Below are 110,000 nucleotides of genomic sequence, written 5' to 3' on the forward strand. Positions count from 1 at the left end.
GGCAGGATGGGACCCGCCGGAGTCCCCATGGGCTGTGCGTGTCCCTGGGATGGGGCCTCTCTGGGATGCGGATGGGGGGGATTTGGGGCTGGAGGAGGGGATTTGGGGCTGGAGGAGAGGATCTGGGGCTGGAGGAGGGGATCTGGGGCTGGAGGAGGGGATTTGGGGCTGGAGGAGGGGATTTGGGGCTGGAGAAGGGGATTTGGGGCTGGAGAACTTGAATAGGGGCTGGAGGAGGAGATTTGGGGCTGGAGAATGAGATTAGGGGCTGGAAAGGGGGATCCGAGGTTTGAGAAGGGATTTTGGGGCTGGAGAAAGATATCTGGGGCTTCAGAAGGTGATTTGGGGCTGAAGAAGGGATTTGGGGGCCAGAGAAGAGAATTTGTGTCTGGAGAACAGGATTAGGGGCTGGAGAAGGGGATTTGGGGCTGGAAAGGGGGATTGGAGGCTTGAGAAGGGATTTGGGGGCTGAAGAAGGGGACTTGGAGCTGGAGAAGGGAATTAGGGGCTGGAGAGGAGAACTGGAGGTTGGAGAAAGGGACTTGAAGCTGGAGAAGTGGGTTTGGGCGTTGGGGTCTGAGGAAGGGAAATTTGGGGCTAGGGAAGGGGATTGGGGTCTGCAAATGTGGAGCTGGGGCAGGAGGAGGGATCTGGGGCCAGACCTGGGGCCAGAAGCACCCCGAAACCCCACTTTTCTCCCAGAATGGAACCCGGACGCGACGTGGGAGCCTCTCCCCACCCCGTGTGGGGTCAACCCCGTACACGGCAGCAGCGGGGCCCCGCACGGATCCTGCCGCCGGAGCAGCCGGCGGGGTTTTTGTCGCCTCTTTGGAAAAGGGGCGATGTCGGCACCTGTTTTTCTGTTTAAAAGACAAATAATCAGGTGCAGGTGTTTGCATTTCTGCATGGTCCAGGGAAAAAAGGCTGCCGTGATTTATAGGAGAGATCCTCGCCCATAAATCTCCCCCGCGCCGCGTATTTGTAAATGAGGCCGGGAGAGGGATTTTTGTGTTCGCTTCCCCCTTTTTCTGCGTCCTCTTTTCTTCGTCCCGCACGATGCGGCGCGGGGAACCCCTCGGGCCCGGCCACACGCGGGGACGGATCCGGCCCCCGTCCTCCATCCCATAAAACGGCGAGCGATCCCATTGCAGGATCCAGTCCCGGGACTGGCACGGACTGGGAGGACTGGGAGCAATGGGACAGAGCGGTTGGCGTCCCCCAAAAAATCCCCATTGCGATGGGGTCGGAGCCAAGCCAAGGGTGGACGTTGCTCCCCCCCCCCAAAAAAAATCAGCACCCAAATGGGGCTTCGTTTCCCCAAGGTTTCTTCTCCCTGCCAAAAAAATACAGTCCTGCAGCACCAAAAAAATGGGAAATCCACCCAAAAATCAGCTGGGGAGGTCTGAAACAAAAGGGATCCCACGGGGCGGCTCAACCCCGTTTGCATTTGGGATGGCGAGTTCCCTTTTTGGGGTCTGGAGTGGGAACGGGGGGATTTTAAGGATTTTGCCCCATTTTGGGATGAGGTTGGGTTTTGCTCCCCTGGGAATTGGGGGGGGGGGGGACCCAAAATCCCAACCGGGATCCCCCGGGGGCCGGATCCTGAGGGTGGGGGGAGAAGGAGAAGGGCTGGGGGCGAGCGGGGCCGGGGGCGGGCGGGAGGCAGCTGGAGGGAGACAAAGAGGCGGCGGCGGAGAAACAAAGAGGGGAGCGAGGGACGGAGGCAGAGACAAAGAAAAATGAGGTGGCAGAGGGCGAGGAGGGAGCGGAGGAAGGAGCTGAGCAGAACCACCCTCGGCCCCGACCGCGGCCACGCTCCGGGCCAAAATCCTCCAGAAACGGGAAAAAACAGGACCTTAAATACCCCCGAGGGGCCGGGCCCCCTCCTCTCCATCCTATTTTTTTTTTTTTCCCCCTCACCCTTTTTTTTTTTTTTTTTTTTTTTATATCTGAATAATTAAGTCATCTGGATTCCTATGATTTACCATTTCCAGTGATAAATAGTCATTCCAGGAGTGAGCCAGTTGGCAGATCTTTCCCTCCGAGTTATAATTTGTCAAACTGCCACCGGATTCATGTTTTATGCTAATGCGGGCAGACTTATTGACTCGGGGTGAGTCAATGACCGGGTCATGCCTGTCCTCGGGCAAGACGGAGGTGAAAAGGGCAGGGGTGAAAGGAAGAGTGGGCCCGCACCGATTTTCTCCAAAACGGCCCCAATTGGACGGGAACGCCGCGACGGCGAGGCCGCGGGACGCGCCTTTGGGGTTTCCCCTCTCCTCGCAGCATCCCTTTCCCCTGCAGGGATGGGATGCTGAGATTTTGGGGGAAATGTGCTTTTTTTTTAATTTGTTTGTTTGTTTGTTTGCTTTCCCTCGAGCGGCTCAGCCCCGAAATGGCCGCGTTTGGCCCCAAAAGCTGGCCTCTCCCAGCGCTCCCGCAAACACCAGTTTTTCCCTCTGACGGGCGGCATTTTTCTTTATTTTTTTGCCATATTTTGGAGTATTTCCAACCGCCCCACCGCCTGCCCCCTATGGGGCGTCAACGCCGTCCCCCTTACACCGGGGGGACCCCGGGAACAGCCCGGGTGGGGTTGGGGCCCCCCTGCTCCCCCCCCCAGGCCGTGGGGAAGGGGCTGGGGTCCCTCCGGGGGCACTGGCGGGAAAGGGGCTCCCCCAGCCCCAACATAGGGAGCGGAGGGAACGTATAGACCACCCTATATAGGTCTATATAGGTCTGTGTCCCCTATAGGGCTGTCCCCTAGCTGCATAGGGGACAGCCCAGCACGCATCTGTAGGACCCTACAGCATCTATAGGATCGTAACTGCGGTGCTGGGAGCACAGACCCCTCTATAGGCACCCCATACACCTGCCCCGTGCGTCACCAAGCAGCAGGGCCCTATACGTGCCTACATGCCAGCCCCGCTCCCAGCCCTGTGCTGTATTCACAGCTACGTATAGGGTATATAGAGTATTCACGGCTACGTATAGGGACGTGCACAAACACAAGCCCATATAGCAAGCTCTGTCCCGCTCACCGGAGGCATCTCACTATATACAGGCCTATACGTGCCCCCCCCAGCTCTGCTCTGCGTGTGTCACACCAACGGGGCCTACACCTATAGGTGCAGGGCTATCTGCAGCCATCCGCACCCTATAGGTCCCGCTCTGGGTGTACAGGAGCAGCAGGGCCCTATAGGTGCCCTGCAGTCCGCTCCATATATACAGCCCTCCATACAGGTCTATAGGCACTGGTTGGGGGGGGGGGGGGAGGTGCTGCCTGGGATGGGGGGGCTCGGCCTGGTCCTGGGGCGCTCAGCCAGGTCCCAGGGGACTCAGCCTGGTCGTGGGGGGCTTCTACCAAACCTTGGGGGGCTCGGCCAGGTCCTGGGGGGGCTCAGCCTGGTTCTGGGGGGCTTCTACCAAATCCTGGGGGGCTTGGCAAGGTCCAGGGGGGGCTCAGCCTGGTCCTGGGGGGCTCAGCCCCATCCCGGGGGGGGGTTACCAAATCCTGGGAGGCTCGGCCAGGTCCTGGGGGGCTTTTACCAAATCCTGGGGGGCTCAGCCCCATCCCGGAGGGGGTTACCAAATCCTGGGGGGCTCAGCCTGGCCTGGGGGGCTCAGCCAGGTCCCAGGGGACTCAGCCTGGTCCTGGGGGGCTTCTACCAAATCCTGGGGGGCTCAGCCTGGTCCTGGGGGGCTCAGCCCCATCCCGGAGGGGGGGGGGGTTACCAAATGCTGCGGGGCTCAGCCTGGTCCTGGCGCACTCAGCCAGGTCCCAGGGGACTCAGCCTGGTCCTGGAGGGCTTCTACCAAATCCTGGGGGGCTCAGCCCGGTCCTGGGGGGCTTTTACCAAATCCTGGGGGGCTCAGCCCCATCCCGAGGGGGGGGTTACCAAATCCTGGAGGGCTCAGCCTGGTCCTGGGGGGGCTCAGCCAGGTCCTGGGGGGCTTTTACCAAATCCTGGGGGGCTCGGCCAGGTCCTGGGGGGCTCAGCCCCATCCCGGAGGGGGTTACCAAATCCTGGGGGGCTCAGCCTGGCCTGGGGCTCTCAGCCAAGTCTGGGGGGGCTCAGCCCGATCTGGGGGGGCTCAGCCTGGTCCATGGGGGGGGCTCAGCCTCCTCCAGGGGGGGCCCAGCTCGGTGGCTCTCACCTCTCCGCAGCCGCTCCTCCAAACTTCCCACGCGGGCGGGCGCAGCCGGGGGCTCCGTTAGGGTGGTCCCGGGGGGGTTGGGGGGCTCCGTCGGGGGGGTCCCGGTGGGGGGTTCCATCGGGGGGGGGGGGCGCGCGGGGCTCCGTCCGGGGGTCTCAGGGGCTCCGTCGGGGGGTCCTGGGGGGCTCCGTGGGGGGGTCCCAGGGCTCCGTCGGGGAGTCCCGGGAGCTCTGTCCGGGGGTCCCGGGGGTTCCGTCGGGGGTCCTGGGGGGGGGCTCCGTGGGGGGGGACCTCGGGGTCCCGCTCGGGGGTCCGGGGGGTCCGGGGGGTCCGGGGCCGATCTCCCGCGCGGGGCTCCGAGCACGGGGATGGGAGGTGGAGGGGGGGAGTAGGGGGGGGGGGGAAGAAGGGAGCTCGGGGTTGGGGGGGGGGGCGGGCAAAAAAAAGGCAGAAAAGGCCAAAAAAAAAAAAATCTGAAATCGGATCCAGGGGTGGTCACGTGGGCGGAGCCGGCCAATGGCCGGGCTCGACGGGACGGGCCCCCGGTGGGGGGGGGGGAGCGGGGGGGGGCGGCCCCGCTCGCAAGTTTCGGTGCGGAGCCGCTCGGGGAGGCGGGCGCCGGCCCCGCTCCGCTGCCCGGGACCCCCCCCCCCCCTCCCCCCCACGGTCCGGCACCCCCAGGCTGGGACCCCCACCCCCGGCACCGGCACCCCCGGCCCCGAGCCGCTCCGGGCCCCCCGAGGCCCCGCCGCGCCCCCGGCCCGTGCGCCCCGTCGGGAGCCGCGCCCGCAGGTAGGGGCCGCAGCTCCGGGGCTCTGCCCGGCTCTGCCCGGGCTTTCCTTCGGCTTTTCCTTTCTCTTTTCCTTTCTCTTTTTTTTTTTTTTTTTCCGTTCCCTTTTTCTTTTACCGTTCCCTTTTTCCCTTCCCTTCCCTTCCCTTCCCTTCCCTTCCCTTCCCTTCCCTTCCCATTCCTTTCCCTTTTTTTTCTTTCTCTTTTTCTTCCCTTTTCCTTTCCACTCCCTTTCTTTTTTTTCTCTCTCTTCTTTCCCTTTCTCTTTTCTTTCTCTTTCCCTTCGCTTTCCTTACCCTTTCTCTTTTTTCCCTTCCCTTCTTCTCTTTCTCTTTCTCTTTCTCTTTCTCTTTCTCTTTCTCTTTCTCTTTCTCTTTCTCTTTCTCTTTCTCTTTCTCTTTCTTTCTCTCTTTCTTTCTTTCTCTCTCTCTTTCTCGCTTCCTTTTTTCCTTTCTCTCTTTCCTTCTTTCTTCCCCTCATTCTTTTTCTCCCTCTCATCTCCATTCCCTCTTTCTCCTTCCTCCCCTCCCTCTTTCTTTCCCTCATCCCCTTCTCTCTAATGCCAAAACGGGGGAGCACCAAACTTTCTCTAGACCCCCCCCAGTCTCTCTCCTACCCCCCCTTTCTCCCTCCAGCTCTATCTAGCAGCCACAAACCTCTGGTTTAGGGGTTCTCCCCCTTCCCCACGCATCGCCAGGGCGCGGGGGGGCTCTCATAGGGGTCGGCTTCTGGGGGTGAGGAGTGGGTGTCGGGGGGGCGATGGATGGGGCTGTGCTGGGGGGCGGCTTCTCCACCGAGTGTCAGGGTCCTTGGGGTGCTCTGAGTGTCCCCCCCGGCCCCCTGCCCCTTCACCTCGGCACCTGGGGGGACAGCCCCCCCCGCCCCGCTGAGGACAGGGCCTCCTTCCCCATTTTGGGCTGAAAAAGTGAGGAGTCAGCTAAACAGAAAAATAACTAAAGGCGAGGGCTCCGCCGCGCTCCGGTATTCGAGGCACGTAGCCCTGAGCCCTGCGTTCCCGCTTCCAAGAAATATTAATCTAAATTACTATTAATAAGGGACAGCTACAAGTTAATTGGCATTACAATAATTCATTTCAATTTGTTAATATTAAATGAGCAGAGAGCACTTTTTGCTCAGGACGTGCTCGGGCTCGGGGCTGCCTCGCCAGCCCCCCGCCCGCCCCACGGGATGGGATGCGCCGGCGACGCCGGGTGCTCGAGAAGCTCCCGGTGCCTTTCCACCTCCAGTCTTTGCTGTTTTTTTTTTTTTCCCCTCTCCTTTTTTTCCCTCTTTTCCAGGAAAACGTGCCCTCGCCCCCTCTGCGACGCATCCAGGCCTGTGCTCCAAACCCACCGAGCCCGCGTGCGTCCCCCCCCCCCCTCAGCACCTCGCCGCCCGCCCGAGACCCTAATAAAATATTTACGCCTCGTATCCCGCTATTGATTTTATGGAAAAACGCTCCGCTGCTGGAATTCATTAGGTTTGAGTTACCCCGCTCCTCGGCTGGGTAAAAAGCTCTCTCGTCTCCCATCTGTTTGCATCCCGCGGAGCTAAACAGAGCAAAGCGCCTTGATTAATATTTACGGGGCTCTGCCTTGCTGGCTCCGCGCGGCAGCCCTTGCCCGGGCCGGGGTGCAGGTGGTGCTGAGCCAGCGGGGAGAGGCGGGAAGAGGGTGGGACGAAGGCTCCGGGTAAAGGGCAGAAGCATCGGGGTGGAGGAAAAGGGGGGGGCTGCGCCCCGGAATCCCCCCTTTGCCTTCAGTTCTCAACGGGTGTCCTCACTTCTGGGGTTCGGCTCTCTTTTCTGTCCTCCCCGGGATGAAAAGTGCACAGTTTCTATAAAATTCCAACTCTTGGCCAGTTTGTGGACTTTTAAAGCCAGGTTGGGACATGATCTTGCTGGAAACAGGCGGCTTTAGCAGCAAAAACCCCGTTTGCAGCAAATCTTCCTGCTCCCCGTGCAGCTGAGTTAATGTTTGTAATTGGGGTGGCGGAGGAAGGGATGGGGCTGCAACACCCCCAACTCCTGGCATCCCCTTTCCAAGGGGGAAAAAAAAAAAAGAAAAAGAAAAAAAAATAGCCTTGCACGGGATTTTGGGGGGATTCCACGCTGTTTTGGGGAGGAGGAGGAGTCAGGGGAATATTTGGGGTGAGGGCTCAGAGAGTGGGATGCGCTGCTCTTTTTTTGCAGCACATTTGGGCCGAGAAGAAACTTTTTTTGGCACAAGTTTTCGGCCGGATCAGCAACCAGAGCTGCACCGAGGGTGGGGGGAGAAGGGGGGGATGAGCCCACAGCCAGCGCATGGCAAGGGGAAGGGTCTTCTCGTCCTGGCACCCACCTCCAGGCGTCAAAAGGGCCCCAAACAGCCCCAAATAAGCAGTTTCCCCAAGAGGGGGTGCAACGATGGGAAGCAGGGCGACGTGCCCAGTCCACACCAGTTCAACCCAGTGTGCCCCCAGCAAGCAAGGAGCTGTTGCCCGCTCCATCACCTCCGAATCCGGGAGCGTCGAGGTGAGCGGAGCGTGCGAGGATGTGTGGTGCCGGGGGGGGGGCTTGGCAGGGGACAGCTGCTGCTCCCGCCTGGGGCCACCCATGGGTGCTGATGGGTGTGGGGGGGGCTGCCTCAGTGCCAAATTTCTCGCTGCCTTCCCCAAATAGCGATTCCATCGCCCAGATTGCAGTTGCGTCCCCAAATTCCAGTTTCTTCTCCCAAATTGCAAACGCACCCCTAAAATTCAAGCACGTGCCCCAGGTTGCATCCCTAAATCGCTTCCCCAAGTCACTCTTGTAGCCCCAAACTGCAGCTGCGCCCCAAAATGCAAGTGCATGCGCCAGGTTGTGGTTGCATTCCCAGGCTGCAATTGCACCCCCAAATTGCAGTTGTACACTCAGATTGCAATTGCACCCCCAAATCGCAATTGCACCCCCAATTTTACAATTTCCTCCAAAACGCAATTGCATCCTCAGCTTGCAGTTGTCTTCAAATCGGGATTGCATCCCCCAAATAGGGATTGCACCCCCAGATCGTGGCCGCATCCTGCAGATTGCACCCCCAGATTGTGACTGCATCCTGCAGATCGCAATTTGACCCCCCCAAACCGTGACCCAGGCTGCCTTTGAGCCCTGGGGGGGTCTCCTCGTGCCTTCCCCTTGGCTTGCAAGGCCGCCGCGGTGGGGTTTTGCCTCTTGCTATGTGGTCCTGGCGCCGCCGCACCTGGCTGAGCGGCTCCCAGCGGTGTAATTACTGCCTTGGAAGGGGTTCAGAGGAAAGGGCGTGCAAAGGAGGTGATTGCAGAGGCTGCAGGGGCTGAGATAAGAGCGGAAGGAGGAGGGCGTGCATGGTGCTGCCGGGGACACCCCAGAGCATCCACAGGGCCTGGTGGGGAGATGCCAGGAGGAAGAGAGGTGATTGGGGGGAAGGACGGGGGGATCCATGCACCCTCTCTGCACGTCGGGAGGTGTGAGGCAGGAACGGCACCGAGCTGGAGCTGCATTGCCCCAAACTGCAGTTGCATTCATCTATATTGCAATTGCACCCCTGAATGAGGAGGGAATATCTTCTCCCACACTGCAATTGCATCTCTTGTATGAGGGAAGACCATTATCCCCCAAACTGCACCTTCATCCCCCCAAACTGCAGCTTCATCCTCCCAAATTGCTGTTACATCTTCCACATTGCAGCTTCATCCCCCAAATTGCAGTTTCATTCCCCCAAATTGCAGATACGTCTCCCACATTTCAGTTGCATCCCCCATACCAGGGAAAAGCATCATCCCCCACATTGCAACTGCGTCCACCAAGTGAGGGAGGGACATCCCCAAACTTCAATATCTTCCCCCCAAATTGCAATTGCAAATAAATCAGCAAAGTGACACCCGGCTGCCCACTCAGGCATGGGTGCATCTATCTGAATACATTCTTTCCCCTAAAAAACGACCCCAAGACACCCCAGTAGAAACCCCAGCAGCCCTCCAAGCAGTGGCAGCCCTCTTTGGGGTGCCCCCATTGCCCCCCCGGTCCCGGCAGGCGGCAGCACAGCGATTCCCTGCTCATGCCCCTCCTGCCTTTGCATAACTCAAGGCTCTTGGCACCGGGCTCTTTAGGAGAAGGATTCTCCGGTCAGCCGCAATAATAAATAGATAAATAAACCCCTGGAAAGTCTCAGGCTAGCCGCTTAAATACATTTTATGGGGTGATTAGAACAAGAGCCGTCCGTTTGAGTGGTTTATTTGTAGCCTCGCTTTGCACTGGCAGAGGTGTTGGAAGCGTTTCCCATCCTCGTTAGGGGCTGACTGAGTGTTCAGCAGCAGCGCAGCCTCGGTCTATGAAAAAAAAATCTGTTGAAAACAGACATTTCGCCCCATAAAAGTTAATTTGATGGTGTAAAAACTGCACTGATCTGCCCCGAGAGAGGCTGGTTTAGGGGGCTGGGATTTAGAAAAAAACAATCCCCCGAATACACCCAGCTCCCCGAGAGAGCCCCGGTGCGCGGCGGGGATGGCTCCATCACTCCTAAAGCATCCTCGACAAATGGGTCCCCCGCCAGGAGCCGCTCCCCGCGCGCACCCCGAGCGGCTCCTAGCCGCCTGCTCCGCCAGCCCGGCGCCGACGTCATGCCTGCTGCTTCGCTTAATTTGTCCCCGCTGCAGCACTGCTCTCTCTTCCCGTTTGCTAATGAGAGAAACGACTCGCCGGCCTCGTTGGAGCAACCTTGGCCACATTTGCAACCGCAGCTCTGCTCCAGTGTCTTGCCGCAAGTCGGATCGTCCTCGCTTTCTCTTGGTAAACCAGGATTTGGGAAGCTTCCAGCTGGGTTATACAGCAACCACCCCATATGGGGGGCTTGTTTTCATCCTCGTCACAGTTTGAGGGGGGGTGACAATTGCCCTTGGATGTCTCCATGTCCCAAGTCCACCTGGAAGACTACAGTCCTTTGCACAAAAGTTCCTTTAGCTCACTTTGCCCCAAAATCCTTAGGAACTGAGCACCGTGTTTGGGCACCAGACAGCAGCCTTGGGAGTGGGAACAAGAAGCCAAGCCCTTGAGAGTGAGGAGCGAGTCCTGTTGGCGTGGTGGGACAGCATCTCACACCATGACTTTGTTGTTGAGTTGGGACCCAACCCACTGGTTGAGCTTGGCCATTACCCAACAGCTGAGCTTAGCCATAACCCAACAGTTGACCTTGGCCATAACCCATTGGTTGAGCATGGCCATAACCCAATGGCTGAGCTTTCCTATAACCCAAAGGTTGAGCTTTGCCATAACCCAACAGTTGAGCTTGGCCAAAACCCAATGGCTGAGCTTTGCTGTAACCCAATGGTTGAGCTTGGCCATAACACAATGGTTGAGCTTCGCCATGGCTCTGCCAACCCCACCTTGGACTCAGCCACCCCAAGGAAACCATAAGGTTTGGCCACCGTGGAACACAAACCCACATTTCCCCTTTCCCAAGGACTCTCCAAGTGGATTTTCACCATTTCACTTACTTAAACCCTGCAGCCAGCCAGGCATCTCCATGGTTGCATCACACTGAGTCTCCTGCCTCTGTCCATCTCACCCCTTCCCCGTCGGGGGCAGCGGGGACCCCATGTCCACCCTGAGCATTTCCCCAGGGCTTGCACCTCATTTCCCACCTGGAGCCCCCAGCCCTGCTCCCACTGTTCCCTCCACATCCCCCCTGCCCCGACCCCGTTCTCTCTCTGTTTCTTTGGGCTGGAGCAAGCCCAAGCGCTGCCCCCATGCTAACCACAGGCTCCTTCCCAGCTCCACGAAAGAATTACAATACCTTCCTCCCCTGCGTTTCTGTATTTATTCCCACTCTCTGGAAAGGCGCAGCAAACTCTGCTTCACCCCGAGCCCTCGCTGGAGTTCAGAGGATGCGAGGACACAGCCTGCCCTCCTCTCCTCCAGCCAAATACCGTCCTCAGGGCTACAGGGGGAGAAGCAACCATAAATTCCCCGTATTTACACAAGAAGACGGAGCGCGGGGCTGGGCGGCGGTAATGCATTTTGCACAGGGTGAGAATATAGCCTTTGTGCTCCCGAGGCTGCCCGGCGCAGGCTGGGCTCCCTCCGGGGCTATCCGTCAGCTCGGGCTTTCTCTCTTTGCCTTATTTATTTGTTTGGCATCTCAAAGGGCGGCTGGCGGGGCTGGGAATTGTCTGGGGCTGCCCGATGCTGGGAAATCTCGGGGTCTGACAATCTTGGGGTGTTTGGGAGGGTTCAGGATGGATTTGGGTCCTTTTTGCTCCCTGTTCCCATTCCCAAACCTGGGAGTCACAAGAATGCAGAGAAATGGTGAGATTTTTCAATTTCTCCCTGGTGAAATGCTGCCACAAGGAGCAGCCCAGGTGCTTTTTATAGATTTTTTTTTTTTTAGACCCATTTTCCCGATCCTCAAAGGTGGCTCTCGGGGCCCCCTCCCATTCCAGCGTCACTGTCAGTGTCCCAGCATCTTCTCATTGTCCACCCTTGTGTGGTGCCCCCGGCCACGCTGTGGCTTTCTGCGTAGAAAGGGCCACCAAGCATGGGGCAACGGCACGAGGGTGCTGGTCCCTCAGGTTAATTAAAGCTAAGGCTAATTAAAGATAGTAATGAGTTTCTACAGATGAGTCTATCTTCAGGGCCTCTTAAAAGGAGGAAAAGAGGATCCCCGGGTGCCAAGCTCAGCTCTCCTCATCCATTCATGCAAATCAGGGCAAGGCATTTCATTGCTGCTCATTTTGGGGCTTAACCCAGGCCAGATCAGATCTTTTAAAAAAATAAAAATAAAAACAAAAAAGAATCTTTGAGATGTCGCTGAAGCCAACATAGCCAAACCACAGTAGGAAGCCTGTTTTCCAAAGGTAATTCCCACACCGAAATATTTTCCCATGGTGTTTTCCACATCCAGCATCATCCCAGCTGGTGCCATGCCCCGATCCCAAAGGGATTCTGAGCAAAAGGTACCCGCAATGTGGCCACGGATGGGTGTTTGCACGACAGCATCAGGAGGGCCAGACATCGGGCCCCTCCAGGCTCACCCTTTCAGGTGACTTTTGCCCTGGCCAAGGGATTTGCCCAGCATCCTGCATACCGGGGGGGCTCTGACCTGGCTGGGGCTGGTTTCTGAACCCTCCCCGCCAGCCCGAGGTAGGAAACCTTAAGGAAACAAACCAAGCATGGTCAGAGCACCGGTGCTGGAGGCAGGCGGCCGTGGATCAGTGTATTTATGGCCACAGGCAGTCCATTCATCTGCAAAAGCCTTATAAAGAATCCCTAGCAATCACCTACAAGCAGTGCTGCTTGTTAATGGGTATTAGCTGTGACCTCGAGATTTATGTCCCGCTCCCCGCAGGATTGCCAAGCCTCTGCAAAGCAGGGCAGGGACACTGCACGGGGAGCTGGCGTCGCCGTCCGTCAGTCCGTCAGTCTGGCTGAAAATCACAGACCGGTGGCAGAGCTGGCAGTGGGGGTCTTCTCCGAGCTGGGGGTCTGCTGTCCTGGGGGCAGGGCACGTTGGCACCCCAAGAGCACCAAGAATTTCTCCTGGTTGGTGTGAGTAGGTGATGGAGAGATGGTGAGACGGGGACAGATGGATGGAGAAGTGGCACTTCGCCTTCCTCCGGGAGCAGAGACCTCCAGCAGTCACACAATCACCCCGATACCCAAAAGCAGCCATGCATGGGGAGCGTGGGGTCCCCCATCCCAAAGCACCCCGCTCCCATCTGCGGCATTGTGGGCACACAGGGGTCCCCTCCTCCTGATGCACAGGGAGCCCAGCACCCATGGGAGAGCATCCCAAGGGTGCATCCTCTGCATCTTGCTGAGCAAGGTGGAAAGAGGAGAGGTTGCTGGTGCCAAGTCCTGCCTCACGGACCTTTGCTTAGGGCCGGAGAATGGAAGCAAATTGCAAAGCAGCAGGAAAAGAAAAAAAATAAACCACCACGGTCTCCTCATCCGTCCGCTCGCGGGAGCAGACAGACTCCTGTCATATTAATATAAGCCAGCCTGGGAAGAGGAGAGGGAACATCTTTCTCTCTTCCATTAGGTGATACCTTGTCCTCTCTCTCTTTTATGGCTCACGACTGCTTTGCTCCTCTCCGCAATTCCCCCTTTGTTCGGCGCTGCCAGCGGGTCCGCGCGCCGCAGCGGCTGCTCGGCAGGAAAAGCCACTGAAGCATCTCGAAATATAATTAGAAATCTAAATATGACACCGCTGTTGCACTCTGAGACCTGGCACCATAAAACACCCGGGCTGTGATTTGTAAAAGCCGCGGCAAGCCGCGCCGTGCCGGCCGGCGCAGGATATACACCCCGCCACCCCGACAGCTGAAGTTCATGATTGCTTAAAGATTACCCGGGAGTTTTCAATTACCTCCTATTAATGTATTTACTCGGCGTATCTTTTATCAAGCTAAACGTTGTTTTATTTTTTGCTCGGAGATGCCTTGACTTTCCTAAATGGCACATATTTCAATATTAAAGCCGCTTACTATCATCGTGGGCGTGAGCGATGCCTGCGAGGCGAGGCGGCTGCACCCTGCGTCTTCCGGCATTTAATTAAGTGGGTGCTCAACTTCGCCCAGAGCCATTCGTTAGGGACGGTCATTGATGAAGCCACTGAATGAAGGAGGCTCTGGGAAGGGCCTCCAGTGGAGGCAAGGCAGCACAACGGGGTGGGAGGCTCCATCCCCTCCTCATCATCCCCAGCGCGCTGTGAGTAACCACTTTCCCTGCCTCAGTTTCCCCTTCTGACCCACAGCTCAGTCCCTGCCTTGCGTTTCTCCAGAGGTTGCCCCACTTTGGTGCAGTCTGGGATGCAAGCGCTGGGTTCTCTCTGCTTTGAGCTGAAATGAGTTGAATTCTACCCAAACGGAGGAGCCCGTCCTGCCAGGGCTGGGTGGTGTCTCTTTGGGGTTTGCAGCGAGGGTGATGGGGGCGGTTTTGGGTTAGGGGAGAAAGTCCTCAGAGGTCTCCTAAGATGCGCTGCCCGTCCCAGGGCCCTTTTTCATCATCCCAGCAGATGGATTTGGTGATTTCACATGAAACCCATGAGTTTCCCATTGCCTCCTCCCTGGGCATCAACCACACCAAGCAGCCACACACGAGAGCCTTCCCCCACCCATTGGGTCCTCGTGTTTTTGTGCTGAAACCCACCAGCTGCACCAGCACCAGCACAAGCTGGGGACCAGCCCAGCCCCAAAATCCCCTCTGGCTCAGAGCGGGGGGTCCGAAGGAAGGATTTTCCATCATCCCCCACCCCTAGGCTTGATGCTGAGTCCCTGCTGGCCGCACAGTCATTTTGGGGCAATTCACTGAAGAAAAGGGGCTGAGGACCACATGTGGCTGGCAGCGATGTGTGGAGCAGCTGAGGAACGAGCTGTTGAAAGCCAAAATGGTTCTGGTGCAGACTCATCCAGAAAGAATCCGAGCAGAGCGAATATCTGGACAGAGCTGGGAGCAGTTTCCATTTCTGGGCCATTTTTCATTGCATTGTGGCGGCGTTTTTGAGCCTTTTATCAAATACAGAGAAGAGGGAACAAGTCCGAGGCAGAACCGAGCGGTTTCACCACCGAGCCACGGCGAGGAGGTCCTCTGTGCTTGCTTTCCCTTGGCTTCCTTTTTTAGGGTTTTGTTTGCCCATAGGAAACTCATTTTTTTTTCTGTGCTTGCTCCATTTCATTATTTTTTCCTCCTGCGCAGGGCACAGCACCCCAGCCCTTTCTTGCCAGGCCAAGTCCTGCTGTGCTTCTGCCACACTCTGTTGGCCAAGCCTTCATGGAGGTCTCAACGCTGATGCCTCAGTGCTGGTGTAAATCCACACATGGACGCCTGCAGAGGTGCCCAGCTCCTTGAAGAGCTCGTCGGGAAGTAGCCTGGCTGAAGATGTTGCTGTTGCCCAGAAGATCCCAGTGGTGCTTCCATGGGTTTGCCTGAAGCTGAGGAGGAGCCCAGTGGTGCGCCCATGGGTGGGTGCAGCTCAGGTGAAAGCATCCCTAGGAAGGTGCCTGTGTGGGTGGGCCTGCTGGGGACCCATCTGTGCAGGTGCTGGGACCCCTCATGCCATGGGACAAGTCCTGCCACGGGACCCATCCCACCATTGGACCCCTCCCACCATGGGAACCATCCAACCATAGGAACCATCCCACCACGGGACCCCCACCCTAACACCCTCCCAAGGGCCAGGTGAGTCCCAGCCCAAAAGCCCTGAGCAACCTCCAGCATCACCCTTCCTTCTCCTTTAGGGAGAAAAACCACAGATGATTTCATGACCACCACCACCCCAAAAAAAACAAGATAATTACCCCCCCCCACACACACACACACACAAAGGAGAAAGCAAAAAGATGTTGCTGTTTTTTTTTAAATGCCACAAAACTGCATGAGACAGATTTCTTTTTCTTTTTTTCTTTTTCTTTTTCTTTTTCTTTTTCTTTTTCTTTTTCTTTTTCTTTTTCTTTTTCTTTTTCTTTTTCTTTTTCTTTTTCTTTTTCTTTTTCTTTTTCTTTTTCTTTTTCTTCTTTTTCTTTTTTTTTCTTTCTTTTCCTCCCCACCAGCTGCTCTCTGGCCCAGCCCCAGCTCAGCCCTGATGTGTGGGATGCAGACTCCCCTAGGCCAGCAGCCAGCCCCAGGCTCTCAATGTTGCTCTGTGCCCTTTCCTCACTTTTTTCTCCTCATTTCCTTCTGTAGGATGCATTCCTACTGGATCTGTTCCTATACAACACATTCCTATAGGATCTATTTCTCTAGGACACAGTGCTACAGCTTCTGTACCTCTAGGATCCATTCCTAAAGAGTCCATCCCTACAGGATTCTTTTCTCTAGGATGCACAGCTACAGGATCCAGTTCTGTAGGACCCATTCCTTTAGGATCTATTCCTATGGGATACATTAACCTAGGATCCATTGCTAGAGATTCTGTACCTCTAACATCCACTCCTAAAGCACCCCTTCCAATAGAATCTGTTTCCCTAGGATGCATTCCTATAGGATCTGTTCCTATAGGACACATTCCCACAGGATCTGTTCTCATAGGATCCACGTCAATAGGATCTGTCCCTGTAGGATCCAGGATGCGCTTCTCTAGGCCCCATTCCTATGAGATCTCTTCCTATGAGATCTGTTCCTACGGGACCTGTTCCTGTAGGACCTGTTACACTGGGTGCATTCCTTTAGGGTCTGTTCTCCTTTCCCATGCTTGTCTTTGGGGTCTTCCATTCCTGCTGATGGGGCTCAGGCTGAGTTTAGGGAGGTGACACTGACCAGGGGCGGGTTTGGGACTAGCAGGAGATGGCGCAAAGGCAGGATTTCAGCTCACTCTGACCTCTTGCTAAAAAAAGCAAATGCTGTCCCGGGAGCACGGCCAGGCCTGCGAGCAGAGTGCGCTGCAAAGATCCAGACGTGATTGCTGCCTCTGTTATTATCTTTATTTAAGGGCCGTGGACACCCTGAGGGAATATTTCTGTCCTGGTGCCATAATATTTAAAAAATGCATTGCTGTTTACTGCGCAATCGTGTTGACTCTTCAGCTGGGAGTAGCTTCCACTTCTAAGTGATAACCTTTCTTTTTTATGGCAATAATTATGCTAACGATAACATTATTAAACTGCATGGGAATAACCCCTAAATCAAAGAAGAAAGTTGCCCCTTCAGGAAAATCGCAGTCCATCGGATATTTCTGTCCCCGGGTAAATCGATCAATTGAAGAAGTCAACGTTGCCCCCCCCCCCCCCCCAATGACTGCGAATTCGGCAGATATATATTTTTTAAGAAGATTATTTATGGTTTATTTTAGACACCAGATCATTTGGCGCTTGTTTCATCAATTTGTCACTGTTTTTATTGTCACCAATTGCCCATAACTGGAGTGCATTTAAAATGTCATTGATCTTGATATTATGGTGTCATAATATGACAGTAATAGTTGTATCTTGTACAGAAAGCCCACTTCCTAAGATTGATGGCTTTCACCATACCAATTATATTCTGTCCATCTAAGTGATAAAGAGAGCGTTGGAGGCATTCAATAGATAAATTAGATATCTTTTCAATTATTCCTTTTATTTTATAGGGTCACGTGCCTGATTAACAACTTTTTACTTCTGTTATTAGCCAGCGAATTTTCGATGCTCACTCCACGTGTTTTAATTTTGTGGATATAATGAAAGACGTTGAGGGCTTTGTGCCGTGCTCCGTAATTGTCTCCAATCCTTCTTGCTGGTGAGTCTTGCTCTCCCTGGTAGTCCGCGAGTGCTTCACTCCTTTTTTTTCCCCAAGATTCAAAAAAAACCACTTCATTTCTCTGGAATCTGCCCTGAGCTGTGAGCTCAGCTGGGTCTGGATGATGTTTGCCAGCAAAGCTTTGCTCCGTGGGATCTCAGCTGATTGTAGAGAGAGTTTTGGGATGTGGAGTGCCCCGTGCCAGAGCATCCCTGAAGCTGCGTGCTTGGTCCATGGAAGGACGTGGTGGTTTTGGGTGCTCTCTGGTCACTTCTCTCTGTCCACCAGTTTGGGGACTTTGGTGCTGGTCGCTGCTCCCACCAGCCCACTCAGGAGATTCTCCAAGGACCACCTCAAGGACCTGGCTCTGCAGCGGTCACAGGGTGGTGAGATGGCTCTTGGCTGCCTCCAGCTCCCATGGGCACCCGTCCCGGCCCAAACACGGCTCTCTGGTGGACGGAGTCAGGTTCTGGACATGCCGAGCTCCATCCGTTGACTTTGCAGGGACCCTGAGCACCCACGTAGGTGGGACCTCATCTCCTGGGCGGCCAAAATGACTCCAAGTGATGGCAGGGCTGGTGGCAAAAGTCCCGACACTGCCCTGACCATGTTCCTGCTCCCCACCGGGCTGGGACAACAAGGTCTGTGACCTGTAACACATCAGGTCCCCAGAAAGCACTTTTTTTTTTTCCACATTTTTCTTCCTCTGGAGCCAGCCTGGCCCAAGGATGATCCCAAGGATGATCTCCTCCAGCTTGGTGCCGCCTGCGTCCCCCCAAAGACGTCAATCCGTGGAGGCGGATGGAAATATTGTGCTGGCAAGGGGGGGGTCTGCATCTCCCCCTGCCACGCAGTTCCTCATCCTGACCTGCAACACACACAAAGAACAATTCAGGTGGAGTTCCCGTGCGGAGATTTATGGCGTCCGGGGAGGCACATGTGATTTGATACCAAAGCATGAATCAAAGTGGGACAGCCTGGATGTATTTACATTTGTACCGCACACGCATGAATATTGCAAGGAGAATACAAAGTCACCCAGGCGGCGGTTGGCGGAGAATTGCAGCCTGTGGGCTTTGAGGGTTACAGTGGGGGCAGCTCTGTGTCTTTGTGGGTGTGGAAGGAATAAAAAAAGGACAATATTGAGAGTAAAGTTGGTCATGTTTGTGCTGCAGGGCTTCTCCTGTCCAGGCCAGGCCAGGGGATATATCTGAGAGGGAAATGTTCAGATTTAATAGCAGCTGTGGATGGAGAAGCCACCCCAAGCCTTGTGTCCTCTCGGGAGCTGGTTGCACACATTGTCTCTACCTTGATATCCTAAATCCCCACCCGTGCAAAACCCAGTGTCAGGAGCAGGACTCAGCTCTGCTTCAGGCTCTGCAAAACCAAACCCGTTGCCTGGCTTCGCTCCTTGCTGCCCAGCTCTTCTCCAAGGGGAGTGCGCTCCTTCTCCACGGTCTGTGCTGAACTAGACACCCCATGGTGGCCTTTGCCACCAGGTTGTCCCCATCTCCACCACACACGGGGGCTTGGGGAGGAACTGGGGAGCCATGGGTTGGGGGAGTCCGGCTTAAAGAGGGGGGCATAGGGGGAGGAAAAGGGTCCAGGGTATGCGTCAGGCCACCAGAGTACCCGTCCCAGCAAGGGTGCACGGAAGGATGGAGGTTGTGATTTTTGGGCCCGTTCTACCAAGAAATGGCCCATCCCACATGAGAACACCGAACCCATGGCCATGATCTAGCATGGACGTTTTTGTTCTCCATCAGGGCTTTCCAGAAAGGCTCGCCCCACACTTCTGACAAATGAACTTTTAATGGAGAAAAATAGACCGCCCGGTTTTAAGTGAGGCATTCGGGTGAAGCTGATGATTTAAACAACTTTAAGTCCATTAAACAAAAGGGGAACTTGGATCTTACAGTTCTCATTCATTCTGAGAAGCGTCTGGCCTGGGATAAACATGACATTAAGTAGCCATCTGAGCATTGCTAAAACATACATATGCCTTTGTAATAAAATGTTTTTAAGATATAATAATGGTTACCTTGAGAGCGGTTCGTGCTAGAACCATTTAAAATCCCTCTGCTGAAATACTTCAAGAGGTGCCCATCAACTAATGGAAACCAGACATTTAGGAGATACGAAGATATTGGCAATATTTGGGCCTCTTTTTTTTTGGAGGAGATGGGGGTACAGGGAGCTGTGCCAGCCCCCAGATTTTTCACTCCTTTGGTCCCAGTGGATGGAGCTGAAAGCCAAGTGTGTCCAGCGAGGGCCTTGTATCTCCATCACTGACAAGCAAAAAGAGAGGTGTTAGCCCAGCGGGCACCGTGTTTCCATCAGACACACCTGAAGGCAGTCCATCAGAGTCTCAGGAGATGCTGAAGTAGCTCTTAGGATAATTATAAAATGTTCAAAATTCCTCCTTTGTTCATTATTTTGGGGCTTCCTAACAAGTTACCAGGAGCCTTGTGACAAAGGCACCAGGTCCTGCCTGGATGAAAGACAGGAACCCCAATTTTGCCCAAGAAGATAAACTTTCTCCTCCTCTCATCTGTAGCAAACTGAGCAATAAACCCCCAAAATCAAGGAAATTCAGCTCAGGAATTTAAAGAAAAGCTTATGATTTTAATGCCCAGGCTCAATGAAGCACGGAAACATTTGCCTGACTTTAAGCATGTGCTTAGCACCCTGCAGGAGCCTGGAGCTGCAGGAACACCAGTTTTCCTCCCCAGTTTGTCCACTGGAAGAGCAGAGCAGGGAGGCGGTGAGCCAAGGGTCCAGCAAAGAGCTCAGCAAGATTTATGGGAGGGGAAGGGACCCGCTTTCTTTTCTGTGATTAATAAGGAGAAGACAAGAAACCTTCTCGAAGCCCCGGTGGAGGCATTTCCCCTCTCAGTGTCCAGTTTGATGGGGTCATTTTGAGCCAAATTCCAGCACGATTGCTGCTGTAGATACCATTTCCTCGGAGGGTCCAACACTGCTCGGGGTCCCCTGTGGTTCCTATCCCCTCCCATGGATCGGGGGCAGCAGAGACACCCGGGCTGGAAGATCTTCTCCCTCCATCCTGCTCCAGGACGCGGTGACCCTGCTGAGATGTTTGGGGGTCACGCTGTAGATGGCAGTGGTGCAGTGACATTGCCTGGGAGGAAGCCGGGTGAAATCGGGGTCTGCCGAGGCAGGTCCCAAATGGGAACGGCCAGGAGGGGAGGAATTCTGTGCTGGAGACTGCGCTTTGAGCGTTACGCCATCGTCTGCAGAGGGGGAGACCGAAATGGGGTCAGATTCCCAGCTCGGGCGGGGAAATGCCTGGCTGGTTCCCAGGGTCTTGTCCTGGATGAGAACAAGGAGGCGAAAGGGGCTGGAATCAGGGCTGGAAAAAAAAATTAAAAGGTTCAAAATCCCTCAGGACATCACATTTACCATCACTGGGACCTTCTCCCCCAGGACAGGAGGTGTGCTGACGGTCTCAGGTGCCAGCAGAGCCCCGTGGATGCTTCAAGAGTGATTTTCCCAGTTGCTCCTCCTGCAGCGTAGCTGCATCACTCGCAGCCCTGCCCTTGCACATTGCTCGGTCTTGCATTTCACCATGCGATGTGTCACAAAAAAACCCTCTCAGGGCGGCCACAACTCACACGGGTGGCAGGCTGGCAGCCCAGCATACGGCTCCGACATAGAGCGGGTGATTCGCCGGCTGTGAGCAGAGCGGAGCCCGAACAGGGACACGGGGCTGTAATTCTTACCTTGGGGTCACCTGCCAGCCTGCCTCCCCGGTGGCGTATAGATCAGCTGGAGGCGTGAATTTAAAGCGGGCGAGATAAATTACATTAAACCTGCGCATGGAGCTGCTCGTTCAAAAGGCAGCCAGACTTAATTCGGTTTAGCTTTGCGAATTAAGCTAAAGTGAATTAAACCAACTCTAATTCTGAATAAGTGTCCAGAAAGGGGCTTTATGTGTTCTAGCTAATCCACTTTCAAAGTTGATTTGGATTAATGCTGATGAATGTCCCCTTATAGATATGTCTCAGTGCTGCCGGGCTTGCCCGGCTGCCAACGCGCCTTGCAGCGAGGATTTACAGCACTCTGGCTCCCAAACCCTCCTCCCTTGTGTCCTGCTCCAGCATCACGAGCTCGCTTGTCCTTCCAGGGGATGCTGAGGCTGAGATTCAGCTGCTTTCTTAAAGGACAGGATCCATCTGGCTTCACCACCCAACCAGCGTTGGGTTTAGCCAAATGTTCCATTCCTGTGATGTTGATGGAAGGAGACAAGATGGATTTGGGGCACTGATTTGGAGGTTTCCCTTTCCTGGTGCAGGATTCCTGGTGGATTTGCAATGAGCACTTCAATTAAGTCCTGAAGGTGCTTGTCTCTCTCCATTGACCATAGAGAGGATTTGGGGCATGAAGTTCCTAATTTAGGCACATCTATTAAATGACTAATGTTACGCAGATGAAAAGTGCCCACCCAACTGATGAATATTATTTATTATGAATATTATGAAATATCATAATATGAAATTATCATAATATGAAATGATCAAATATTATGAAGGCAGGCAGTACAAGGACCATGGCTGCCTCCCAGTCTTCGCGATACCACGGCTGCTTGTGCAAGCTGGGAGTGATTGGAAAGGCCAATGAATCACAGACCAAGAGGCTTGTCCACACTTCTGACAGCCCACCCTAGACCATGGAGCAACTAAACCCCAAACATCCTCACCTCCTGCCAAAAACAGCCTGGCAAACTTTCTCAAAAGAGTGCATCCCCTTGACTTTGTCCTTTTGGAGTCCGCTGACGCATTAACAGCTAATCCCATGGCTGCCGGCTTCATTTCTCTTGCAGAACAGCCAATTGGCAATGGATCAATACAGAAGAAAGTTAGCAGGATGGTAGCTAAGAAAATTATTTCCCTTCGGGAGGCAATGTGAAGATGGCTGAGAGCAGAGCACCTTGCAGTCCCACAGCCTGCAGATGGGGCTGGTGTAGAGCAAGCTTTGGGATGGTGGAGCCTGGTAGGCTTGCTGTCTCCCTACTGTGACCTTGCACGTGGCTAAAGAATGAGCAGATTGGGTGAAAAAGGTGAAAATTAGCTCAGCAAATCCCCATCCCACCAGAGGACTGTTGGAGTCTGCCTGGCACCACGTCCTTGTCTTTTGCACAGCCCCATGCGGGTCGGGCATTGCTCACTGAAGTAAGGAAAAGCCTGGGGAGGGCAGAACATTTTTTTTTTTTCAGCACTAGTGGTGGATTTTCCTTGCTCAAATAGAAAATATTGGCATGGATCAGTTGCCCCATCTCCTTCCAAAGTCAACGGAGAAAGGTGGAGCACTCTAGTTTGGGTCCTGAGCATCCCTTTGGAGGATGAGGGAGTGAGCGCCCCCCTCTCCCCAGAAAGGGGACAGAAGGGGAAGGCCGGACACTGCCTTTGTAGCCATGGGATTTGGGATGAAGCCAACCTGGAGGCCCTTCTGCCAGCTTCGGGGGGCCTCAGGTTGGGTCCTGCACTGGGGATGCACCTGATAGGGAACACGCGGGCAGGCAAATCTGAATTAACTAAGGGTTTGAGTTTAAAGTGCATTAATTTAAAGTGCATTTGAAGTGCATGCAAAATGCATGCAAAGTGCACTTTGGTAGGGATGAAAGTGCTCCTCAGTCAATGGAAGGTAATTTACTGCCGCTCCCCCGGTGTTTCGGTCAGGATCCATCTCTCTTTACCGTAGACGCCCGCAGGTCCGCGAGCTTCTCGTCTCAGCTCAAGGAGAGAGAAAAGCATCTCCCTCAGCGTGGGCAATTCCCCGCCACCCCCCGTGGCTTACGGGATGCAGCAAATGGCTTCCTGCAGCCGCCCCTCTTCCCCCATTGCCTTTGGGAAGAGGATGGGCAATTCGTCGCAGGGGAGCGAGCAACCGGGAGCCAGGGAGAGCATCCCACCCTCAGGCTGAGCACGGCACGAACCAGACGCCGTCCTCCCTGCCTCCCAGCCCTGCCTCCCCCCGGCCTCGCATGTGCACTGGCTTTGTTTGCAGGGGAAGGCTGATGGTTTTATAGGTCCCACGAAGCTGTACCGGGAAGCCGGCAGCCCTGGGCTGGTGGCTCTGAGAAGCTCGGCCGGAGCCGTGGAGCATCGTGTTGTAACATAAAGGGCAGCCCACCGAGCACCATTAATACCAAGGGCTGAGTGCCAAGGGCTGGGCTTTTAAGCCCAAACTGCTGAGCTTGAAAGAAGTTCTCTCCTAAAAACGGATGGGATGGAGCGCACCAAAGTCCTGCTGAAATCCCCCAGGTTGGGGCTGTCTTTGTGGCAAACCAGGGTGAGGCCACCTCTTCTCTTTTTTTTTTTTTTTTTTTTTGTTTGTTTGTTTGTTTGTTTGTTTTTTTCACTAAGAAATTTTCAAGGGGAACTTGGGCTTTGGAAAAGAAAAGCCAGCAGGTGTGTGCACCCCAAATGCTCAGGCAAAGCGTTGGAATTGCCGGCGTTGATGTGCAAAGCCAGGGTGCATTAAAAAGATGAGCAAAAGCAGGGAGGAGGGAGGATAAATTCAGCACAGCGCTTCCCACGGCGCTGTAACCAAACCCCTGCTTTTCCAGGGCGAGAAAAAGGGTGGAAAATAGTTGATCTCTCCTAAACCCAAGCACGTCAGCGTGAAACTCAATAATCCTTGAGCGGGGCCAAGTCTTCGAGCACAGGGCAGGGGCGAGCCAGGGCCGTGAGCTCCTTACCAGGGCTTGCCAGGGGAGCAAGCAAAACCAATTACCATAATGAGCAGCAAGGCTTTTTTAGAAAGGATCTCGGGCTTCGAGCTCGAGGTTTTAAATCAATCTCTTCCTAGTGAAGGCCGGAGTAAATGAGCACGACTGAGGAGGCTGTCGCCGTTTAATGAGCTCTCAACCTTTGGCAGGACCGCAGTGACATGGTGGTGGGTGATGGGGATGGAGGGAGCCGGCTGGGAGCCCTCCGTTTTGGGGTGAGCAGAGAACTTGCATTATCTGGCTCTGCGCAAGCCCTCAGGATGTGTTTTTGTTCCCCTTCCAGCTGGAATTGCCTAAGACACCAGGTCACTCCTTGGGAAGGGGTTGGGTCACTTTGGGGTGTTTTCCTGGAAATTCCTGATTTGTGCCGATTCTCTCCACTGACTCCAGAGGGAGCCTGGGTGAACCACGACGAGGGGTTTATACCCAAAATGACCTCCACCAAGGCCAGGGATGCACTGAGGCTCCTACATCGCCATCCCAAAGCACCCCTCCCATGGACACTGCAGGAGGGAGGTATCAGTGGCTCATACCCTGACCGAGCACCGCCACCTGTAATTACCAATCCCAACCTCATTAGCAGGATACATTCACCCTGTTCGGGGCGGTTGTTCCCCCCCAGCAGCAGGAGGTGACGACATCCATCCTCTGCCTTTTTGGAAGGGCACCCCAAAAGGTGCCCAAGGCACAAGGGGCAGCAGCGGGCGCTGCACCACGCTCGCAGGGCTGCCGGCACCCACGTCCCCGCCTCGAGCCCCAGAAGTCTATTTATTACTCGCAGCGATTAATAAGCGAGTGAAGGGGAGGCAGATGAGCATTTCTGCTGCCTGTTGCTAATTAGTGCGCTGCTCGGAGGAGCGGGAGACGGGGAGACGAAGGCTGCAGGGAGCTCGTTCGCCCACGACGCTTAATGAAAGCAGCACAACCCTTCACGTTATTTAATTTAATAGAAGAATTAATATCTGGATGGAGGGCGATCGCCTCTGCTCTGCAGACGGGGGGACGGATGCAACATCCATCTTGCTTTATTCCGAAAAGCGTCTCAAAGGCGATTTGATTACACGGTAATAGGCGGGTTTTGGTGGTGTTGGTGGTGTTGGTTTTGGGGTCGGTTTTCCCTTTTCGGCTCGGTGGGGTAGAGGCCTCCGTCCTTCCATCGCCCAACAAATGAAATCCGCGCCTAACCCTTCACCCAGCGCAATCCGCTGATAAAGTCCCCCAATCTTAATTCAATCTGTAAAGATTAGGCCAGCAATAAGAAGCATCAGAGGGCTGACGTCCGCGGAGTCTCCCCGGGGCGGGTGACAAATGGCTTTGTGACAGTAATCGCAAAATTAGAATCTGCATCGCAATCCCCTCCGCTCGCATCCCGCCGCCGCGCCGCGCTCCTCCCCAGAAGCCGGTGCAAAGAAAGGTCACGCAGCGGCACCGAGCGCCTTGCATGCTAATGCACGGGGAGGATTTCGGGTTACAAAAAAAAAAAAAAAAAAGAAAGAGAAAAAAAAAGCGGGTGTTTATTTATTTATTGTCCATTGTTCTCGCGCGGCACTGGGAGAGGGCTGCTGGCGCGCTGCAGAGCATTTGAGCCAGCGTCTCTTGCTTGATGCACCCGCGGATGGAGCGGGGGTGAGCGGGTTTCCAGCTGGGGATTTCCAGCGTGCTGGGGGCAGCCGGTCCCCGGGGCATTTCCAATCCAATAATGATGAAGGCAAATGGCTGGGCCATGCACCCTGGTCTAGCAACGAGGCCAAACCACGCTGCCCTCCCCGGCTCCCACCGGGCTCCTGTGCTCTGCATACCAAGAAATCCGCTCCTGGTTGTGCCCAGCATGGTGAACCAGGGCGATGCTTTGCACCGACACGTATCTATCACCCCAGGCTGCTCCCACCTTTTTGGCTGCAGTTCACAGCTGCATTAAATCTGTACAAAGCCGCACGTTGCACGCCTGTGCGAAGCCACCTGCCCTTTGCCTCGTGCGTACAAGGATGTGCAAGGGGCCTCCTGCACCCTCCCGAGGGCTGTGGGAAGAATCCCAGGAGGGGAAGGGACTGGGGCGGCCCCACTCGTCTCGTTAGCGCGGGGCGAGGCTGCCTGGAAGCTCTCATTACTGGAACGCCGCGAGCGTGAGTCCCGCTTGACCTTTCCACCGTACGAGGTGCAATTGAGTTAGCGCCGAGTTGTGATTTAATTCCCGGAATGGAGTTGTAATTCGCTTACAGCAGCCATTTTCCGGGAGCGCTCAAGCAGCCGGCGAGCTCCCGTCTCCTCCGGGGTGCCGGCATTTCACGGCAGCAAGCAGGGTGCCCGTCGCCCCCGGCTGGGGCTTCGGCAAGCAGAAGGGATGCAGATCCTCCTGCTGCCCTCATCCGTCCCGTGCAAAAACATGCCTTGCACAATGGTGCCGCCCCAAATATACACATGGGTGTGCTCATGAATTAGGAAAGCACCTGCATAAGGGAAAACACACCTCTGCACCACGCCAGGGCATGTGCATACATGTCTAGTAGCATTTAGCCCTCATCCGTACTCCAACACGCACGGGAGATGAATAGTCATCTAAAGGAGAGAAAAATGCACCGAATCTGCAATTGGATGGGATTTGCACTTTCTCTCCTTATTTTTCACCCTTGCAGTGGTTGCTCTTGCTTGCACCAGGTTCCTTGAAGGGAGCTGGGACATCTCTCTTTCTGAGCGTGGTGCCAGCTACCCGCTTGCACCCCCAAGTTTGACACCCAAGAGGATAAAGTCCTCCCCCAGTGGAATAATAACTGGCTCGTTGCAACGCCAAGCAAATCATCTCAGAAGCCATGAGGGGGGCAATAAAATAGATTTGGAAGCAGTGTCCTTGTCCCCGTGCAGGATGCAGGATGCGGATGCAGGATGTGGAATATGGATGCGGGATGAGGGACGTAGGATGTGGGATGTGGGATGTGGATGCAGGATGTGGATGTGGGATGAGGGATATAGGATGAGGGATGAGGGATGCAGGATGCGGATGCTCCTGGGTGCTCGGGAGCGGGATGCAGGCGCGGGGAGGAGATGCTGCGGGGAGGAGGCGGCATTGTGCGGGGCTGGAGCGGGCAGGCGGCTGCATACAAACCGGGAGATGAAAAGGGTGAGAGGCCTCGCCAAGCGAGGGCTGTCCGGGTGATTAATGGGGGTGAGCGCAGGGTGAGGCCCCTCCTTCCCGAGAGCCACAAGATGGCAAAGTGATTCTAAGAACAAGAGAGCAGTGTTCGCCGAGAAAGCAGCCCAGAGAGCCTCCTGGAAAAAAGAAAATACACTTTATTCCCAGCAGCTTGGAGAGCCAAGGGTTCCTCTCCTCCTTGCCTTGGTGGTTCTTTTGTTTGTTTGGGGTGGTTTTTGTTTTTTTTTTTTGGTTGATTTTTTTAAACTATTTTAATGAAAATAAATAAGTGCGATGAGGACGTGTAAATGGCAGTGAGAATTGCAACGTGCTGCCAGGTCAAAGCCGCCTGGGAGCTGCCGTATATTTACATCTCTATTTGCTTAGGAAACAATAACCCACGGGGAGGAAGAGGGGAGACGCCGGCGGAGCGGGTGCAGCACGACATGGCTCTGGGGGGGCTGCTGCAGGGGCCCCCACCCTCCAAAGCCAAAAAAAACAAAACTGGGACCCAGAGGAGATTTTTGCAAAGCATCACAAACCCGCTCATTTCTCTTTTGCTCCGGCACTGTGCCGATGCTGGATTTCAGCTTCTCTTTCCGAATAGCTGCATCCCCGGGGAGGGATGAAGGTGGGCAGGGGGGGCAGTGCTGCAGAGGTGACCCCAGACCTGCCCCAATTCCTGTCCCCAGAAGGGATGAAGCAAGGTGAGAAGCCGGCGCTGCTGCCCGTGGCCACGTCTCGCCCGGATTGAACCTGCCAGCAGCCGGGGGCCAAATGCGCGATGCTGTTGGGTACACAGAGCTGTGGGGTTTTCTTAAATGACATAATAGGGCCGCAGCAATTTTCCCAGCCCCTTTCCCATGGCAGGAGGCCTCCCCCCAGGCAGACCCTCGCCAGCTCCCCCCCAGGCACAGGATACGCCACCCAATCTCTGGGGCTGGGGGGTGGGATCCGGACCCAGCCCAAGCAGGTCGCTCTGAGCAGCCCCAGGTGCTCCCCAGCTGATTTAACCCCCTCATTTTTGGGGGAAATCGTCAGAGCATGCCAAAGATGGGGCAGGATGATGACACCCCCCCCCCCCATAGACCTGGGTCTGCTCTTCCTCCCTCCTGCTTTTCCTTCCTCCTTTCTTTCTTTATTGCCACCTCTCCCCATCCATCTCGCCGTCCCACCGTGCCTTCTTTAATACGCAGCTAACCAAAGTGACAGCAAAATATAATGCCTGCCACCTCACGAATTGAGATGCAGGAGTTATGCCGAGGGCTCGGAGCCGGGATTAAAGCTCGCCTCCAGCCCGGGCGTGCTGTTTTAAGGAAATTAACGGAGGTTAAGAAGCCACAGGAGGCGTCGCAGCGGGAGCCGGGCGTTTTGGTGGTGATGCCGGGGGGCTGCGGGGCTGGGGAGGGTGCTGAGGATGGGGTGCGAGGCAGCACCACCATGCCCCGGGGCTGTGGGTGCTTTAGGGTCGGGTGTCCCTAGGAGCAGCAGCCTTCCAGGACCTCATGACAAATCCCAAAGGCTGCCGAAATGCAGAGAGAAAAGCTATAGGAGGCCTACAGGAGACCTATAGGAGGTCTATAGGAGACGCCAAGCGATGGGAGGCATGGGGAGGGGTTGGGTTGGGGGTTAGCCAGGGGTGTCTGCCGGGATGTGCGACCTCCCATGAGATTTTGGGGGGGAAAAAAACCTGAAAGTTGTCCCCTGGGAGAACCTCACATGTCTGTGACGTGTCCTGAAGGGGACGGGTGACTGTGGGGTCTGCTCCTGTCTGAGCTGGGGGGCCCTGGGTGGGCTCAGGGGGTGAACAAGGGGACCCCCACCCTCCTTCACGCCCATAGGTGAACCCACCCAAGCAGCATCCTTCGCAGGGTGACGTCCCCCTGAGCCCCATCCGTGCCAGGTGACACTGCCTGGGGGGCCCAACCAAGCCCCCTCTGCGGATGCACATCCATACGGCCCGCAAGGAGAGTAAGGAAAACAGAAAAAATATATAAACACATAGAAAATATATATAAAAAGTATAGAAACAGTGCCCTACAGAATTGCAGACATCCAGAAACGGGGACATACAGACTCCCCCCCCATCTCTGGCTCCATCCCCAGAAATCACCCCACAACCCCCCCTCTGCAGCTCTGTCCCCGAGGCACATCTCCGCAGTCGGCACATATATAAGGCTGCCTCTGTGCGGGGTGGTATAGCGATGCTGCACTTTTGGGGCTGGCTGCAGGAACCCACACAACCTCCCCAGGCACCTCTCTCTGCTCACAGGACCAGCACACGCACCTCTATAGGCGTAGATACGTATGGAGGCACGTATGGAGACAGGTACATATAGAGAGAGACGCGTAGTTATGGAGGCATATATATATAGAGGCATGTACGTATGGAGGTACATAGAGAGAGAGAGGCACATACATATGAAGGCACATATAGAAGAGAAAGGCACAGATAGAGAGAGACAGAGAGAGACGTACATGTGGAAGCATATGCATATGGAGGCACGTATAGAAGAGAAAAGCACATGTAGAGAGAGACACATACATATAGAGGCGCATATATATGGAGGCACATACATGTAGAGGCACATATATAGAAGGCCATGTACATACAGAGGCACATGCATATCGAGGCATATAGAGAGGCATGTACATATGGAGGCATGTACATATGGAGGCACATATAGAGAGAGGCACATACCTATGGAGGCACGTATAGAGAGAGGCACACACATATGGAGGCACATATAGAGGCACGTATACAGAGAGGCACACACATATGGAGGCATGTATAGCGGCACGTGTTTAGGGAAGCATACACATATGGAGTCGACGATGCGCACGGGGACCCAGCTGTTGCACTGGGTGCCAACCACCAGACCCAGGCAGCAATGGGGGGGCCGCATCCTGCACCAGGCCTGGGGAAGGGGGGGGGGGGGCACGGCGAGGCGGCCGCGCACCTGCACACCGCTCGGCGCTGAGCCCGCTTCGTTAGCTCAGAGCATAAATTAGACGTGTGCGCACACACACACACGGGCACGCGCACACGCATGCACACGCGCGCACGCACTGGCCCAGAAAGCGATTAGCTGCGGCTCAAATTTGCATCTGATTAACATTCCCACAAGGGTTATCCTACAGCCCAGCGCGGGCGGGGGCTCGCTGCACAAACCCATTTGCGGCACCAAAAAAAAAAACAAAAAAACAAAATTTTGGCTGATGCAGGAGGATGAGGCCGGGCTGGGGGTGGGGGAGAAAGGGCGTGGGGGAGGAAGAGCGGGGGGCACCAGGGGGATGCAGGCGGGGGGGGGGAAATGGCGTCAGGATCTGGCCCCAAGCAGTGGGAGACGCATTGGGAAGCGAGTCACGTCGAGTAATTTATGGTTGATGCTTCTGCGGGAGTTTAAGACCTCGATGCCTTCCATAAACTATTTTACTTGTTTAAAACCCGCGGTGGCGGGGACTCAGAAGGAATTTGGGGGTGGGGGGTAGGTTTATTTGGATTTCCCTTGGAAAACAGAGCCGGGGGTGGGTGGGGGGGATGTCACCCTCGCCCAAAGCCATCACTTGGGGGGGATTTGGGGGGATTTTTGCACCCCGTCTCCTGCCACTGGTACCTGTGCGGAGCCAGGACCCCCCATCCGGGCTGCACTTGAAGAGCAAAGCAATGGGGATGGGGGGGGGGGGGGGGGGGGGTGCAGCCCCCGAGTCTCATTCTCAATTAGAAAGCCTTTTACACTCTCGAAACGCAGCAGTTGAGAGAGCGAGCGAGCGAGAGAGGCATTTCCAATAGTCACACTTGTCAAGTGAGACCATCTTTTAGCCCTCAGGAACAGCAAATCCCCGTGAACTCTGGGTGAACCAAGATTGAAGCCATAAATCAGCCCTACAAAAGCCTGCTGTTGGATGCGGGTGCCGGGCTCCTACCTTTAACGCTTTCGCGGGCGAAGGAAGGAGGAAAGGAAGGGGGGGGAAATGGGAAAAAAAAAAATAATATACCAATAGCAAAAGTTCAAATTATCTGGGTGGGGTGTGAGGAAGAGAAGGGAGGGGGATGAATCTCTTCCCAGGGTGAAATGAAGCCTCTGAGACCCTCAGTGGGGTGGGGTTGGGTTTTTTTTTTGGGGTGCTGGGGTGGGAAGGGTGGGGTGTAGCTTGGAGAGGAGGAGGTGGGGGGGTGGGAGGAAGGAAAGGGGTGGAAGGGGAGATGGAGGAGAAAAAAGCATTGATTAGTGAAAGGAAATAGCTGGCGTAATGGATCTGGAGGAGAGGTCTCTTTTGCGGAGGGGCCATCGATCCGCTAATGGGAGAAAGAAAATGGGAGAGAGAAAAATATATAAAAAGCCTATTAAGAAATACCCGGGAATGTGCACGGCATACAGATGGGCCCTGGGCGAGCCCCGTGGCTACCTGGGACACGCGTGTCCGTGCTCACACGTGTCTGTGTTCACACGTGTCCTTGCACACGCGTGTCCCTGTGCACACGCCAAGGAGGGTCTCGCTCCTTTCAACACCCAACTTCCCCCCTTCCCAAAAAGCAACCCCCCTGCTCTGCATCCCTCCTGCTCTTGGGGCCAAAAAATTAAAATAAAAACAGGGAACTACCACCCAGCTCGGCCCCAGCCACGAGGAAAATTTCCCCCACCCGCGTCCCCTTCTCCCGTGTGCCCCGCTTGGCTGCTCGGAGATGACAAACAATATGATGGATCTGGTTTATGTTAATTCGCAGTGCCCTTTCCTCCAGAATTTAACTGTAAGTTAATGTACACCGGAAACTCCAGCTCGCCGTGCTTTGCTAATGGGCTGAGGTATTAGCTGCTTCTAACGATGCATACAAATGTACTTGTCTCTGTGGGCTGCCCCAAGATTTATGGCTCTTTTGCCTTCTGTAGCTGTAAACAAGGGAGAAAAAAAAGCCAGTCCATGCACCGCTTACTACCTGAAGGAGCCTTAAAAAAAAAAAAAAAAAAAAAAACAACCCGGGCTGGAGGAGGGCGACGACCGTGCGTGCAACTTTCTTTTTTTTCTTTTTTTTTTTTTTTTTTTCTTTCCCCCCCTTTTTTAAGGCTGAAAATGCTGGCTGGGAAGCGGGGGGGGGGGGGGTCGCATTTTGCAGCCCGGGTGCGGAGCGCGGCGCAGCTCCGGGGAGCTTCGGGCGGGGGGGGAGCGGCCGGGACCCCCCCTCCAAAGCCGCTGGGGATGCTCGGGGGGCGCGGGGGACCCGGGGCAAGGAGCGGAGCTGCGCGGAGGGGCCGCATGGCTTTGGGTTTTAATAAATCCTTTTTTTTCCTTTTTTTTTTTTTTTTTAATTTCTATTTACACAGCGAAAAGCACGGCGCGCTCCCTCTCTTTTTTTTTTTTTTTTTTTTTTTTTCCTCTTGCAGGCATTCCCGCTGCCCCCGGAAGAGATTGCGGCTTAAAATAATAACAATAATAATAATAATAAATTAAGAATAAATAAGAAGAAAGAAAAAAAATCCAAATCGCAGCGAAAAGAAAAAAAAAAAGAAAAAAAAAAAAGGAGCAATTCGGGGGAAATCCGCGTTTTCCTCCGGCGGAGATCGGGGCGCGGAGCCGCCGCCGGGTTTGCAGCCGCCGGGCTGGGGCGAAGACGCCGGAGTTTGGGTGCAAATTCCAAAGATTTGGGAAGAGTTGGCTAGCTAGAATTATTGTGTTTCTTGAGCGCTGCGGGCCGGTAGGTGAACGCTGAGAGCCGGGGCGGTTTTGTTGGCGTCTCCGTTGGGTTTGGGTCGTTTTAGGGGCTCCGTGAGGCCCTAAAAATGCGTTTCAGAGGGAAAAAAAAGAAAAAAAAAAAAAAAAAAGGGAACCGGAGGAGGGAGGGTTGGAAGCGGGATTCAAAGCCCGGTTAGTTTCCTCCTTGCTTTTATTGTGGCTGTTATTGGCTTTTTAGGAAATGAACTTCGGTTTCTTGGCAGAGTTATGGTTCTCGGGGCATTTCGGAAAGTGCCTTTTATCAGCAGGACATCACTGCGGCTCCATTATATATTTTATATATATATATACAAGCTTTTTTTTTTTTTTTTTTTAATATATATATATAAAATCAGAAAGCTGATCGCATTGCACCGAGGGAAAAAGAAAAAAAAAAAAAAAAGGCAACTAAAAACTCACCAAACTACTCCAAGGAGGGGTGGGGACCCGCAATTTTTCCCCGCTTTGCAACCCGGGCTTTGGAGCACGGCTCAAGACACCCTCCTCTCTCCTCCCTCTCTTCGTGGCCGAGCTAAATTTTAGGAAAAAAAAAAAAAAAAAAAAAAAAAAAAAAAAAAAAAAAAAAAAAAAAAAGAGCCCCGGCCAGCAGCCGCCGCCTCAGCCCTTCCCGGCTCGCCGAGCCGCTCGGAGCAGTTTAATATCCATTTAAGACCCAAATCGGTTATTTTCGGCTGGGCAGAACACGCCTCCTCCTCGTTCACATGTTGCCAATTTAATCTGGTCGCTCTTTAGAACCACTTCTATTTTATTATTTAGGGGAAAAAGGAGGGGGGGGGGAAGGCAGAAGAACTTGGACGGGGGAAGGAAGCCGAGCCGGTGTGATGGGTCGGAGCCACATGGTGCTCCTTAAAATGTTCGCTTTGAGATTCATAAAATATTTAAAGCCCCGAGTCAAGCCTTTTCTATTTATTGCAGTGTATAATTCAAAATTATCGTGTATTAATAAGCCAATAATGATAATCTCTATAGGAAAAGCATGCTAGTTGTGCTGGTTTTATGGCTGCCCTTATCCTTTCTAATAACCTTTGGCTCGGCTCTGTAATAACTCACCGCCGAATGAGCAATTGCCTGGAGTGCCTTAAATATCTCCCAGCCTTTTCCACACTCCGGACCCCCCCTTTCCCCCCGCCCCGGCCCCGGGGCTCCCACGTGATCCCCGCCCCGTGCCCAGTTCGAGTCCCCGCTCCTCCTGCTCGGGTATAGTGCAGGGTGCAGTGCGAGGTTTGGGGCTAAAAGTCCTTTCTTTTTCACCCTCCTCCCATTATTATTATTATTATTATTATTATTATTATTATTATTATTATTATTATTATTAAGCAAACTTTTGGAGTTCGTTTCCTTTCCAGAAACCAAATCCCTCAACTTGGGAATTCAGGATGGGGATGCAGAACAACTCCAGGACCATGCCTTCAACCCAACCCTGCTCGTTTTCCATTTTCCTCCGCATTTTTACAAAGCCCAGCTCCTCCAGGGCCTGCCTGGGCCATCCCCACGAGGGGACAACATACGTGTACAGCACACGCACATGCCAGCACACGCGACACACGCACGCATTCCCTGCACGCGGTGCAGGATCATTGGCCTCCAGCGGCAGCGACTGAGTGCGAAGCAGCTTTTCCACTGAAGTTACTTTTAATCAAGAGCCACCAAGGCCTTTTCCTACAGCTCCCGGGGGGGGAATCGCGGCTGCTGGCGCTTGCAGGGCTTTTTTTAAGAGTTATAGGTAAACACCGGGCACGGCTTCAAAGGCAGCGAGGGGACACGAACCTGCGGCGAAGTCACCTGCGATGGCACGGGGGGGACACACCGAGTCACAGCGGCTCTTTGGTGGGAAAGGGTCGGAAATGGGGTTTTCTGGAAAGCGGTGTGAAATGGGGATTTGGGCCATAAAAAGGGCTGAAAGGTGGATTTATGGCGTTTCTGCCTCTGCAGTGCCTGCCGCGGCCTCCCTGGGCTAATGCACAGCTGCAGGATGCACACCCCTACGTGCACATACGCCCCTACATATACAACACATCCCTACGTGTGCAACACACCCCTGTGTGTGCACAGACACCCCTACGTGTGCAACACACCCCTACATGTGCACACACCCCTACACATGCACACACACACACAAGGTCCCAGCCCTGGCTCTGACGTGCACACAAATGCATGGCCGCAGCCCCCCGTTGGATGAAACGTGCCCAATTGCACCCCCATGTACAAAAAAAAACCCCTTGTGCATCCCCCAAACTGACCACAGAGCTTTGGCCGCGCACTAGCACAAAGCCAAGATTTTGCACAGACCTTCCTCCCCAAGAAACAGTGCAAAAAGGGCTGAGGTGTCCCCGTCCCTGTGCCCGAAAGCCGCGCGTGCAGGCAGCACACCGGTAACGCGCAGCCAGGGGCACACGCGCAGAGCACGCACCCCAAAGGCAGAGGTTTACCCCCCCCAAAAAAAAATACCCCCCCAAGGTGCACAGTAAGCACAGACCACCAAAAACACACACCCTGCAAGGTGCACAGCCAGTGCAGACCCCCACCCCCCCAGGGTTCAAATGCAATGAAAATCCCACCCAAAAGTGCACACCCAGTGCACCTCCCCCAGCCCCATGCACGGTGCAAACCCACCATTAATGCCTGCCCCCCCCAGACACCCCCATACCCAGGCAGGGGTCTCCTCCAAACCCCCAGGGCCCCCAGACCTCATTTTCCCAAGCAGCAAACCCACCCAGAGGGGTTGGGGGCAGCATCCCCTCTTACCTGGGCCCCTCCCACCACCTCCAAGCCCCCCCCCCCCCAGTATAAAGGCAGGCCAGCGTTGCTGGTGATCTTGGGCCTTTCTCCAATAAAGCCTGACCTCTGGGTGCCCTTCGGTAAAATATGCAGGGAGACAAAGCCCCAGCCCCCCCGCAGGGCTGCCGGGAGTGGGGGGGGGCACCATCCCCAGCCCTCCCTGAGAGGCCTCGCTGCAGCTTTTTTAGGGGGGAGATGGGGCTCGCAGCACCCAGCCTGGCCCTCCTCCCGGTGCCTGTGCAAGGCGGGGGGGGCACAATCCTGACCACTGCACCCTGCTGGGGCTGAACAAGCCCCCCCAGTGCCTCAGGCTTGCACTGGGTGCTTGCACTGGGCTCAGCACCACTGTGAGCTGCTCAGCAACACACGTGCACACACACGTGCCAGACATACTTGCACACTGGTCACACGTGTGTGTGCATACGTGCCCACCACAATGCACAGGTATGTGCATGTGCACCGGGCATGTGTGTGTACACACTGATGACACACTCAATGGCACCCATTTGTGCATGCAAATATGCCCAGCAGCTGTGTGCAGAGGTGTCATACACACCACTGGGTGCACACACGTGCATGCACACACGTGCACAGGTATCACCTGTGTACAAACACACATGCATGCACACACATGCACAGGTATCACTCTCCTGTGTGCAAACACAGACGCTTCCAGAGGCCTGGAAAAATAGATTTAAATTAAAAAGGCCTGGAAAAAATAACTTTAAATTAAAAGGGGACCTAAACTGGCGCATTCAGGGCAGGGCAGGGTGAGCAGTGATGGCCTCGGATCCTTGCTGGAAGCACCGTGTCCGTGCCAGGAACTGGGTCATTATTTTGGCCCCACGGCATCATGAATGGGGATGGAGCCTTGCAGGGATGCGACCACCTCCGCTGCTTGTGATCCCTCTGTGGCGAGGGTGTTTGAGCAACGCTTGGTGCCTCTGTGCTGCTTCTCCCCACATCTTCCACGCAAAGCCTCTCCAGGCTCTGATCTCACCAGGTTCGGCCCAAAGCAGGTCTCAGATCACCTTTATTCTAGGAGAAAACCCAAGCCCTGAATTAAGGGCATCCACTCAATAGCGTCCCAGCACAGCCTCATCGTTGGATGGGAAATTTGGGTGCTCGCCGTGGCGCTGGGGAAATGCTGGGGGATGCAACCGCACCTCGATTTTCTTCCCCCTCGAGTTGTAACCAGGGCTGGAAAAAAAAAAAAAAAAAGGAAAAAAAAAAAAAGAAAAAGAAACCAACCACAAACCCCGCTCCTCCAGCAGCAGCAGCACAATATGGTAGGTGAATGTGTTTGGCTAATCAAGATAAATATTGTATGCATCGCAGGAGCGTGGCAGGCCCTGCTAACGAGCAGAGGGGCGGCCGGGGGAAGCGGTGCTGGGTTTGGATGCTGCGGCTCCGCATCGCCATGGTTACTGGGGGTTAGAACAGCCACATCTCCCCCCTCCCCGAACCCCTTCCCAGCTCCAAGGGGTGCAGGGGGGGCTGCACCAGCCAGGCCAACCTCCCCCCCAAAGCCTCCTGCAGGAAAGCCGGGTGGAAAAATAAGCAAAATTCAGGCTTCGGGAATATAGAGATTTTTTTTTTTTCCTTGGGGTGTTTTTGAGGATTTTCCAAACCAGAGCAAACACATCTCCTTTTTTTTTTTTTTTTTGGGGGGGGGGTTGGGTAGAGGAAGCTATTATAGGAAACAATGGATTCCATCCTGGCTAATTGTCTCCAGGCTTTTGGTGTGAGAACATGCCTGGCACATGCGGATGCACTGAAGAGACGAAGGGTTGTTGGGGTGCCTGCCCCCACTTCTCTCCCTTCCCTCCTGCCTTTCCTGGGGGCCTTGCCCTGGGGATTTGCCCCATCTTTCCCCCCCCACTAGAAGCAGAGATGCTGCAATGGGGGGGGGGGGGGGGATGTTGCATTTTATATCGCTCCATGCTGCAGCTCCCCGGAGAAGGGCGAAGGCGACGGGTCCCAGCCAGGGAGCTGCTGAGCTCCAAAGGGATCAGGTGGGAAGCGGAGAGAAAATTGGGGTTGAAGCATGGGAAAAAAGGAGGGGAATCGAGCACAGGCCTGGCCGGTGTGATGAACAGCGAGCCGGGGCGCGGGGGGGAGGGAAGCGTGCTTTAAAACATCTGCTGCCAGGGTTATAAAGCAGTTGGATTTACAGCTTGCCTCCGCCAGACACCCATGCGGAGCCAGCTCAAGGAATCCCCGCTTTGCAATGGGGGAAGACGGGCAGCACGCACACCCGCACGCAGCCTGTCCCCGTATCAACACTACGGGGCCAGGAGGGTCCCCAAATCTGGGTGGCACCTTGGAGGGGGGCACCCTGCATCCAGGTGGCACCTGGTGCACAGCTGGAGTGCGCCCTAGGGCGACGTCCCACATCTGGATGGCCCCATGGTGGCAGCACGTCTGGGCAGCGTCCGAAGGTGGCCCCTGTGATCCGGGCACTGCCCCACATCTGGACAGCGTCAGCCGCCCCCACATCTGGAGAGCTAAGCGAGCTGGCACCGCACTTTTGGGCACCCCACAAAGGGTTGAGCCCGACACCCAGACCCCCCCTCCTCTGCTGGACACTGCAGGGGGCATCGGCGCACATCTGGATACCTCCATATGGTAGCGCTGCCCCACATCTGGATGCATTCCCCCCACCCGGACACCCTCCCTGTAGCAGCACCCGCAGCAGGACCCAAGGCTGGGTGCCCCAGAAAAGCGTCTCCCCACATCTGGGCATCCTCCCAAAGCAGCACCCCACATCTGGGCATCCTCCCACATCTGTCCGTCCCCCCTCCACACACACACACGTGCGCGCGTGTGCCCGAGCCGTTCGCTGCAGCCAGGTTTTTCTCTGCTCCTGACCTTTCTGGGGACCTTCCCACTCTTATCTACCCATATTTGGGAAAAAAAATGTTTCTTCCCTCCCGGGAAGATGCTTTCCAGATAGCGGAGGTGTTTGGATTAACCGCCCACCACCCCGCGCCCTGCGTCCCAGGGCCCCGCAGGGTGCTGCAGTGCGGGCACGACGCTCCTGAAAAGCCCCAAACCCCCCAAAAATAATGGGGGGGGGGACTTTTAGGGCTCTGCCGTGCCCTATTCATCCCTCAAAGTTAGGCTGCGAGGTGTGATCCCTATATTTTCAGAGGGGAGGTGAGAACCCCCCCCTTCCTTCCCATTGCTCTGCATTTCTCCCCCTACTTATTTCCCCTCCTGCATTTCTTTCCTTTAAAACCTCTTTGATTCGTTTTTATTTTAAGATAAGGAGGGGATTTTCCCGGGATTATCTTCTTTTTTTTGTGAAAAAAATAATAAAAAAAAAAGAGCGAGCAGGAAAAAATCAGCAATATACTCACACGTTTTCCTAAGGGGGTAAATGACATTAACTGAACATTTGCCTTTTCCTTCCCTGCAGCTGGATGCAGTCCGAGGATGGAAGAAAAACTTTTCCCTGGGTGTAGCCGTGTGCACCCGGACATGCACGCACACATGTGTACGCAAAAACATATTTAGAGCTCCTTAAATTACACAAATGCATGTCTAATTACGTCTCCGCGCAATTACGTCTCCGCAAACGCTGCTGCCCATTAGCGCTAAATGCCCCACGTATTATTGCTAATAAATATTTTCTAATAATTAAAGATGCTCCTGGAGTGCTGATGCGTTTTTTAAGCCCAGCCGGGAAAATCCTGAAGCTGGCCCCGAAGGTGTTTCCGTCTCCCCCCGCCCCCCGCCACGACACCGGCCCCGACCCCCAAATGTTATCGGCAGCAAACTTGCTCGATGCGGCCAAGGCAGAGGCCCGTCCCGGCGGCTTTTTTTTCTGATTTTTTTTTTTCCCCAATTCAGAATGAGCTAAAAAAAGCCTTTTTTCGGCTGCAACGTGGCATCTGCCCCTACGCTAAGTTGGCAGCCGGCGGGGGCGGCAGGGAAGCTCCAAGGGATGGGGAGAAGGGGCAGAGCCCCCAAGCCCCCTGCCCCAACCTCAATCCAGACCCCCCCCCAGCCACTTTCACCCCCCAACTCATTCTGGGAACGGAAAGGGACAGGGTGAGACCCCCCCTGCATGAAATCCCTCCAGCCACCATGGCAAAAAATATATATATTCATTATTTAATATATTGCAGATTTATATATATTTTCTTTTTGCCCCCTGAAATGAGGGTTGGGGGAGGATCGGGGTTTTTCTCAGCCCCCCCTCCCCCGGCTTCGGCACCCGCAGGAGCTGATTTCTCCCCAGCAGGCTGCCCCCCCCGCCTTGCCCTGCGCCAATTCACCTCCACGGCGGTGAATCACCTCCAAACTACGGGGAGAAATCATTAAAAACCTGCTAAAATCCCACAAATCCAAATAAAAGCGCCCGCGTTAAATCCCGGCTCGCAGCCCCCTCCCACACGCACACCCCCACCCCTAGCTCCTGTCCCCAAAATTTGAGGACAGACCCATCAAATTGAACCTGCCGGCCAGGGGCTGGTGGCCGCCCCCGCCCCAGCCCCCCCCAGAAAAGCCCCTTTTGTCCTGCTGTCCAAAGCGGGGTCATGACCCAGCTGCTGCAGAGCCAACCTGGACGTAAACACTTTATGGGCTCTTCTTTAAATATTTAGAGGCACTTCAAGGAACCTGGGGTGGGTTTGGGGCTGGGAAGATTTCAGAGTATCTGGGATTTGAGGCGTTTGGGATTTTTTTTTCTTTTTCTTTTTCTTTTTCTTTTTTTTTTTTTTCTTATCTCGGGTCCTCTGCAAAACGCCGCTGCTCATCCCTGCGCCCTCCTCCAAGATTAAATCCGCGCAGGGGGAATAAAACGCAGGGAATGCCACGCGTGGTGGGGGATTTAAACGCGGGGCGTGTTTAGGGTTTTAGCCTCGGCGGTGCTTAAAAAAAAACCCCAAGGAATGGCAGAGTTGGGGCTGCAGAGAGCCACGCGTGTCCGTGTACCTGCGCGATGCAGGACACGCGTGGGTGTCCCCGCTTTTATTCCTCCCCGGGCACCTCAGCTCGCAGCTCCCTGCCTTGTGTGACTCTAATTGTCCCTATAAAAATGGGGGATAATTATAAATTATAATTATGAATGCATCTCGCCGGATTTCTCCGCCTGCCCATGCTCGCTCAGTGGTCCCTATAAATAAATCCATATGTGCTGGCTGCGTGCATGGCTGGGCATGGCTAAAAGTGCACCCACGGCCGCACTTTTATTTAATAGTCCCCGATTTTGGGGGGGCCAATGCGTCTTCGGAGGGGTGCCACCCCCCCACCCCCCGGCACATGGCCCAGCACTGGGGGCTCCCCCCGCAGTTTTATTTCCAGGGGAAAGTTGGGAGTAGAAATCCTCAAGCTGCCAGGTTAGCACTAAAAATTAGAATAATAATAATAATATCTTTAAAAAAAAAATCCTCGAATTCCCGACTCTCGACCCACTTTCAGCTTGTTTAAGTTCCCGATTCTGTAATGACGGAATTAACTGGGGAGAGATGCCGAGAGGGGGGTGAAGGTGCGGGTTTTTTTGGGGGGGTGGGCTGCTATAAATCACCCCTCCTTTCCCACCTTCGGGTGGGCGCCTTCCGCTGCTCAAATCCGTGTTTTATGGCTGCGGGGGGGGGGGGGGTGTTTGGGCCCCCGTGCTGTTCTGCCGGTTTTCACCCAAACTGGTGGTGCTGCTGAAGGCAAGGGGGTGCGTAGCACCCCCAGGTAAGCCGGGGGGGGCACAAGAGCCCCCAGAGCTGGGGCTGGGCGCTGAGTGGCAGCTGTCAGCAGAGCGGAGCCGGAGCTGGCAAAAGGAAACACATGGAAAAGGATAAAAGTTTGGGGGAATGCTTTGGAAAAGCCCCTGACAGCCCCGGCGGGAGAAATGGGAATTTTGTGCCCGAGCAGCGTCGTTTTTCCCGGGTGCTCCTTCCTCTTCCTCGCGGGGCAAGGTATCAAAAAGTGTCAGCAAAGCATCAAACTCCTCGAAAAGAAGGGGAGGGAAAAAAATCCCAAATCCGCGGGTGAAGCTATTTTTAGTGCGAGAGTTTCGGTAGCAGCTGAAGGATCTGGAGCAAAGGTTTAAGAGGAAAATAAAAAACAAGTTTCCTTTGGGGGATACAGCTAAATATTCCTTCTGGCGCAGGGAGCGCTCCCACCTCTCCCCTCTGCTGCATCCCAGCGTATCCATTACATGGCTCGGGAAATTATGCGATACATATGTTGGATTAGAGAGCAAGGAAAATGTTAATTAAGACATGGGAAGAAAAGTTAATCATTTACAAAGCAGTATTTAATTCCCTACACAGAAAGGGATGATTTATTTATTTACCTATTATTTATTTTGCTCACTCCACAAGCCTGGAGCTTGTCCCATGCACATCTATTTTCCAAGAAAAAAAAAATCACCCCAAAACACTACCAGCACGCTTTTTTTTTTTTTTTTTTTTTTTTTCCCTTTAAAAAGAGACGAATCCGGCTGCACTGAAGCAAACACCCAAACAGGCAGGAAGAGGTGATATTTGAAAATTGCTACCAGCATCCCCACCGCGGCTGCTGGCTGTTTGGAAAGGAAATCCGAGTCTTTCACTTAAAAAAAAAAAAAAAAAAAAAATCCCAAAATGTTTAGCTTGGTACCTTGCCCATCAAAATTAATCACGGCGACAGATTAGGAAGTACATAAAACTATATCTCTGGATAATGATATACGAGAGCACAATAAATAAAAGTTGCACGTTGGAGGTGCTGTCAGGGCCGGGGCGAACCAGTAACTCACTCGTTTAACCCCGGGTGCGTGTTTGCCTTTTAATCCCAATTAACGCCGGGGAGGACGAGTTTGCAGCTCCGGAGCCGGCTGCCAGAGCACCCGCAGCACAGCCCCGGGGCAAAGCGGGGGAATCCCGCACGAAAATGAAAAGGAAAGGGGGAAAAGTTCTCCTCCGGCCGCAGGCACCTCGCTGGGGGCCGCTTATCGCCCCGCAGCATCTCTGCAGCTCTGATTTTTCCTTTCCCGTTTTCTCGCCGCCTCGGCGTACAAAGACTTCCTGGCGGTTTTATTTATTTATTTATTTTTAATTATTATTTTTTTGCCCCTTTTCTGGCCACTTAAGCCCTTCGCAAAACGGCTTCCCCAGCCCTCCTGCAACCCGGGTCCTTCGCGAAGCTGCTTAAAGAGAGGGGAAAGCGAAATCCAGCTCGGGGCTGCGGAAGGAGCCGCTGCAACTTCGCGGGCAACTTCCAAGCAAATTGGGCTCCAGGAACATGAAAGAGGCAAAAGAAAAGCAACCGAACCCAAACTGACCTCAGCTCTTAGGCTGAGCCCCCAGAAACACGTCGGTGCTGGGAGTTTTATAGCCCCGTATCAAAGTAGGGGGAATTATCCGAGCAGGAACAATGCAGCAGCCGGGTAGGGGGGACACATCCTGCAGCAGAACCTAAAGGTGCCAGGGCCAGCCCTGGGCCCTATAGCCTGGGGGTGAGCAACCCCTGCTTCCTCGGGGGGGGGGACACCTTCCTTACAGCCGTCTGGCTGGCTGTCCGGCCGGTTGTCCATCTGCCCCACCACCACCACCACCCTGCCCACCTCGCCCTGCAGCAGCCCCTTTCCCAGCCCACCCCAAAACCTCTGCTCCTGGTCACATCCCAATAAACCCCCCCCATTACAAAATAAAATAATAATAAAAAAGAACTTTCCGGGGCTCACTTTTTGCTCGGGATTGGTTACGTTATATTATTTTATTATATTTTATTTTATTTCTTTTATTTCTCTTTTTCTTTCTTTTTTTTTTTTTTCCTTTTACTTACGTGGCTGGGAGCGCTCCTGGGCCAGCCGGGAAGCGGAGCAGCACTGGAGGAAAAGAGGGAGAGAAGTTTGGCCGCCACTTCCCCCTTCTCTCCCCTTTTTCTCCCGGCTTATTTCGGAGAGGAGACAATGCCACAACACGCACCGCGTCCCCCCCCCCCGTGCTCGAAAACCCACAAAGCCGCTCACCAGCGCTGCTGCTGCCTCTCAAGCTGGGGCCGCAGACACAGAGGGAACACGGGGGGAGAGGCAGCGGGTCAGGAGGGCTCCGGGGTCAGCCTCCTCGCCTCCAAAGGAGCTGCTGGCACAGAAAAGTTGGCCTCTCCATGAACCCGGTTTTCCCGTTTACCCCAACTTCAATAAAGTTTCTTTCAGCCTCCCTCCATGGAGGCGTCAAGAGGCTGCGAAGGGACAGGGCGGCTGGGGCTGCTGGCAGCCAGCAGCTTTTTTTTTTTTTTTTTTTTTTTCCCTCCCCCCCCCACTTCTCCCTTACACCCCTCCAGCCCTATGTTTTAAATTTATTTTTCATTTTTCCCCCACCTCCCTCGCCTTGTGTCACGGCCAAGTGCCGGGGCTGGGGTGGGTGGCGGGGGCAGAGCGATGCCAACAGAGACAGGGGCGCTGCTCCCCCCCCCGGGTGCCACCCCCACACCCCTCCCGAGAGCTAGCTGGGAGAAGTAGGGGGGCAGCACCCCCAGTAACCCCCAAACCAACCCGCAAACTCCTTTTCCTCCCCCCAAAAAAGAGGGAGAAATCCCACTTTGGGGCCATGCTGCTTCCTCCCCATCCTCCTCCAGCGCTCCCCCCCCATCACCCAGGGGGCTGGGGGGAGCTGAAATTTGGGGAGGGTGGGGAGGGATTGCACCCTTTTCTCCGCAGCTTTCCTGCTGTTTCAAACCTCCCTCTCTCCCCTCCCTGGTGCCTTTTTTCCACCACCTTTTTTTTCCCCCCCTCTCTGCTTTGATTTCCTGTCTGTCCAGGAGGATATTAAAAATAAACCACGGCACGGGCCGAGCCTCGGGGTGCTGTTTGCCCATGGTCTTTTGACTGGGTTTCTTTTTGGAGGGGTCTGGGCTTTCTCGGGCTTCCCTGCCTGAGATGTGAGGGCTGGGATCTGGCTCGGAAGAGCAAAAATCCCAACCGGCTCCTCACGGGTCCCTGCTTTGGGCAGGAAACGTTGCAGGAGGAGTAATGGAGCCCTGCCGAGGTGTTTTATCTTCCCAGCCTCGTCCCTGTATTAATATCACTAAAGCAGGATGTTAAAAAAAAAATAGCTGATGAGCTTTACATACAAACTCCCCAGGATAAATTACAACCTTCGCTTCATCCCTTTAAAGATCCGCGTCCCCCAGCTATCACAAAGGGTTTGGAGCCCGTGATTTGTTTAATGGCAGCTTAAATCGATTTTGGAGAGAGAGAAAAAAAATAAACTAAAATGAAATAAAGCCAGAGGAAGGTGGCTGCCAGGCTGTTCTGCCCTCAGCCCGTCCCAGGCCTCGCTCCCCAGCCCCTGGGCTTTGCAGCAGGGACCTGAGCAAACTTCCCAAAGCCAAGGCCTAAAAAAGGGGGGGCCCAGCCCCAGACCCCCTCCAGGCCCCCCTGCCCTGCCTGGGAAGCATGGACCCTCTGCACCCTCTCCTAAAATCCCCCCTTGCTGCCAATTTACATGCTTCCTCCAAAGGCCAGGAGCGATGAATTACAGTTATTAGCACTATTACTACCATTATTCTCATTATTGTTATTGTTATTATTATTATTTAACAGCCTTTTCATTGCCTCTCCAAATTCAATAGGACCTCTTGGCTTTAGGGGCTGAACGAGTCAACAAGAGCACACCACGACAGCAAAAGAAAATAATAATAGTCATAATAATAATAACAATAATAATAATAACACACAGGAGAAAACTTCAAAGCAGGGAGAAGAGATAAAAATAGACAATTTTACGTTGGGTGGGAAGAAAATAAAGAGGTATGAATGGAAGCTAACCCCAATCCACAGCACTGCCCTTGTCTGAAAACCAGATTTATTTTTTTTCCCCCATATTTACAGGTTGGGAGGGTCTGAGATTTAAAGTCACTGGCCACGTCGTGATGTCATAAAATCTGGAGTACAGAGTTATCGTTATGTTTGCTTAAACTTAACTTAAGCAGTAACTGGTGCACATGGGATCCATTGCACATCGTCCCAGCATTTTATTATCCTTATTACTATTATTTTGGGGCGGGTTAGGGGGGAGATGTGAGGATAAAATAAGTCACCAGACATAAAAGTAAAACTAATTCACACTGACTGGTTTATTGAACACTGGGACTTTCACATACACACTAAAACTCTTTATTGCAAGTTTACAATGATCATGTAAAATCAGTCCAAAAACACAAATAACCACGACAAAAAAAACTAGCTACCGACTTTTTAAAACCTTCTTCTGCTTTTATTTTTTAAATATGTCACTCTTTCTTTCTCTCTCTCTCTCTCTCTCTCTCTCTTTTTTTTTCTTCTCAATTTCTCAGCAAAGACTCGTCCACCCTTGTGTGCTGTTTCGTATCTGGTTTTTGTTTGTGGGGTTTTGTTTTGTTTTGTTTTTAAATCGTGATTTTTTTAAGCTTATTTCACATTTCTACAAAAGAACTTCATAGCTCCTTCGCTCATTGTGCATTTGTAATGCGGAGGGAAAATATACCTACATTCGCCTGTTTTTTGTTTGTTTGTTTTGCCGTCAATATTATTCTCATTTCTTCATTAAATTCATCTAAACAGAACATTTACCTCTTCCTCCCCACCGCCCTCCCCCTCCGCCCCCCATCCCCCCGGCTTTAAAAAATAAATAAACCCCTGAAATGGCGTAAAAAAACCTGCAGGTACAGACACCTGGCCTCATGCTATCTGACATGCATCTACAGCCCGTGGTCTTGGGGAGACCCATTGTTTTTTGTACGCGCCGAAAAATAATAATTATTATTATTATCATTTAAAAAAAAAAAAAAAAAGAAAGAAAGAAATCGAACCTACGAGGGAAAAGGGGAGGGAGGGGGGGAACGGAACCAAAATATATATATATATATATTAGCTTCTATAAATAATCCAGAGTCATTTGTGGGCGGGTGGGGGTGTTTATAACCTGGTGATATCCTCCGGGCGCGGGTCCTGCGCGGCGGCGGGGGGCAGCTCCTCGCCCCCGGCCGTGCTCGCCGGGGCGGCGGGGGGGGGCGCCGCGGTGGCCGCCGCCCGCACTTTGGTGTTGGGCAGCCTGTGGTCTTTTTTCCATTTCATCCTCCGGTTCTGAAACCAGATTTTGATCTGCCGCTCGGAGAGGCAGAGGGAGTGGGCGATCTCGATGCGCCGCCGCCGGGTCAGGTACCTGTTATAGTGAAACTCCTTCTCCAGCTCCAAAACCTGCTGCCTCGTGTAGGCTGTCCGGGAGCGCTTGGGCTCGCCTCCATTGTAATTGGGATTCACTGGAAAGGAGGTAAAAAAAAAAAAAAAAAAAAACACAAGGAAAATTAGCATGAATGGAGAGAGGGACGGGGGAGAGGGAGAGAGGCGACTGGAGGAGCCGGGAGAAGAAAGTAATAGGCTAAATAGGTAATAAAGAACTTTGGGCAGCTCAAGAGTTTCTATTCTAATAGGAAGGGGTTTCCCTGGCTCAAAAGACTGAATTATTTATGCACCCCTTACAAAGCTTTCGGAGTTTCACACATACATAACAGAACGAGCCACATGGCTAAGGCTGCCCACAGTAGCTCGGCTATAAAATTTATGGTGGGTGTAATTACCCATTCGGAGTCGTAAATCCAGTTCAATTGTGCTAACCCAAAGACTCTCATGGAAGGGAAGGAAATAAAAAAAAAAAAAAAAAAAAAAAAAAGGAGAGAGGAGAGAGCGAGCGAGCGAGCATGGTGTGAAAATAAGAGAGCAGAGAGACAGAAGAGGAAAATAAAAGTTGCATACCAGTACTGACGTGGATTTTTTTCATCCAGGGATAGACTATGGGTTGTTTGGAAGCTGTGCTGTTAGGATGGTCGGGGTTTGGCTGGTTGCAGGCTGGAGGGGCTGGGGAAGGAGTGGTGGAGGAGGTGGAAAGAGCAGCCTGCTCGCAGAGCTGCTGTGCTTTCTCTGAGAGGTGTTGGCCTCCTGGAGTTTGCCCGTGTCCCCTTTGGTGCGCGGCCGGGTTGCCGGGAGCTTGGATACTACCGCAGCTGAACTGGCGGTCGGGGAAGGAGGGTCGTGGCACGGGGTACAGCTCCTGGTGGTGATGCTGGTAGCTGGACTCCCTTGTCCGGCTATAATATTCCGGACTGTGGTCTGGGATGTAATTATTTTGCGAATATTCCTCGCATGGAGGAAATTTCGGATCGATGTAGTTAGAGTCCATCAAATAAGAGCTCATGATCATTAATTTCTGGAGTGGAAAATAATTTTTCTCGCTTTGTCGTTTTTCTGCTCCATAAAGCCCTCCTACTAGCTGGCGACCCCGTAAAGTTACTTTCACCATGTGACTCCCCCGGCCAATCACACCCGCCAGCCCAGTCCCCGGATAAGGAACCAAAAGCTTTTGCAAAATGTACCCAAATTGGGGGGGGGACGACGGGAGTGGGAGTGGGAGAGAGGGCAAGGCTCGGGGTGCACTGCTCCGGCCGGGGGAGCCCGGGGGGGAAGCCCCTTGGGGTCCCCCCCCGGGGTTGTGGGGTGGGAGGTGGGGGCGTGGGAACAATGGGGGACCCCACAAAGGGAGGGGGGGGGGAGGGGGAAGGGGGGGGGTTGGGGCTGAAGGGCCCACCCCGGAATGTGGGCTGGGAACCACGAGCCCCCTCCGGATATGGGGGTCATGGTGTCCTGGCCGGCACTGCATTGACCCTGCAGCCCCCCCAAAAAAAAAAATCATGTCCCCCTGCAGCCCCCATCTCCTTCACACACACCCCTATCCCTTATCCCCGCCCGGGGAGGGGACAGGGCATTCCGGGGGGGGTTGTCCCCACCCCCCCTCCCAGCCACCTCCACTCCAGATTGGAAAGGGTTAAGCACTGCCAGCATCTTTTTTTTTTTGGGGGGGGGGGGGGGGCACAAGTTACCTGCAAGGTAGAACCGGGCGTGCAGATCCCACGGGTGTTAGTGACCCTGCTTTAAACCAGGGGCGTGCAGGGACAGCCCCCCCCCCCCGCCTACACAAACAGGGACCCCCCCGATCCCCCCCACTGCAGGCAGCAGGGGGGACCCCTCCTCGTGCTCCCCAAATTCCCTCCTCCTTGCTGAGCCCCACCACTTTGGGAGCAGAGAGGGTTTTTTGGGGGGGGCATCCTGCTTTCCACTCGACCCTGGGTGCTGCAAGTAGGGGACACCCGGGGGGGGATGGGGGGGGGGACACGGGGTGACCCCCCCCCCCCTCCCCACGCGTGTGCAACACACGCGTGTGCACACCCAGGTCGCTTTGCCCTTGCACCGGGCATTTTACCTGCTGGCCCTCAAGCTGGGGAGGGGGCTCCTGAGGATTTTTTTTGGGGAAAAAACTAGAGGGATGCGTTAAAAATGGCTCCCAGCGCCCAGCTGGCAGCCCGCAGAGCCGCCCCGGGCAGGTTAGGGAGCTGCAAATGGATGTCAACATTTTGGGAGGGTTGTAGCTCCCTCAATTAGGGCTTTTTATCTACGGCTCGCCCTAAAGAGAGGGGCAGAGAAGGGAGGTGGGGTATTCCCTCCTTGTGCTTGATAACAATTATAGTTGAAAATCATAGCTTGCAGGGCATTGCCATATTTTACTTGATAACAATAAAAGTGACACATAAAGTTAACTGTTTATGTTTTATTTATTAGACTAAATGTGCCAGCGGTGTCGAAGGCTTTTGGCTGGTTGTTACAGCTTTTTATGGGGTTGTAAAACGCCATAAATCAGTCACTGCGAAATGGTCGGGGCTCTTTGTGCTCTTGGCTGAGAGTTGTGTTTGCGGTAGCTGCTGTTTCTTCTGGAGATGAAAAGTAATAATGGGATTTTATTTTGATTATTATCACCCCCCCCCCCCCCCCTCCCCGCTCCCCAATCATCGCGGTGATTTCGCTCTACCTTTTTAACAAGCCCGCTCCGGCGCTGCCCTGGCAAACGGCAAACGCTGCTTTGCACTTGAATAACTACCTTTTAAAATGACATCAGCAGGATTTGAGGATTTAATTAGAACCGCTGCAATTAAAGGGAATCAAAGGAAAGCACAACTTTCCAAGGCTCTGGCATCGCCCATATATTCCCCTAGAGACGAATTTGTGACTTGGAGACGCTCACACAAATTCGAGCCTACAGGGTACATATAGGCGACGGGAGGGCTGGGGCCGGGGCTGCGGGCTGGGGGGGCGGCTGGGCCCCCCCCCAAAAAAGCCTGCCCCGGCCGGGGGGGCTCTGGGGCAGGGGGCAGAGGCCGCTGCTGGACCAGGTTTGGGACCCCCGCAGGCACGGGATGCGCCTGAGCCCCCCGGCTGAGCCCCCCCAGACACCTCCCCCCCAGGCAAGCCCCGTCTGTATTTTGCACACACACACCCCCCCCCGGCCCCGGAATCCCTCGTTTGCTCGCTTTATTGTTGCCGAGCGTTTATGGGGTTTATTGGCAGCTGATTTGCAGGGCTTGACTAATTGCTTGCCCCGTGCGCTGACAAAGCGTGCTCCTTCCTCAAGTTGTAAATCCAGGACTTGCACAGGGACACGCTGCAGATCTGGAGCAGCAGGTACAACCCCGGCTCTTCCCAGAAGAGATGGGGACCGAAGGGGGATGGGAGCTGCGAGGCTGGGAAAAAGACATGAATAGAAATGTATTCCGGAACCCAAAACATTGATTTAAATATCTCCAATAAATTCCTTTTCTCCAGCTATACTTCATTCTGCCCAAACACCTCAGACTCATGCAGGGTTTTGACATTTATAGTTCAGACTGATGCAACAACTTTATTCCAAGGCTGAGGGAATATTGAATAAAGATGGAGAGTTAATAAAGTAATTTTTACCTACGCACATCCTTCCCCCCACCCCTTGAATATATGGTTTTCAATAAGCACCAGCAGAATAAATAAATATCCACAGGTAGTTCTCTTAAGGATATGCTGGGTGGGTTTGTTTAAAAAGCAGAATAATCCGCGAAACAAACCAGCAGCAATCAAAGCATTACAAAATCCGAGGCGTGAAGGTCACCAAACGCATTCCTGCCGCTGTCCAGCCCCAAACTCCCAACTCCTTCGCCAGTGGTGGGGGGGAAACACAACTTTATTTGCCCCGGCTGCCTCCCCCCACCCGCGGACGACTCCCCCTAAAATTCTGGGTTTTGGAGCTCTCCGCAAGGACCGGCTCCTCCAGCCCTCTCTTGCCGTCCTCCATTCATCCTGTGTGTGTGTTCGGGGGGGGGGGGGGGGGGGGGGCCTTGCCCCCGATGTCTTACAAGTGCACAAAAAATCCTATTTTCCCCCTCTCTTTGCTTGTCTTTCCACACCACTCCCCCCTTTGCCTTTTTGCCTGGAGTTTAGAGCTCCAAGTATCTGGAGGATTTTTATTTTTTTAACACCTTTTTTTTTTTTTTCCTTTTTTAAAATTGTTTTCCCCTCTCCGTAAAAATAAGTCTGCGGGGACGTGTGAAGAATAGTTGTACAAGAATCTGGCTCTTTTGTCTATAAAGCAGCCCTCCCACCGCTCTCCATCCCTCGTCCCCCCACCAGCACCGTGCCGATGAACACTTCGGGAGTGACAATACCGAGAGCAACGCAGCACCTCGGCAGAAAAAAAAAAAAAAAAAAAAAGGAAAAAAAAAAATTCTGAGCTTTATTTCCTTTTCCTAGCCAGGAAGCAGGCTGCAAAATATACGTCTGGTTACCATTGCGGGGACGTTTTTAAGTACAAAGCGCCTTTTTGACAGTACTGAAGAAAAATAAGTATGCATTGTCTCTCCGGATTCATTGTGTTAGCTATTACCATACTGACCGTTTGGTAACCTGTACCTCAGCCCATTAGCAATCTGTGCTTTCCAGAAAAATGAAGTACCTATCTACTGGGGTTTTGTTATCCAATGTTTAATAATAATAGTAAAAGCAGGGTAAAAGCTCGCGCGGTATGAACTCTGCCTCCTTGAGATTCAGGAGGTGGAAATAAATTTTGGAGTGGAGTTTTATTCCGAGCATTTAAGGGCTTGTTTTGAGGTGATTATTGCACAATAAGTTGCATTAGTGGTAGGGGGAGGAAAGACGGACATATTTATATACAATCTTATTTTTTTATTTTCAGGGGAGAAAATAGTTGGATTCTCTCTGACATAAGCAATGACATATAATTAATTAAATTTTAATTTTTCTAACAACTTGAAAGCAGTAAGTGCAAAGAGACCTTTTCTTTTTGTTCCTTCATAATGCAAATAGACAGGTCTAATTTATGCAAAGAAATATGCAAATGTTTAATTGATTTTTTCTTAAATCTGTTGTCAGTAAAAGTAATGAATCGGCCTAAAACGATTTTAATAAGCAAAGCCTGTCACCCAAAGTCCTAGCCTTCACATTTTTCTTTTGAGCCTCTTTCGTCTCAAAGAAACTAATAATGTAAATATTTATCCCTTCATTTTAAAATATTAAAGATGAATCCCTCTTGTTTGTTTGCGGGGGAAAAAAATATATATATATGCAAACCAGTTTCTCAATCTCTCCCTTCCCTCCTCCCCCCCCCTCCCCTTCTCACCCCACCCAGGAATTCAATTTTCTTCAAATCTCGTTGAAAGTGGCTTTTTAAAAAGTGGGCGCATTTTAATATTGGTTAGACAGCGTGACCTGAATTTCACCTCAACTGTTTGACTTGATCCAATAGGTCACTGCCAAGGAGTTATTGATGGGGGAACTCCATTGAAATTTCTCTCCTCACAAATGGCCTTTAGATCTTCTAGCGAGTTCAATAACTAGTTATAATGTAGAAGGGGAAAAATGAAGCCCAGAGGCAAACTAATTTGATGTTTCATTTTTATGCTGGAGAAATTGTTGGTTTTTGTTCCTCTCACCTCCCGCTCTGCCCCTCTCCCCTTCTCCGAAAGGGAGGGGAAAAAAAAAATAAAAAATCCCCAAATCTGGTGTGAGCGAAGACCCCTCTCAGCCGAGCCGAGGTTTGTCTGGGATACAAATATCTTCTATTTTATTTAGCATTTAATTGGCGCTGGCGTCCAGCCCGTGACCTCCTCGGCACCCGGCGGAGTGGGGAGCCCAGCAGAAGTGTAACTTGCTGCTTGGTAGGAAACGCACTTTTTTCTTTTTTTTTTTTTTTTTTTTCTTTTTCAGAAAGGATTTGTTTAAAATAAATCAAAGTAGCTGGGAATCAAGTTTCTACCTCGATCCGCTCCAACTTCTCGTGCGGTTCCAAGCAGGGCTGGGGAGCTCCTTCTTTGTGCTGCAGCCCTGCTCGCCAGCAACCCGAGCCCTTAAAGAGCAGCGCGGAATTGGATTTAAGCAATAAACCTCAGCTCGGCAGTCATTTTAGTCCTTGGGTTCTTATTTGTTTGCTTGTTTGCCCTGGTTCATGTGACTGCGTCTGGGCTCTTCCCTGGTTTGTTGGTCTTGGGGGGGTTCTTCTCTCCTTGGCTCCCTTTCAGATCCATTTTTAGCCTGAAAATATTTATTTATTTGCTGCCGGGGGGGGGGAAGGTCCGGTGGAGCCTCCCCAGCCCGGGCAGGGGAGGCAGAGGCAGAGGCTGGAGGATGCTTTCAAGTGCCATAGACACCGGAGCGAAGGTTTCTCCTTGACTTTTCGGAGACAAAGAATACTTATAATGACCCACCGGATAACTGCTGAACCCTGGGTTAAGTTGAAAAGAAAACATTGGGCTTGTATTGGAGAAAGGGCGGGGGGGCGGGGGGGAAAGTTGCAGGGGAAAGTGTTCAGGGGCTACAGAGAGCCCATTAACAGATCTCTAGCTGTTATTGTATGGGGTGGAAACATATACAAACTTTAGGCTGATCCCTCCTGTTGGAGAGAGCTGCTGCTTGAGTGGTACTTAGTGCTCGCCCCTTGGAAATCTTCCTCCAGGATGACAATATTAATAATTAACACCCGCCCCCGCCCCCGGCCTCCTCTCCCGGACCCCCTCGTGTTTACAAACGCACTTCTGAGCCCCGATAACGCCCGAGTTTGGCTTGGGACGGGAATGGGATGGGGATGGGGATGGGGATGGGGATGGGGATGGGGATGGAGGGGGGATGTTGCAAAAGTTTCTCTGGATAACGGACAGAGGCGACAAATGAACTCCTGTCCCCCCACCCAGAAAGTTCATCCAGCCCCAGAAGGGGTTGGAGGGGGGGATTTGAGGGGAAAAATAGAAATAAAAAGCCCTGCTCCGCTGTCAGCTGCAGAGTAAATGTGGCAGAGATTTCTCAGCCTTCGTTTGAGGTGGTGCAGGGACCCCTGGCCAGGCTGGCACCAAGCCGGGGGGGTGAAGGGGAATAAAAGAGCCTTCCCCGCATTGCAAAGCAAAAACTCATTTTTTCCCCTTCATTTTGAGTCCTCACAGAGCGAAGACGAAGCCCAGGCTTCAGCAGGCTGGGCTCGTTCCCTTTGCCACCCTTTCGCAATTAAAAGTCAGTCCGGCGGGGGCAGTCCCCGGGGACACAACCTCATCGCCGGGCACTTTTTTTAAGCAAAGGGCAGGGAAGGAAAAAATAAATAAATAAATAAAAAACACTTCGTTTTTCCGCTTCGGTGTTCAAATGGCCGCGTTGCTCTTAGCGAATGCATCCCTGAGCAGCGCCTAATGAGATCCACAGCCCTCGTCGATACACCTTGGCCGCTGCCGAGAGCTCGGATCAATAGCCCGCTGTTATTAAAAACCTCGGGTCCCCCTTGCTCTGGGTGGCGGCTGATGGAAGGCGGGGGCGCGGAGGGACGGACGGGAGGACAGGAGGACAGGAGGATGGGGAGACGGGAGGACAGGAGGACGGGAGGACAGGAGGACGGGAGGACGGGCGGACAGGAGGACGGGAGGATGGGAGGACGGGAGGACAGGAAAAGAGACGGACGGGAGAACAGGATGACAGAAAGACAGGGGTACAGAAGGACAGGAGGACAGGAGAACAGGAGGACAGGAGAACAGGAGGACAGGAGGACAGACGGACAGGAGGACAGGAGGACGGAAGCCCCGCGCAGGGAGGCAGAGCCCCGCCGCATCACATGGAGGGCAGATCCCCAGCAGCGCGCACCCAGCCGCAGATGTGGAAGCCATGGATCAAGGGCAGGATGATTTAGAGGACCGTTTTATCGCGTTTCGGGCCGTGTTTCAAACTCTCTAGCTGTGTAAACACGCTCTTAAATCCGACATTACACATGCCGGTGGAGAGGGGCACACAGATGCGCGCAGCTCCGCGCACATGTGCGGAGGGAGGAGGACCCCGAGCCTTGACAGCTCTCAGTGAGTCAGGGAAATTTGGCTCCCCCCGGGGCCGGTCCGGCTCTTTCCGCTCCCCCAGGACCCCCCCAGCACCCCAGTTTGGGGCTGGGGGCTGCGGGACGGGGAGGGGGATCTTCCCCGCGCACACAGCCCGCAGCCGCTCCGCCGAGCTACCACATGCAGTTAAATCTTAACAATAATTGCAATAATAATAATAACGCCCCGAAAGGACACCTCGGACACCCCGCAGCCCCGGGGACCCCCGTTAAGGTTGGAAACAACGGATATAACGCTGGGAAAGGCGCTCCCCGTTCCCTCTAATGTTTATTTATTTTTTTTCACTAGGGTACTTTCAGTTTAATCTTTCGCAGTGCAATAAACTATTATCTTAGTTAATCCCCAAGGCGAATCCATCAAAACCTTTTAATAAAAACGTTTCTTGGCTTCCGCGGGGGCCGCGCCTCCAGCACCAAGGGCTCAGGCGGGGTTCGCAGTGATTTGGGGGGTTTTCGCCCCAAAATGTCCTGCCAGCAAAATGCGGGGAGAGGGTCCCCCCCTCGGCGGGGCCATTAGGATTCCGGCGGCATGGGGAGCTGCAGGAGCCATCACTCACAGCCCCAGAAGCAAAAGGAGCCGGGTTTGAACAAGAGGAGCCGCGGGGATGATATACAGAACCAGGCCGCCAGCATCAATCCCGACCTGATAAGAAATCGGCTGCTTTCCTGAAAAAAAAAAAAAAAAAAAAAAAAAAAAAAAAAAGGAAAGGAAAAAAAATCACGGCCCGCTCGCTTGGGCCGTAGGGGGAAAAAATCCTCTTTTCCCAGCCCTAAAGGTGTCCCCTGTCCTTTAGGTTTGCTGGGGAAACTAGGAAAGGTGAGCTGTGGTTTTATGGTTATTTTTTGGGGTGGGGAGGAAGGGAAAAGAAGGGGAAAGCAGCCCTTCTCCCCGAGGACACGGTGAGGGGCGCTGCGGGGAGCAGCCAGCTCCCCCCAGGTCCTATTTTAAGCCCCAGCTCTGACTCGAAGCATCGTGTTTGGGCTAAGTGAAGAATTAGGCATTAGCGCAGGAGCGTTGCAGCGCGCTGCAAGCCTCACATAAAATATAGGTTTGTTCATACTCCACTTCTCCCCTTACACATGACCCAGCGACTCGGAGCCCAGCCTATTTTTTAAAGCTTTCTATTTCTCCACAGTATTATAGGGAATTAATTTCGACAGAGACAGGTACCGAAGAGGAGCAGACACAGATGTAAGTGTCAGCTTGAGTCTGCAGGTAAATATTTCCCGGCTTCCAGCGTCCGAAAGGCTTTCTTCTTCCCCGAAAGTGCCAGGGAAGGAGAGGAACAAAAATACCCGGAAAGAGGGAATTTTGGTTGCTTGCTTTTAAACCGGAGCGTCGCCCGCAGGCCGATATTTGGGGTGCAAGGGGCTGGGTTTTGGCGGAGCACGGAGGGATGCGGGGGTCGGGGTGCGCTGTGCCCCCCCCCCGCGTGAACACGCATCCGAGTGGCCCTTTCCTAGCAAATCCCACCCGTGTGCTCCAGAGGGAGAAGGAGCCCCCCAGGAAGGAAAAGGAGCCCCCACCTCAGCATCTACACAAGGCTTTTCTTGGGGGGGGGGTGGAAAAAAAAAACGTATTTCTTCCCCTAAATCTCTTTCAGCAGATGGGGAGGGTTGCACGCAGCCGGGTGGCTTTTTTTGGGGGCTGGATTTGCTTAGATCCCCGATTTTGGGGGGCGTTTAGGTTAAGCTTGCTGTTCTGCTGGATGCTGGCTGCCAGTGAAGGGTGAAGACGAAGTGTGGGGGAGAAGGAGATCGGGGCCGGGGCGGGGGCCGAGCGACTTCGATATTAATTACAGAAAGCCATCAAGCTCAGCCTGCAATACCCTCTCGTGAGGGCTAAACCCAAAAGGGACGGGTCTTCCACCTCACGCCCCAAAAGGGGGGTGTCTGACCTCTGCAGGCGCTGGGTGCCTCTAAACTGGGTCCCCCACTAAGGTCCAGTACAGGAGGAATCTGCTGGGGGGGGGGGGGGGGTAAAATAATCCCAGGAATGGGGGAATGAGGAGAAAGAGTGGGAAAATTCCCAAGGTGTCGGCGGAGCTGGGCTCTGCTCAGGGGCTGCTTTCTGTGGGTTGTGGAGTGCCTCCGTTTGGGGTGGGAAATCAGGATTTCGGGGGGGGGGGGGGGTGAGGAGTGGGCGAAGGAAGGTGGAAAATATAGGGGAGAAGAGAGAAAGAAGGATGAGATGTATAGAAAGAGAAAAAAATGAGAAGGAAAGAAAAGAGAAAGAATAAGAGAAAGGTAGGGATGGTGAGGGTGTGAAGAGGAGGAAAAGGAAGGAAAGGGAGGGAGAGGAAGAATAAGAAAGAGAGAAAGACAGAAATAGAGAGGGAAGAAGAGGGAAAGAGAAAAAGAAAGAGGGAGAGAGAAAGCGAGAAAGAAAATGAGAAGGAAAGAAAAAGACGGAGGAAGGGAAAAAGGTGAAAGGAAGAGAGAGAAAGAGAGGAAGAGAGAAAGAGAGAGAAAGAAAGAAAAAGAAGAGAGAAAAGGAGAAAGGAGAGAGAAAGGAAGAGAAAGGAGAAAATGAAGGAAGAATGAATGAAAGAAAGAAGAAAGAAAGAAAAAGAAAGAAAGAAAGAAAGAAAAGAAAGAAAGAAAGAGAAAGGAAGAAGAAGAAAGAAGAAGGAAAGAAGAAGGAAGAAAGAAGGAAAAGAAGAAATGAAGAAATGAAGAAAAATGAAGAAATGAAGAAATGAAGAAAAGAAGAAAGGAAGGAAGGAAGGAAGAAGAAAGGAAGGAAGAAAAGAAGAAAGAAAATTAGATTTTCCAAGGAGAGGGAGAAATGAGGGCAGGGGCGGAGGTGCACTCGCCGCTACCCGAGTGTGGCAAGAGGGCTCTCCCTGTGTCGTGTGTCGCGACTTTTGCCGGTGTGCGGCCGGGGGGGGGGGCTCCCCCTGGCCCGGGGCGCGGCTGCGGAGGTTGGTGCGGCGGGGAGATCACAGCCGGCTCCTCGCTGCGTGCCCCCCGCCAGTACCGGGCCCCCGCACAAAGCCTGGGCCCCCCCTTGCGGGACACGGACGGGGAGCTGAGCCCCCCCCCCGGCTCCCCAAACCGCATCGCAAAGCCGGAGATTTGGGCAGGGAGGTGGAAAGGGGGGAGCTGGTGTCTTGAAACCAAAAATTGAAAAGAAAAAAAGAAAGATCAGTATTGCTTACTGACTCCCTCTTTATATTTTTTCTTAATTTTGTTTTTTAATTTGATTTCTTTTTGCCACCGCCGAAGCCCCAGGAAGGAAAATGCCGTGATTTTGGAGGCGGATGAGCTCGGATTCTGCCACCCCGACTGCAGCGAGGTAACGCTGCCGCGGGAGCAGCTAAATACCAGAGGTCAACAGTAGCCGCTCTCCCTTCCCCTGTGATTATTCTACCGCTGAGAGCGAAGCAGAGAAATCTGCTAAGTGCCGAGAAAACGTTTAAATATCTCCGTGTCTGTTTACACAAGGGTGCGCGCACGCACGTGTCTGCGCACACGCGGGGCCGGACCCATCTGGGCAGGCTCCCGGCCGCCTATAGATGCCCACGTATAGATCCCTGCCGGTGCCCTGATGGAAATCTGCCCGGACACACAGCCCAAGCAGGAAGAAAAGCAAAAAAAATATGTGTAAAGGCGGAAATTAGATTTTTTTTTTTCCCCCGCGTTTTTGGCCAAACCGCGTTGCCTTGACCCTTTTTCCCTGCGTGGTAAGAAGAAACGATTTGGGGATAAAGAGGTGTAAAGCATGTGTCAGTGGAGCGAAAGTAACGTGTGTTTGTTTATTTTCCTTCGTCCCCTCCTTCCTTCCTTCCTAAAAGGAGAGAAAGTGGAGGGGAGGGTGGCAAGGGGGGGTCGCAGTTCTCGCGTTTGCCAGGCGAGAGAAAAATCGCAAGCAAACCCCTGAAAAAAAAGGGAGAGGGAAAAAAAAAAAAAAAAATCGATAACTCGGAATTCAACTCTTGACCGGGAAAACCCAGATCAAAACATCATTTGATAGGAAGGCGCTTTGAGGAGCGGATAATAAATCAATAAAATCAATCCATCAATACCATCGGCGAGGCTCTGCTGGGGAAAGCAGGGGCAGAGCGGAGCCGAGCTTCCCAAATTCGCTTTGCCCACCTCGGGGAGCAAAACCCTGCGAGCAGCCACCCCCTGCTGCCCCCATCAGCGCCCCAGTTCCCCCCTAGTAACCCATTTTTCCAGCACCGAGCCGGAGGCGAGCAAATTACAATCCCCTGCGTCATTCTCCGTAGTTTTTTTTCCCTCTCTCCTTTTCCTGTCCAATTACGCAGAAAATTATTTTGCTTGGTACTATCAGGCGGCATCTCTTCTGAACTATTTAATGTTTTTTTAACCTGATTCTTTAAATAGACGACCGGACCTGGGAGCAGCACCCCCAAAGGCGAACAGCGTTCACACTCAACCCCAGTGATGCCCAAGCGAAACCCCAAAACCTCCCGAAGAGCTGGCGACAGTTCTCCAGCCCCAACATTTATTTTTAATGAGTCCCCATCCATCACCGAAAGGAAGAGGTGGAAAAGGAGAGGGCGCACGGGGAAGAACCGGCCAAGTTTCACGTCGGTCGCCAAAACTTTCTCCCTCCACCCCCAAAATTTGCGAAGCCCCCGCGTTGAGGGGTTCCTGCTGGAGCCTGGGGCATCTCCGAATCCCTTTTAGATCCTCCCAGGCTTTGAGCGACTTCGTGCTGTCCCAGAACGCATTTTTAGGTTCTTCTTCGTGGTTTAGGGGTGATGGGAGGGGGGAGATATGACCAGGGGGCTCCCCCAGCCCCTGTGCACCCCCAGCCCAGCGATGAAGCTCACCATATTTTTGGCAGGGGGGTTGATTTAGTTTTTTATTTTTTTTAATACCATCTTTTCCAACTATCAACGTCTGGGAAGAAAAGTCGGGAACCTCGATATTTCTCAGCACCGGAACGATACCGCAGCCCCCAGTGCCAGCGGGGGGGGGGGGGGGGGGGGGGGGGGGGGCGGGAGGGACCGGACCTCCACCCTGCCTGTGGGGCGACAAAAAGGGTGCTGGGAACCCAAGGGCCCCCAGCTGGGGACAGTGGCCTTGTCCCGCAGCCCTGGGACATCACGCTGCTCCAGGGGGTGTAAAAAAAATACAAGTATTTATTTATTTTGATTTTTGTTCGGTTTTCTACTCTCTTTTGACATGTTATGATTCTATAGCCTCTCGGTGACTTGCTCTGGGCAGGGGTCTCAGGGCATGCAGACCTATAAGGACGAAGCCCTATAGCGCCCTATAGATGCCTATTCCTGCATAGGGCGCAGGTAAACGGCCCCCCCGGGGAGGTGCACACGCCTTCCCAGGGGGACGGGGGGGGGGATTTTCCCCTCCACCCCCACGAGGGAGACCAAAACCCGGCCTTCAAGCACCACCCCCGTGTTTCTCGCCAGACCTCGGGAATATTTCGCTCCGGGGGCAGCCACAGGGGGAGCCGAGGACGGAGACCCCTGCTGAGGGGGGGTCGGAGAGAAAAGGATGCTGACGCTGGAAATGAAGGAGATTTCCGCAACGCAGCAACCCGCCGGGGGCTCCGCATTGATTTGAGCTGCCTGGACGCGGACCCATCCACGCACCCCCCCCCCCACACCCCCCCCCCCAAAAAAAAAAAAAATGCCCTGCGTGCCCCAGATGGCGTTTCATTGGAAAAATGCCGAAAAGCCGCCAAAGCCCCCCCAAAACACCCCCTGCGCCCCCCAGGTTTGGTCTTGGCAATGGCCCCATTTGGCCCATGCGTGGCCCACGGCCCTGGAGCCAAAAACGGGGTGGGGGGGGTTAAAGAGGAGGGGGCAGCGAGGGCTGGGGGGGGGGGCTAAGACACCCCCACCCCCCCCAACAAAGCACCTTGAGGAGGGACTTAAACCCCTCCAACAACACCACAGGGCCGAGGGGGCTGCCCAGGTCCCATTGCTGGGCTGCTCTCTGCTTTTTTTTTTTGGGGGGGGGGGCTTGACCCCCCCCCAGGGGGCTATGGAGATTAGTTTTGGGGTCCCTAACTCTGTCACCGTGCCCCTGCCTCTCGCTCCAGCCTTACCCCAGATTTGTCCCTGCACAAATTGGCTGCAGCCCTGCCCCCCCCCGGAGCACCCCAGGGTGGGGGGCAGCCCCCTCCCCTGCTCCCAGCCCAGTGGTGGCCCCTGCGAGGGGGGCTCAGCACCCACAGAGCTCCTGAACCCACAGGGAGGTTGCACACAAGCACTGGGGGGGGTTGTGCACGTGCAAGGCCCTTTGTGTGTGCACACATTTTTGAAAGGGGGGGGGTGCACAGCTTTGTAGGCACGTGCACACTTGTGTGCATGCGTAGGAGCATGCAATCGTGTGCCTGCATGTGTACTGGCATGGGCGTGCATGCGGGTGCATTTGCACGTGTGTACAAGTGCTCATGCATTTATGCAGGATTTGCTTGCTTGCATGTGTGTGTGCACGTGTGTGCACGCATGTGCATGCCTTTTGCACGCCTGTCCGTGCACACACGTGTGCATGAGTTCATGTGCGCATGCACACGGGGGTGTAACAGGGCGTGGGTGGGTGCTCCCAGGTGGGAATCACTTCCCAGGGGCATCTCCTGCACGTAAAGTCCCGAGGGTCTCCCTCACCGCTGGGGGGGGGGGAGGGATGGAGCCCCCCCATCAGAAAAAAAAAACTCATTTCCCCAGTCAAACTCACTGTCCCAGTGTCACACGTGTGTCCCAGCCAGTGCCACCAGGCCGGGGGGGGGGGCTGATCCAGGCGCATCATCCCCCCCCAAGGCCCCACATTATGAACCTGCAGCTTCCCCAGAACACACCGATCGTGCCCCCCCCCCCCGGGGACAGCATCCCCCCCTCTATACCAGGCTTGAGGCCTGGGATAAACCCAGGAGGACGGGGCCTAGCAGAGGGGTGCAGGCCCAGGGGGCAGGGGGGCACAAAGCTGAGCATCACCCCCCCAGCACCCAGAGCAGCAGGACTCCCGTGGAAAATAACGGGGGGGTGCCCCACTGCTCCCCCCGGGGCTGGCTCCTCGCAGGGGGGACCCCAAAGTGGGGGTCGAGGGGACTAAGCCACCTCTACCCCCCCTCCCCCCAGTTCCTTGGCTCTGCTGCAAGTTTGACCCCCCCCAACGGGACCCCACATCCTCTTTCTGCCTTTGGGGGGGCTCCCAGGGCCCCCAGAGCTTTCTAAGCGCGGGGGGCTCCCCAGACTCGGACGTGGGGGGGTTGCAGCCGCCTCCCACGCGTGGCCACCCCACGGGGGACAAACCGGCGGCTGCCAAGCTGCTCCCCTGCCGGTACACAGCGGGGGGGCCCGGGGACACCCCCGGAGCAGCCTCGGGAGCGGCCCAGCCTCCGCTCACCTGCACCGGCCTCGCTCCCGCCTGCCTCCGCCTCCGCGCATGCACTTCGTCAGGGGTGCATTTTTTTTTTAATTTCCTTTTTTTTTTTTTTTTTTTTTTTTCCCCTTTCCCCTCCTCTCTTTGCAAAGCCCAACTCTCACCGCACGGGGAGGAAAGAATAAAATAATAATAATAAAAAAATAGAATAAATTTTCAAACCCCACGCAGACACGAAGAAATCCGCTCAAACTCCTCGCCACGGGGGTGGGGTGGGAACTGGGGGCCACGCACCTTCGGGCTGTGCCCGGGGGGGGCCGGCTGGCGGGGGGGGGGGGGCTTGCTGAACCAGTACCATAGAGACCTCTTTGGCCTTATCTCGTCTCCAGCAGCCCTGGGGAGGGGAGAGGCGCTGAGATTCCTGCCCGATAAGATGCTCGCCTGCAGCTCGCCCCTTGCAAAACTGCTCGCATTCCTGCCCAACTCCCACGGAAGAAGGGGGGGGGGGGGGGGGGGGGGGGGGGGAGAGGCTAATTTTAGTTTGCAATTCTGCGAACCAAATAAAAAACAATGATAACAACAAATAAAATAATAAATAAATAAATAATATAGAAGGAGAGCCGGGGAAAAAGTGTGAGCAAGGCAAAACTTACGGAGGTCGCCGGGGGATGCTCGGGGTCCGCGCTCCGCCTGGAGCCCCGCCGCCGCCGCGCTCCGCACTAAGCGCCTGTCCCACTGTCCCAGCATTAAACAGCTCTAGCAGCTGCGATGGTGGACAGTTAAGATTATATATGATGTAAATATATTGTGGGTTTGTCAGCTCCCCCAAACCATAAAACTTAGTTTAATGACATCACGTGCTCCCTGAGAGCCATTCAGGGCTTTTGCTTAGGGCCATCCACATAAATAACCTTCAAAAGTTTTAAACTACTAAATTCACATAGAAGCCATGAGTATTTCTGCTAATGTTCTCATGTTCTCGGTGAAAGTAAAAGAGCTTTGCTTTTTTTAAAAAAGTCCTGGATTTATATAAAAAAAATGCAACTTTGGTTTGTTTGTTGTTTTTGGGCCATTTTAAGTTCTCACTGGGTTGACACGGATGACGGGGCAAGGTAAGTCCTTTTCTATTTCCTTCTTGTTCGGCAGAGTCTTTGGGAAGGGATTGAGCAGCCGAGAGGGGAAATAAAAGGCAAATCTCTTCAAGACAGCACCAGCAACGACATCCACCAACCATCAACCAGTCCCGAGCAAAATACCCCTAAAGAAGAGAGGGACGAGGGGTCCAAAGAGCCCCCCGGGCCCCCTCGCCCCCCTCCCCAGGGCAGGATGAGCGAATAATTAATCATAAGTAACTGCCTCCGCTCCGCAGGGTGGAAATCCGAAAGTTTGAATTTTTAAGTCTTAGGGTTGGGTTTTTTTAATTATTATTACTATGATTATTTTCGACTGCTCTCGCAGATAAAACACGAGTGGTCTCCGAGATGGTTAACCCTTGCCTTGACAAAACCAAGACGCCTTGACAGCTTCCCGGTTAAAAAGGGAGAGAAAAGACGCTGTTAAAGTACGAAATGTAATCAGAATACAAATAATAATCAAGAGACGGCGCAATAATACCGGTGAGAGTGAGGGTAATACATTGTTTAAGAGAAAATAGAACGGAATAATGAGCAATTACCAGTACACGCCAAGAGGCTTTTGTGCCTGAACAACCAGTCAATAGATTTACACAGCATGGGTAAAAAATAAAATCCTAAAAGGAAATGATTGGAATCGCTACGAGCCCTACCAGCCTCGCTGCAATCACCCCAGGCCCCAAGTCAGGGAGCCCCAGTGGTGAGCGAAAACTGGCTCAGGCAGCAAATAAATGTGCAAGGCGAGCGCTGCTTGGCTTTGCAGTATTTCACTCCAAACGGACGGCAAAATGACAGTTGGGACAGCAAAAAATCGGGATTTTCGCCTGACTGTTAAATGACAGGAAAATTAAATGTCGCCGGGCTTGCGCGAGCATTCTTTGCGGCACGCAACTCGCCAAATAACCAGAACGCAACGTCCACAAATCATAAATAAATGCAAAAACTAGAGAGAGAGATAGAAAGGAAAGCCCTCCAGGCTCGGGACGCCTCGTATAATAGCGAGAGATTCCCCACTTGAGCACGCTGTGCTAATTGTACCCGTAAAGGCAGCCGGAGCTGCTGCTGGAAGAAACTTTTGTTTGCAGGTTCAGGAAATTGTTCCATTGTTTCCGCTGTGTAAAGGAAATCCTATAAAGTTTTATGGAGCTTATTGGCTTCTCCAAGCATTTGTTTCTCCTGTAAAGAGCTCGCAAGACACAAGAGGAGTGACCCTGCGTGTGTGTGTGTGTGTGTTTGTGTGTGTCTGGGTGCACGGAGCCATGTGCCTGCGAAATATAGGTGCAGCTCTATGCAAATATTCCCGCAGACGTATAGACGTGTGCGCGCACCTCGCCGCGGTGCACGAGCGGCTCTAGAGGGTTTTTGCGCCCGCCGTACGCGCCCGCGGGCGGCGAGCACGTGGAGAGGCTCGGGGAGACCCTACACAAACAATTTTCGCAGCCCCGCGCCTATGCCATATGGCTGTAGGGTTGGAGAAGTCCATATGGAGCCAAGTGTGAGCCTCCGGGACGGATGCGCACGCCCGCTGCAACGCGTGTTTCCACCCCGGGAGCAGAGCCCATGTGTTCCGCATTAGGCCCTCCGCGTTAGCAGAGAGCAAATATACTTCCAAATATTTTAAAAAGCCAAGGAAAAGGTGTCTGGGGGCAGAGCAGCAGGGAAGCGAGGAGAGGAGCAGCCCCCAGCCCTGACCCCAGCACCTCCATCAGCCCTGGGCCCAGCACAGGGGCTCTGGGGGGTGCAGCCCCCCCCTTTCCCCAGAGCACCCCTGCAAGCAAAGCCTCTCTCCTGGCTGGGGGGGGACGGACACAACAGGGCCTGGAGCCCCCCCACCCGCCAGACCGCCCCCCAAGCCCATCCCAATCACCTCCAGTTAGGCACTGGGACCTCCTCGCCGAGTCCAGGTGCTGCCCAACCTGCGGAGAGAGGCACCGGCTGCGAGACTTTGGGCAAAATCCTTTCCCCCCGACTACACATTTGGGGAGAGAAGAGGAGGGAGGAAGGGGGAAAGGGGTGGGGGAGAGAAAGAGAGAGGGTAATTTTAAACCGATATTCCTATTAAAATGCCATCTGCCAGCCGAGGACACCAGCCTGGAAGGAAAAGCCCGAGAGAAAAAAATAATAAAAAAAAAACAAGCCCGAGCTGGGTCATGAGCAGCTCACCGGGCACGTCCATAAAGGCCCCCAGACAGGAGCTAAACACTAAAAAAAAAAATATAAAAAACATTCCCCCCTTCCCAATACAGCTCTGGGAAATAGGAAGAGCAGCACGTACATTTTCCGGGGAAGGGGAGGACATTCTGCGCTAAAGCACCCCTCCACCCTCTGCTCTCCCGAAAACTGCTTTTAAAAAATAGGGGAAAAAAAAAAAAAAAGGAAAAAAGCAATATAAAGAATCAATACTTTGCCAAAGTAGCAGGAGGAGCCGAAAGCTGCTCCGAGACGGGGAAGGAGCACAGAAAGGCATCTGCCCGGCACGCCAACTTTTTGGGTTATTTACTGTTTATTCCATATGACAAAATATAAGTTTCATGGTCCTCTCGCACAGAAAACGGCAACCAATAAATATACCGAGTACATTATTGCGGAATAAAAGAAAAAAAAAAAGTTACTGCAATGGACTGAATTTAGACAAAGATGTACAAATCTGGGTTCGCCTTGGCCTTTTAATATATATCTTAGCATTTAGCAAATCTACATTAATTACGCAACAAATAAATACACAATAATATTAAGTCCAGAGGCTATTTCTCCCTCCCCCACCTCCCATGCTGCACTCTCCTGCTCGGAGATTTCGGAGGGTCCGCGCAAGCCGGTGTCTCCCGGTCTATTCATTTCTTTTATATGCAAATAATAATAAAATAACGCCATCCGAGTGCCACGAAAAGCCCCCCCGGGGACCCCCCCGGCCCCTCTGCGGGGCTTTGCGGGGGGCTGAGGACAAGTGCAGGGAGGCAGCGGTGGGGCTTTGCCGAGCCGCAGCCAGGGTCAACATTTTCCTTCCGACTTCAGGGAGCAGAGCGGGGGGGGGTCCTGCCCGAGCATCCCGGCAGGCAGATGGGGGCTCACCCCCCCCCCCCCAACACACACCAGCCATTTCCTTCCCCCAGAAGGGCGAGCAGAGGGCAAAGAGGAGGCTGGGACTTCAGGCTTGGCGTTTGGCTCTGGGTTTTTTGTTCTTTTCTTCCTTCGCCAGCTCTCTGATTTTTTTTTTTTTTATTATTTTTTTCCTATGAATATTGCGATTTTTAGAGCTGACGGATCAGGACCCAGCCACCCTGCGGATTTATATTTTTTTAGCCTTTTTTTTCTTTCTTTTTTTTTTTTTTTTTCGAGCAACCTCACGGTGATTTTTTTCCCCAAAGAGCGCACAGGTTAGGACACTTAGTAACAACCTAAAGAGCGACACACTAAATTTTGCATGAAGCTAACAGCGGGTTTTTGCATACTAACAAGAGATCTCCTTTGTCTGACGGATTTGTGAGGGTACGGACCAGAGTCCATTCAGCATCTCCCTCCCTCCCCACCCCGAAATAAAAGTTTCCTCAAGGTAGCTTACACCAGAACTCGTGGAAAGAGCTGGACCCCCATCTCCTGCGAGCCCACCTAAAGAGCCTCTTTGCTTTTCAACTTGGAATCTTTCTTCCACTTCATCCTCCGGTTTTGAAACCATATTTTGATCTGTCTCTCGTTCAAGCACAGGTTGTTGGCTATCTCAATGCGCCTCCGCCGGGTGAGGTATCTGTTAAAATGAAATTCTTTCTCCAGTTCCAGAGTTTGGTAGCGGGTGTAGCTGGTCCGGGACCGTTTGCCATCCGTTTCTGGAAAACGCAAGACACCACATGAAAAGCCAAACCGATTCTGGAGAGATTTATTTTTGTATTTTTTATTTTGTTTAATTTTTTTATTTGTTAAGGATAAAATCGGGGTACAACAGCGGGATACAGAGAAGTTTGCTGGGGCACTTCGGGCACTTGGGCTTTGGTCACGCAGGGAGGCTGGGAGTGCAGGAGCCTGAAATCCTTCATTCCCCAACACCTTCAGCCCCAAGTCCCCCCCTTCCTTCCAAGGCACAGATCAAACGCATGTAGATTAGCCAGAAGTGAACCTGTTTCCTCTCAGACAATAAGGAAGTGTACAAAGGAGGGAAATATCTTTTCTTGGGGCTCTCGCCTTTCTTTTCCTCAGCCCTGGGAAGGTGGAGGGGAAAATTCTGCCCATGCTTCCCTCCCTCCACCTTCGCTTCTGATGTCTTTTTTTAAAGCTCACCCTAAAAGAACATGTGTATTTCAAGTTATTTTTAACCCCCCCTTCCCAAAAAAATGGAATATTGCCTTTTATACACGTTTTGTTTCTATGATCCAATTATGCTGTCATAAATTTGGGCGTATATAGCCTCTAAGCCTTTTAGTGGACAGTTTTACGAGCAATTGATGCCTTAGTCGTAAAATTTACGACCTCAGGTTTTTTATTATTTGCCCCGTATGGCCTATAAAACCAAGGCAAATCCTGTGAAACAAAATCAAGAAGTGAAAGTTTTACCATGGCTCATGTGTAGTTTGGTCATCCACGGGTAAATTTGTGGAGGTTGTTGCTGCTGCAGTTGTGGTCCTCCTTGTTGTGCTGTTTGCACGGGCTCAGCTTTGATTTCGCCAGAGCTCTTAGATCTCTCTTCCAGCGCCGTGTTAGCAGTCTTCTGACTGTAAATTCCGGGGTTTAGAGGTGCCTGGTCGTCTCTGGCTAAAGGATGCCCTGAAGAACCCATGACCGTGCAGGAAGGTCGCTCGGGGTTAGCTCGGGGGGCTGCAGACATGTCCAAGCCGCTCAGAGAGTTGGCAGCCCCAGAGGAGGGGAATGTGATGCTTAGATCCAAGCCACTGTAGCAGTACCTGGATGACTGAACCTCAGGCACACTTCCATAATTTCCATAACTTTGCATGGCATAGGCAGGAACATTGGGACTTTGCTTATAAAACGAATTGGCGACGTAAGAACTCATGGCGGAGGAGGGGAAAAAAAAAAAAAAGGGGGGGGAAAAATTTGGGGAGGGGGGGATTTTTTTTTTTTTGCCTTTTTTTTTTTTTTTTTTTTTTTTTTTGTGCAACCGCTTTGATTGGGGTGATTTGTGGCCCTTTGAAGTTCAGGGGTGGGGGGGGTGGGGGGGGGCCCGTTTTGTTCCTCCTAAAGTGCAGAATTTATAGGTGGGGATTCTTCTTTCTTTTCCCCCTATATGCTCTGCCCAAATATGGGATATTTAAGTGGCGTCACGTGAAGGAGCCGGCCAGTCATCAATTTGCCTTGATGACCCCGGGCGGGTTATTGATGGGCGCCCGCGAAGCGCCGCGGAAGGCGCGGGGGTGCGCGGGGGGTGCGCGGGGGAGCGCGCCGCGGGACGGCGAGGCGGCAGCGGCACCTAGCGCCCTGCCCCGGCACCGCACCGCCGCTCCGCACCCCCCCGCGCAGCTCCGCGCCCCCCCCCACATCCCTCCGTTCCCACGTTTTTATTTTTTTTCCCTTTTTTTTTTTTTTTTAATTATTACTATTATTATTTCCTCCGCCTTGCGCGCATCCCCAAATCGCATCTCGTGGGAAAGGCTCGGTTTTGAGTGGGTGCGAGCTCGCAGCAGCGCGTTGGCTCCGCGTAATAAATCTTGGCGTATTTTTTTTTGCTGGCTGGGTGGAAGGAAGCACTTTCCCCGTTGCTTTTTTTTTTTTTTTTTTTTTTTTTTGCAGTTTTTGGGAGTGGTGGCGGTCGGGGAAGCTCCTTAGCGCTATGCACGGGCTGCTCCTCGCATGTAGCTCCTCCAATGCGCCAAAGTTTACATTCCTGTTACCTTTCCCCCTGCAATTTATTGCTGGCAGAAGCCTGGATCTTGCCTGCTGCTCGCTGAGAAACCAGCCCTCTCTTCAAAGGGCACTGCGAGGGAAATAAATGCCTCCAAATCTGACTTTCCAGCCCTCCTTTCTGCACTGGAGCAGGGTGTGTGTGCGGTGGGAGACGAGCAGCACCGAGCCCCCCCAGCCTGCTGCGGCTCCGGGCACCGCATTACAGACCTGAGCACATTTCTTTCTATTCGGTATCCATCCAATACCTAGATAATGCCTTCAATGCGCTGGCTGTTGCATATTGCCTTCCTTCTCTCTGTAGACGCTGAATTATATATGTGTGGTGGTGGGTATACGTATGGTTTTGTCCTTTTTTTTTTTCTTTTTTTTTTTTTTTTTGAAATTCAAAATGGTTTACACCCAGGGAGCCTCCTGCTCCCTGTCCAGGTCGCTACCCTCTTGCAAAACGTTCTTGGCTTGTGGTTGGTGGTGGTGTTTGCTTGTTTTGTTTCGTTTTAAGACAGATTTTTTTCGTCTTTCCTGCGCCTTTCAAAAATCGCCTGCACATTCCAGGCTGGAGACGAGCAAAGGATGGGCTGAAAAATCTTCCCCAGGCTTTTTTTTTTTTCCTTTTTTTTTTCCTTTTTTTTTTCCTTCTTGTCCCTTTTATTTATTTATTTTTTTCCTGGTAATGGTCACTTAACACCGAATCCTGGTTGTTTCATAAAAAAACTTGAAGGGGACTAAGCAGCTTCCAGGGCAGTGTTAGCCCCGGCTGAGTGCTACCTAGTGAACAGCCGAGCAAATAGGGGAGCACTGACAAAGAGGAGAGAAAATGCAGTTTCTTATCCAGCCTTCGTAATACATTATCCGAGCCTGCAATCCACAGCACTCCCATCAGCAGGGTTTGTTTCATAGCGTTATATCGACAATTTCCGCTCTCCCAAGGATGAGTTTCTGGATAAAAGTGACTCCCCCCTCCCTGGAAAGGTTTATTGGGTCGAGATAGGGCTGAGGGGAAGTGGGTCCTTCCGCAGAGCTGGCAGATTCTCAGCTTTGGAGAGGTCGAATTAAATCAAAATAATAACAATGGTAATAAAAAGAATCAAAACCTTGGAGCTGGTATTTGACTGAGGAGGTTGCAATAAGAAATATATACTGTTTTGAACTTTGGAAATCCATTTTAATCATGAAGCGAGAGGTATGGCATAGATTCCTGATGCCACCGAACAATACAGTAACAAGACCAATTCAAGGAGACAAAGCAAAATGTATTTTTTCCCCCTTTTTTTTTTGGAATACTCTTGAATGAGAGAGGTATGAAGGAGGGAGAAAAAGGGGAGAGGGAGCTGATTTTCAGGAACAACACACAGAAGATAAGTGAACTTTCTAACAGGCTGTTATCAACATGAAAGGTTTCAACTGAAGCTCAGAGGCCATTCTATAAACTTTAAAAATAATATTCAGTTTTTATTAAATACTCAACATAGTCCTCTGGACATGACCTTTATACATGAGAGGGTGTAACACAAGATTTTTTTTTTTTCTTTTCTCTTCTACTGCTATAGAACTCCATTCACTTTATACCGTGGAACATTACAGTGCTAAACATAAATATAAATACAGGTACCACAAACACAGTTAAAAATATTCACACAGAAACTGTCACAGTTTGTAGTATGCAGTGATGAGCCCAGGTATCTGCTTAAATACAAGTAGGGTACTCTCGGAAATGCTATATTTACGTGGAAGGAGCTTTCGCAGGGATTCAGATTTTTCACCATGGGAGGAGAAACTCGTGTGGCTGGCGGAAGGGGAAGCGGGGGGCGGGGGGGGCTGAGGCCGTCTCCAGGGCCGTGCCTCTCGCAAGCCCAATTTGGGGGGGGGGGGGGCAGAAGGTGGAGGAGGGGGGGCTTGAAGGTTGGGGGGGAGAGGATAAGTGTGCGGTTGGAAACAGTCTTATTCCGAGTGAGATAAATAGGCGATGTGTGTGCGGGGGGAAGGGGGGGCACTGAAGAGAGCGGGGAGTTCTGAAGTGTGTGGGGGGAGCGCTGGGGGGGTTCCACATTTCCACATTAGCCTTTTTTTTTTTTATATAATTCCCCCCATTATTCTTCTTTTATAAGAATAATTATTTTTTTTTCTTTTTTTTTTTCTTTTTTTTTTTTAACCGTAGCCAAACATTGTGCCAGTGATAAATAGGGGGGGAGGGGGGGTATTCTTATTTTTTTGGGGGGGGGGGGGGGGATCGGAAGGGGTGTGGGGCGGGGGGGGGGGGGGGCGTCCCTTTTCACTCCTTCTGCTTCTCCTCCTCTGTCTCTTCTCGCTTCTCCTCCTTGGCCAAGCTATCGGCGGCGGCTGCGGCTGCCCCACCGCCCGCCCCGGAGAGGGTCGAGCTCAAGTTGCTCTCCTTTTTCCACTTCATCCGCCGGTTCTGGAACCAGATTTTGATCTGCCGCTCCGTCAGGCAGAGCGCGTTGGCGATCTCGATGCGCCGCCGCCGCGTCAGGTAGCGGTTGAAGTGAAATTCCTTCTCCAGCTCCAGCGTCTGGTAACGGGAATAAATCTGGCGGCCCCGCCGGCGGTCGGCCCCGTAGCCCACTCCTAGGGGAGCCGAGACAAAACAGACTAAAAATCGTGAGCGCGGGGGGCGAGCGCCCGCGCCCCTCCGCCCCCGCGCAGCCCCGCGCCGCCCCACGCCCCCCCCCCCCCCCCCGCCGCCCCCTCCCCGGCACCCCCCCATTTTCCTCCTTTTTCATCCCCCCTTGGCACGTTTTCCCTCGGGATGCTGCCTTTTTTTTTTTTTTTTTAAATCTCTTTTGTATTTGTTTTTTTTTCCTTTATTTTTTAATTATTTTTTTTAGTTATTTTTTTCCCTTTTCACTTATTTTTCCCTTTTCACTTATCATTCCCTTGTCACTCATCTTTCCCTTTTCACTCATCTTTCCCTCTTCACTTATTTTTTCCCTCTTCACTTATTTTTTCTCTTTTCACTTATTTTTCCCTTTTCACCTATTTATCCCTTTTCACTTATGTTTTCCTTTTTCACTTATGTTTTCCTTTTTCACTTATGTTTTAATTTTTTACTTATTTTTTCATTTTTTACTTATTTTTCTTTTTTTACTTATATTTCTGTACTTATATTTCTTTTACTTCTTTTCCTTTCTACTTCTTATTTTTGTACTTTTTTGCTTTTTACTTATTTCCCCTTTTTACTTATTTTCCTTCTTACTTATTTCCCCTTCCACTTATTTCCCCTTTTTTATTTATTTCCCTTTTCACTCATTTCCCCCCTTTTTATTTATTTCCCTTTATTTATTTCCCCTTTATTTATTTATTTTTCCCTTATCTTTTTTTTCCCTTTTTACTATTCATTATTCATTTTTAACCCCCCCCCCTCCCTCCACCATTTCTCTCCTTTTCCAGCCAATTTGGGGTTGCTTGGGGGGGCGGGGGGGGGCAAAGTGCCCCTCGTCCTGCGGGGAGCACAACCGCACTTTCCGCCCCCATCATTAAAACTTATTTTACCCCAGTAATATTTTGTGCTTAACTCCCGAGCAGAGCTCGCTGCACTTTATTATAGATATTTTACACTCTCGAAGTCTTTTAATTAGAAAGAGCATAACAAGCCATATTTGCTTGCAACAACTTAACAAATAAAAGGCCTGTAGCTGCAACTGTGAAGGAGCTATATTATTGTTTTTATGGGGCCATAAAAAGTCGCTCAGCCTGTTCTGCTAGGGAGAAGGTCGTAAAGATGGTTCAGTTTATTTAATTTATATCTCCGAGCTGTAAAACTTACCACTGTGGGAGTTCATACGCTGCATCCATGGGTATATTTGAATGCTAGTTTTTTGTTCTTGCGAAGTGTTCCTGTTTTGGTCACTGGTAAAATCCTGTGCGATTGATGTCTGTGTATTATGTCCCATAGAATTTTGCCTGCAGCTAGAAAGCATGTCTTTTTCTTGGTAAAAAGCATTAGATCCATAGTCATAAGGTCCTCGGCTGGAGCTAAACACAACATTATCTTGCGGTGAATAAAAAGGAGAAGAATAAATCCGGTTTTGAGCAACGGCTGCTCCATAAGTAGAAAAATGCCTGACAGGGTCATAGGCAGTTGAATTGAGGGCTACGTTGGGAAGCACCTCTTGGCCACTGGTTAGATGGCAGGATAAAGATGGGTTTGTAAAATAGGAATTCATATCGTCCTCTATACCTGGCTGTGTGATTTCTTTAATATTTATTTCTGTCTCCAGTTTGTAGTCTGAACTAGATTGTTATAGGGAAGGCTCTGCTCCAGGACAGACAAAATGACAAAGTCAGCTGACCCGGGGGGAGCCAATGGGGAGGCGGGTGTCAAAAAGGGAAAAATTGCTTTTGCTTCTGTTGATTCCCTAGTTGAAACTAAGTGTGCATTGAAAGTAAGTCCTGCACCCCCAAAACCCCCCAAGCAGCCCCGGGGAGCCCGGGGGGGGCCGGGGGGTGGCGGCGCTCCCGGAGCCATCGCTGGGTCCTGCCCCGGAGGCAGCTGCGGCCAAGTGGGAGCTGGTGCAAATTTCCCAACCCAGCCTCAACTTTTCTCTCCCCACACCCCCCCTTTTTCTGCCCCATGGACACTGGGGTTTGGAGGCACCGTGCGTTGTGTTGTGTTTTTTTTTTTTTCCCTTCTTTTTGATTTTTTTTTAAAGAAATGTTTGCTTAATATCTTGTAATAAAATAGCTCAGAATTCACAGTAATAAATCTCAGATGTCCACAGAATATTAAGCCATAAATTATCCCGTTTTTTTTTTTTTTGTCTTGTTCTCATGTAGCATTGGTCAATATTATGGAATCAAATGGTTGTGTTCTTGATGAGAAAATATTACATAAAGAGAGGGGGGAAAACATGGCGACTTCTGAATTGATAACGTGTTTCAGAGCATTCCTAAAGTATGTCTTTGGGAGGGGAAAAAAAGAAAAGACAGACAAGAAACACACAACATTGCGAACTCAGGTTAGCCTGGAAGTTAGGTTTCTCCTCCAGTGCAGTTTGACATTTCTCTCCTGCACGTTTCCCTGCTAATTTTCAACGTGTGGCAATGCTAGAGGATATTTACATTTTCAACAGCAACTACAACAACAACAACAAAAAAGAGCACTTCTATCCGTAATTGAGAGCAATTGGGAGCCTGGGCTGGGGATGCAACCTCGTGTTTATGTTTGCAGAAATTTATAGTTTCAGATATTTACAACTGATTGGGAAACTTCTATTGCAAATATTTAGTTAGATGAAAGAGGGGATTATATTACATCTTCTCTGGGTAGATTGCACCTAGAACTAATTGAAATGAAGACAGCTAATCTAATTTTAATTTCAATCTAGAGCCATAAATTGCCCCTTAAATGTAAAACATACCTGCTGATCTGTAAATATTGCAAGGTATCTTTATCATTCTGGTGGCTTCCTATTTAAAAATTCAATTATGGCGGGGAAACCCTGGCCTCCTCTCTTTTTTTTTTTTTTTTTAACCTCCTTCGTGTCCACATTTTTATTTTAAATGTAAGGGTGCGTGGGGCTGCTGACAGGAGAGTTTCTAGGTGCACACTCAAATTCGAAACTGAGAGCATTTGTTTGTCCTGTTCTCAATCAATGGACTTAATTCCTTTTAGCGATGTATATCTAAAAGATTTTAGCTGACAAAGAAGGGTTGGGGGGGGCTGTATATTTTTCCCCCAGCTATAACAGGAACCCGGATGCCAACGGATTTTATGCTCTTTTTCCTCTGTGTAACAAAGCAAAGTAATCAATGGTAGCAATAAAACCATAAACGAGACTACAACTGAAAAAAAAAAGCTCGTGTATTCATCTTCTATAACGTTAAGGCTTCCCCTGAGTGTCACTAGGGGAAAAAATAAAGTTTCTAACCAAAAGAAGGAGATAGCTGCAAGTATGCACCATGTTATTTAGCACATGTACCTTGTTAGGGAGCGCAGCCTGACTTTACCTTAGGCTGCCCAACTTGTAGCCAGCCTAGTACAGATATAAGACTCATGGACATGGGGAAGATTTACAGGCGTTTTCCCCAAAAAAGCGAACTTCAGTTTGCTTTCGTTCCCCTCCTCTTCCTTTCCCCTTTCCCCCAGCCCTCTGGCAGAGCCTACCCGGGAATTTATGGAATCCAACAAACTGGAGAAAATAGAGAAAGTAGCACAGAAATGCAATTACAGAGGGCTTTTTCCGCCTTCTGCTTCCCCCCCCCCCCCCCCCCCCGCAAGCCAGAGGCACTCTCAGCTGGACATATCTGGAGAGCCAGGGCTGTGCTGCAAATATTGTTAGCCATGGGCACATCTCTGAACCCAGTCCTTTCAGGGCATGGTTACTTTGGAAACCAACGCTAACCCTGAAAGCTGCTTCCAGATATTAAATTGTTGCAGGGTCCAACAAATGGACTGGCCGGATAGATGGATGAATGAGGGCTTTGCAGTTATTGGCGTGTTGTCTTACCTTATGTATTGCTTACAGCCCAATGCAATTTGGCGAGTAAATTAAAAGTAGCTCCAGCTCTATGGGTTGGACCTTTGCTAGGGCAGATTCACGTGGGGAGTTTCACCTATGGAAGGGCATTTATAATGACGCCAACCTTGCCAAAGTTTGGAGGAAAGTCTGGTGCTGGAAGGACACCCTCTGGGCTGCTTTTTTAATTATTATTATTCTTTTATTTGCTTTTTGCTTTTGCTTCCCCCCCCACTTTTTTTTTCTTTTTTTTTTTTTTTTTTTTTTTGTATAGGTGCTCGGGGGCTGTTGTATCCGAGACCTGTGTGATAACCGTGTGACTAGGAGTCGAGAAAGTTAAGTGTTTTATTACTTCTCTAAACAGAGGGCAAGTCTTAAAAGTCTGGTCGATTTATAGTGAACAGAAACCAGCTGCCGTAAAGAAACTTAAAATAGAATCCTCTCCCCACGTTAAAAATCAGGTTTCTGGGTAGAAAAGAGAGACACAGAGAGGAGAGGGTAGGAAGAAAAAAAAAAAAAAAAAAAAAAAAAAAAGCACAGCCACCCCAAAAAGCTCCTGCAAATACAAATGAGGCAACATTAAAGTATGTTTTGCTCACTGCAATTCCTCAGTCTCACGTTTTGAATGCACTGGATATTTTTTTCCCATTGATATTTGCTAGCAGTTTGGGGATTTCTCGAAAGTATTTCATCAAGATATGTCACTACCAAAAAGGTATTTATTTTTTCCCCCATGAAAACATGTACAGGGAATATGTGGGGCGCTTTCTGGTTAAATTGGTCTGCAAACAATTATGTAAACTCATCAGCAGAAGCAAGAACAGATGTTTTATTAAAAGTGCTACACAGCAGTAGAAATATGTACAAGTCTTCGAGTAGCTCTTTAATAGGAGTTGCTCTTTGTTCCCAGAAAAGAAAAGCGCCCATAGAAATCTGAAATAACATTCACCACTCATAAGCCATATTCCCCCCTTTTTTTCCCCCTTCTCCCCACTCTGATGTTCACACAGAGAGGGAGGGGAGAGGGAAAGGAGGGGGGGGGGAGAAAGAAAAAATATGTGTCGGGAGATTTCCTCCCCCCTCCCAGCTATAATTAGCGAATTGATGAACTGATTTAGAAAAAGGCTTCAAAAAAATGCAAGCCCAACACATGTGTTTTCTATCCCTCAGTAATTACTGAAAGGAAACAAATCCAAATCGGTGTCCCCCCCTCCCTCCTTAAACAGCCTACAGCCTTAATAAACCGCTACTGTCAGGCTCGCATTCTGCGCAGCCCTGCGAGCCGCGGGTTGTTTGTTTGAAGAGGGGCTGGGTGGGATTTGCTGTTTTGTTCCAGCCACGTTGACCACTTGGGTCCGAGCCCGGCCTGGGGAGCAGCCGGGTCCGTCCCCCCCCCCCCCCCCGCGGCCATGCCATGCCCGGGGACCGGGACACGCCGGGGCCACCGAGCCCCAACGTGCCCCCCCCTCTCCGGAGCAAAAAAAGAATCCCAATGGTACAAGCAGGGTGCGTGTGGGGGGGTTGTTATGCCAAGTGCTTGCAAAACGCCTCTTTTTGAGATGCGGGCGGGCGGGGGGGGCACCCCTGTGCTGCAGAGGGGCGATGTCCCCCCCCCCAGATGTGCCCACAGCCCTGAGTGTGCAAGGCGCACACGCGCGTACACGCCACTGACATCTGGCCATAAGGCTGCGTGCTCACATCTGATTAAATACTTGAAGCTCTTAGAGGTAAATACAAGTGATGCCATTAAAAGCCTTTTTATTTAAACTGATTTCACCTTGTATATGTTATCTCTTCCTTCCCCCCCTTCCCTTTGCTTCCCCCCCCCCCTTTTTTTTTTAACTTGACATTTATGGCACACGTGAGTCCTAATTATTTATTTGGGTCTTTCGCTGGGAATTTATTCCTGCTCTTTACAACAGGGCTTTCCTAGTCAAATATTGCTTTTGCTGTAAATAACGCCTAAAAAAAAAAAAAAAAAAAAAAAAAAAAGAAAAAGAACAACAAAATAAAAAGGGCACCACGATAACAACAACAAACTCCTGGAGGTTTATGTGGAGCATATTCGCCACGGGCTACCTCTCCCCCAGCCTGAAATGGCTCGCATTGTTTTGGAGCCGTGTCTATTCTCTGCTCTCTGTAATTACAACCTCGGAGTCAGAGTCTGGGCAGCTCTTGATTAAAAAAAAAAAAAAAAAAAAGAGAGAGAGAGAGAAGGAGAAGAAGATGAAATCTCTCCTTCCCCTGAATACTTCTATTCAGAGCTTGATAGACTGTTTAAACTTTACTCCGGCGCTGCAGACAGCGCGATTTGAAGAGGGTGGCCTATTTGGGAGGTTTATTTGCCAATTAAAAGGCATCTCCCGCACAAAGATGCACAGAGCCATAATTAGAGAAAACACCCATTTTCCCCCACCGCCACCCATATCTTTCCAAGAAGACGGGTTAAAAATAAATAAATAAAAAATAAATAAAAAAGAAAAATAAAAAATAAAAAGAAAACAGCGCCGTTTCCGCGATTTTTTTAATGCAAAGCTCCGCAACACCCAGTTTCGCCCTAGGTAGATAAAGAAGGGAGCATTCACCGCCCCGCGGATGGGGTTCCCAGACGAGGCAGTTCTTTGCCTTCGCCTTTTCCTATTGATTTTTTGCTGCGTGGCGGTGGGAAATGGCCTTAAACGTGTTGTTGTTGTCCTGGTTTTATTCTCAGAGTTGGGTTAGGAAAGTGTGCCCTTCGGGCGCCCTGCAAAGTTCAGGGCGACTCCAGGTTGCAACGCGGAAAAAAAAAAAAAAATATATATATATATATATAATAACAATGATAATAAAAATAATAGTGGGGAAATACCCTGGAGCCGGGCTTTTCTCCTCGCCTGCAAAAGCCCTCATTCCCTGCACACATTTCCAGGGAAAGGAATGGGGTGAAAAAAAAAAAAAAAGAAAGAAAAAAGGCAGAATTCTGGAAATTGTCAAAACACATGTCTCCTAAACAGGAAGCTGGGAGGTGTGTGGGGAAGAGAAATTAATGTGTTCCTACTTCTGAAATTTATCCCTTCATTCTGCCGAGCCTTGAAAGCACTTTCTGACACTTTTAAGCGTTTATTTGTATTTTCTCCGCGTCGATATTGCGACGGGCGGAGGAGGCTTTTCTTTCTGAAATATTCTGCCTAATCTGCGGGATTGATTTATTTCATTTTTCTTCTCCTTTCCCCAGATCCATTGGCGACCCCCGGCCCATCCAAAGGAGGCAGCACCGAAACCGAGCCCGGCCGGGGGGCTCCCGCAAACGCGGGGGCAAAAACCCCGGGCGCTGCAGCTCCACGCCAAAAGCTCGAGAAGTGTCTCCAGCGCTAGGAAGGGGAGCCAAAAAAAGCGAGAAAGCCCCAATATTTTAGGAGATGTGAAATCGCTGAGTGGTGCATTGTTTACAGGGAAGTGGCTGGCGGCTGCGAAACATTCCTGCTGGCTCCTCCGCTAAAAGTGCGGGCGAGTGGGTGGATTTTTTTTTTTTTTTTTTCCCTTCGGCCTCATGCACGGAAATGTCTTTTTTTGCCCCAATTTTGCCGGGCGGAGGGGTGGGATGGCGTCACGGCGTGCCCGCAGGTAGCAGTGTCCCGAGCGGGGCGTTGCAGCAGGGAAAAAAAATCTGATTTTTTTTGGTTGTTGTTGGTTTCCTTTGGGTGTTGCTTTTCGCGACGGACTGGAAACATTCCCTAAAATCTCGCTGGAAAAATTAAAATGGCAAAAATGAAAAGGACAGTGGCACTCCTGACGTCACGCTCGTCACGGACAATACTTGGTGGCGTAAAATCCCCCCAAAACGCTATTTTGCTGCATATGTGTGTGCACCTACATGTAAACATACGTACATACATGTACCAACGCGATTGCTTATGCTCGGTGTACAGATTAAAAATAAAAAGGAGTACGATGTTATTACGTTCTGCAAGGATAACTCAGCAGTGAAAAATTGTTGTCATTAACTATAGGCAGTTTTACACTTTATTCTTTGCAGATATGAAGGCAGAAATTTAATCATAGGTCGCAAGAAAAAAAATAATAATTCAGGAAACAATAATAGTTGCCTTAATGATGTTTTTTTTTTAGAGGCGATCACTTAGGCAGAATTAAACTATATATTTGGAGACAACCTCTTGAGTACTTTGGCGAATTTATACATTTACATCGTCTTTAATCGAGCAACAATTTAATATTTCAGGATTTGCTTAAATACACTCATATTTTCAGGGGGAAAATACCGTTCCTGAGTTGACATGCCTTATCTATTTTTATGAGTTCGCGTACATTGGAATGATTTAAAACACGGTAACACGGAACGAAAGGCGCTTAGGAACAAAAAAAAAAAAAAAAAAGAAAAAAAAAGAAAAAAACTCTCGAATTAGCAGAAAGTGCAACCGAAGAGTTTCGAATGGCTTTGAGAAACTTTAGGAAGTTTGGTTCAGCTCAGGCGAGGGTTTATGGACGGGCGAGGAGGGGGCCGGGGGGGGACACACACGCCTCAATGTTAAAGGGACTAAAACTTCTTTGCAAAGTGGGGTTTTATGGCGGGATAACGTTTTGCAGACGTTTGCACCCTCTCCCAGCGGAGCAGGGTTATTTTTCCTCTCCCCTCCCCGTCTGATCCTCTGTCGCCCACCCCCGGTGTTGTGTCTCCCCCCCCCCACTTTTACACAAACGGAAAGAGGGGGGAGGAAAAAAAAAAAAAAAAAAAGGCACCAAATTGCAAAATTGCTGGATTGCAAGTTTCTGTCACTTGGTGGCAGTATACAAAACAAGTAAACAAAAACGTGCAGAAATTTAAACACTCCCGGGGGGGGGGGGGGGGGGGGAAGGGGGGCAAAGGGGGGGCAATACCTGTGGGACAATAGCCCCGTGCCCCCGCATCCCCAGCTCCGGGGCGAGGACTTTGGCTGGAGGACGAATCTGGGGGGGTCGTGGGGTTTTTGTGTGCTTTTTCTCTCTCTCTCTCTCTCTCTTTTTTTTTTTTTTTTTCCGCATTGCTCTCTCCCCCTCCTTTTTTTTTTTCTTTTTTTTTTTCTTTTTTTTTTTCTGGGTTTCCTCTCCGCCCCCCATTGAAGTCTTGGGTCTTTAGTCTAGGGACAAAGCCTTTTACAGCAAGGTGTGTCCCCATGCGACAAAGGCAGCGGGAGCAGCGTGTCCTCTGCAGACTGCGTCCAGACACCCGCAATTTCGGGGACTTCTGCCTTTTATTGTGTTTGTGTCTGGGGAGGAGGGGGAGGGAGACGGGGCTGCTTCTCGCCTCCTTTCCCCTGCTCCCACCCCCCCGATTTCCCCTTGCACCCCCGGCTGGAGGTCACCGCGCTGCTGTAAAACACTTTGGGGCGCCCTGCCCCGATTTCCTTGCTTTTCCGCCCAAACCCGAGCCCACACTTTCTCTCCCGGCGAACCCAAACCCGAAGGGAAAGGCCTTTTTCTGTTAGCCCTGACCTCAAGCACAAACACTGAAAATCACAACTGTTGTGGTTTTTTTCCCCTTCTTCTCCATTTTTTTTTTCCCTGAGAGCGCGAGCTGCAGGGATTACAGCCCCGCCAACACCAGTAACAAGATCTCCAAATCTCTCCGCCAAAAAGAAAAACCTTGATCCCCAATGCTACGCATCATCTTTGCCCAAAGCCCAATTTCTCCTCTATGACGAATTTTTTTATCACTCTGACCCATCAATATTTTTTTTAATCGCTCCGAGCCTCGCTTTTTTATCCTTCTCCTCCCCAAGCCCAGCTCCGCAAATTTCCCCCTCGAAAGTCTTTGGTGCACAAAGCGCCGGGCAGAAACACGGCCAAAAATAACATTTAATCGTGCAATAGCTCCTGAGATACGGAGCCCGTAGAAAATCGATCCGGACACGACCACGTTCACCGCTCGCACCTAACGCCAGCGGTGGTTTGGCACGAGCTCATCTATTATTTCTGGTGGGTTTTTCTTTGATTCGTTCCCCGAGCCGAATTCCTTCACACGACAAGTTGGGAAATCGCCTGGTTATCAGCGGCTCTTTGTAGTGCCAGGTTTTCCAGGCTCTGACAAAACGGCGGCTTTGGCACAATGAAGCAACCCCACGCTGGAGCTCTGCGGTCCTGAATTTGGTGCCCTTGGGTGCCAGCCGAGATAAGCGCCCACGCGTGGGGCAGATCGCGTCCCGCAGGGCTGCGACTCTTTCAAGTAAAATGTCAATCCCTGCTCCTACGCGGCTGGGATTTACGTCCTTCGGAGGCGAATTGGTTCGCAGGCAGTATTTCGGTGTAAAACGCCCCTATAAATAAATGAGGAAGCTTTTGGGGACAGCGGAATTTCCATTTTTAAATTTCTCCACGATCCTGCCTTTTTTCTTTTTTTTTTTCCCCTACCGACTACATCTGTCGAAAAGCTATTATTTCCCTGCAAGTCCATGTCAATAACACGTGGCAATTTTCCTATAATCCCTCCCGAGCACTGATGTTAGAGATACGAGACACAATTTATTTCCTCTGGTTTAGTCTGGGAAGAAGAAGAAGAAAAAAAAAAAAAAAACACAACTCGAAGAGTATAAATCATTCCGTTATTCCTGCTCTACGTCCTAAAATGTTTCTCGGCATTACGGGTATATGAAGGATGACAATATGTCAGGGGAAACCGAAAATCAATACATTTAAAATTGTTTTTGGGGAGGCTTCCAGGCCTCACGGAAGCGGGGAGCGAGCGAGCGGCCGGGGCCGGCCAGAGGGAGCAGACGGATTTGGTCTGAAAACAATAAAAGATCCCATTTCTGTAATCATGTGGTTCCAATAAACACTCATTGTTTGCTCATAAAATGTCTTTACGACTAGCAGCGTTAGAGGCAGAGCCTTCACACAACGGGTTTGTTGTTGTATTTTTTTTTTTTTTTTTCCCCTGCGAACAAAACGAAGGCAAAATTGTCTCTTTCCCTGATTTTTTTTTTTCGCGTCCCATCCCCAAACCATCTATTTATTTATGGAAGAAAAAGAAAAAAAAAAATCGGGGAAACGCGAGTTGCCTCTGCAAAGCTAAAATAAAAATATTTATTTTTAGGGGAGAACTGCGGTTGGTTTTGCTCCGGGCAACCCCCGAGAAGCCGATAATTTCCAGCCCCAAAGGCAGGCGCAAGGATTTACCAGATTTCTCAGAAGAAAAGGGAAGAGAACAGAAAGGCTGATCCGGAACTTTTGCAACTTGTCTTTTTTTTTTTTTCCACCCCACCAAACTTCTTTTTCAAACACTCTCAGCACACCTCAACCAGAAACCACCCGAGAACTTCAGCAACCACTTTCGCTAATTAACTTCTGCGAACGTACGCTGGAAATTAAAATAAGGGAGGCCATTTTTATTTAAAAACCACCAAAAAAAAAAAAAAGGCAGCCAGGCAGAAAGTGAGGAGCCAGCGTCCTGCAGGCTTCCCCTTTCTCCCAGCAGCTCCAGCAGTGCCCCTGCCCCTGCCGCCACGGCGAACCCCCAAAATCGCTTACAATAAGCCCAAAAAATCGCCTCCCCCTCCCCCCCCCACCGCACAACAATGTCAGGCTTTATCGTTTATTTGTTGTCCGCCCCTATATATGTGTACATCTGTCTGTCCAGCCCTATACGTGCACACACAGCGCTGCCATCCCCAGCAGCAAATCTCTGCACACACACGAGCTGCTTTTTATTATTTATTATTATAATATATATATATATATATTTTTGAACAAGGAGAATTCATCAAGACAAAAAAAAAAAAAGAGAGACAACCTCGAGAGGAAATGAAGTCACTACGTTATATATCTGCTTACACGGCACCGGTATATACACGGAGATAGATAAGATTAGATGATGGATGGGTAGGTGGGGAGGGAGGTGGATGGAGAGGTAGGTGGGGAGGTTAGCAGGGGAAGGGTCACCCTTTAAATCTCACGCCTTAAACCTGAATTCAAGTCGCTGCCGGGGGGGGGAAAGAGAGAAATAAGGGAGAGAGGGGAGGGACCTGCATGCAAATAAAACCGAAAAGCCAACACCGTGTTAACCACTTCGCAGGAAAACCAGAGCGCTCCTGAAACTTGTTATTATTATTATTGCTATTATTATTATTTCACGACAGGGAGCTGGTAGCAATTGCTCCTTGCAAGGTGGTGGTGGGGGATTCAATCAAATAAATGCTCAGCACCCCTCCCGGAGAACTTTACACCCGAAAGCCGCGAGGTTGCAAAAATAAAGCGAATAAAAGGATGAGCCTTGGGGTGCAGAGATGTTTTTGTTGATCAGCCAGCTCTTAATATTAATTATCGGCCCGGTAATGAAGCTCACAGCCCCGCAGAAGAGGAGCAGGCCGCGGCTGCTGGCCCTGGCCACTGGGGGGGGGGTTGCGGGGGGGGGGGGGAATGGGCGTGCAAGGCCGAGCCTTGTGCACACAATTAGGAGCGCAGCTCATTAAATATGGCACTACCCCAGCCTTGGACGACCCACCCGGGCTGCGCCGGGCCGGCCCCTCCGCGCATGCGTCTCCCCCCACCCCTTATTATTATTATTTATTTAATTTTTTTAAGGAAAAAGTTAAGCGGATGAATTTTTGCGTATTTCTAGACACAGATTTTTTTCCTCCCCCTGCTCCAGCGCACCCCCAGCCCCCGGCCACCCCCCTTCCACATTCCCCCCCCCCCCTTCTTTTTTTTTTCCCCCAGCCCCGCAGCCGGCTCCCCGACCTGCCTCCCGCACCCCGAATATGACATCAGCAGCAGCAAACCCTTTTTTCCCCGAATTAACTGCATTTCTGCCGACCCGCAGCAGCTTTCCCTCATATCCAAGCTACACCCCTCGCCTTCCCCTCGCTCGCACCACGATGCATCATTATCCTTAACACCCGGGCTATGGATCATTAGTTACACATTTTAACCAATAAGGGAACACTTACCAGAGGCTCCTGTCTCCCCCTCTCCCTCTCTCTCTCTCTCTCTCTCTCTTTCTGTCTCTCTCTCTTTCTGTTCCACTGACGCTTGCAGCTCAGCTCCACAGAAACATTAAAAAAAAAAAAAAAAAAAAGGAAAAAAAAAAGAGGGGAAAAAAAAAAGAAAGATGGAAACAAAAGCCAAACAGTTCTTCTCTGGTTGGGCAAAGGGATGGGGGAAGCTTAAGGAGGAATCTCCCTCTCTCTCTCTTTTTTTTTTTTTCCCCTAAAAAAAAAAAAAAAGGTATTTACAACTGCTTGTGCCCCCTCATCATCGCATCCTGCAAAGGAAATGCATTGCGTTTTGCCCCTAGGGGTGGGGAATAGGAGGCGGCAACCAGACGCAGCAGTAAACTCATTAATGCCAAAATGCCCAAAGCAACCAAGAATTCCAACCCCAAGGAGAGAGGGGGGAAAAAAATCTAGATTTTTTTTGGAAAAAAAAATAATAATCATCATCACGCTAATAATTAAGGGGGGGAAAAATACCATCCTACCCCTGGCACTGCTTGGACTGTTAAAGGAAAGACTACTGCGAAAGAGTCATAAGAGAAACCACAATAAAAAGTTCACGTTCATGGATGGAGTCCACATGACTTCCTGTGGCCAATCCAACTTGTGATTCAGTCGTAAACTTTTATTGCTTAGCTGTAAATTTTCTGCAAACAACCAGGAATGCGTTGCATTTTTGTGACGAGTGCAAATGCTCTCGTCTGTCGCCATGTTTATACAATTCTTTTTTAATATTAGGATTTTTTTTTCCTCTTCGGCCCCCCTCCTTCACTGCCCCCCCCCCCCCCCCCCCCTTTTTTTGTCTTTTAAGCGACCGCGTTAATATCGGGGAGGTTTCTTTCTCTCTCTCTCTTTTTTTTTTTTTTTTAGACTCGGTTTAATTTGCTGGTTATTAGCTGCTCGGGTTAATTCTCAGCATTTTAACTAAGGAGATCTGGCCTTCAGCACAGAGTCTCCGTGCTGGTAATTAATAAGGGGGGGGTAAATAGGAAAAAAAAATCGAGGAAGAGAGGCAGCGGAGATAGAAATGGAGTACGCTGCCTTTAAAATTTGAATGAATTAAATGATGACGGTATGTTAATTATAAAGGCACGGAATTAAACATGAAGAACAAGACGCTCGAGGAAAAAAAAAAGAGCACAGAAAATGGCCATTCCCGACAGCCCCGCCGGGGTCCCTGCGGGACCATCCCTGCTCTTTCACCCAAGGGTGTGTCCGCTGGAAAAAAAAACCTTCCCAGGGCGCAGAACTGTGGGGTCCCCCCGGCCCCGACCCCAACCCTCGGGGCGAGCCCGGAGCTGCCCGAATCCCACCCAAAACTTGAGCCCGAGGCGCGGTATTGACCCCGAAACTCTTGCCTGCTCCCTTCTAAATTTCCTAAACCCACCCAGCGTTATGATTTGCTGGAGGGATATCTACATACGTGTTTTTAAATCATTTAAAGCCTTCCCCATCCTTTTTTTTTTTCCCTCCTCCAGCCTCCAGCCTTTTGTTTTATCGCGCCATGGTGTCGGGGATGCGACGGTTTATAAAAGGCGGAATTATTTGGGGGCCCTTTGATTTTATTTTATTTTATTTTTTTAGTTTTATTCTTTCAGGCGAGGGCTCCGTGTAGAGGCTGGGAAATATTGATCTGGGGGGCGAGCGACATTTTTGAGCCGTGTAGAGGCCTGCTTTGGAGGCACGTCGCGAACCACAAGTTGTGTAAATAGGAGACCGCAAAGCCCAGCCTGCTCAGATGCTCCAAAGCGAGGAGCCGCAGAGCTTTCTGACGCTCTTCTCCTTACCCTAAGACGGACAGAAATACATCCCCCAGCCCCCCCCCCCCCCCCCCCCCCCCCCCACCTTCCAATGCCAAATTTTAGCACCCAGGGCCAAGCAATCCCATGCTCGGGGAAGTCTAGCACATTTTGTCGCAACAGCTTTTCCTCCCCAATTTCCCCCTGCGCCTGCACATTCCCAGCGACAGCACAATTCTGCAGGTATTTCTCCTTTCGGCGCCTTAATTTATTTTTAATTGAGAGGGGGAAAAAAGGGGAGGGGAGGGAGGGGGGGGGTCTCCCTCCCTGCCCCTTTCATTTATTTATTTTTTCTCCCCCTGGCTGGATGCGTGTCTGTCTGCCCAAACAACACAAAGGTTGTAATACAACCGGATGGAAGGGAAATTACTTTATTCACTTTACAAACCACCAATAAATTTTATAACAGGTAGTTAAAAGTTACGAGGGGGGAAACTACGACCACAACAGCTTCCAGAGCACAATGGAGACCCCATTTTCCAGAGAGTAGACAAGATAATAAATTCCATAATGTGAACAGGAAATTTTATCCTTGCAGGCAGAAAGTAACCTGTGCACACATTTCCTCGGCAGCATTTCGGGCGATCACTTGGCTCTTTGCATCAGCCCCGTCTATAAAACCGCCTCCCCTCTCCCTTTCTTGGGTCCTGTATTAGCAAGGCTATTTTCGGGGCGGAGGATAAAAGAGTCCGGCATTTGGGGGGGGACAGAGGGGGGGGGGAAGTCTGGGAGGCAAAAATAGGACGAGCTGGAAATGGGGCAGAATCGCCGTTTCTTCCCAAGTCTGGCTCGCAAACTTTCCCCCCTCCTCCGCCCCGCTCCCCGGCGCATTTTCCTTGCCACCCTCCTTCCTCGCTGCAATCCGCGCAAGAAAAAAATTTAATGCCCGAGAAATTCGTTGTCTCTAAAATATAATCTGTGCCCATTTTCGAGTATAAAATCTAAACGAATTTTTTCGCCTAATGGATGCATTATCACACAGCGGCTGCTGTGATTAGAATAATAAATTAAGGCAAAATAAGCAATATGCTCAAACTCAGCTTTTCAAGGAATTATATTTTTCACAAATCACAAATGGAGATCCGAAGGAAATTTGATTGGCTAATAAAAAGCGTGGAATAGGACGATATTTCTTACTTCAGGCGGGTAGATGAGTCTAATTTCAGTAATACCGAAGCTATGATCATTTCTGAATAAGCCACTTTGTGGAGAGCGAATCTTCTTTCAAATTACTTTACCCCATAAAATGGTCTCTTCTCTTTTTCTCTTGAAATGATGGAGTGATTACAGAAATAACTGGATGTCATCTGAAGATGCGACTCGGTTGTGTTGACTACAGAACATAAACATTTACCCCAAAACTAACTGCTGCGGCTGTAGTTTCAATAATTTAACTCCAGCCCCTTTTGATAGATAAATGTCATTCCGTAGTATTCGTTCATATAAAACTACTTAGATTTGTGGATTTAAATATGATGGATGGAGTGCGGATACAGCTTCTTCTTTTTTTTATTATTATTTTTAAACACTTTGATAAGTTTTCTCTCTCCTTTCCCCCTCGTTGGGAGCAATGTGGGTATTTTCTATGCGAAGGCTTTATCGCGATTTTTTTTTAAGTAACATAGAAGATTTTTTTTTCTCACTGAGTTTTTTTATCGCTCGAATGAATGAGCACAGATACATCCTATGATAGCAAGCGGAGGGAGAAAAAATCCCTTGTTGTAAACGCTGGATAAATATCCCCCAAGAAGAAAGCTCTGTTAGAATAAACCACTCTGTTTTATGACTAATAAAACTGCTTACCTTACGTGCCTGCCCTCGACATGGAAAAGTCTAGAATAAACCTTATTGGTGTTTTTATGCATTTCTTGGGAGATTAACGCCCGTTAACGAGGACATTACAGGCTCTGCGATGGAGGGGAAATATGCCTGTGATTGTATTAGGTGCAATTCGGAGCGTGCACACACCGGAGCTGCACACACGCATCCCTTTGGCGTTGCACACACACGCACACGCGTGCACACGCGTACAGGGGCTGCAGTGGCTCAGCCCCATCCCCGGGCAGGATCCGACCCCGCTGATGCGGCTTTCGGTGCCTTTCCCCCCCTCGTCCACCCCCCGCCCCATTTGCGCTGGCATTGCAGGGGCGTCCGTGCTGCATGCCATGGAATTACGGGGAGAAAAGGGGGGAAAAAGTGGGTGTGGGGGAACCCACCCGAGTCCCTTTTTGCTGTGCGCCGCACAACTTGGCTATTTCTCCTTTTCCAGCCCTCCTGGGCAGAGTCCAGCAATTTCAAGCACTGAGGCATTTAAATCCTTTAAGCTTGGAGGGGTTTGGGTTAAGAATGTCTGAAGCCCACAGACGATCCTCCAGACATAGTTCAGTACATCAGGCTGCATTTGAGGAGCCTTGTGTTTTCTTATCTGCAATATCTGGGTAAACATCCCGTCTACTTCTGCATCCCTGGGCTCTATATGATGTAGTCCATTTATCAACAAGAAAAGAAAGAAAGAAAGAAAGAAAGAAAGAAAGAAAGAAAGAAAGAAAGAAAGAAAGAAAGAAAAAAATACAGATAGACCCGTTTTTACAGATCAATAGACCTCGTTCAACGAAATGAGGCTGGTGCTAAAGGAAATATTTATAAAGTTCACCTTCTACCCGAGAACTACCAGAGAGACCTGAAGGCATCACCGCCAGGTTTTGCCGAAAAACAGAAAAAAAAGAGAGAGAGAGAAAAATAGAAAAGAAAAAAAAAGAATGATAATAATTAAAATTGTATTAATAATGCTAATACTAGTGGTAGTAGTGGTAATAGTAGTAGTAATGTAGTAATAGTAGCAGTACTAAAATAAAGGATAGGTTAAGCTGGGGATGGTCTCCGTGGGTAAGGAGGTATGGCTTTGGGGGATGAAAGGGGCTCAGATTTTGCGTCTGGGAAAAGAAGGAAAGAAGTGAATAAACTGCTTGCTCGCCAACTTCATTTTTTGGCGTCTCTCGCCAGCTTTTCCTATAGGGAAATGCGTTGCCACACAGCCCCTGCCTGGTGCCCAGACCTCTAAAGCCCGTCTGATTGCACACCTAATGCCTGCCCAACCTCGCCAACATTCGCCAACGACCGCCTGCGAGCACCGAATTGCCCCACGTCTGGGAGGAAAACTGCGTCCCCTGCCCTGCTGGCACCGCCCGGGCACGGGGGGACCGGGCAGGAGCGGGGGGCTGCACTTCCCCACCTCCCAAATGCCATTTCCCAGCTGGGAGAAGCAAAACCCCCTTGCACACGCTTCACGCCCCCCCAAACACACACCATTCCCCCTCAAAACCAGCTTTTCCCACGGCGAAGGAAGACTTAGCACCGCAGTCATTGCAACATCTCGGTTTTTATTCTTTTTTTTTTTTTTTTTTTTTTTTTTTTTTTTTTTTTGCAGTCCTACAGCTTCAGCCAGACAGCATTCCCGGCATTATTCCCGATTTTCGCGCAGCAGAGGCAGGAGGATGGATCCTGCTGCGCCCCCGCAGTGCTGCCCGCGCCAGATGCGCCCATTGCCTCGCAAGTTACCACCGGGGCTGGGGGCTGAAGGGTGCCAGGAGGGGCTGGGGCACGAAATATCCCCCAGAGCCTCCTCCTCGCCCATCACAGCACGTCCCAAATAAAGACATAGCAGGCAACGCAGTCCTTTTAAAATCTTTTATTATTATTATTATTATAATTATTATTATTTACGTAATGTCTCACGTATACAATACAAATCCACGGTGTCCAGATTTTTTTTTTTTTCTGGCTGAAATTGCTACATTCAGAGGTTGAACACGCAGAACTATGCTTTTACATAAAACAAATGACGATTTTTTTGTTTCGAGCATGTTGCATTAACAGATAAGTCAAGACAAATAGATAACTATACATTCAGTGCAATTTAGTTCTACACTACTTTATAAGCACAATAAAATAATACAATACTGTGCGTTCTCAACTAGGCAGTTTCAGTTGTTGGGATTTTTTTTTTTATTTTTTTTCAAGAAAATAAGCAGCAACAAACGACAATAAAACCGCATTACAAATACTTTCAAAGCATGACTCCTTCTATAGGTAGTGATAAAGTACAATACAAGGTGGTTTTTTTTATTATTTTTTATTATTATTTTATGCTACTTAGTAGCTTGCATCAGGGCAGAAACACAGCTCTCTCTCTCTTAAATAAATTCTGAGCAAGTAAAATTTAGGATATGTAAGCCCCATGTTGATAATAGATCTGATAATTATTGCAGGTTTTCCCTTTAGGTAGTACATGAAGAATTTCGAGTGCTCACACAGCCAGAGGGTAAACAGCGCCTATAGAAATGAAGGGGGGGGGGGATTTTGGCCTATCTTAGGGAAAAAGGCATTTTTTTATATACAGCCAGAGCCCGCTGGAAGTGGTGCGGGTGTCTGCGGGCGCTCCCAGGTAGGGTCGCCCGTCCTTATCCCGTCCTTATCTCGCAGGGACTGCAGGAGCGGCCCCTAATACGGAGCGGATAAATGGCTTGGGGGAAAGAAGCTCTGCCCAACCAACCCCAACCCGAACAGGCTGAGGAAGCTGGAAGCACCCTCGCACTTCCCCTGGGGGCAAAACCAAGCGAAAAAGGCAAAGTCAAAGCTGTTCAAATAAATACATCTCCTGCACCCATCGCTGGGTGCAGCGAGGCAGGGGGAGCAGGGGCGAGCAGTGACATTTGCTTCCAGGCTTGCTTTGGGCTGCTGGGTGGGGGTTGCTTGGCTTTGCTGGATCATTTTTTTTCCCCTGCTGTTGCAGTCAAGCCAACTATGTATTTATTGAACTAAAAACGCAGCTATTTAAAAAAAAAAAAGGAGGGGAAAAAAAGTAGGGGAAGTTTCTATGACAATAAAAAAGGCTACAACTGTTTGACAGGTAGTTACTGCTGTGTGAGCCTCTCCATTCTATACTCTATAAAAGCAAATGACCGTCGTAAACATCTCGATTTATCATCTGCCATAAAACGAGACTTCAAGGGGCTGAGAAATCAGTCCTTGCTTTCTTCTTTTTCCTCCTCTTCTTTTTCCTCTTCTTCATTCCCTTCTTCTTCCGTTTTCTCCTCGTCCCTGGCCCCTGGCAGCTTATCTTTGTTGTTTTCTTTTTTCCACTTCATCCTCCTGTTCTGGAACCAGATCTTCACTTGTCTCTCGGTCAGTCCCAGGGCGTGAGAGACCTCAATCCGCCGCTTCCGTGTCAAATACGGGTTGAAGAGGAACTCCTTTTCTAACTCCAGGGTCTGGTACCGGCTGTAAGTTTGTCTGCCGCTGCGTCTTCCGGGAGCTGTAGGACACACAAAAAAAATAACTTCGTGGCTCTCCCCCATCGGAGGCTGCGCTATTCCCTCCCCCGGCCCCCCTCGCCTGGATTTTCCTAGAGAATCTGCTGCCCCCCTCCCCCCAAAAAAAAGCCCCCCTTCAGCCTTTTTGCATACTGAAGGCACTCCGAGAAAGTCGCTGGGTTATTAAGGTTAATAATCATATCGCTGCTATGGGGGCTGCTAACGTTAGCTGGCTGTCCCTCCCTGGCTCTTTCTGGGGAATATTCAGCTCTGGCTGCTTTTGGATGGGTGTGGGGACGTGGCTGTCAAGCTCATTCACAAAAGAGATGTTTCCAGTTTCCCAAAAGGTGATTCTGTATGGTGAGTCGTGCTGGCCAGCTCAATTAAAAAAGGAAAAAAAAAAAACATTTTTTTTCTATGAAGGCTGCATTGTTCACCGTGAAATCCTCCCAGCCTTTCTCCTTCTCCTCCCATTCTCCCGTTCATTTTTTTTCCTTTCTTTTTCTTTCCTTATTATTATTATTATTATTATTTTCCAAAATGTCCACCTCTGTTTTCCTTTTCCAAATCTTGTTCCCAAAATACAGGCTCAGGGTCCTGTTGTTTGATAATATTTACGCCCTGAGAATTAGGATTTTCCATTAAACTCCCTACGCCTGTCCTCTCGGTTATGTATGTCTCTAAAGCACACACATACAGAGATGGATATGTGCCTGTGCAAACACAGAGATTGCATTTAAAACAACTCGAGGTGGACATTTGTAGCAATAGTCAAAAAGAAAGAAAGAGGACGTAGGTATGTGCAGCTGAGCCCCTGCACTTCCTTCTGCAAAGCCCTTTCTTAATGAGAAAAACAATGCATTTGCAAAAAAAAAAAAAAATATATGCTTCAGCTTGAAATGATTGCATCCTTGAGACTACCTCTAGGTCAAAGCTTAGATAAATATCATGTTTTCCTCTGCGTCTATCTCCCAGCCTCTCTGGGCCACATCCTCTCTACATTAGCCAGAGCTCCTTCCTATTTCTTTTCTTTCTCTTTTCTTCTTTCTTTTTCAATTTTCTAGGCGTAGGGAGCTAGGGGAGAAACTTTGGTGCTCTGATTGTCCTTAAAATTAACACTAACCTTCACATGTTTTGAATTAACAAGGCTTCTAGACAACCTTGGTCCTTAGGTGGGGGAAACTTGTACTTTGAAGTATTTAGGTTTCTGTGCAATTATCTGGACTTCACATGAGCAAAGTTCCATTCAGCCCAAATTATTTTGAATTTCCCACCCCCTTCTTTAACCCAGGACAGTATAATGTTCTCCTCCACCCCACCCCACAGCTCTGAGCTAAGTTTCCTTTTCTGCTTAAACTTTTATCTCTAGGCTTTAAGAAACAGATGTAAAGTATTAGTAATACTTATACAAGTTCCCACCTTTCAGGCTTCGTCTCCAAGCGGTTATGAAAGGCTATATGACATTTTAAAGAGCAGTGTATTATCAACATGCAAATAACCTCGTGGGAGCTGTATCTTATTGCCTATCCTCAAGGCAAGCAATAAAAAACAAGTTTTACTTTATTGTGATTTAAGCCTTTTGCAGGGAATCACCTTGCTGGCTCTCTAGTAACTGCTGTCTTGTTTGCTTTCAAAGGTCTTCCTAAAAAGAAGAAACATTAGCACAAAACTGCTCATTCCTTTCATATTTTACATCTACGCCTCTTATATTCATATATATATGTATGCATATGTGTGTACGTGCGTGTGTATATATATATATATACATATGTTTGTGCTTGTATATGCATACATACATATATAGATAGACAGACAGACAGACAGACAGAGGGGAGGGAGAGAGAGAGGGAGAGAAAGAGAGAAAAAATAAAGGAAAACATTTAAGGAGGAGGAAAAAAAGGTCCTAACCGTGAGGTCTCATCCATGGGAACATGAGACTGGGAGACGAATTTTGATTTAAATGCCCTTGTCCCTCGCTAGAGTTACTGTTGGAAGACGATTTACAGTCAGGATATTGTACAACAGTCGTCTCTTGCTGAGCACCATAAAGCGATTGCCTCGGTAGAGCTTCATATCCATAGAATTTAGAAGCGTCTCCGTGACACGCCAAGGCGCATGGGTTTTGCTGGTATCCAGAGTTGGAGATGCTCGAGGTTCCGTGGTGGAAAAACTCTTGGACGTGGTGTGAAGGGTGCTGGAAGGTGGGAGCAGTAGTGCCCGGACCATACACGAGAGCATGGCTCCTGCTAACACTTTGTGGAAATCTGCAGTCGTAGTAAGTTGGCTCCAGCGATTCACCGCCTTTGTACTTGGAAAAGAGAGGATTTACAAAGTAGGAACTCATGACCCTCGCATGCAAAAAAAAAAAAAAAAAAAAAAAAAAAAAATGAAAAAAAGTAAAAAAAAAAAAAATAAGGCGTTAATTCTAGATTAGTGCGAGATTGTCCCTGGACTGTCTCAAGTCCTGCTTTTTAGTGGCTTTTTTTTTTTTTTTAATGCGATCTCAAAGGCGTTTCATGGTGCCTCTGTGTGTCTGTACGGTTGGTTCTCGGTGCTCTTGACTTCTCTTGTAATCTGTCGGTAGGTAGAGCTCTCTCTCTCAATTTCTCTGTAACTCTGCTCCTTCCCTTTAACACCACAGGCAAATTCCTCAAAATCCCGGTGGTGTGGCTTTTTTTTTTTTTTTTTCCTCCTCTCTCTCCCCTCACACGCGATATGTACACATCACTCCGCCACACTGAGACAGGCTGCGAGGGAAATGACAGCGATTTGGGGGCGCTCGGGGGGGTTTGTTGGGGGGGGGGGGGGAAGGGGTGAAGGAAAGGTGGTGTGTGCCGGGGGGGGGGGCACGCACAGAGCCCTCCTTCTGGGGGGGGGGCACCCACACCTATCGAGTGGAGGAGGGTGAGGAAAGGTGCGCATTAATATCCACACCCCCCCTTTATTTTATTTTTTTATTTTTTTTTCCCAGCAGCAGCCTCTTCACTGATGGCAGCAAATACATGCGCTGGGAGGTCAGCCTAGGTAACCTCAACAGGTAAAGGGAGCCCAAGCAGCCCCCCCTTGCCCTCCCCATCACCCCCCACTCCCTCCCCACCCCCCCACCCCCCCCCAAAAAAAAAAAATCGGGGTGAGCTTCTGCAAGGGCTCAGCCCCCCCCTCCGTGGGGTCGCCCGCTTGCAAGGGGGGGCTGGAAGGGGCTAGGGGGGTGCCCCCCTGTTGTTGTTGTTGTCATTGTGTTGGGGTTGGGGGGGGCTGTGAGGGAGGGTTACCTCTGTGGGGCTGGTCCCACCTAGAGGGGGGAGTAAAGGAGGGTGAGGGGGTGCTTGGAGGCGCAGAGCCCAGATCCCCCCCCCTTTTTTATCCCCTTTTTTTGGTTGGTTTTGCTTTTTTCCCCCCTTTTTTGGTGGGATGTGTGTGTTGTTGTTATTGTGGTGATGGTGGTTGGAAGATTGGAATCAAACAAGCAAACAAAAGCAAAAAGGCAGCGAGCGGGTGAGGGAAGCTTCTCCTTATTGATTGGCTGCTTCTTGCTGTCCTTCTTTTAAGAAAATAAAGGCAGAAAATTATGGGGAGTTATTTTTTTTTTTTCGTGCTTCCTTTCGAGCCAACCACTGAAAATCCACGGCTGGAAATAACAGGGAAGCGTCCTTCCAAGGGAATAAAGTAGACCATTGCTTAAAGAGAGCTACTTTGGAAGAAAGAGGAAAAGTGAGACAGAAAGTATTTGCTCCCTTTTGTGCATGTACCAGGGGGCTTCGCCTGTAAAAAAAAAAATAACCATCGGCATTTTTGTTCGCTCTTGCACATTGGGATTTTTCCGTCGTTGGCAGTGGTGTTGGCGTGCCCCTCTCCCAGACTTTTTGCACCGTGAGTGACCACTCGCTGCAACATTTCAGTTCGGACACTTCATTTTACGACTGCACGAAGGAACTCAGCTCATTAAAAAATCACCTCAAATCACCGGGATTCGCCTTAATTTTTCAAGGCGTGGGTAGGGGAGTGGGGGGGAGACACTTCGCAAAGGAATATTTTCCGTAGAGTCCCGAGCCGCCAAAAATATCCACCCCACGTCTGTAAATGACATAGTGTTATACCAGTCCCCGTGTTTCCTTCAAAAGTCTACAGCCCTTTAAATGTTTCCCTCATGTTCCTCCACAAAAAGCAGCCTAATTATTTTCAGAAGAGACCTGGGGAACTCTGGCCGATTTCAAGTGTGGAGGGAGAAAATCCCACCTCAGCTGCGCTTGCAGAGGTGATTTTAGGTGTTTTTCTTCTCAGCAAAGGTCACATTCTCGATTTTTTTGAGGCACGGGGTGGCTCAACCCTCTGGTGAGACAGAAACTGAATTTTTTAGCAGCTCCTTTCCCAAGAAGAGGAAAAGGCACAGTAGCTGCTCAGTCCATCTTTATTAGATTTTCAGAAATAGGGGGTGTATTTTTCCCTTCAGAAGGGCTACATGTGTTGGGTTTTTCCTCCCCGTATGCAGACAATGAGCTGTGCAGAACAGTGATTTTTCCATCGCCTATTGTGAAAATACTTTTAAAAAACAAGCTGCGTTAGTTGTGAAGAAATAGTCTCCATACCCGAATAATCTCAAGGACGGCACAATGACCATATTCATTTTGCCAGCACGCACCCACCTTCGTCCTCCCTTCCCCAGGTTGCCCATTCCCTAGAGAAACCCCCCAAAACAGAAGAAAAGGGCAGCTAGGGACAGAGGCTCCTTAATTAACAGCTAATAGTCGAGATAACTATTTTCCTCCTCTAATCAATAGCATTTCTATTTTTAAAATCCCAGTGCCTGCCCATGCAATAAACGCTGCTGTGCAAATAGAAGGATGGGAAAGCACAAAAAAAAAGTTGTCAGATATGGGCATTTCGGGCTGCTATCGGGAAGAAATGCTGCATTTTTCAAACCTTTATCCCCGGACGCAGTAAGCAAAGGTGCACCGAGTATTTCAACAGCCGGAATCATACCTAGGCTGGGAAATAAATGTTTGCCTTCAGTGACTGTGAAAGAAAGGATCCCCCCCACCTTTACAGATTTCATGAAATAAGATATATGCGATTGCCTACTTCATTTTAAAGGAAATATCTTGACATTTAGTGTCTGGGGAAAGTGCTGCTCTTTGTCTCTACTGTTTTGGCTGTGTTTGGAGGTGTGGATGGGTGTGGGGTAATGTGCCTTGCGGGTGCATGCGCTTCACTCTGGCGTTAGCGGTGCGGCTGTATTGTACTTTTAGGTGCTTCATTGTACACTCCCGGAGTTTATTTTATGCACACCCCCCCCCCCCCCGCCCTGACCTTCACTGGAAGATGTCATTCCCTCCTTCCCCACCCCAAAAAGGAAGAGGCTTTGGAGAGATACGTGACGTGAGTCAATAAAGGAGAAAAAAAAAATAATAAAAAAACACGCTTGGATATAGGCAATTTCTCTGCAAGCATTTTTATGTATTTATGCGCTCCCCGCGCCGTCAGATGTCAGCCCTGAACGCTGCTCCGCGTTAAAATATACATATATATATAGGGAAAAAAAAAAAAAGCAATTTATATTTTTCTCAGCGCGGTGCAAAGCGGAGGGAGGGGGTGGTGATGAAGCCAGGCGGCCCCGTGCCCCCCCTTCCTTTTCTTCCATCCCTCCCCAGCCGGACCCTGCGCGGGGCCGCTCCGCGGGCGCGGGGGAGCCGCGGGTGCGGGGCGCGCTCCCCGCGGCGCGCAGCCCCGCGCTAAGATTGGGCAACAGCGCCATCTCGCGGCCGCCGTGGGGCGCAGCGCCCCGGGCGGTTTGGGGGGGCCCCTGCAGACCCCCGAAGGTCCCCGGGCTCTGCGTTTTAACTGACCCCCCCTTCACCTCCTCCTATTTCCCCCGGGGGGGCGAACGGAGCCTCCAGCAGCGCAGCGCGGCGGCAGGGAGCACTATATAAACACAAGGATTTTTTTTTCGGGGAGGGGGGGGAAGACTGTTTTCCTTCCCCCCCCCCCCCAGTCTTTCACCCATTAAAAAAAAAAAAAAAAAAAAAGCAGCACAATGTGTGTACACACGCACGCAGGGCCAAACAAACCCACCAGATGTGCCACCCGCCCCCCTGCCCCCCCCGCAGCCTCCCCGCTTTTATCAGTTTTGGCTTGGGGTTGGGGTTTTATTTTATTTTTTTACCTCCCCTCGTCCGAGGGGGTCTGTTGTTTGTAGCTTGTAGACAAAACATTCCAATAATCCGGTTTCAAAGAGAAGAGCACCCACCTTATTTAAACCATAAAGCAATTAAAGCCAGACGTCTAGCCAGATCTAGGGTCCTGTTTTGTTCGCTCCTATTCAGCCCCGCATAGCAGTGAGACAAACAGAGTTGTAAAAGTGGCATTTTTTTGGCTGCGGAAATGTACCTATGGACAGCTGTAGGGTCCTGTCGGTTTTGTGTGCCTTACAAAAGGGCAGATTTGAAACCCGGCACACACAAACCACACACGCACCCGACACCCCGAGGACCTTATAGACACGCACATATATTAAACATACATATTTCTATCTCCGTGAGCACGGGCTGAGCCATAAGCACATCTTTACCTCTCTCCCTGGGCAGAAATACATGTGCATGTTCACCAGCGCAGGCACACAATAGCTGTATCAGTATGCGTCTGCACACACGCGCCATATGTCAAAGAATGCCGAAATTGGAGCATTTTGATGCATTAATCCGGGGAAAGGCTGGCCACGAGCTGTGCTGCTCGGTGATGGCCGGTTGCTGTTTTTTTTTTCTTTCCTTTTTTTTTTTTTTTTTAAATCTTATTATTATTATTTATTTTAAACCACACTGGGGTTTTTTTCTCCACTGGAGGAGGCGAGGGCTGCGGTGGCGGAGAAATTCAATGGCTGAGCTGCACCAGCGCAGCCTCCCAGCAGGGCCAAATGGCATTTTATAACTGGTGCAACCCTGCACCGGGGGGTGAGGATACCGGGGGCCTTGCACATGAACTAAAACTGCGGCAGGATTTTAACCCAACCCAACCCACCACCAACAAAAGAAAGCCCCGGCAGCAGCTCGGTGCAGACAAAGGGGCATCTCCTCCGCTGCCCGTCGGCTCTAATGGGACCGGAGGCTGAGCGGAGGCTGCGGCAGGGAGGAAGAGGCTGGGGAGGGAGGGGAGGGCTGGGGGAGGGAGGGAGCAGGCTGTGGTCTCACTGGAAATGAGATCCGTTTGAATGAAAGGGGGCCAAAATGAACTTCCATACATCATGTCTTTTCAACATCGCTAAACACTCCTGACAAGCCCCTCCAGAGAGCCGGGTCCGAAACTGCCTCCAAAGTCCTGTCCAAATGATGATTGGGATTTTCTCTTAATTAATAACAATAAAACGGAGAGATTTCTCTCCTCTCGCCAAGAGGAGGTGGGCGAGCAGCTTCTCAAACCTGCAAGATTTCATCCGTTATTCGAGCCGGGATGAAAGCAGACAGAGAAGCAGACGGGAGGGAAAATAATATTAATAATAACAATAATAATAAAAATAACAATAATAAAAATGAATTGAGACGAGGTAGAAAGATCCCCCCCTCCTTTTTTTCTTTTTTTTTTTTTTTTTAGGTCCATAAATCTTCACTCTGCTAAAATGTTTTCTAACCTGACCATTTCATTGCGCTCGTTAAGGTTTTCCAAACAGACCTAGCACAAAACTGGGATTGTAAAAGGGCTTTTAGCTTCCCTTGCTCCAGGGATGGCTCCGCTGATAGACCGCGGTGTGCCTGTCCCCCGCCGGTGACAAAAATAGAGCCCGCTTTAAAAGCGAGGACACAAATCAGGGAAGAGAAAAAAACCTCCAAATGCTTAAGCAAGAAATATTAAAGAGCAATATTTTATGAGATCAGCAGAAGTAATCGCTTCCAGATTTTTTTATTTCGGAGGAACTGGTACGAGGGCGACAAACGTATCTTGCTCGCCTGATCTGGTTTTGATTAGAAAGATTAAAACGCTGCTCCACTCATTTCATTAAAGAAAGGGACCTATAACAAGTTTTTATGATTAAACATCCCTCGCTGCTCATTTTTTATACAATCTCTTGCCTCTTGTTTCTCATTCAGCAGCCTGGAAAGCGCCCAGAGAAGGAGCCATTGATAAATCCCGGCTCTAGCGCGCTGTGGGCAGCGTTTTCTCGCCTCTGCACAAGCCCCTGCAGCTCCAGAAAGCCCCGACCCACTTCGCCCTGGCAGGACGGTGGGGTTTGACCTTTCCGCAGCCAACAGCCTCCCCCCTTTTTTTTTTTTTATTTCCTCCCCGTGTAGGGCCAAGGGAGGGAAATCTGCCTTTTTGTCTTTTAGCCCGAAAAATCGCAGAGTGCCGCATCGCCACCACGCATTGCTTTATTCCCCTGCTCTTTCTTTCCCGCAGCTTCTCTCCACCCGAGCCTTTTTTTTTTTTTAATCCTTTTTTTTTTTTTTTTTCTTTTTTTCCCCTTCCTCCTGGGCAGCTCCGGCTGTCTTGCGAGGAGCAGCACTTCCAGCAGTGCTCCAAGTTTTGGCAACCCATCGGTATCGCAGAAGCTCCCCCTGAGCGGATGGCAGAGAGCGGATGCCTTTGCCAGCTCCTCTATTCCCAGCATCCATATTTAGGCTTTTTACATATACTTCGATTGCCTGGGGTCATAAATTAGTACAATTAATTATCCCAATCTAAAAATTGATGGCACATATAACCCTTACCTCAGCGCCTTTTATTATGGTACTGTGAAATATAAAAGTGCTGGGGAAGGAAGCAGAAAGCTCCGCTCTCCTCTGCCTGCGGGGGATGCCCGGGTCCACCCCGCCGAGGCTGCGGCACCGGCACCGGCAAAGCCCCGGGGCTGCTCCTCTGCAGAGGGCTCTGAATAAAGACACCTCCATGATGAGATTTTTTTTCTTTTTTTTTTTTTTTTTCTCCGTGACGTTAGGTATATTTACATAGAGCTGCTCTACAATAGCGAACATAACAATATTACAGAACGGTTCTGAGACGAGAATAAAATACACAAATAAGTACAGCAGAAACGTTCAACACCATGACAGAACATCATTGAGCCATATTCCCTTCAGTCTCTTTTCTCTGTTTCCTCTCTTTTGTACAAAATATTCACTCACGAGCTCACGGAATTAAAAAATAAAAATACTGGATCAGTTTAACTTATGAAATAAAATACTAAAAAAAAAAAAATTCAAGTACTTCTTGTGTTTGTTTTCTGAGGAGGACAAAACAAAAAAATGAGGAAGAAGAAAGGAAGAGAAAACAACCCCCCCCAACATCTTTCTTTTATTTAGTTGCATTTTAGAAAAGACTCGTGTCCCAAAACGCTTGCTGTGTTTGCCTATAATGCTAAACATTCATCCGCACATTCAAAGTCAGAAACATTTCAACCCCCAAAAACAGCCTCTTTTTTTTTTTTTTTTTTTTTTTTCCACCCTCGATTCTCATTGACTGGACTTTGCCAACTTTATTGCTGTTCTTTATCGGTTTTTTCTTTATTCATTTTCTTCATTTTCATTCGCCTGTTCTGAAACCAGATTTTGACTTGGCGTTCAGTGAGATTAAGGACTCTGGCTACTTCGTACCTCCGGTCCCGTGTAAGGTACATATTGAATAAAAACTCTTTTTCCAGTTCCAGGGTCTGATACTTTGTGTAAGGACATCTTTTCTTCCTCGTGGAGCGCGCATGAATCCAATTTGCGACGGGATTGTCTGAGAAAGAAGATATTTTTTTTTTTTTTGGAAAAAGAAATCAATGTATACAGCTGCCTTTCTTCCCTCCCCCCCTCCACGTCCTGGCGTGTCCATAGAAAGAAACCTGTTTAATTAGCAGATCTTACCTAAATATTTTAAGTGACCTTCAGAAGAGTTTAATCTGTTTATTTTGGAGGGGTCATTTCCTTTTCTTTTGCTGCTGTTCTCACATAAAAGTTTCAGTAAATAAAACTGTAGCAATGGGTTTAAAATAATAATTATCCACATGACTGCTACTAGCAGTAATCTAAGAACATAGTCATAAAAAGTCAAAATTCCCACCATTTCATAGGCCCATAAACTCTTTTTACAACCTCAGCTCTCCAATACTTTCCCTCGAAGATTTCACAGACCTGGAAAGTCCAGTTTATTTTTGTAATATCTTAAGATGACACTCGAGGTGCCCCCCTGGCTCCCAGAAGTAGCTTTTTCCTAGCCTTTAGGACCTCGCACAGCCCCACTCGGCTGGGCAGGGAGAGCGGTGCTCGCCTCCTTCGCTCTCTCCCCGTTTTAGGGAGCTCCCTGGCAGCCAAAAGGCAGGCGTTCGCCCCCTGATTCCTCGCCTGATTTTTATCACGAGGGTGCCTGGCACCGGCCCGCATGTAATAAATAGAGGTGTGAGATAGGCAGCGAGATACAGAGCCACAAAGGTGCTCCCAGCTGCTGCCACCCAGCTCAACACTCGAAAAACGCCTTTCGAGCCCAAAGTTAGGCCAGGAGGTGCAGCCTGCACATGGTGCACCCCGGGCCCCCCCTGCTAGCCCCACGGCTGGGGCTGAGCCCAGCTCCAGCGGGGGTTTTGCAGCAGTTTTGAGGCAGACCGGGTCCCCGCTTGCAGTCTGGAGGTGCGGGTGGTGCTGGTGGTTACCTGACCCCGCTGCTGCCCCCCCCTCCCCGTGTTCAAGGTTTCGTGGTGCTTGTTTTTTTTTCCCTCCCTCTCTCACTTGGGCTGCAGAAGATGTTTCTTCAAGTGTATGGTCCAATGTCCTGCGCTCGCTGCCTTTTGCCCCCAGCTGCCTGCGCGCACTCAGCTCTTGCCTTCCCCATCCCAATTTTCCTCCTCGCTCCTTCTCCCCCCGGCCCCCCCGCCCAGGGTACCCACCTTTTCCTTTATTCCCACGTGCTGGGATATTTTAGGAACAATTGCACGGGTGCAGCTCCTCTTGATTTTTCAAACAGATAAAGAGACACCTCTGCATTTATTCAGAGAGCCTCCTTTCCCCTCCCAAACCCTCACAGCAACACGTTCACTTCCAGCCAGCAGGGAGATAGCTGCAGCTCGTCCTCCTTCTTTGAAAGTGGAAATATTTGAAAGCAAAGAGGGTTCTCCCCCTGCCTAGCCCCCTCGCACACGCACTCCCTGCCTTGCATTTCCTTCCTTTTTTTTTTTTTTTTTTTTTTTTTTAATTCCCCCCAGTGGAAGGTGATGAATATTTGATCAAAGCAGCCAACAGCCCCCCTGCAAAAATAGCCTAAACAGCCCAAAACAAAGTACAGATATTCGCTCTCAGGCTCTGCTAGGCGGACTCTCTCAAACCCCCAGATCTTCCTGCATATCTGGAGTTTTAGGGTCGGGCTCTCTAAGGTAATTTCATTTTATTGAGTACGGTCCTGGAAGCTGTAATGCCTCCCCGGTTGTAAACAAGAATGACTTCGACTTACTAGGGTCTAATTCGTGCTTTTCTTCTTTGTGTTTGCTGGAAGCGATGGCTTCGGACTCCGGGGAAGGAATTGTCTGCGCTGCTCTGTCTCTCAGCTCCCCGGGAGCCGCGTACATGTAGTCCGGGTAGCCGCGGCCGTCCGCGGGGCCGCATTCTGCCCTCCGCCCGGGGAAGGCGTCGGGTTTGAGGCCGTAGGGGCGGCCGCCGGGTGCGAAGGCCGGGAAGGAGACGGCCCCGGCGAGGGGCTCCAGCCAAGTCCGCATGTACCTGGGCTCGGCCCCCACGGGCGCCTGGGGGGCGTACGGGTGGTAGCCCACGGACGACTGGGAGTGCACGGGAGCCCAGGAGGTTGTAAAAACGGCCGGCTTGGGGGCGAAACTGCAGGAAGGAAAGTCGGCACAGTCCGGGACTAATCCTGAAGGTCTGGCAGCAGCCGGGTGGGAGGCAGTGGTGGGGAACCTGGAGGCCAAGAGCTCTTCGTTTTCATGGCTTATCAAGGAGTCTACATAGTAGTTGCTTATGGGGCCAGAAGCCGACATGGTTCCCCCTCTTTTACATTCATAAGATTATTGTATGAACTGTATGTGTACTTTTTATCTTCTCATAGAACAATCAGGGCAGGTAATTATTTTTTCAGCCTTTCCCAGTTTGCCATTGGCTGCCCGCCCTCACGTGATTGTATTTACCCAAAAATATAGCGTGGATCAATCCGCAGGTCTTTTTTTAATAGCGCCTATGCGACCTGGCTTTTGCTAAAAGCGCTGGAAATAACGCGGAGCGGGGGAGGCGGGAGGCGGCTCCGCGGGGGCCGGGGGCTGCCCTGCCCGAGCCGGGCACGGCGACCCCAGGGCTGAGGAAGGTGGAAGGTAACCGGGGAAGGTAGCGCAGGAACTATTTCTTGACGTAATTTGTCTCTGTCCTTCGATTCTGCAGCTCCCAGGCTAGGCTGGCTACGTGAAAATTGAATATCTCGGGTGGCGAGGGGAGCGGGGCGAAGTGGGCTTAGAGTTGGGCTCCCCACCGCACTTCGCCAAAGGACCGTGGGGGGAGAGGCTTCTAGGCACAAACGGAGCTTTTGTCATCTTTTTTTTTTTTTTTTTTTTTTTTTTTTTCCAGCGATGTCTAAACCGTCAGCCTGCCTAACAGCTGAGAAATCTGGGGGGCACAGGCACATCCATTCCTGCTTTGCAAAATAAGTGTCTTCCGGAGGAAAACCAAAATGTGTAGATGTGAGGAGCACCTTTGAAAAGAGGAAGGGAAAATAATAACACCACCACCACCACTTAAAAAAAAAAAAAAAAAAAAAAAAAAAGGGAAAGAGCTTTTGCAGTGAAAGGCTGCATTATTCGGCAAGTAGTCGTGGATGTTTTTATGTCCTTCAATAAAATTTTTACGAGGATCATTTGATTGTTCATAAATGTGTCGTTCATTAAATAAAACTGTAAGGCTGACTTTCAGCTATAAGGCGTAACTGAGGATGGGAACGCTTTTGCGTATTAGGAGTGAGAAACAATGTGTGGTTGGCACATGATTGTTCTGATTTTTGTTTTTTTTTAAACGCGTGGAAACTTTTCTTTTTGCACCAAATCGATTGAAGAAGTTGGGAGCGTTAAAAAATCCGTGATACCCTGCCTGCATTTTGAGAGAATAACCTTTCCTTTGTAAGAAAAGACAGGTAGGTAAATAGCTCACGCCCATTGGAGTCTGAAAGAATGGAGTTAGGCTATTTCTCTGGAAAGAAAGAAAGAAAGAAAAAAGATACCTAACCAAAAATAACCTCTCTTTTTTTTTTTTTTTTTCAAGAAACCAAACAAGAAAATAATAATCTGGATTGTCTAGGCTCTCCAGGGCTATTCATCACCTCGGGTTTTATAGGGCTGGGGTGACATGGTGGGGAGAGAGGAAAATGGTCAAAATTTGCAAGAACAAGAAAAAGTCTGGGCTCAGAAAGCGGTGGTGGTTCCTCCTAGGGAGAGACAGGCAGGCAGGAAGGCACAGGGGGTGGGCAGTGTGTCTCCAGTGATGCAGCGTTCACCAGTGACACACGCTCTGTACAGTCTGTGCAGGTCCCATGAACACACATGACAGAATTGTATTCTTTTTTTTTTTTTTTTTTTTCTCAGCAACTTGCATGGGAAATTCGAGCATTAGGAGAAAAGGGATTAAAGCAGATCCGGGCACAAACAGGCAAGAAGGCGTGATGCTGTGAGGAGAGCCCCCAGACCCTCCAAAGTTACATGCCTCAGCTGAGCCAAGATAAAATCCTGCACCTTAATTCGAGTAAAAAGCTGCAGCAGGCTGCCCTTGCAGCTGCTAGAAATAAGATTTCCCTCTCAGAAAATAGGGAAGGCTTTAAAAGAAAAATATGGGGGGGGGGGGGGGGGATGTTTGTGAAGGGATTCAAGGTTTTCCAAATTCGAAGGGAAGAGACATCAACTCGGTCACCCACAGAATTTATTCCTCGTTCCGTTTTAAGTCCCCTGCTTTATGTGAGCCCTTAAAGGGAAATATTCCTGCAGGAGCAGAATGTCTTCTTTGGCCTTTATCGAGACCAATTTATCTGTCAATCACAATCCTCCAATGACGGTTATTTTTATGTTCACGAGAAAAAAAAAATATGGTCATCATTCTTTTATCTATTCCCATTTTAAAAATACTTACTGTGCAAGGCTGCTAATATACTGGGAGGTGACATGTGCAGGGGAAAAAGCAGCTTGGCTTTTCTACTTTGGTGGAATATTCTAAAGAAAATCCTTACAAAAGAAGGGTTGTCTGCAGACGTATATGCAGAAGGGGAGAGAGAGAAAGAAAAAGAGGCAGAGAGAGAAGGAGGGAGAGAGAAAGGGACTGAGCGTGCAGAGGGAGAGAAGCACCGAAAAGCAGAGGCAGTGGGGACGTTTTCCAGAGGAAAAATATGTCAGAATATACCACAGACGAACCACAAAACGAGCAGAAATTACCCAAGCAACAGAGTTATAATGAGGAGCAGCAGTTTTTGTAACCTTAATGCAAGCAGACAAGGTCACTAAATTAGTCGTGGATGGTGCATTTTGGTATTACACAAAGGCAAACATATCTTGCAAAGATTTCTTTTATTTACACGGAAACCTCCAGCACATAGAATTATTCACTCCCCATATTGTGGGATCTACAAAAAAAATCATAGCGCTTGTAATACAAACCCCTTCCATTCAGAGCCTGCTCGTCTCTGAGAATTAAGCTGTACAAAGCAGAGATGGAGACACTTCACCTTAAAGCAAACTAAAGACACGGCTCAAGACAACGTTTTCTCCCCGGTTAGCTGCAGAATCCCAAAACACGATGTGAACCCACATGAAATATTCTCCTTTCACGCTTATCTCGACATGAAACCATCCCCATGGATGAATGCAAAGTTACGTGAATAAAGTCCACTCAGAGTGCAGGGCAAAGAAAGCAAGATCCTGAGATATTCTTCTTTTAAGTAGTAGTGGCTCCAAGCAAACATCCACACAGGAATTAAAACACGCCTTGCTATTGAATTCAGCAGCTACAAGGTTATCTCGCATCTTTTATGCACGCTCCAGCTAGACTCTTATGCCTCCACAAAAGCTTCGATACTTGTTTAATGGGAGATTACCTCTTCTGAAATGATGGTGAACTATCAGATCCCTTCCAGGCAGACTAATATCTTTTCCTCTCACCTCCCCTTTTGAATCTGCAGGGGGAAGAAACTTAATTGCATTGAGAAAAACTAACACTAGCAGTCCACAAGCTGTAGGAGCATTTTATTTTGTTTTGTTTTATTCCTGGTGGAGGGAGGAAAAAAAATCGCTTCGGAAATTAGGACGTTACAGAAAATCAAGCCTTTGTCTGAGCACTGTCCCGGCCAGTTGACTTCTGACACCTTTTCGGAGCTAAATGCTTCTTCCCATGTTCGCCCTGCTCCCTGCAAGTGCTGTGTGTGCTCAGCCCGAGCTGCATCCCTTCCCTGCCCTGAGCTCTCCGCTTACTTCGAAATCTTTTAGTTTCGCTTTGAGAAATTCTCCCCTGATTGGAAGGAACGGAGACAAAAATAATCCTAATAAAATAAAAAGACAGAAGAGGGAGGGGAAAAAAGAAACACTACTGGAGAGCCTGCTCACTGAAGTGACACTGCTTTCTTTGATTTTTGCATTTTTAAAAAATACTTTTTTTTTTTTTTTTGAGAAAACTGATGGTAGGGAAAAGGCAGCAACTGGGGGTGGGGTGGGGGGCATCCGTGCTGCAACTGCAGGCCTGAGAGCCAGCAGCAGCCGCCGCCTTCCTGCAGAGAGGGGCTGCGGCTGCTGCGCCCGCCCGGGGCACCCCGAGGCCGGGACCGGAGCCGCCCGCGGGGGCAGCCCGGGGGCTCCACCGGGGGGCCCGGGGACGAGCAGGCACCGCGCCCCTCTTGACAGGCAGACAAACGGAGCCTTCTCGCACACACACACACGGGGAGGGGAAAAGGAGGGGAGAGAGGGAAAAAAAAAAAAAAAAAAAAAAAAAGAACAAGAGCATTCCCCCGCTTTCCCTCGGTTCAATTAACACTGTCAAGTTCGGATTAAAAAAGAAATCGGCGTTTTCTCGCCGCTCCTTCCCCCCCGGCCCCGCTGCACACCTCCAGCCGTGCCGGAGCAGGGAAGGGAGGTGCTGGTTCATATCTCTCCATAAGCGAAACGAAAGTCAGCCTGCAGCCAGCGCCAACTTCCAGCCAGCAGCACGCCCCTGCGCCTGCATCCCCAGCCCCAGCCCAGGATAAAGTTCCCTTCTTTCCCCTGCTTTGTCTTTCCCCATTCCCTTCCTCTTTAGCCTGCCCAAGTTCCTTCTGTCTTTTGTTCCTTTTCTTCACCCCTCCTTTTCTTTTATTAAAAAAAAAAAAGAGAGAGAGAGAGAGAGGGAAGAAACTGTACACAATAGACTGCACGAATGTAAAGCAGACTATCTGAAGAGGCTGCAAAATATTTCTTGATCCCCCAGATGCCTCTATTTATTCCAGGATTGTCTCTTAAAGTAAATAAATATGGAGAGAGATTAATTTCAGGCCAGATACCATCCGTGGTTCTTGCAGCAGCGCGATTGCAGGCTATAGGCTTTGCCTTTTCCCCTACTGAATTCTTTGGCTGCTCGAAAATCATATTTAATCAGGGTTTCTTACAAGTTATCATACAGGGAAAGCTCCCCAGGACAACAACTGACCGGTGGAACTTGCACGCACAGCGCCCTATATCAACGTGGAAACTTCAACCTAACTCAATATGGGAGCCATAGCTAAGGCAAATAAAATCAGCGTTTAGTTAAAAGGACTCTGCAGGAGTTTTTTACCTGCTTAAGTGCTTTCCCCCCCCCCCCCCCCCCCCCTCCCCCCCCCCCCCCCCCCCCCCCCCCCCTCTGTTTGTTGCTAAGAATTCCTGTCTCTCCAGTGTTGGAGGTACGGGTAATAGACAATAAATTCCGAGGTGCAATTAAAGCTCAGAACAATTTCTTTAAGTGTGTTATGGTGTCCTTTTCCAAAATTTCAGGTCTCCACCAGACGAAGCCTACTGCAGATGTTCACAAACAGCAGCTTGTCTGCAGCAGCCGGGGAGGGCACGAAACGAAGCCCCACGCCACGCTGAGGCATACCAGGTTAGCTCGGTTTTGGGTGTGATATGAAATGCAGGTCAAGAGAAGGGGAAAAAAAAATTTCCCAGAGAAGTAAATTAAAAGAAGAGCAAGAAAACAAGCCTGAACCCAGAGAGGCGAACTGTATACTGCCTGAAGAAACATATTTCTATACTTCTCCCTTTACATTTATTATGTTTCTGTCAGACACCCTGTAATTAGCATAGATAACTATAGTTGCAAGCTCCAAGTTGTGTCTGCAAATTCTATTGTTTGGCTGCTACAGTTGCACACCAGCGAGCTTGAAAGCAAGCACAAGGTGTTAGGAAGAGTCTGGTGCCCTCAAATAAGACAATAACCCCACAAAATGCATGGGGGGGCGGGAGGGGGGCGGAGGGGCGAAGGGTGCTGCTTTAGGCGATGGATTCCAGCCCAAGCTGCATCGCAATATCTCTGGCCTGGTGCAAACGTCTCCTCCAGGAGATCAGCCCAGTGCTAAACCTGCCTGCATCTGCCACAGATATGGCTTAAAAGACAGAATATTGAGGCGATGCCCCGTTCCTGCCCTCTTCCACCCGTCCTTTCCAAGCAGCTCCTTGCACAGCTCCTCTGCGGAGCCCGTTGCCTCTGCAAGGACTTGGTGGACACCCCGACACCCAAAGGGAACGACCTGGTGCGGGGACATTTGCTGCCACTTACGCGGCTCCCCCCCGGCAGCCCCGGTCCTTTTGCAGCCCCAGAGCGGGCACATCTTGCAGGGAGGTGCTGAGCCGTCAGCAGACTTGCTCCAAGTCCAGCGGAGCAAATATCTGCGTAAACCAGGATTGCTTGTTTGTTTTCTTTCCTTTTTTTTTTTTTTTTTTTGGGGGGGGGGAAGGGGGGAAAGGAGGGGGAAACCAAACCAGAATATAGCACACTTCTTCCCCTGCTGCAAAAAGGGAGAGTTTATCAACGCAACCCCATCTTCCCACAGCCTCCTACTCAATTTCTCCGACCCATTGCTTTGGCTAGGAGGTATTTTGCAAAACCACCCAAAGTCATTCCTAGCAGCAAAGGATAAAGTTCATACATAGGCAATGTGCTCACACACGCACACACACGAGCAAAAGCCTCCAGGTTTTAAAATTACACCTGCTGGGAGAGGAGCATTATACAAAGAGACGCAAGAAAAATTATGCAATCCAGCGTATCGTAATATCTCTAATATTTTACTCTGATAACAGCATCAGAAAGTGCATGAACATTAGCAACAAAGCAAACAATATTACGTGAAGAAAGATGAAGGCGAACAGCATGGTGTCTTTTTGACTACCCATGTTTTTACATAAAAAACAGGCACATCTATACAAAATAGTTGGAGCAATAAATTCCCACCGTCCTTCTTCCTGATCTAATATCATAATTAAAAAACA

General features: G+C 50.8%; 6 protein-coding genes and 2 long non-coding RNA genes across 10 annotated transcripts in view; 3 read left to right on the forward strand and 5 right to left on the reverse strand.

Annotated features, from left to right (window-relative positions):
- Positions 1–8,034, forward strand: part of ITGA5 (integrin subunit alpha 5) — a 14,653-nt gene extending 6,619 nt beyond the window's left edge. Inside the window, exon 11 of the mRNA XM_040539333.1 lies at positions 7,921–8,034. Within this exon, the coding sequence (XP_040395267.1) occupies positions 7,921–8,034 (114 nt within the window). The remainder of the gene's footprint in view (positions 1–7,920) is intronic.
- Positions 8,035–46,347: 38,313 nt separating this feature from the next.
- On the reverse strand, positions 46,348–48,016 carry HOXC4 (homeobox C4). The gene is made up of 2 exons (XM_040539381.1): positions 47,256–48,016; positions 46,348–46,762 (listed from the first exon to the last, which is right to left on the reverse strand). Exons 1-2 carry the CDS (start codon positions 47,797–47,799, stop codon positions 46,419–46,421), a joined length of 888 nt encoding a protein of 295 aa, XP_040395315.1. The 5' UTR covers positions 47,800–48,016; the 3' UTR covers positions 46,348–46,418.
- Positions 48,017–62,289: 14,273 nt separating this feature from the next.
- Positions 62,290–77,470, forward strand: LOC121061071. Its single transcript, XR_005814966.1, has 2 exons — positions 62,290–63,167; positions 75,783–77,470. It is a non-coding gene; the product is annotated as an uncharacterized LOC121061071 (long non-coding RNA).
- HOXC5 (homeobox C5) lies at positions 65,416–68,236 on the reverse strand. Its single transcript, XM_040539386.1, has 2 exons — positions 67,731–68,236; positions 65,416–67,009 (listed from the first exon to the last, which is right to left on the reverse strand). The coding sequence occupies exons 1-2, from the start codon at positions 68,185–68,187 to the stop codon at positions 66,795–66,797; spliced, it is 672 nt and encodes a 223-aa protein (XP_040395320.1). The 5' UTR covers positions 68,188–68,236; the 3' UTR covers positions 65,416–66,794.
- Positions 71,271–85,020, reverse strand: HOXC6 (homeobox C6). Of its 3 annotated transcripts, none has more exons than XM_040539385.1 (3): positions 84,427–85,020; positions 72,817–73,025; positions 71,271–71,618 (listed from the first exon to the last, which is right to left on the reverse strand). In XM_040539385.1, the coding sequence occupies exons 2-3, from the start codon at positions 72,968–72,970 to the stop codon at positions 71,305–71,307; spliced, it is 468 nt and encodes a 155-aa protein (XP_040395319.1). In that variant the 5' UTR covers positions 72,971–73,025; positions 84,427–85,020; the 3' UTR covers positions 71,271–71,304. The 3 variants fall into 3 exon arrangements, with proteins under 3 accessions (XP_040395319.1, XP_040395318.1, XP_040395317.1); XM_040539384.1 differs by having other exon boundaries at positions 72,817–73,041; XM_040539383.1 differs by lacking the exon at positions 84,427–85,020 and having other exon boundaries at positions 72,817–75,709.
- A 4,968-nt stretch (positions 85,021–89,988) lies between these two features.
- Positions 89,989–94,199, reverse strand: HOXC8 (homeobox C8). Its single transcript, XM_040539387.1, has 2 exons — positions 93,491–94,199; positions 89,989–91,584 (listed from the first exon to the last, which is right to left on the reverse strand). The coding sequence occupies exons 1-2, from the start codon at positions 93,924–93,926 to the stop codon at positions 91,292–91,294; spliced, it is 729 nt and encodes a 242-aa protein (XP_040395321.1). The 5' UTR covers positions 93,927–94,199; the 3' UTR covers positions 89,989–91,291.
- On the forward strand, positions 91,511–96,967 carry LOC121061073. The gene is made up of 4 exons (XR_005814967.1): positions 91,511–91,552; positions 94,554–94,619; positions 95,190–95,305; positions 95,416–96,967. It is a non-coding gene; the product is annotated as an uncharacterized LOC121061073 (long non-coding RNA).
- A 3,449-nt stretch (positions 96,968–100,416) lies between these two features.
- Positions 100,417–103,659, reverse strand: HOXC9 (homeobox C9). Its single transcript, XM_040539388.1, has 2 exons — positions 102,989–103,659; positions 100,417–101,284 (listed from the first exon to the last, which is right to left on the reverse strand). Exons 1-2 carry the CDS (start codon positions 103,524–103,526, stop codon positions 101,040–101,042), a joined length of 783 nt encoding a protein of 260 aa, XP_040395322.1. The 5' UTR covers positions 103,527–103,659; the 3' UTR covers positions 100,417–101,039.
- Positions 103,660–110,000: the final 6,341 nt, after the last annotated feature.

This window comes from Cygnus olor, chromosome 29, assembly GCF_009769625.2.
Source record: "Cygnus olor isolate bCygOlo1 chromosome 29, bCygOlo1.pri.v2, whole genome shotgun sequence".
NCBI lineage: Eukaryota > Metazoa > Chordata > Aves > Anseriformes > Anatidae > Cygnus > Cygnus olor.

Bases quoted from the DNA above. Each gene is read 5' to 3' on its own strand.
- HOXC8 (XM_040539387.1), bottom strand. From the start codon at position 93,926: ATGAGTTCCTACTTTGTAAATCCTCTCTTTTCCAAGTACAAAGGCGGT. The intron at 91,585-93,490 runs GTTAGGACCTTT...TGTGTCCTACAG, and splicing joins CCCATGGATGAGACCTCACG to CTCCCGGAAGACGCAGCGGC.
- HOXC6 (XM_040539383.1), bottom strand. From the start codon at position 73,216: ATGAATTCCTATTTTACAAACCCATCTTTATCCTGCCATCTAACCAGT. The intron at 71,619-72,816 runs GTAAGTTTTACA...CGGCTCCCCTAG, and splicing joins GCGTATGAACTCCCACAGTG to GAGTGGGCTACGGGGCCGAC.
- HOXC5 (XM_040539386.1), bottom strand. From the start codon at position 68,187: ATGAGTTCTTACGTCGCCAATTCGTTTTATAAGCAAAGTCCCAATGTT. The intron at 67,010-67,730 runs GTAAAACTTTCA...TGCGTTTTCCAG, and splicing joins CAAACTACACATGAGCCATG to AAACGGATGGCAAACGGTCC.
- HOXC4 (XM_040539381.1), bottom strand. From the start codon at position 47,799: ATGGTGAAAGTAACTTTACGGGGTCGCCAGCTAGTAGGAGGGCTTTAT. The intron at 46,763-47,255 runs GTATGCAACTTT...CCTCCTTTCCAG, and splicing joins AAAAATCCACGTCAGTACTG to TGAATCCCAATTACAATGGA.
- HOXC9 (XM_040539388.1), bottom strand. From the start codon at position 103,526: ATGTCGGCTTCTGGCCCCATAAGCAACTACTATGTAGACTCCTTGATA. The intron at 101,285-102,988 runs GTAAGTCGAAGT...CTTCTTTCTCAG, and splicing joins AAAGCACGAATTAGACCCTA to ACAATCCCGTCGCAAATTGG.